This window comes from Camellia sinensis, chromosome 2 (assembly GCF_055761805.1).
Source record: "Camellia sinensis isolate YWXY chromosome 2, ASM5576180v1, whole genome shotgun sequence".
Classification (NCBI taxonomy): Eukaryota; Viridiplantae; Streptophyta; class Magnoliopsida; order Ericales; family Theaceae; genus Camellia; species Camellia sinensis.
In genome coordinates, this window is record NC_138962.1 from 58,208,264 (window position 1) to 58,352,442 (window position 144,179).

Genomic DNA, 144,179 nt, shown 5'->3' on the forward strand with positions numbered 1-144,179 from the left:
TGTGGGAGCTTCAATCTCCCAATCTAAATTTCCTGATTTTTTGATTTAACAAAAAAAAAATTCTTAGCATTTATTAACTTCTCTCAACTCCCAAGCCTTACCCTCGTAATAACACTTTAATGCATTAAGAACAAGCATAAAAAAAAATTCTTTGAAATCCAACACATGAATTCCTTGAAAAGTCCCAACACATATGATTATTATCCCTCATAATAACACTTTAATGCATTAAGAATAAGCATAAAAAAAATTTCTTGAAAAGTCCAACACATATGATTATTATCAAAATATTAAACTTTAATATAATATAATAAAAAAAAAGAAATTTAATTCCTTGAAAAGTCAAACACATCTATACTATATATTAAGCAAAAAGGAATTTTTAACCCCAAGTCTTGTGGGAGCTTCAATCTCCCAATCTAAATTTCTTGATTTTTTTATTTTAAAACAAAAAAACCTTAGCATTTATTAACTTCTTCCAACCCCCTAGTCTTACTCTTATAATAACACTTTAATGCATTAAGAACAAGCATAAAAAAAATTCTTTGAAATCCAACACATGAATTCCTTGAAAAGTCCAAACATATATGATTATTATCTCTCATAATAATACTTTAATGCATTAAGAACAAGCATAAAAAAAAATCTTGAAAAGTCCAACACATACGAATATTATCAAAATATTAAATTTTAATATAATATAATAAAAAAAAGACATTTAATTCATTAAAAAGTCGAACACATATAATTATTATCAAGATATTAAACTTTAATATAATATTAAAAAAAAAAAGAAGGCATTTAAAAAAAAAAAGACATTTAAAAATCGCAATTCACATATATAGATAATTGTAAACACAATCCGTGCATAGCACGGGTGATATGCTAGTACTATATATTAAGCAAAAGGAGATTTTTAACCCCAAGCTTTGTGGGAGCTCCAATCTCTCAATCTAAATTTTCTGATTTTTTGATTTAAAAAAAAAATTTTAGCATTTATTAATTTCTCCCAACCCCCAAGTCTTACCCTCATAATAACACTTTAATGGATTAAGAACAAACATAAAAAAAAAAATCTTTGAAATCCAACACATATGAATTCCTTGAAAAGTCCCAACACATATCTAAAACATATATAAATATCTATATCTATCTATCTATCTATGCTTCTATACTATATATTAAGCAAAAGGGAGTTTTTAACCCCAAGCCTTGTGGGAGCTCCAATTTCTCAATCTAAATTTCCTGATTTTTTGGTTAAAAAAAAAAAAAACCTTAGCATTTATTAACTTCTCACAACCCCCAAGTCTTACCCTTATAATAACACTTTAATGCATTAGGAACAAGCATAAAAAAAATTCGTTGAAATCCAACACATATGAATTCTTTGAAAAGTCCCAACACATATGATTATTATTCCTCATAATAACACTTTAATGTATTAAGAATAAGTATAAAAAAATTTCTTGAAAAGCTCAACACATATGATTATTATCAAAATATTAAACTTAATATAATATAATAAAAAAAGAAGACATTTAATTGGGGCTTTCCCCATATTAAGCCAAATTTCTATCTTAATTCCCAAACTAGGCCTAGTTTGGATGGGTTTCCCAAACTAGGCTAAAGCGCTATTACAAATCGCGCTTTCACTGTTTGAAACAGAAAATTTGATGAATAGTGAAAGCGCTATTACAAAAAGCGCTTTTAATTAAGAAAACGCTATTACAAAAAGCGTTTTCACTATGCATATGAAAAAAACGCTATTACAAAAAGCACTTTCACTGTGCATATCTCTCCCCTTCAAAAAACGTTTAAAATATATTAAAATGTAATCAAAATTAATTTTGAGTTCTCTACAGCTCAAATGGTAGTGCATTGGTTTTGCCATACCTCTGCACAGGTTCAAACCACATGCACACCAACTCCAAACAATTGCTATCTAAAATGAAATTCAACTTTTTTTTTTCCCTTCCACTCACTCTATATTTTATATATTTATTATGTAATTTTTTTATCAAAAAAAAAATGTTTGTTTGGTTAAATATTTTAAAAAATTAAAAATAAAAAATTATTTATTTAAAAAATTAAATAAACAATTTATTTATTTTTAAAGAATTATATAAAGTAGTATACTATTTATACTATCATCACATCACACGTATAAATAGTATACTCACTTAGACGTATTATACTATCATCACATCGCACGTATACTACTTTTTTTTTTTTTAATAAATTGTTTATTTTTATTATTACCCATTACTTTTAAAATATGTTTATTTTTAAAATATTTTAAAAAATTGAAAAATGTACGCTTTTAAAATATTTTAGTACATTATAAAAGCGTACATTTTGCTGAAAAAATATTTTTTGAGTACGTTTTCACTGTGCATATTTTTTTAAAATGTACAATTTATTTATTTCAAAAATTAAATAAACAATTTATTTAAAATAAATAATTTAAATAAATAAAATACAATTTTTTCTATAAATAAATAAAATACAATAACTAAACAATTTTTCTATAAAATACAATTTTTTTCAAAATGTCAACATAATTGTTTAAAAAGTATTCGGTGTATTTGGTTTGAGTTTTTTGGATTTAGTTATTTGAAAACTGAGTTTTTTAATTTTCGTATTTTTTTGTTTTTAGTGAATATTTTTAAAATTTTAAACATTTTTTTTTTACTTTTTTAGATGCACCTTAGTTAGATGTATCTAAAAAATAAAAAATTTGTGAAAAAATATTTTAAAAAATTAATAAATACATAAAAATACAAAAAATGTACTGAAAAAATATTTTTGTATTTTTAGCATTTTTCAGCAAAATATTAATTTTTCAAAAAAATGTACTCAAAAAAATATGCACAGTGAAAGCGTATTCAAAAAATATTTTTTCAACAAAATGTGGGCTTTTAAAATGTACTAAAATATTTTAAAAGCGTACATTTTTCAATTTTTTAAAATATTTTAAAAATAAACATATTTTTAAAAGTAATGGGTAATAATAAAAATAAACAATTTATTAAAAATATAAAAAGTAGTATACGTGCGATGTGATGATAGTATAATACGTCTAAGTGAGTATACTATTTATACGTGTGATGTGATGATAGTATAAATAGTATACTACTTTATATAATTCTTTAAAAATAAATAAATTGTTTATTTAATTTTTTAAAATATTTAACCAAACAAACATTTTTTTTGATAAAAAAATTACATAATAAATATATAAAATATAGAGTGAGTGGAAGGGAAAAAAAAAGTTGAATTTCATTTTAGATAGCAATTGTTTGGAGTTGGTGTGCATGTGGTTTGAACTTGTACAGAGGTGTGACAAAATCAATGCACTACCATTTGAGCTACAAAGAACTCAAGATTAAGTTTGATTACATTTTAATATATTTTAAACGTTTTCTGAAGGATATGCATAGTGAAAGCGCTTTTTGTAATAGCGTTTTTTCATATGCACAGTGAAAACGCTTTTTGTAATAGCGTTTTCTTAATTAAAAGTGCTTTTTGTAATAACGCTTTCACTATTCATCAAATTTTCTGCTTCAAATGGTGAAAGCGCGATTTGTAATAGCGCTTTAGCCTAGTTTGGGAAATTCTTCCAAACTAGGCCTAGTTTGAGAATTAAGATAGAAATTTGGCTTAATATGGGAAAAGGCTCCATTTAATTCCTTGAAAAGTCCAACACATATGATTACTGTCAAAATATTAAACTTTAAAATAATATAAAAAAGGAAAAAAAAAAGACATTTAAAAAAAAGGACATTTAAAAATCGGGATAATTATAGATATTTTATATTTGTTTTAGACTTTTTTTAATATATAAATTATGTTTTTTAAGATTTTTTATAAAAATAATTTAACAATCTCATCACTAATCATAGTGTATGAAAAAAGTTGAAAAGAGTACTGCAGTAACTATACACAGATTGTATCTATAATTATTTGTATGAGGGGATTTTAAATATTGATCAGGAGATTTTGACCAAATCAATAAATGCAGGCATGTAGATTGAAAAAAGTTAATAAATGCTGATTAGGGGATTTTGACAAATATCTATAATTAAAAAATATCTATAATTAATAATTTATAATAATTTATTAACTTTTTTCAATCTAAAAAAAGTCTAAAACAAATATAAATATTAATTATAGATATTAAAAAATCTATACTAATATAAAAAAAGTCCATGTATAGTTACAAAAAGTCTAAAACATAATTTATATATTATTTACAAAAAAAAATCTAAAACAAACATAAAAAAATCCAAATCAAAATATTAATTATAGATATTAAAAAATCTATACTAATTTAGCCCATGTATAGTTACTGCATTAGCCTTTTTAATTTCTCATGTACACTATGGTTAGTGATAAGATTGTTAAATTATTTTTATAAAAAAATCTTTAAAAACATAATTTATATATTAAAAAAAATTAAAACAAATATAAATATTTATAATTATCTCGTGCATAGCACGGGTGATAGGCTAGTATATATTAAGCAAAAAGAGATTTTTAACCCCTAAGGCCTGTGGGAGCTTCAATATCCCAATCTGAATTTTCTAAATTTTTTATTCATAAAAAAAAAGCTGAGCATTTATTGATTTGGTCAAAATCTCCTGATCAGCAATTATTAACTTTTTTCAATCCACATGTCTTTCCACATGCCTGCATTTATATGATTTGATCAAAATCCCCTAATCAGTATTTAAAATCTCCTCATACAAATAATTATAGATATAATCCGTGTATAATTACTACAATATCATTTTCAGCTTCTCCCATACACTATGGTTAGTGATAAGATTGTTAAATTATTTTTATAAAAAATCTTAAAAAACATATTTTATATATTAAAAAAAATCTAAAACAAATATAAATATCTATAATTATCCCGTGCATAGCACGTGTGATAGGATAGTATCTAGGAATTGGGGTCACTGCTGTGCCTAGCAGTGACTGTTGTGCCTCATTTTGAGATGTATTATGTGCTTATTTTTATGATATGAACCGTTAATTTTGTAAGATTTGTTGAGTACTTCATGCCTGCCAAAAATTATATTAATCGGATATCAATAACTATATGATCGAATTGCATATTTTTATACTATTTTTCAAAACAAAAACTTCTTGTTTATTTTTTTTGGTTATCAATCATATAGTTATTGATATCCGATTAATATGATTTTTGGTAGGCATGAAGTACTGAACAAACCCTACAACATGAACGGTTCAGATTATAAAAATAAATCCATAATGCACTATAAAATGAAGCACAACAGTCACTACTGTGCCCAAGGCACAGTAGTGACCCCAAGTCCTAGTATCTATACTTTATATTAAGCAAAAGGGAGTTTTTAACCCCAAGCCTTGTGGAAGTTCCAATCTCCCAATCTAAATTTTCTGATTTTTTGATTTAAAAAAAAAAATCTTAGCATTTATTAACTTCTCCCAACTCCTAAGTCTTATCCTCATAATAACACTTTAATGCATTAAGAACAAGCATAAAAAAAAAAAAAAAAAAATCTTTGAAATCCAACATATATAAATTCTTTAAAAAGTCCCAACACATATAATTATTATCTCTCATAATAACACTTTAATGTATTAAGAACAAGCATAAAAAAAATTTCTTGAAAAGTCCAACACATACGATTATTATCAAAATATTAAACTTTAATATAATATAATAAAAAAAAAGACATTTAATTCCTTGAAAAGTCTAACACATATGATTATTATCAAAATATTAAACTTTAATATAATATAAAAAAGGAAAAAAAGAAGAGGGAGTTTTTAACTCACATGCCTTGTGGGAGCTCCAATGTCTCAATCTTAATTTCTTAATTTTTTATTTAAAAAAATTAAAATAAAAACTCAGCATTTATTGACTTCTCCCAAGCCTTTTTGACTTCCGATACACACCCTTTTAACTCCTCCCATACCTATTTAATTATTTTGGAAATAATAATTATTTTCCCTTTTCAACTTCTCCCATACTTATTTAATTATTTTGGAAATAATAATTATCCCTTAATTTATGGATTTCAAATGGAAAAATAACAAAAATATTTCATAATCTCTCCATTTCAATTTCTCTCATCGATTTTCAAAAGAAAATATTAAAACTTGCCTTCCTTTTTTCTCCTTCAAAAAATCAAATAATATTTTTCATGAGAATTATAGATATCTATCTATATCTTATACATTATATTAAAAATAATTAAAAATCGGATATACAAACAAATAAAATTAATAAATATGATTTTTATTTATTTAGTTAAAATATTTCTTTTGCTTCTCAATATCCAATTTTAAATTTTAAAAATCTTTAAATTCTATCTAAACAAATATAATATATCTCAAACCATCATACTTTAAATCAATAAAACTCACATGTCTATCACATATCTAACTCACATCATAACTTACCTAAATAATAATAATTAAAACCAAATAGAAATCATAGATAAATTAAATTAAAAAAAATATAAACCCACAACTCCATCTTAAATAAATTGGAAAAAAAAAATAGAAATCACACCAAAATAAAGAAGATAATAATTTAGTTATAGATCTTAAAAAGATATGATAATATCTAAATTTGTATCATGATTTAATAATATAATTATCTATTTTTTGATATATATCTATCAAAATTTTAAATCACTTAATTGGACAAATTAATAGAATCTTCAACCCTTAATATTTTTTTTATCGAATTATATTTTGATAAAAATTTAAAAAAGTGAAGCATTGGAAATTATTTTTTTCCATCAAAATTGATGAAAAGAAAAAAAAAAGGGATAACAATAAGAGTTCTTTTAAAAGTTAATAGAAATTTAATGAAAAAGTTAAAGTAATTTATATCAAATCAATTTTGTTATTCAAATTTAAAATCAAATTAGATTTAAAAAAAATTAAAAGAAAATGATGAAAGGTTAAAAATATTCTAAAACCTTCTTATTTTTAAATATTAGAAATCCGTGTGCGTATTATATTCATATTGTATTTTTAGTTATGAAATTAAAATCAAAATCAAAAGAAATGTAACTTAAGCTATTGAATTAATAACAGAAACGTCATATCAATTATTATTAAATGTCACTTCACTTCACATTTAATAATAAAATTAAATATTTCTCTTAATTATAACTTTTAAATTTGCACATTTTCATAACAAGAAGAGGTATATCATAACTAATGTAACCTCATTTAATTAGGTTTAACTTCTTCTTCTTCTTCTTTTTAGTATTACAAATTATCAAAATTACACTAAATAGATTTATATATATATATTTTTAAAATTTTTAAACTAATAATTTAAAAAGTTATAAACATAAAAATTAGCTTATTTATTTCATATATACCACAAGATAAAATATTAAATTATTTTAACATATTTATAATAATTTTTTTTTTTAATTTATAAAGTCTCCTACATAGCATAGGTTACCACTATTATTGTTAATACAAAAGGAACAAATACGTAATTGACCATTAATCATAGCAAAACAATGTTGACCCTCGACAAAATAGATGGGTAAAAGTAGCACACAAAAAAGCAACCCATTTTATAGAGGAAGTGCTTCTTATGGTAATGTAGACTAGAAGGGTTCACATGTAACATATTATTAATTAAATTGAAAGTAATTCTGTAAATTTAATTTTTTAAATTTGAAATTATTATGGCCGTTAAACTGCTGTGAAGAACATGTGTAGGTGTAGAAATTTATTTATTTATTATTATTATTTAATTTACACGTGATAGAAATTTTAAGAGATCAAATTTAGACCTCATTTAATATAATAATATAGATATAAGGATGAATTACACTAATAGTCCCTATAGTTTGGGGCTTGTATCACTTTGGTCCATGACTTTTCAATTATGACACATTTGACCATGAATTTAAATCTTGTTCCAAATAAGAACAATTAAAGATATCATTAGATTTTTCAAAGGTAAAATCTTCAATTTGATAAAATATAAACTAATTTGACAAAAATAAATGTCAAACAAATATTTTTAAATTTTTTTAAAAAAAATTCTACTCACTAAAAATAAAATTATATAAAATTGATAAATCTTTTAGACATTTATTTATTTTTTTACGAAATTAATTTTTATTATGTGTTTGGATGATGATCATCAAAAATTAATTTTTAAAAATTAATCATGTAATTTTTATTAATTTTAATTAATTTTACATAATTTTATCATTAGTGGATAAAAATAATTTTTAAAAAATTAAAAATATTTTTTTGACATTTATTTTTTTCAAATTAGTTTATATTTTATTAAATTGACGATTTTTCCCTTGAAATTAAATAATGATATCTTCAATTGTCCTTATTTGAAACAAGATTCAAAATTCAAAGTCAAATGTGTCATAATTGAAAAGTCAGAGACTAAAATGACACGAGTCCTAAACTATAGAGACTGTTAGCGTAATTTACCCTAAATATAAAACATTAGGTTATGAAGGGTTCCAAAACCATTGAGCACTGGTTTATATACATACTAGAAAAAAAATGTCCATGCAAGGCACATAATACTTCACAAATATAATAATTTTTATAGTAAATTTAAATTTCACAACTATAATACTTTTAGTTTTACTGAAGATAATATTTAGTTTATTACAAAATAGATAACATCGTTTTATAAAATTATGGGTGTGTTTGGTTTATATTTTGAGATAAATTTCCAAAAAAAAAAAATTGAAGAAAGAGTTTAGAATTTTTTTTAATTTCTGTGGTTGTATATTTTGAAAATAGCTTTGGAGTTTGGAAGTTTGGAATGATTTATTTTATTGTAGTTGAGTAGATGTGTGTGAGAGAAAAAGAGATTGAGAAGGAGAGATGAGAGAGAAAAAGTGATTGATTGATGTGTATGAGAGAGAAGATGATTTTAGAAATTTTTTCTCAAAAATTGTATCTTGAATAAATTTTTAATTTTGTCAATTTAAATTCTATTTTTTTATTTATTTTTGATATAAACCATATGTGTTAAGTAAAACAGATTTCAATCATTAAACTTAATCTAGGTGCATAAAAAATATATATATAAAATATTATTTTTATTAAGTTTAATAATTAAAATAATATTATTTTTGTCAATTTTACATCTTGAAAATAGATAGATAGTTTAGATTAAAAATAAATAAAAAAATTAGGGTTTAAATTGACAAAATTAAAATTTTAAAGTTTATTTTATTATAAGGGTCAAACCTTTGAATTTTTTTTTTTATAATTTTCCCTAATAATTATTATATTACATCTCGCTTTTATTCCAATAAACCAAACATTACTCAATATTATTTTTAAAAAATTATATAAAAGAAAAATTGTTAACAAACCAAAATTTATACAGAAAAAAATATTTATAATGAAGTGTCAATGAAGTTTTTGAAATTATGAAGACAATGATAAATTGTATTTTGCTTGAAAATAAAATAACCAAAAGAAGTTATATTATTCTATATATAAATTTGTATAAACATCTATTGGGAAAATTACAAAAAAAAAAAAAAAAAAAAAAAAAAAAAAAAAAACTAGTGTTTGATTTGGACCATGTAACAAAATAAATTCTAAATTTTTAATTTTATCAATTTAAATTTTAAACTTTTCATTTATTTTCAATCTAAATCATTTGCCTATTTTTGTTAAATAAAATAGACGAAAAAAAATTATATTTAGTCATTAAATTCAATATAAGTGTATAGAAAATATCTAAAATATAATTTTTGTTGAATTTAATGACTAAAATATATATTTATTTATTTATTTTATTTAACAAAAATTGGCAAATGTTTGAATTGAAAGCAAATAAAAAATTTAAGATTTAAATTGACAAAATTAAAAATTTAGAATTTAATTTGTTACAGGGTTCAAAACTCTAGTTTGTTTGTTTTGTTTTTTTTTTTAGTAATTTTCCCAATTCTATAATATCATTACTCTTAAATAAGAATAGGAGATTATTGCATTATGTTTGATTAGGATGCAATAAAAATATTTAATTATTTTTTACTATTAATTGAATAAAAAAGGAAAATAATTTGAAGTGGCATAAGAGTATCTTCAACAAATATTTTATTTTTTATGTGAGCCTAAGTAACAATATTTGACATTTTTATTCTTTAAACACTATCATAAAATTCTTATTTGCTTAAGTAACATTTGTTATTGTCCTATCCAACACTCTCTGAAAGTTTACCAAAAAATAAAAAATTTACAACCGTAATACAAAGTTCTAATTGTTGAAAAAATATTTCTCATTTTTTTAATTTTTCAAATTAGTTGAAAAAATGCAATAAATTATACTAAAATTGCAATCAAACACAATTAGTGAATTTTTTTTATTAAATAATTGATTTATAAGTGTTATAAAAAAGAGACAAAAATTATAAACAAAATATTAAAATTATAAAATTGTCCAAGCAAAAAAAAAAAAAAAAAAAAAAAAGTCGAGCAAAAAGGGTAAGGACAAAAAGAAAGCCACAAACACTATATAGTGTATAGATAAGATTGGGTTAGGCAGGCTTTCAAAACCATTATCAAGATCAAGAATACTGAATTTGTGGATTACCTACTGTAGGAGAGGGTTCAAGAAAGGAGTTGGAAAATTCGAAGATCTTCGAAGATCCTTGAAGAACAATTTCGAATTCTCTAGAATATGATGAGAGGCTTAGATTCTTCAATAATCTCAACTTAGGAACACGACAACAAAGGAGATGATGGAGATAAGAGATTGGGTGAAGAAGAAGGCAAAATGGCTAGAGAATAGAATAATGGCAAGGCTCTCCCATGGATCTCCCACTTTCACTCTCAAGGTCGATAATGGAGAAGGGAAATTAGTTCTTTCCCAAGAGTTAAAAAAAATCTCCAAAATCCATCCCTTGTAAAGCTATGGGTGGGTGCTATTTATAGGCACCTCATGATGTAGGATGGAGCCCATGTGCAAGGCACATGGGGGATATTCTCTCTAACCACCTTGTCCGAGGGGGTGACCTCTCCGAGGAGGTGACCTCTCCGAGGAGGTGACTTCCCCGAGGATGAGAAAACCCCGAAGAGGAGATCACTCCCTCGGCGAACCCTTCTTCTTAGCCACACCTAACCAATGATCCCCAATCATCCCAAAGGGTCAGGGGTAGTCCCAGAGGACGTCCTGCCGCAAAATATTGCCGAGTCTCATGGACCCCCCGGGGTCGTGCCACCTCGACCCGGATATAGGCTAGTTTAACCGAAGAGTGAATTTATCTCCACTCACCGTCCTCGGGATCGGGTCCTTTGTTCGGACTCCATTACGCCCATGGTTCTGGTACGTAGACCCCGGAAAGCTCCGAGCCCGCAAGTGTTCTGGGACTCATTAACGGAGCGACTTCTAGATTGCGTCTGAATCCGTTCGAAGCCAAGTACTTCGGATCTCTAGATTCGTGGATCCGAATCCTTTCGAGTCCGAGTGCCTCGGATCTCTAGGCTTGCTTAATACCCTTTCGAGTCCGGGCACGAGTAAGTCTCTAGGTTCGTGGATCCGAACCCTTTCGAGGCTTAGAGCGATTCAATCCGTTTGATGGCGATAAATCTGGGCCCACCGATTCTTGGACTTGCGATAAATTCGGGCCCACTAATCTTGGGCTATTGGGCCTAAATAATTTAGTGGGCTCAAATTAGCCCCTCTTACATTTGCCCCTTGCGTGTATGAGAAATTTTAAATTTCTCAGACATGCATACTGTCATTTCTTCGACCCTGTTTCGCATCACGTTCCCCAAAAAAAAAAAAAACGTTTTGTCACGACAGAGTCTATGGATAAAGTTGATGACGCACTTCAATTTACAGAAAAAATTGAGAAGCAAAAATTTTATTTTTTTTTTTTTTTTTTTTTTTTTTTTTACTCTCCACCAACCAAACCTGGACATGTAATTAATAAGGCACCAAATAAGTTGCTCAAAGAAAATAATAATAATTCTTTTCTTTTCGTGAAGCAAATAAAATCAAAAGTTTGACCATTTTTTTTTTTTTAACTCCAGAAGCCCAAATCAAAGGCCATCATTTATATATATATATATATATATATATATTCAGGATATTTGAGAGAATATGCTAAGAATCAAACCTTTTTTTTTTTTTTTTTTTTTTTTTAATATAAGGGGAAAAAGACAAACCCTAATCTATAGCTAAATGTTTGTTGCCCACAGCCATTCGGCTTTCTCTCTCTCTACACAGAGAGACCAACCCAGGTCTCTTCTTCTTTTTTTGTTTTCTTTAACAAATCAGAGGCTAATAACAAACCAGAGGCTCTATTTCACCTGTTTTACTTCGGCTTAGCGGCCCAACTCCTCAGAGATCCAGGCACATCGGAGCTCGATTTCGCCGACCAACACCGACGCTGACTCGTCTGCGACACCACTGTCGCTGCTGTCTTGCGCCACCAGCTCATGCTATCACTAGCCTAGCTCGTCACTGAAGACCCACAAACCACCGTAGTCGGCCTATCCGAGAGTCAGCCGTGGCACTATTTTTTGCACGCGACCACCCAATTCGCGTAGCATGTGCGCTTCATGTCCAGCACCTGTGAGATCGCTGCTTCTATCAGACGCGACCGGCCAGTGCCGACCACGTCGCCCTCGCAACGCGTCGTTGGTCCGTCTAGCATCTTTCTTACATAGATCTCGGCCTTGCTTTGCTCTTCTGCTCCAAACACTGTCTACTTTGCCACTGCCAATCGGTGCCGTTACTTCATCACAGCAATGTCTAGCCGAGCGCCGTTCACCGCGCCGTCGGCCTTCAAGAGAACCAGCCGCAGTCTTGCCTTGCGTGGACAATCTGTACTTATGGCTTATGCCATTTGTTGTTTCTTCCTTCTTTTAGCTTCACGCCTTAACCATTGTTACATCAGATCTGTGAGCAAGTATTTGAAGTCCTCTTTTTGAACTTCTTATTTGTATAAATTCTGATTTATAAAATTTTGGATAATGTAACCCATAAATTTCTGCTGTTGCACATCTTGATGAAGAGATCTTGATTTTCTTTTTTTTTTTTTGTGTGAATATTGGAATAATCAATGTTGAATCCTTGCTAATTTTATTGAAGAAATCTGCCTTTGTTGTCTTGAATCCATGCTATTGAATCTTGAACCTGTGTCGATAATTTTGACAATAATTTTGACATACATACAGGTCTGATGTTGAATAATTAATTATTGTCTTGTCGATCTTGTAGATGCTCGGAAGATAAATAGTGGATGCCCGATGCTTTGCCTTCGTCTTCGGCTGTTCAACGCGAACCACACGTCGCCCACTCAACGCGATGTGTGGTTTTGCCTAACACCATCCAGCTCGTTAGTCTCACAGTCCGGCGCTATTTTTTTTTTTTTTTTTCGGAGTTTGAATCTCGATTTTTGCATACTCACTGGATTCGGCCGTGATTAATCAACGTGGACCTCGTCACCCTTTCAACGCGTCGTGTATGGTCGCCACCTTCTTTCCGACACCATTGCTGCCTCCGGCCTCAACTTGTCCAACGCCGACCACGCACGTTCGCCCACTCAACGCAACGTGTGTGGTCTTGCCCAGCCTAGCTCAGTCCTGTTGATTACAGTCTATAAAACCTCTCTGATTTCAACTTGAATTTCCAACATCGGCTTCGGACTTCACCCCTCTAACAGTCCCAAATTTGTGAGTATGAAATTCGGCTCCCTCTTCCTCTCGTTGAATAATAAAGATGATATATTGTTGTTTGTTTAACTTGTGGATGCTTGGGAAATACATAGCTGATGCCAAAATTTTGTGTGACCGTTGTAGCTTTACGTCGGCTTGAGAGGAGCCGGCCCGAAGAGACAAAAACTTGATTGTTGCATTTTTTCACAAGCTCGCTCAAAGGAGTAGAATTGTTGTAGCTTAAATAGATAATTATTATTTGTTGATGTTGCCCCATTCTGATAATGCCTGAATCATGATCTGAAATTAATATTGTTTGTCTCATTTGTTGGCTTTGCTATTTCAGGCAAATGAATTCTTGATTGAAATCCACGACCTCGGGGCCCTTGGAACCCGCACTAATGAGAGCAAGGGCTGTTCCTCGGAAGTCCGAACAAAAGCAAGACTGTCCCTCGGGAGTTCGAGCAGAAATAAGGCTGTCCCTCAGAAGTCCGAGCAGAAGCAAGGCTGTCCCTCTGAAGTTCGAGCAGAAATAAGGTTGTCCCTCGGAAGTCCGAGTAAGAGTCCACTCTACTTTGAAAAGAAATATCCTCGGAGCTCGTATTGATGAAATCAAGGGCTGTTCTTCAGACCCGCACTAATGAGAGCAAGAGTTGTCCCTCGGAAGGCTCTCCCTCTGAAGTTCGAGCAGAAACAAGGCTGTCTCTCGGAAGTCCGAGTGGATGGACACTTCTACTTCGGCAGCTAATGGAAGCAAAGGCTATTCCTCGAAGCTCGCACTGGCGGAGGCGAGATCTGTTCTTCGAAAGTCTGAGGCGGAGAACACACTCTACTTTAGTAAGAAAGATCCTTGAGACTCGCACTGATAGAAGCGAGGGCTGCTCTTCGGAAGTCCGAGTGGGAACACACACTCTGCTTCAATAAGAAAGATCCTTAAAGCTTGCATTGATGGAAGCAATAGCTGCTCTTCGGAGGTCTGAGTGGGAGTATACTTCTACTACGTCAAGAAAACTCCCTTCAGGTTGGTAACTGAGTCTACCATTCCTTTTTCTTCTTTGAGGGGCAACAAAAATTGAAAACTGTTTCAAGCAACATAACACAATGAAGATATACAATGTAGAGAAAATAACTTTTAATGAAGATACATAATATGGAGGAAATAAATTTCTTCATAACATAAGAAAGATAGAACTTCATGGACAATGCAGTAAATGCAAACTGTAAATGTCATAGGTAGACTTCTTTTACGGAATGTTGAAATTTGCCCCTAGAGTTGCAAGATCATTTGGAAAGCTTTCACCAGCTGCTCGGGTTGTGGCCATCATGCACCATCATAAATAGTACACCATCTTGCCTCCTTCTCGAACTTTCATCACCTTCCGAGGAATAGGCGGACTTTCTGGTCTAGACATTGCCTGCTTACTTGACTCTGCCATCAGCTCCTTGTCATCTTTGATATCCTCCCAACGAGGAATTTTGACCCCTCGAGGCTTAGAGGTGGTGGGAACTTCTTCGACAGCCAGTTCGGTGAAGTAGATGGCATCAGAATAATGAGCTTCATGGATCTCGAAAGGCCTTTCTGTAGCCTGAATTGTCACCGTCTTCTTTCCCCATTTTGCCTTAACACACTGATGATAACTCGATGGTACAGCCCCATATCTATGCATCCAGGTCCTCCCTAGAATGATGTGATAATTTGTCTCAGAATCGATAATATGGAACTTGGTGGCCGAGCGAATTTTTCCAACGGCTAAATCAACTGTTACGCATCCGATAGTAACTCTCCTTTCTCCACCGAAGCCAGTGATGACTATCGGCTGCTTCACAATGCGTTCTTCAGAGATTCCGGCTTTTTCTAGAGTAGCGCGAGTCATAATGTTGATAGAGGCTCCACTATCTAGAAAGGCCCTTTTGAACTCAACCCCGTTAATAAAAGCAGTCACATAAAGCGGGCGATTGTGAGAAAAAGGATACTTCCGATCAGCCTCGGAGAAAGTAATGGCACTAGATTGCTCTTTTGCCTTCCTCGGGATAGACCCCTCAGTCGACATGCATTCCTCATGGTGTGCCTCGGCTATATTAATGATAGACTTGGTGATTTTCGTTCTTGCCTCCCTGGAAAGTCCAAGCTGGTCAAAGAACTGCTTGAACTTTACACAGTCTTGCAGGGTTTTGGCATAGTGATCCGGATCTTTTTCCACTCTTGGAGGCTCGTAGTTAACCATCTCCTCGGTCTCCTCAAAATAAGATGCCACATAAACATGGTGTCCTCCTCTTCCATAGTATTCTTCTCCTCCTTCTAGATCAAAGGGAGCACTTCCATAGTAAACTTGCTCACCCTCTGGCTCGAGGATGTCGTCCAGATAACAGTCATCGTCATCGAGATTAACGATAGCCTCGATCATTGGGCCTTCATAAGCTATCATAGCAACATTCTTGCCCTTGTCTCGGTGTTGAGGATATGGTTGTTCTCGGATGTCTTGAGTCCCTTGCTTTTTGAACCTCAATTCGTCTGCTTCGACTTTATCTTTGAAGATTTTCCTGAGAGTCCAACACTTCTCTGTCGGATGTTTCAATGTACGATGGTAGACACAAAATTCAGGGCTCTCGCGGTCCTTTTTTGATGGCATTTCTTCGACATAAGGCAATTTTAGCTCTCCGTCGGCCACCCACTCCTTAACTAGAGCTTTCACTTCCTCGATTCCACATGGATAAGAAACATTCCCCTTTTCACCATTATATTGCTTTCTCTTCTGGCCTGTATGACCTCCTCTTTGTGAATTTCGGGTATCTGGGGCAGAGGCAACAGCAACAATAGGTCCACGAGACGATTTGAAACTAGTCTTGTAATTGGCCTTAAATCCGGACTCCTGAGCCTGAGGAATGCTAATGTTCCGAGCTGCTTCTATTAATGCCGAGAAGGTGGGTAACTTGTGATTAACTAGAAACATTTTGTACCTGCTCAATGCCCCTTCTAGACAAATTTGAACCAGATAACTCTCCTCAACTGCTTCATGACAATCCACGGCCTTGTCCTGAAACCTTTTAACGTAGTCAATGATGTCTTCACTTTCTTGTTGCTTCTCTTTACACAATGTAAGTGTGGTCACCTTCTCCGCCACTTGGAAGAACTTGGAGTGGAATTTGTTAACCATTTCCTCCCAACTTCGGACAGAGTTTGGGGCCAAATTAACATACCAACTATATGCTCGGTCGGTGAGGGACTTAGAGAATTCTCTCAGTCGGAGGACGTGGTTTGAACCATGAATACCTAGAGTCTCGATGAATCGCACAACATGTTCTCGGGCATTTCCTTGTTTGCCGTCGAACTTGATGAACTTCGGCACTGTATACCCCTCAGGGTATGGATAACTCAGCATCTCAATGGGGTAAGGCGGCTTGACGTCTGGATCAGGCAAAGAGGGTAAGGTCCTCTTGCCCCGTTCGAGATCGAACATGGCCTGCACATCGGCGAGAATGAGAAACTGTTGAGGGAGAGAGTTTGATGGTGGTATTCCCGGGACTTGGCTTATGTACCCGAAGATTGAGCTAGGGGCGTCTTGGCCATTCTGGTGCTGCGAATTCATCATTGGTGAGGACATTTGACGATACTGGCCATCAGCGCCTATAGACAAGCCAGTTGGTGATGGGATATTGAATTGAGGCCCATAGAGTCCACCGCACGGCGCCGCTATACCGGGTTGTGCTTGCAGATTTGTTGTCGGCACCAAAGGAGGCCCGCTTGGTGCTTGGGTAACATTTATTGATGGCGTAACAAGATTAGGTACGGGCAGAGCTCCCTTTTGCGCCATCATGCTCCTTATGTTTTCCTGGACACCAACAGTCGTCGGAGCGCCATTCATTACACCAGAAACTCCCCTAGTCACCATTGGATCTTGGCTCGGCACGCCATGGAGCCCGGGCGTGGGCAAACTGCTGCCGCCTACTGTGGTTTGAGCATGTGTTACTGTGGCCGTGTTGCCATGAGCCATAGGCTGATTGGGGCCTACTTCTCCTTGGATTTGATTTTGCGCTCCGGCGGGAATAACTCCACCACCAGTTTGATTTCCGTTTGGCGCCGGTGCAAAGTTAGAACTCATCACCAACATGGTGTGAGTGAGATTCTGAAGAGTTGTAAGAATCTCTTGCTGAGTATTTTGAAGTCCTTGAATGGCTTCAAGCAAAAGTGGTTGATCTAGAGCCATGGTTCTGTCATCACCACCATTAGAGGATCCTTGTTGGTGAACTTCATCTTCTCCCGCCATTCTTGTTGGAGTTGTGTGGATTCCAGATCTTGTTGAGACCATTAACCAATCCGCCTCCCCAGCAGAGTCGCCAAAAATGTAGGAGAGGGTTCAAGAAAGGAGTTGGAAAATTCGAAGATCTTCGAAGATCCTTGAAGAACAATTTCGAATTCTCTAGAATATGATGAGAGGCTTAGATTCTTCAATAATCTCAACTTAGGAACACGACAACAAAGGAGATGATGGAGATAAGAGATTGGGTGAAGAAGAAGGCAAAATGGCTAGAGAATAGAATAATGGCAAGGCTCTCCCATGGATCTCCCACTTTCACTCTCAAGGTCGATAATGGAGAAGGGAAATTAGTTCTTTCCCAAGAGTTAAAAAAAATCTCCAAAATCCATCCCTTGTAAAGCTATGGGTGGGTGCTATTTATAGGCACCTCATGATGTAGGATGGAGCCCATGTGCAAGGCACATGGGGGATATTCTCTCTAACCACCTTGTCCGAGGGGGTGACCTCTCCGAGGAGGTGACCTCTCCGAGGAGGTGACTTCCCCGAGGATGAGAAAACCCCGAAGAGGAGATCACTCCCTCGGCGAACCCTTCTTCTTAGCCACACCTAACCAATGATCCCCAATCATCCCAAAGGGTCAGGGGTAGTCCCAGAGGACGTCCTGCCGCAAAATATTGCCGAGTCTCATGGACCCCCCGGGGTCGTGCCACCTCGACCCGGATATAGGCTAGTTTAACCGAAGAGTGAATTTATCTCCACTCGCCGTCCTCGGGATCGGGTCCTTTGTTCGGACTCCATTACGCCCATGGTTCTGGTACGTAGACCCCGGAAAGCTCCGAGCCCGCAAGTGTTCTGGGACTCATTAACGGAGCGACTTCTAGATTGCGTCTGAATCCGTTCGAAGCCAAGTACTTCGGATCTCTAGATTCGTGGATCCGAATCCTTTCGAGTCCGAGTGCCTCGGATCTCTAGGCTTGCTTAATACCCTTTCGAGTCCGGGCACGAGTAAGTCTCTAGGTTCGTGGATCCGAACCCTTTCGAGGCTTAGAGCGATTCAATCCGTTTGATGGCGATAAATCTGGGCCCACCGATTCTTGGACTTGCGATAAATTCGGGCCCACTAATCTTGGGCTATTGGGCCTAAATAATTTAGTGGGCTCAAATTAGCCCCTCTTACACCTACCATAGCAACATACCATCCCCACCTTCCATGGAAAACACTCAAGAAAGGGAAATCAATCCAATCATCAGAGACAAAGAAGAAGAAGAAGATTGCCATGACAATCCACTAGCATTGCTTCCCAAAGAGAAGGGATGGACAGGTCTGGATCTCTATCTCTACCAAGGCTTTTGGTGCCCCTCAATGGAAATTCAGGGAGTAATGTCTTTCCAACAACACTTCAAAGCTCAGGACACCGACCTCATACTCGCCACCATGCCCAAATCAGGCACCACCTGGTTGAAGGCCTTGACATTCGCTATCGCCAACCGTCATCGCTACACCAACACGCTTTCCCAATACCCCCTTCTCACTTCCAACCCTCACGACCTCATCCCTTTTCACGAGATCAATCTCTCTGCTAATAAAGACGGCCATCAAGACAGTCATATTCTAAACCTCTCCAACTTTCAGTCTAGCATTTTCTCCACCCATATGCCATACCATTCATTACCTGACTCAATCAAGACCTCTAATTGTCGCGTTGTTTATCTCTGTCGCAATCCCTACGACTCCTTTGTCTCCGCCTGGCATTTCTTGTCTAAGCCTAGACCAGAGAGCCTTGAGCCTCTATCGTGTATTGATGCTTTTGACATGTATTGTAGGGGTGTCATCGGTTTTGGGCCCTTCTGGGACAATGTATTGGGGTACTGGAAGGAGAGCCTGAAAAGGCCTCAAAAGGTGCTGTTTTTGATGTACGAGGACTTGAAAGAAGATATTATTTTTCAGATGAAGAGGCTAGCAGAGTTTATGAGCGTTCCGTTCTCTTTAGAGGAAGAGAGTGAAGGTGTGATAGAAGAGATATCAAGGTTGTGCAACTTTAACAATATGAGAGAGTTGGAGGTGAACAAAACTGGTAAATTCCTTGGACACTTTGAGAATGAGACGCTCTTCAGGAGAGGTGAAGTGGGTGATTGGATCAATCATTTTACACCTGAGATGGTGGAACGCTTGAACAAGGTCATTGAAGAAAAGTTGGGAGGCTCTGGGTTAGTATTCAAGACTAGTTTGTGAAAATTTACTATGTTTGTTTCGTTGGACAAGATTACCGAAACTAGTAAGTCTTGGAATTCCATCTTATCTCATGTTTGTTAGAAATGGTCTCTAGGGTTTGGGCTGCTATTTGTCATACTTAGTGCCGGTTGTGATATGTTGTAGTTTTGTTTCTTTGGTCTTTAGGTTTATATTTTCTGACTTTGGAAGAGGACTTTTTATTCTCCCTTTGTTATCATCTTTGTTTCAATAAAATTGTTTGTTTGTTGCTCAAAAAAAAAAAAAAAAAAAAAAAAAAAAAAACTATAATTTGAGAATATTTTAGTTTTTCAACTCCCTAATCTGGACCCCCTTAATTCTTCCATTTTGTATCTCATCCCCTCCTATAAGACTCAACAGTGGCCTATATGGAGGATATACAGTCCAAAAGGGACTGTCAATCTAGAGGTCCACTTTAATAGATAAATATAAAATTCAAGATCAAGCAAGATATATAATCCAATCCCATCCAATCCCATGCATTAATCCCGCCACAACCAATATGTAACAAGGATGAATGGACTTACTCTCTAGTTTCAAAAACTAATTGTTCAAAACATAATTTATAATTTCAATCCAAAAAAATTCTAATAAGTTTATACTTGACCTTAGTCTTATGCAAGTCTCCAAAAAATAGTTACTTCAGCAGGTCTAAACTTACATAACTCCCAGTCTATTTGTGCTTCTAATTTATCGTAAAAAATATCCAAACATCATCTTACGTGTTACCATTTCATTGGTTTAATAGGCTCCACCACTCACAAATGTTACCAATGCAGTGAAGGTACATGTAATCATCATCATAACAAAATTGGTATGTTAACAACTTAAAACCAGTATTTTCTATCATATAGCTACTTTGATCTTTCTATGTGTGTAACTAAAAACCTCCACCCCTACCCACACCGGGGGAGAAATTCAAGTCTCACCGCTGCAAATGCAGCTTCCCCTTCCCCTATTTCTCTCCTACCAATTATTAAAAAAATGCATCATAAAACATTTGAGTAATTTTTATTTTTGCTTCCAATTCAAAAGGTGGGTAAAAATCTGATTAAATTAGATTCCAAGATTCTTATTCAACCAATTTCAGTGAGGTTCATTTTAATTTTAGTATGTGCAAAAAAAAAACGTGTATTATTTAAATTTTATAGCACGACAAAAATACTTGTTTCTCAAAAACATTATATACAATATTAATAAACATACAACAAAATGAGGAAAAATTCAAGATAAACATTAAACAGAACTCACCAGCTTTTATCATATTCCGACAGCGTCAAGAAGCTCTGAGTGCTGAGACACAGAAACCAATGAGTTTGCAACAATGGCGCCACTAGCAGCAACTGCTGGGACTCCGATACCAGGGAATGTAGAATCACCGCAGCAGTAAAGCTGTGGGATCGGAGTTGAATGTCCGGGAAAAGTGCCTTTACCGGCCTGTATAGCTGGCCCATAAGTTCCTCTATTCCTCCGCAGAAACCTTCGATGTGTCAATGGGGTTCCAACTAACTTCACTTCACACTTCTCGCGATCAAAACCTGGACCAACAGCACGCTCCACGGCCCTCCACAGGACCTGGATTGGTAAGGAATAATAAGAACTGCTTTAATACGAAAAATAATTATCTTGTTTCATACACTAAATATGGATTATCCGGAAATAATCTGATGGCGCATAAGCATTTGAGAATTTCAAAGAATAAAGGAGAACAATCAGGGATATTAGCAAGGTAGCTAATAGTAAACTCAAAAATTAAGTCGACAACATTCCAAGAATACACAGAAATATGAACTTCTGACTCTAAAATTATATGCAATTTTGACCATTTTTTTAGAGAAAAGACATGATGCTTCAAATATTGTCACATCATACATGGTAAAATCAAGTTGCTTCAATTATTGGAAAAATTATGTACACCTTGAGACTTTCTTAAGAAGTTCCACCGTAGGTAAAAATCAAAAGAATGCCAAAACTTATGAAGGTTGAACACAATGCACAAGACTCCCACTTACAATAGGGTTTGGGAGAGATAGTAAGTAGGCAGCTCTCCCTCCACATTTTTGTGGAGACGCTGATTCATGTGACTCAACCCCACGCCATGGCACGTGGAGCTGATAACACTTGTCATCGCTCTAGGTCACAACCTCCAATGCCAAAATTTATGCATACCATATATATTGTTCATAAACTTGACAATTAACTAGAAAACATTGGATCTAATTGAACAAATCAAGCTTTAAGATGCAAATAAAAAACCCAATCAGCAAAAAAAAAACATGTAAAACTCCCTCAACCTCAATACCATAGTCAAATTCTAAATGGACTGTCATTAAAATGTTCCATAATAAGTTCGCTGAACTTGCTCTATTATTCCTTCTGATAATGTTGAATTTCACGGCTTTCAGTTAGTGCATTTGTCATGAATGACAACATAAGAAAAGCCAATGACAAAAGTTGCCAGTAAGCATACCTCAGATCTTTTAGCTTTGAGTTCTTTGTATTCAACACTTTTACGATCAAGTCCTTCCCAGAGTCCAAACGGTTCGGTTCCTGGCATATAGGCATGTAACACGTGTTTCCCAGGGGGTGCAAGATCTGGACTAAGCACACTGGGTATAGATATCAAAACAACATTTTGATCAGCATCAACTCCTCTCTCCCAATCATTCACAACTATATGATGAATCTTCAAGTCCTCGCTTATACCCTAATAAATAAAACATATGTTAGGTTTATTTATTCAGATTTAGGAAAACACCATCCAAAGCAGTGGCAGATGAAGCCTGGTTAAAAGATTACCAACATTGAGAAAAAGTCGTCATGCCACAGATGTCAACGATTGAAGAGAGCACAAAGCTAACATTATGTAGCATATCCCACAGAATAGGCAATAATCTATTTAATTTGTTTATGTAACAGTAATTTCTTAGAGTTACCACTTTGAGATTTCAGTTTCTCCAAATGGTGATTCAATTCTACTATTTTTCAACTTGTCTCAGCAATATTAGAAAAAAAAAAAAAAAAAAAAAAAAAAATCTCTCTTTAAAGAGTTAAGATTGACTTAAGTATATTGTGCATTATCACCAATAGATGATGCATTTTTAGCAAGCCTCACCCAAGCCCTCACATTCACACGTGGGAAACTTTTTACTGCAATCTGCAGTTGGTAAACAAGGATCGGTTGTTTAGCAAGGTACAGAATGTATCGTCAAATATTCAAATAATTCCAGAAAATCTAGCTTCATTCAAGTAACGGCTTCTAGCCAATTGAAAGGATCTTCTGATCAATCCAGGGATCATTTGGATTCCATTAGTTATGAGGATTTAGGACATCACACACTGATCAATCAAACAGTGATTCAACAACTAAAAGGAATAGCGATTCTTTGGGATATATGATGATATGCAACCGTTAGGTGTGAAATAGTGCACTGGATTATCAGCTTTCAACATGAATTGTGAAAATTGAACAAATCATATCATATATATAATAAATTGGCAAAGTTGATAGCAAAAGCAATCATAGCTTACTGGAAACCTTCTGTTGACTACAAATGTAGAGCAAACCAAACCCAAGAAGCCCATGAAATGAGCAGACATGGAAATTAGGATATTGCACAGGAAAAGGATAGAGGCAATAGAAAAATATATCACAAGCACGTGATTCATGAGAAATTGATGACAGCAGAAGCAACAACACAACAACAATAAGATCAGATAATTTTGGTCAAGATGGTTTATGTTAGACGACCCAGTGACAGTAAAATGCTTGATCTCTCACATCCTTCCCCAAGAAAGTACAGTGAGAAAGTTGAACCCAAAGGATAATAGGACTTAGATTTGTCTAACATGATATCAAAGCTTTGATCCTATAAGGTATTAGATTATCTGGAAAGAATTGAACCCGAGACCTAATAGGATCAAAGCTATCCAACAAAGTTAAAGCTATTTAGGATTTGGGCCAAACAACACATATCAAGCCATTGTACCCTCCCTCACACGAGACCCCCTTCTCATATGTCAACAAACAGATGAACCAAATAGGTTGCAAATGTACTAACATACAAACAAGGTGCAAACAGTAAAAATATAACAGATGCTAAGCGAAAAGCATAATGGTGGAAAAAATAAACACACAAAGACTTGAACCCAAGTCCTACCAAAACCAATGCTTTGATGCTATGTTAGACAATCATCTCCCCTAAATACTCAAGTTTAACCACTTGTCCACTGAATAGAGATCAACATGGTTCATGTTGAACATGGAAATGAAAAATATTTTCCAAGTTAGTGAAATAACACTTGATGGCCTACATAACAGAAACTAACCCACAAACAGTGCAATGGCCAAACAGAACTTTTGCATCTGATATTGAACAGTTGGGGGAAAAAAAAAAAAAAATTTGCTGACATGAGAATATGTACAAAATAAATCTGTCATGGATGTGGAACATCCTCCTCGGATCTAGAATTCATAATGGATTTTGTAAAGAAGCACCTCACTTAGTGAACAAAAAGCCTCTTTTTTTTCCCCCCTCTAATAATCATAAGCAAGGCTGGTTGTTACAATCACTCACCTCTGCATCAAAACCCAAATGAAGATGCATAAATGATTCACATTGAGGGGTCGTTTTGATCCTGTCCTGGTATGACTTTGGAATGACTTCCTTAGGTAATAGATCCAATGTGTCCCACATAGAGGCATTACTAACAACAGCCTTCTTAGCGCGTACAAACTGCAGCAAATATTTATTTTTATCAATTAATAATAAGAAAGAAATATAATTCAATCTGAATGAGAAATTCTGTATTTTTGTCACTTAAATCATTTACTCACTTGACCACTTCTTAGCTTTACTCCCACAGCTTGACCATTTTCAACAACAATATTTTCCACATGACTCTTGAAAGAGATCCGTCCACCAAATTTCTGTAGTCCACGAACAAGAGCATCAACAACTGCCCCAGTTCCATGAATGGGATACTCCAGACTGCAACCTGGCTTGTACCATTCTGCAAACATGTATACCTGAAAACATTGAAGCACAAAATTATTATGTTATCAATAAAATAAGCAACACAAGCATATTTATATTTCATAATCATACCACAGTTCAACCAAAATCAAGAAAAAACCTTGATATGTAATAGTTACCATCTCTGCAGACAGTATACCATTAGATTTCACCCCTGCGAGCAAGAAAGCCAGAAGATCTATCCAATTTCGTATAAAAGGTTCTTTCAGCTCCAATGAGTCAACTATTTCTGAGAAGGGTCTGAGAAGCTTCATAGCACCAAGGGCCCCCTGAGGTCCCATTTGGGCAAAGGATTTCAAGAGAGAGGGGGCATATCTAGTTGCAGCAGTGGATAGAACACCCCAATCACCTCGAATAGATAAAGGTGGCAGAGCCATCGCAGCTGCAGACATTGGTAGTATTGCATCCTGTACAGAAATGCATTTTATATTCTTGATAAGAGCAATAATAGGGAATCATGAAGGCAACTTCTGCAAAATCACCTATCCAGGATATTGGGCAATCTGTTAATCAATTTTTTGTGTTTCGGCCTTGAGGTTTTAGCTTGATATATTGGACAACCTCAAATACAAGGGACGTAAAATTTTTGGCTCATTCTCAATTTTGAAAAGAAAATGATAGCAAAGATTTTCCTTTTCTACTTTATTAAAAAAATAGTCTTTCTATATTTAAGAAAAAGGAAAAAAAAAAAGAAGCCTGATGGGGAATACAATATATATACATATATACACAATACTTGCAAGAAGTTTTCTCCATTCTCGCGCAGCATCAAGACTTGCATACTTCTCAAGAAAGATTTTCCTTTTCTACTTTATTAAAAAAATAGTCTTTCTATATTTAAGAAAAAGAAAAAAAAAAAAAAAAAAAAAAGAAGCCTGATGAGGAATACAATATATATACATATATACACAATACTTACAAGAAGTTTTCTCCATTCTCGCGCAGCATCAAGACTTGCATACTTCTCAAGGTCCTGAAGAATGATTAGAAGTCATTAAGCAATTTTCCAGAATTAAGAGAACACAATAACAGGGCTATAAGTGATTTCTTGTTTCAAAAAGTTCATCTCAGTCATGAAGGTGACGCAGCTACATATATGCAAGTGATTGTGTCTGCTAATCTGGATGTTCAAGTATTTTTTTAGTTTATAAGATCCATAAGAAAATTGATTGTTGAAATCTCCTATCATAAAGTTTTTTTATCCTAGTGTCTTCGGTTTCATAAAACTGATAGAAAAACCAAAATTGTATACTCTTTCTTTACCCTCTGTACAGTGTGTATGGAAATTAGGTATGAATGGTGATTCACACAGGGTAACTTGGCTGCATTGTGAAGAAGAAGAAGAAGAGAGGGGCTTGATGTTTGCAAAGTTTAACCAAAATCAAAAAACAAAATCTCAAATCCTCACAACTCAACTCTTTCAAATAGAAAGATTACAAGGATTTTTATGGGCTGCTATAGTTCTACTACCTCAACTAAATTTTGACTTCTTATAATATATTAATATTCGAAACCTAACGTTGGCCAAATATAAGTCCCAAAAATATAGCTAAACGCATATTCTGACCAATAGATCAAAACAAAGGCCCATATCTAGAAAATTTAAAGACTACCGACTCAAACTCGTGATACCTAACAAAGCTAGAACTGATTTTAAACCAACAGCCAACTAACCCATAGAAACCTAAAAACAAGACTCAAATTAAACCAAAAAATAATTGCAAGAGTTCAAATAGGTCCCCATGTGAAATTTTCAATCGGCCCCTGTTCTTTTATCTATACTCTGCTCACCTAATTTAGTAATTTTCATAATGGTGAGATTGAAATTTTTTTCCGTTCTTATCAAACCATAAATGCCCGGTAGCAACTTTAACAAAAAATATATATATTCCTTTGGTTTAGTTTTTCTTTAATTATCTGAGGAAGCAAGTCAAATATACACGATTTTAATGGCTAGGAAATAAAAAAGTGGTTCATGTGTCTTTTGGAAAACATTATCTAAAGCATAATGCTTCTACAAAATAAATTTTACTTGTTTCAGTCATCAATTAGAAGGGTAGCAAAAACCTAGGATGATAACCCGTGAAATTAAGAAATAGAATCAATCTAACATGATACCAGAAGTGGATATTGAGTGTCCACCTTAAAAAATTCAGTTGGTCCAATGCGTGATAAGAAGTCACCTTCAGGTAAGTAAATCATCCAAGAGTCATAATTGGCACAAGGAATTGACTCACCTAATGCATCCAAAACCTGAAAATAGAACAGATGCAGTAATTATATTTTTTTCCAATGGAGTCCACGAATCTAACTTCTTGGTGTAAGAATTTATGTATTATTGATTGATTTTGATTGATCTATTATACATATTCTGTCTATTACAAATGGTTCCTTCTATAGATGTAGGTGTAGTGGATGGTGTGTAGTGGATGGTGATAGTGGTGTAGTGGGTTAGGTTTAGTGGAGTAGGTGAGGTGGTAGTGGTGTAGTGGGTTAGGTTTAGTGGAGTAGGTGAGGTGGTAGTGATGGTAGGTGATGGTAAATTCTAACAGCCCCCCGCAAACTCAAGGAGGATAGAAACTAACCAACTTGAGTTTGAAGAGAGGAACAAAACAAGAAAAATACATAAAAAAAAGGATAGGAGACACTGTATGGTCGTGTCAGACCGTTGGTGAAGACACTGGATGGCGGTGTCAGACCGATGTAGAAGACAGTTTATGGGGTCATGTCGGACCGTTGTAGCAGACAATGTTGTGACAGTTGTTGTGACAGTTTACGGAGTCTTGCTGGACCCTTGTAGAAACTAACCGGAATCAATGTCGGGACAGTTTACAGAGTCTTGTCGGACCCTTGTAGAAACTAACCGGAATCTATGTCGGGACAGTTTACAGAGTCTTGTCGGACCCCTGTAGAAACTAACCGGAATCTATGTCGGGACAGTTTACAGAGTCTTGTCGGACCCTTGTAAAGTCGCACCCTCAAAAGATGTGCCCAATCTTTCAAAAAACGTGCCATCAAAAAGCGTGCCCAATCCATTAAAAAGGCGTGCCAAGTTGTCGGGCGTCAAGAGGCGCGCGATGCGCGTGGCTGCCTCGGCTATATAACCAAGACTGAACCTAAGGCTGAGGCAGAGACAAAACTTGCTACAAAACCTCTGAAAAAACTCTGCGGTTGCTGAGAGAGAAACTCTGTAATACGCTGTAATACTCTGTTGCCCAGAAAATGGCTTCGTCTTCCCGTGGACTGCTCACCCTCTTTCCCGACCTCAACGAGTCAACAGGAGAGAGAACTGGTGCGGTGGCACTGGAACCTCAACCAAGCGCCCCGGAGTTTGCTCCGTTGAACTTTCCGATGCGGTCGGTGGAGCAAAGAATGGCAGTGCAGTCAGATGTGGAGGCCAATCAGTATACCTTGAAGTCATGTGTGAAAACCATGACGGCGGTCACAAATTTGTCGAACCGGCTGCAGAGTAGGACAAATGAGGTGCAGCATTTAAACGCCCAACTGGCTCTGCTCCAACGCATGTATAAGGATGCGCGAGCAGAGATAAGTGTGCTTAAGACAGAAAACAAGGAGCTGAAGCGGAAGGCCACCGTGATGTTCCGATTTGGAGGTCCACCATATGCTGCAGTGGAGGAGTATGGGGGAGTGAACGTGCTCGGCGGCGTGGAAAACACGGAGGCAGCACCGTCAAGGGCCGCGCAGGACGGAGGCAAGAAGAAGAGACCGGCGGTAGAGTAGAGAAGAAAAAATGCCACTGGTTTGGTTTATTGTTGTGGTTTTTTTTTTTTTTTTTTTTTGTTTTTTTTGTTTGTTTTTTTTTTTTGTTTTTTTTTTTTTGTGTAAAATTGTGATCGGGGTGATCCCTGAGATGAATAAAAGATGGGTTGTTGTGCAAATTTGAAATGTTGGTGTTGTGTTTTTTTTTTTTTTTTTTTTTTTTTGTGGGAAGAATAATAAGAATAATAAAAAATAATAATAAGAAAAAGGTATTAATGGGAAAGCATGCGCTGGTGGGTGGAATAAAAAAAATGGGTGGAATAAGGAATCATAAAGTGCATGTGGGGCGGTGGGTTGGAAAGTAAAAAAAGAGAGAGAGAAAGTGGGGGACAAAAGTGGATGTAAATAGGAAAAAGAAAAAGAAAGGAAAAAAAAGAGGGTTTAAAGTTTGGGTCCACAAATATAAATAAATTTGGTGGAAGCTGCTGCTTAATGTGGCCAGGGTTAATGATCCACCAGTTAGAAATTCACAGGAAACTTTCATGATGGAAATGCGTGCAGCTAGAATGGTTCAGGCAGCTGACTCATTACTTAAGTTGGTGTCGGAGTTGAAACAGACAGCAATCTTTTCTGGTTTTGCATCCCTCAACGACCATGTAGACCAAAGAATAGATGAATTTAACCAACAGGCGGAGAAAACAGATCACATGTTGGCTAGAATTGGAGAGGAGGCAGCTGCTAGCCTGAAGGAGCTTGAGTCGCATTACTATTCCTCTGCACAGAGGAGAAGCCAACTCACACAGCTATGAAGAAGGGCAGTGTATTTCTTGCTTCACTTAGTCTCGAAGTCAATTTCTATTGTGGAAGGATTCAAAGTTTCTAATCACCGTTCTTCATCAAGCAACAAGAATCCTGTGTTTCTTTTTGTGCTGCTGTGTCTCTCTTTCTGCGTAGAGAGAGAGATGCATGCCGAGAGGAAGAAGAGGTGCCGAGAGGGACTTTGAAGGAAGGACGAGGTAGATCCCGTGCTTGTGATCGACGGGGAAGGGTTTGGATCGGACGGCGGAGGCGAAGATATTCAGTCCCTTCGGATGGAAGCTGAGTCGGCTGGGGAAGAAGCTGCATCTGCTTTGGAGCAGCTCCACGAGGCTTCGGTGGTGTTCATCGCCATGAGAGAGAGAAGAGACCCTCCTCCCGCAAAGTAATGGTGTGTGTTGGTAGCGGCGGCACGGTGCTTCTACGGAGGAGGAGCACGACTTGCTGACTGAGGAGCTAGATGAGGTTGATGATTAAACTGATGAGGGTGTTTTACGGTGGCAGATGTGGGGCTTCTGCGGCTGCTGAGTGAAGGTAGGTGTAGAGGTCCGGCGGGCGGCCAAGGCGAGACTGCCGCCCGCCGGTGAAGCAGAATGACTAGGTTGTTAACCTTGCTCTGATACCATGTAAGAATTTATGTATTATTGATTGATTTTGATTGATCTATTATACATATTCTGTCTATTACAAATGGTTCCTTATATAGATGTAGGTGTAGTGGATGGTGTGTAGTGGATGGTGATAGTGGTGTAGTGGGTTAGGTTTAGTGGAGTAGGTGAGGTGGTAGTGGTGTAGTGGGTTAGGTTTAGTGGAGTAGGTGAGGTGGTAGTGGTGGTAGGTGATGGTAAATTCTAACAGCTTCCAAGTAGAATCTATGCTAAAAAGAGACAGATCCATTAATCGTTACTTTGTCAATTTCTACAGTAACCTTCGGAAATAGCATACACTTGATTGTTAAAGACAAGTACCATACACCACCAAATATTCTTGTGTCCATCAAAAAGTTCTTACATAGATGAAATAGACAGAAAATATGCTATCACAGATTACATAAACCAAACCAAACCAAACCAAACCAAGCCTTAAGTCCCATCAAATGGGGTCGGCTTAGGTCTCATAGCTTCAATCACAGATTACATAACAAGGTTAATTAATGAGAATGAATGGGAATGAAGCAACACAAGGCATTGGGTTTAATGATGCCAATGCAATGACATAAAATGTATTCCACAAAGAAAGTACAACATCCATTGAGAAGTAGAATCAATCCTGCCCTTCACTAAATAGTCAACCACCTGCTGTGATCAATTACTAATGCAGTCCATTGAATTTCAAAATGGGCCGTGCTTCAGACCCCCAGTGGGGGTCGACCCCCAGTGACGTGGTGCCGCCCCATTTGCTGAAAAAAAAAAAACAGTTTTTTTTTTTGGGCCAATCACCTTCCTACACACACGACCCCCCAGTGACCCCCACTGGGGGTCTTAGGCATTTTTCTTTCAAAATTGTTGCCAAAAATCAGCTTGGCATTTCACCATCAACAGTGATGATGAATAGCTAGATAGAATTTGATGAATGGATAAGGAAATGAAAAGTTAAAATTTTAAATAATTGTAGATCCCATAGAGAAGTGCAGAATATGTTTATTTGCTTGGTAATCTAAATTCCCACATGACTAATTCTTTCATTTTGTTGCAAGCACACAGTTTGTTTATATTCATTTCATTCATTTCCACACTAAATAGCCCAACAGCGAAGAACTTCCTTTCAAGCGATTGAACACGCAGCAAGGAGATAAATCTTGCTGCTGCATTCTTTTTGCTTTCACTAGGTTTAGCCCTTCCAGCAGTCATAACTAACCTCAGCAAAAAGGCGCTCACTACCACTCCTTCCCACTTCCAATTCTCTTTTTTTTATTAATGATACTAGTACTTGAGTTGCATCCCCTCTATCAGCTTATGTTTGAGTTGCACCCTTTCTATTATTAGCTTAAGTTTTTTGAAGAGTCGGTTGTTTGCATTTTTTTTTTTTTAGATAAATAAATATCTTTGGCATAATTAAAGAGAGGATTTCAAATATATATACATAAAATATTATCATGAACTACATTATTGAAGGAAGAACTTCAGAAAATATTTAAATATGTATATATGTCATCATGTGCAACATTATATTATTAATTGTCCATCACATAAATTATGATGAATTGAGTTGTCCAATGTAGAATTGAAAAGGTAATAACTAAATAAAAAGAGCCTCAGGATGTATTTCAGTCATTTTTCAGTTGTATTTTTCTTTTATAGATGTGTGGGTGTATTTTCATGTGGGTATATTTGCATATCACTAATGGAAGTCGATATAGTTGCAAGCTATAGGCCAGCTTCTAGCCACTCAATAGTTCAAATACTTTAAAGGGTTTAACTTCTCTCAAGTTGACCATCTCAATTTGAGAAAGCATTGGGCTTGGTACGCCCATTTTGGGACCAATTTCGGTGATTCGAACCTTTCACTTTTTAGGGCTTGTTGAATAGAATATTCATGCAAAAAGTCAATATGATCAAATATCTATATCTATATGTTTGAATTAAATTTGTATTACAAAAAATAAATGGCTATTCTTGAAATTATATTTGTCATCCAATTTTTTAAAACAAATATGATTCAAACATATAACTACTGACGTCCAATCATCTTAATTTTTTGCATGAATATTCTACTTAATAAGTCATAAAAAGTGAACGGTTCTGATTATATAAATCGGTTTCAAAATGGGCCTACTAAGCCCAAATACTCTCTCTCAAGTTGAGATGACAACTTGAGAGAAGCCAAACTAAATATGACCTTTTCTTGTCCATAGAGTACAACTAGGCCCAGTAAATGCTATGTAGTGGAGTTAATTGCTGTTATCAGCAGCAAGATCCTAAATACCACCTATATTTAGATAAGACTGCATTTACGTAAGAAGTAAGGTGATATGAAAAGAACAAATTACTTGTGCTAGAGGATTAGCCTGAGGACCTCTTGATTGGAATCCGGAGAACAACGATGGACCAGAGTCGAATTTGTAGCCCTTTTTCTCAAACGAGTGAGCAGCACCCCCAGGCAAACTATGGCTTTCTAACACTAAAACATCTTGCTGGTATCTAGATAGAAGTCCTGCACAAGATAGTCCAGCAATTCCACTTCCAATTACAACAACATCTGCCTCTGGCTTGCCTGCAGATAATTTGACAAAGTGTTCATTTAAATTAGAGGACCTAAATAATGCTAAGGAAGCAATTTAAACTCTGAAGAATCATTCCACTATCATGAAGGCCAAATCTTAGACTAAAATGTGCAAAATTTGGTTTTGGAATTATTTTATTTCCCTATGAAATTTTCAAATCACGAATGAATTAAATTGGGCAATAGTTTATTTTTAACATTTCCCACTAGGAGAAAACCCTTAAATTAACCGTGCTGAGGACCTGGGCACCCCTAGGGATTAGTCGGGTTTTGATCTGAACACCCCGATGCCAATCGAAAAAACATTTCCCACATATCTAATCTAGTTGCATCATAACTTGCCACACCAACCAGAGAGTCCTAAGAGGGGCTACAAGAAGCACTAGAAGACCATAAGCTTCCTAAACAGGCAATGGCCCTTGTAGAAAGCAGATCGAGGAATACATACAGATCTAACAATCACACACAATGAGGTTCCCTACAGATGTTTACAGTAACCTCTTCCTTCTCAAACATTTCTGCAATCAAGGATTTTCTGGTTTCCACAAACCAAACGGATTTGTGGATAAGGACGTCAATGCTAGGTACAGGATCAACAATGGCCCAGAATTCAAAGAGGTACATGGCTATGAAAGAACTTTAGACTGTACAACAATGACATGCTCATTACTTAGGTTGTGTTTGGATCATAGATGTGGGTATTAATTTGGGTATTAAACTAACATTTCCTTCAAATCTCCATGACCCAAACACAACATCAAGGAAAGCAAATAGCACTCCTCTAAAGTAATTGTTAGCTCACACTAATTTTGTATCGAGGACAATGCTACTATTATTATAAATTAATTAATTAAATATCATATAACCCCTCATGATATGTTTAGTAAATTTAGGAGTGCAATTAATTGACTGATTTAACATCAATTCAAAATATTGGAACCAAAACTTGATAAAAATGAAAATATAATGTTTTGCCTTGTCTAAATAATGCATTATCATGAGCCTCAACTTCAAGGCCTCAAAAGTCTATTCCTTGTCTTCTTTTTTATTGAATACAAAAACCCTAAAACATTGCAACACCCATCTACACAACCAACCCTCAACTATCCTTATTCCACAGGAGGAATAAGACATAGCACTATTTTTTTACCAGATTAAACCAAATTGACCCCTTTTAATTTCTCATATGCTTGGTCTACTCAATATAAATTTTCATTTTATGAGAGAGAGAGAGAGAGAGAGAGAGAGAGAGGGGACCTGGGAAAGATGTGTTTTGAGTAGTGGGAGTAGGAAGAGAAGGGTAACCATTGGAGGAGGGCTGACTGCTGGTGGTATTTCGCGCCAAAAAAGACCGTTTTCTGGTGCTGTAGGATTTCAAAAATAAATCTGGAGAGAGAGATTGGAATTGGAGAACAACATTTGTTGAAATTGTATACAACCCCATCAAAATAATAATAAATAAATACAACTTCTGCCAGAGACACAGATAATTGTGAAGAGAGAGAGAGAGATGTCTTCTGGAAATTAGTACTCCTATTTATTTTGGTAGGAGACGATGAAGCTGACCTTTTTGAAGTTTAAAACTAGCCACGTCCCAACAATATAAGTAGGGTAAATTAAAATTAAATTAAATTCACATTTTTTTTGTATAATCACGTTAAAAAAAATTAATTTAATTAAAGTGACTGAAATTAATCTCAGTAATGGATAAATACTAAAATAAAAATAAATAAATATAAATTTTTGTTAAAAATATATAAAAATATTTTTTTTTTATTTATACAATTAATGAACTAGTGAACATCTTAACTGTTATGTAAATTAAATTTTCAAAAATAATTAGTGTAATTATATATTTTCTCCAAATACCATATGGTCATGTTTGATTCACAATATTAATAGTGAAGTATTAATAGTCCTAGTAAATTAGTGTGGTATTCACTATCCAATTGGATTAATATGCATTGGATTAATAATCTCACCCCTACCCTATTACTAATAATCCTACAAATTTGTTGGATTAATTATCCATTGCATTAATAATCCTAAACAAAAATGTTAAAACAAATATAGGATAATTGGGCCCACGGATTAATAATCCTAATCCCACACTCTAATCCACACAATCAAACATGCCCTTTGAGTATAATTTACCCAAATGCATATATATATATATATATATTCTGGGCACTGGAATTTCAGAAAGCACTGCAGGTAAAATTCTGACGTTTATTGGGTAAACGTGACATTCAAAAAATTTCAGAGGCAAAGTTGCATATACTTCAAAGGGTTGTTGCCAAAGAAAATTTTAAAAATTTAGTGAGGTAAATTTCTGTGGTTGAGCTGATCCGAACTACTATGCCGAGCAAGCGAACAACCCAGCTAATCCGTGCAGCCGTATGGCAAGGTTGTTTAGGCCCAAATTTATTTATTTATTTTACCATTATTATTTACCTTAGCGTATGAATTAATCTCAGATTCTCAGCCAATAGTGGATTGGTGAGACCCACTTCATTTTCTAGTATTTGGTAAGTCAGATAATCTGAGCCTGTAACATTAAGGTTGAAATTATACATCATTGCATAACATTTTTTCTCTCTTTGCAATATCTTCAGTCAACATTTATCCACACTCCATCCTTTATTTTCAGTCAAAAGACGAGGCATTTTGCTTCTCACTGCCGTCTAATCCATCCGAACCAAAACTAATTTCATTGCTGCAAATGCATGTAATTTGATGTGTGTGTCGTGCATGTGCATCAATAAATCAATGTAAAAGGTAAAATTGGTTCCTCATGTAAATCATACAAAAAAGTCATGGCCAGCAAGCACATGATAATTAACTCCTAAACGGGTAGTGTCTTCATGAAGAACATGGAAAGTTGTCGAACCATTGTCAAAAGATAGAGCAGCCAAAAAACAATCTCAAAGAAACAGTTTCTCAATATTCTTGGGCGAAGTTGGGTTTCCAAGATATCAATGACAAATAATTGAGAAAAAATAAAACACAGATCTTGGCTGAAAATATTAGCTAGTGTCGATTAGAAACAATTAACATAGCACAAATCAATGCATATTCCCATTTCAGCCTCGTCTGCCACAACACACCAAAACAAACATCATCAGTTTTCTACCAACACCCCACTCCAATTTCCTCACCTATTTTACTGTCACTCCAGTTTGTATATGTCAAAAGCCTAAAAACATACCTGCTGAGCCGAAGGCAGGCCCCCAACTTTCTACTTTCACGCAAACCCGATTGCCAATTACAAAGAAAGCCTATATACCGCGGGGCTATAAACAAGAGCTCACTAACGGCATATGACATACCTACCGCTCAACAAAAGCATATGTGGAGAGTAACGGAGGCAGTACACATCTAATTCCAGATTTATATTTACAGTTCTAACAAAAACACAAAATCCACCTATAAGCTGATATCCCGATACCCAGTTGAGTCAATGGCAAGAACAAGGACTCTCCATCTGTGAACAGAGGAAGCCCATTAAATGAACAGCCTTATGAAAATTAAGGTGTTATATACGCTTTATATCTTGCACATGTCGCCATCTCTTTTCCTCTACATTCCTCTTTTTTTGGCCATCTTCAACTAAATAAGATCGATATCCATTCACCGCATTGAACGGTAAATAAATGAATTATCTGCATCATTCAGGGTACCTGGAGTTCCTCCAAGGTCTTCCAATTCCTTAAATTTGCAAACACCTGATCATCCATCTAGCAAAGAGCCTCCAGCCACTAGCACATACATGTATACGCCAATATGGTCGAAGACCAACAATTTCACTGCAAACAAATTAAATGAGACAACTAGAAGATCAATTATCACATCTTAAAACAATTATTAATAATTACACACGTAGAAAAAGATACATTGATTGTATAGTTTCTTAAATATATACACAATATAACATTCTGGTATTTTCAACAACATAGTTTCTTGCGTCACTAAGCCTACATAGTATAGTAGCATAAATCATTCCAACCTAGATGGATACCCTTACAAAGGCCCATATCGAAAGACATAGAAACGTCGACTAAAGACCAATCCCCACCCCTATATAGAACTATACTATTCAACCACTACCGTTCTCAACTCTCCAAAGCCATATACCCAAAAGGGCTTGATTGAGAATCCCAATCCTCATAATCACTGATCACCCTCTCTAAGAGGTGTACATAATCACTCCAAGTCCACCAAACAATGTTTGATTTCTTCTGCTAACCAGCCCCAAAGAAAGTGTCCTTGCATTCTCTCAAGCCTCTTACCAACGGCAAAAGGAATAGTGAACAAGGACATGAAATATGTAGGAATAGTGAGCTTGAGGCTTTAGTGGACAAGGACATGAAATATGTAGAAAATATGCACTTTAGATGAGACAGAAAGAAATAGTAACATTTCTAATCTCCTCTTTTTCCCTCTCTCCTCTCTCTGCTTCATATTTTGTTCTTTTTTTACCAAAAATGTCTTTTGGGAATCTTGGCGGGTAGATCACCAACTACTCTTCGTAGGCAGATCACCACACAGAGTAATCGTCATTTTTTATTTAATTTTCCTGATCAATTTTGTTGGATTTTTTGTGTTTTTGTAGGATTTTGATATTTGTTGGTAGTTTTATGTTTTTAATGAATATGTAGTATTTAGAATATTGGATGCATCATAGTTCTTGAAAATAATAAAGCTTTTGTCTAGAATATAAAATTTTTTTTAAATATTCATAGCGTTCACCTCACTTGGATGAAGCCCTATCCTCATCACCTCACACTTGGGCCTTGGGAAGCCATATTACCTCTGTTCACATTTTTCCTTAAAAGACACTACTTTGGCCAACACCAACTCAGCCTCTCTTCTGCTGTATAACCTCTCCACCAGCCCCTAGCATTCTCCCAAACACCATCAGCCTTTTGAATCTAAAGGGACAACTTCCCGTCCAATGCCACCACAATCCAATCACGATAGAATTTTGGTCCAACACATTATCATTAGGTAGGGATCCAAATTCACATCAATCACTACCTCTTGTTAATGTAAACAGCATAATTGACCCCTAGAGATTCAGGTTACACACCTTTCTCAATACCACAAACAAAAAAAAAACAAATACACTCTTACGACCAGATATCGTCAATGGGCTCTGAACATCCATTTCTCAAGCATGGCAAACCAATTAAAAAATCTGTGATATGTAGTTACCTTTTCAACGCCATCTACATGTATCAGATGGAGAAAATGGAAAGCAAAAGAAAAGAGAAAAATTGCATGAAAGTTCAAGCCTAAATTTGAAGAATTGGAAGGCAGGATTAACAAAGTCATAGACTTCTATATTGTAACAATAAGTCACACTAGATAGCTGCTCAACAACACAAATCACACAAAATAATTGTGTTCCTTCCCTACACCTCGGACGGATACCTGACCAGGCTTTCAGTCCTAGAGTCCCCTTCCCATATTCCCCACATTCCACCCAGCTAAAAAGTTCAATCACAATACTAGTCACCATAAAGAACAACTTTCCGACATGTATTCATAAACTGGTCTACGAAAGCCTATTTCCATCAGTCAACAAATCCGTCAAGCACTAAACAATTGAACTTTCTTGTATTAGATATTTGTTGATATATGTATACAGATGACTAAATTTTTGAAATCGTTTACAATCAAGCATTTTGGTTTGGCAATATGAATTTTTCATTCATATAAAATGAAAAAGAAGTCATTCATAAAGCATAGTGGCTTACCAGTTAAAACAACATTAAGAACCAGCACTTGGCTTCTGAACCCACACTTGTTTCTGCATTTAAAAGATAATTAACCTAATCAGATTAGCAAATGACCAAATAGAAAAACCTGATAGCTCAAGTTGAAACCAAAAATTTAATTGCAAGCACACCTCATGGGAACCATAGCCAGAAGAACCTCCTTTCTTCAATAGCTTCCCTTCACTTACGATAGAAGAGCCATCTAAATCCTTCACATTATGTGCTAGCCCCCGGCGGCCACCATGTTTATGTGAACCTGGTAAGTGGTAGCAACATTAGTTGTGGTATGCAAGCAAATCAGATGAGCAGAAAGGGGTTGGAGGGGGAGGTGTTTGAAGATTTATATTACAGAGATATATATTCATATATATTTCAGATTCCAAAGGCAAAACTAACCATTATCTAGTGAGTGAAAACCGCTACGTCCAGTTCCAACAGTTTTAAATTCCCCACTCCTTGCATTTGACAAGTCAAATTTCACTTCTCCATGACTTCCTGGAAAATAATAATAAATAAATAAAATACAAAAACAATATGTACATAACAAGATCACAACTAATACCTAATCCAAAAAAAAAAAGCAACATCTATAAATGCAAGTTTGCAGTAAACTCCGTATTTCACCTCCTTATTTCCATTTGAACGTGTGCAAATGGAAACAAGGGGGGTTCCAGTACTACAATTTTACTGATTTCCGGATTCTAGCTGAGTAATGACCACACCTTCAGCAGAATATGGCTGTAACTGTGTCGATTGAGAAGCTGAAGATGATAAAGATTCATCACTAGCATGTGATCCATCTGAACGGCGAAGAGGAGTCCAAACACCACGATCAGGCCTATCCTTGTTCCTTGTACGTTTCTCCTGCTTCTCACTGGAAACACCATGCAAACCATTCCCAACGACATTATCTTCCAGTGATCCATTCGTATCCTTGAAGAAATGCTGGACATTTTGAGGTCGAGGAGGTCGTTTGTCCTTTTCGAGATTTGAGGCCTGAATTTTCTGTTCAGAACGGACTACAGATGATGATTGACTTTGACGTGCATCCTTGTTTAGAAGTATGCTTCTAATTATCCTTCCACTGGGTTCACGTCGCTGATTCTGTTTGAAACCACTTGAACCAAGTGAATTTTTAACAGATGATGCACTCTGCTGCAATGACATGCCACCTGACACCTGTAGTAGGGATGAGAATATCAGCAAGAAGTAGTTGTTTGGTACTGTAATCATGAACCAGAGAAATTGTATTTCCAACAAATATGATGGATACATCCCAAATGTATGAAGAGGCAAGAGTGTAAATTCAATACGGCATCTACATGTAAATTGCTTGGCATACTAATTAGATGTTTTGAACCAAAGCTGAATTAATAGCAGATTCTCAGTCGAACTCATTGGTCCAGATTGGGGATGGCAATGGTGCAGGGCCTATATACAGTAGCTAGCCCCATCCTATCCTCTCATGGCTTGTGGCATGGATTTAGTCAGCACTTAATCTGGGTATGGGCAGGCTAAAAAATTTAACCCAAGTCAAGTTCAGGTATGTCATCATCCCACTTTTAAGCAGTAACACTAGCCCATAATCCACCTCTTCCCTTTGGTAACCTAGACTTTTTTTCAAATTTTTTTTGGGTAAAGAAAGAAGATGCTAACGGGAAAAGAATGAAACATATTATGGCATAGTCTCACGATTCATGACACAACTAGTTGATGACATGTTCCTCACAGACATCCACAGCTCTCCTTCCTGCCAGCCACTACTACTTGCTGATTTTCAGCTTCAATAAGGACCACAAGGTTACCATGCATAACATGCGTGACTTATGGATCCAAGATTTCAACTTGTGATTGTATTTCATGTCTGCTATAGTGCAAATTATATAGGTCCTAAACCACAGATTTAAAGTGTATCAAAGACCCACATGCTTGTTTCTCTTTTTTTAATCATGACATATATTATCTCACTTTATAAAATTGCCAAAGCACAATTAGAAGGCATTCAAATTCTTTTTCTTGAAATTCTTACACCATGTTAGGTGTATGTGTATTTTATTTCTCACTGCATTATTCATGACAAAAGCTAACACAGTAGAATGATGGCAGTGGATATAACCCTGCAGCATTGCTAGGGACACTAAATTGCTCTCCACTCACATGGGAAGTGAGACCCACATCATTACATGGTGTGGGTTCTCCACCACTCATGTGAGAGGGAGTAGTTTAGCGTGTACTTTTTGAGGTCTCAATATCATATGAGGTCTCAATATCCTTATTTGGAGTAGAAGAACTTTTGTGAGGCAAGGATAAATTTTCATGTTGAGCTTTTTTGATACAAATATCTCTTTGTACAAAGGTTGTGCCCCTTCTGGCGCTATATAATACGATGTTTCTTATGGAAAAAAAATATAATATAATTTTTGTAAAAGTACTTCCACATGCGTTTTTGACATACAGATATCTCTTTGTACAAAGGTTGTGTCCCTTCTAGCACTATTTAATACAAATTTACTTATCAAAAAAAGCTTTTCCATAAGTTTTTTGTAAGAACACTTCCAGACTACTGATTTTGAGGAATAAAAGCAACTCTTTAATTACATCAAGTGCAAAGGCTTAATACTTATGTCCATAGCTCCTGCTTCTTTGAAAACAACTTGAATTCCCTATAAATGACTAAATGTCATTGTCCCGAAACAGAAAGGATGCCCAAAAAAAATGCTGGATATATAATTCAAAAAATAAGTGGAAAAATAATTCATCTGCAAAGAATTAGCAAGCAAATGAGTGGTGGAGAGGGAGGGAAGTTCCTGCATTAGTTTGTGATGCAGACAGAGTTATTCTAATGCAGTCAGATTGGGTCAAAAGGGATGACTATTTACAAGTTATTGCTTGCATTTCCATTTCCAACATTATATTCCACTACTAATATTTTCTTTATTTCCATTTATTGCATTGGTCAAAAATCAACCATTCACATCTTATAAATAGATCAAATTAACACCATCCCACTACTATGTAAAACTGTTGAAAGAAATGAAAAGAACCTAGGGCCTCAGACTCTTGTGGGGAGGGGAAATTGCAAAAAACGGAAAGGCTTACATAAGGAATTTCTTTCTCTTTCCCCTTCAAAAGCAGGACCTTTTTCTTCCCAGTATCAGTGCTTCCAGAAATTCCTGAAACAGAAACATCAAAGGTATACAAAATTACTGATGGATAAATTGATTTAAGTTACGTATCAGTGAAACAGAAACAAAAATTGAAGAAACCAATGATACTCATTCTAGTGTAGTCATCACACAAATTTACAATGAACAGAAAATTATGCATTCTTAACAGGGGAACCAACTATTAATTTGCCTACTCAAAATATGTAATGTGAACAATTACCAATTTTTTCACCAACAGCAGCCAATTGCACAGAAAGAAAAATAATTGACAATAGCATTCAAACCAAAATGTGCACTAAATGGTATAGGTTTTTGTATGAAGACAAATTTATTTCTCCTTTCTCTTCAACTAGAGCAGTTCTTAAGATTCCCCAACAGCACCTGTAGCTTTAATTGGTGATCTGGTATGCATCCAAAAAGGCAATCTTTTGCAATGCTTTAGCATTTCAGCTTCAAATGAAGACCTTAAACCAAGCCCCCTCCCTCCTCTCTCTCTCTTACAGAAGAGCAGTTCTTAAGATTCCCCAACAGCACCTGTAGCTTTAATTGGTGATCTGGTATGCATCCAAAAAGGCAATCTTTTGCAATGCTTTAGTATTTCAGCTTCAAATGAAGACCTTAAACCAAGCCCCCTCCCTCCTCTCTCTCTCTTACAGAGCAGCCAAAACCCCTACACAAGGCAGTGGTAACCTGTTGAATGAATCTTAATCACTCTACTAATGAGGTACGCCTCCTGTATACTACTCCCAGTGAGTTTGGATTTCAGAATCTTATTCTTCCGATACTCACTCTTAAATTACATCGTAATCTTCGTAATTATTTACCAAAACCTACTAAATGCTTCCAGAACAACATTCTTTCCTAAGCTTAAAGGCTCTCCCAATTGAAAAGATCATAATTCTATAAAAAGCATAGAGTTAGCTTATTTGAAATCACACGATGGTTGGCCGTGGAAATAATAACACAATAAAAGCTTTGATTGCTGGTGATGAACTGTGTTACACAGACTTGCCAAAATTGCTCAAGTACCTATGTCGACACGATGACTACACCAACATAGGTGTAGGATACCCCCCTAATAAATAGATAATCTTAACGCTAAACAACAAACTAAAGATAAATACCTAAACCATTACATTTTGGCTTACATATCATTTTTTGTTTTACTTTTTTCCCCCTCTAGACAATGACAATGGCCAAACAATAATTTTGTTATCTAAATGTTTATTGTTAAATGACTTAATTTGCTTAATTGATTATTGAATTTACCAAATTTGTTTAAATATTTAATTGCCTAATTATTCATTTAATTGTTTAAGTGCTTTTAATTGTTTAATTTAAATTTACTTCATTTGAAATTGTTGATGTGGTGCAAGCTTTTAAGCACAAGTAATGTACTTGGTGGTTATAATTTCGTGTAAAGTAACAATGTTTCGTTGGTTAGCATAGGGCAGATCAAACACACAATAAATTTCTCATACTCGTAAAACACTAAGCAAAATATCCATAATTGCTTCGACGAAGCCCGCACCTCACCCCGCATCTTTCGCGTCTTTCACCTAGGCCCCAAAAGACCTTGGTGCTATGAAGCACAGGTACGGGTACGAGTACTGGTACTGGTACGATACGAGTACGTCGATACGGTAAAATTCAAAAAAAATAGGGTACGGGTACGGCTTGGTACGCTTGTAAAAAAATATTTATTTTTAATTTAGAGTAATGCAAAAAATAATTAAATGGTTTAATTTGTTAAGGTCCAACCTATAATTAACATTTAATGCCAAAAGGAAAAGTATAAATCAAAATTAAATATCAATATATTAAACAACTTACAAACCATAGTTTAATTTTAAAATCATGCTAAGCATAAAACAAAAACTGAAAAAGAAATCTAGTGAAATGAGTTTTATCTCTGTAGTAGAAGGAATATATTGTTTCAACTGAGGTACGGTACGGCTTGGATATATACTAGGTACGTCTGGGTACGTTAAAAATTAAGAAGAAAAAACTTGGGTACGTGTTTCGTGTATCCGGTACGTATGCAGAAGTACCATACGAGGTACGGTACGCCGGTAAGTACCCGGTACGGGTACGGCATATTTTTCGAAGTACCCGTGCTTCATAGCCTTTGTGCCTCAGTGAGCCTCTTGCCTTAAATAACACTGATCGTATGTTTGCACATTGACGAGGACAAAAAAGTTCAAGTCAAAGCCAATTTTTATTGCAAGGATTTGAGAAGGAGAAAAATCATAGAGAGAACTCTAGAGAACCAAGATGAGCCCATTACTTTATGCAAGTTGATGCCGTCAATCTAGACCTAGCACTCAACAAACACACCTCAACCCATACTTTGTCATCATCTACAATCATGCCATGCATTAGGGTATCAAGGGAAGGAGGAGGGGATGAGGGAGAGTTGAGGGTCAGCCGAACAAGCAAATCAGAGAGGGTGGGGGGTGAGGGAGATCAGAAAAAGGGAGTTTCAAAGGGAAAGAGGGGAGGGGATGGTTGCAGATTACAAAGAGAAAGGATAGAGAGATCTAACATATGAGAGATGGAGGGAATTGCACATGTAAATCTATAATCGCCACGTGTTACTTTTCTGTACATTTATCATTATCAGATCCATGGTGTTTTCTAGCCTGGTCAACAAACAACTTACACTGACCAAGTGAAGAAAATTTTGATCCATTGCAACAATGCAACATCTATTGTTTCCTCCGATGGCATGGGCTATTATGTGGTCTGTTTTGTATCCATGTTGAACTAGGAGTGGGTAGCATGTAACTCATTTTGGTACTGGGCTTCTATGCCATTTTCTTTTGGCAGACTCGTATATGGTATTTTACTTTTTTCATATATAAATTAATTAATTTTCCCCCCAATTAGACAACATATCCATGCACCCAATGTTATCAAAGGTGAGCCTAGGTGTAAGACACACTTGAGGCGCCTCAATACCAATGAAGTGAGGCAACTTTAATTAAGCACAGCCAAGGCACTCAAGGCATGCAAGGTGCAAAGAGGCATACACTTTGTTCAATTTTTCCTAATTTGTTAAAGATGTGATATCAATCCTTTGATCTAATGAAGTCTACTACAATTTCATAAGTTGTTGACATCCTATCATAAAAAACCCCAAATAAATAGATAGCCACAACCCTAGATAACAAATTAAATATAAATACCTAAACTTCTTCTATATTTTGCCATACATATCATTCTTTGTTTTACTTTTTCCCCCCTCTAGACAGTGACAATGGCCTCAGAGTAATTTGCACGGTTATCAGAATCCCAATCCGGATCTTACGATCCTATGATCTTACAATCCATTTGAGTACAATTGATCCGGATCGTGTAAAAAATTCCTTATAGGTAGGATCTTTCGATCCTGATAATGGGATCTTATAGGATCGTAGAATCCCGATCCAAATCCGATCCAATTTACAAGCCTTGTTTTGTATTGTATGACATATTTTATTATAAAATTTATGTTTGTTGTCTAAATACCAATTTATGTGGTCAAAATAAATAATAAAAATTAAGTAATATTGAATCAAATAGACTAAGAAAAACAAACTAGGAAACAAACATTCAAATATTACGGTAACTTAAGAAAACTAACTAGTCGAAAAAACAAACTTAGCTTTAGCAATTACAACTTTATTCCAATTTTTGGAGAGATTATTTTTGTAACTCGAATCCGCTCCACCAGGGACGCTAACAACAAACCTTGTCATTCGGTTAAGTTGCTCTTTTGAGTTCTTAATCTATTTTCATATCCAACTTTGTTAAATATTTTTTTCTTCACTTTTTATGCATTATTGTAGATAATAAAGTATTTTTATGCATTATTGTAGATAATAAAGTATTTTGTTATAGAATTCTTCTTCTTCACCTTCTTTTATGATGAAATACAAAACTTTTACCAAGTTTTCTATTGTATAATATTACATATACATTTTACATAGAGTATTATATTCTTCACAATATCTTCACTTTTTTTTAATAGAATATAGGCTCATTTTGTATATACTTTTTAAAAAATATTTATTTAAATTAAATTATTATGTAATTTGTCTTTTTCGGTAGAATCTTACGATCCTTGATCTGATTCTACGATCCGATCTTATAAACACCTCCAACGATCCAACATAGGATCCCGATTTTAACAAACTTAGTAATTTGTTATCTAAGTGCTTATTGTTAAATAACTTAATTTGCTTAATTGAATATTTTATTTACTTAATTTATTTGAATATTTAATTGATCAACTGTTTTTAATTGTTTAATTTAAATTTACTTCATTTGAAATTGCTGATGTGGTGCAAGCCTTGGTAATAATCTCATGTAAAACAACAATGGTGCATAGATGGTTAGATAAAACACATAATAAATTTCTCATAAACTTAATTTGCTTAATTGATTATTTTATTTACTTAATTTATTTAAATATTTAATTGATTAACTGTTTTTAATTGTTTAATTTAAATTTACTTCGTTTGAAATTGTTGATGTGGTGCAATAATCTCAAGTAAAACAACAATGGTGCATATATGGTTAGATAAAACACACAATAAATTTCTCATACTTAAAATAAAATAATAAAAAAAGAACAGAAAAACTGTGCCAAATATCTAGCCCGGGCCTCACCTTGCACCTAGGCCCCAACCAAAAGACCTTGGCGCCTTAGTGCGCCTCTTGCATGAATAACATTGCACATACCCGTATCTAATTTTGAGATCCTTTTATGTCGAATCCATGTATCCTTCAATTTGAGATTTGATGGGTCTAACCCCTATATACACACCAGTATCCCCCAGCCCATGTAACCCAGGTGATGAGTTGGTAACAAAATTTGTGAAAGGTGTATGTATGCAGGTACCATATTGTAGAAATTTAATGTATAAAGAGAAATAGAGAATTGTATTATTGATTGATATTTATATTGATATCTATTACAATGTATAAAGAGAAATAGAGAATTGTATTATTGATTGATATTTATATTGATATCTATTACAATGATTCATGATTCCTATATATAGAAGATGGTGAGTGTGTAGTAGGTAAGGAGTAGGTGAAGTGGAGGTGGTAGTGGTGTAGTGGGTTAGGTTTAGTGGAGTAGGTGAGGTGGTAGTGGTGTAGTGGGTTAGGTTTAGTGGAGTAGGTTTAAGTGGGTGAAGTAGGTGGAGAGTAGGTGGATTTTAACAGCCCCCCGCAAACTCAAGGGGGATAGGAACTAACCAACTTGAGTTTGGAGAGAGTAACAAAACAAGAAAATACATAAAAATAAAAGAGGATAAGAGACACTGTATGGTCGTGTCAGACCATTGGTGAAGACACTGAATGGTGGTGTCATAACGTTGTAGAGGACACTGTATGGGGGTGTCATAACCATGTAGAGGACACTGTATGGTGGTGTCATAACGGTGTAGAGGACACTGGATGGCGGTGTCAGACCGATGTAGAAGACAGTTTATGGGGTCATGTCGGACCGTTGTAGCAAACAATGTTGTGACAGTTGTGGTGACAGTTTACGAAGTCTTGCTGGACCCTTGTAGAAACTAACCGGAATCAATGTCGGGACAGTTTACAGAGTCTTGTCGGACCCATGAAGGAGCTAACCGGAATCAATGTCGGGACAGTTTACAGAGTCTTGTCGGACCCTTAAAAAGTCGCACCCTCAAAAGGTGTGCCCAATCTGTCAAAAGGCGTGCCATCAAAAGGCGTGCCCAATCCATAAAAAGGCGTGCCATCAAAAGTTGCGCCCTCAAAAGGCGCGCCCACTTCATCAAAAGTCGTGCCCAACAGAAAGCGTCGAGCCATCAAAAGGTGAGCCGGAGACGCGGCGAGGCACGTGAGCGACAGAGCGGCGTGTCGGCCGCGTCGTCAGTGTCAATATAAACCAATGCGGAGGCGGTGGAAACCAAACCAGACTGAAACCTCTGAACTTGTCATTCTGAAACAATCTGTAAATACTCTGTATCTAACCCTTCTCGGAAACACTCAGCAACCCAAAAAACATGGCCTCTTCTTCCCGTTCAGCTACCCAGAACATGGCCTCATCTTTCCGTGGTCTGCTCACTCTCTTTCCCGACCTCAACAAGTCAACAAGAGAGATAACTGGTGCGGTGGCACTGGAACCTCAACCAAGCGCCCCGGAGTTTGCTCCGTTGAACTTTCCTATGCGGTCTGTGGAGCAAAGAATGGCAGTGCAGTCGGATGTGGAGGCCAATCAGTATACATTGAAGTCATGTGTGGAAACCATGACTGCGGTTACAAATTTGTCGAACCGGCTGCAGAGTAGGACAAATGAGGTACAGCATTTAAACGCCCAACTGGCTCTGCTCCAACGCATGTATAAGGATGCGCGAGCAGAGATAAGTGTGCTGAAAGCAGAAAATAAGGAGCTGAAACGGAAGGCCACCGTGATGTTCCGATTTGGAGGGTCGCCATATGCTGCAGTGGAGGAGCAGGGTGGAGTGATCGTGCCCAGTGGAGTGGGAAACACGGAGGCAACACCGTCAAGGGCCGCCCAGGACGGAGGCAAGAAGAAAAGACCTGCAGCAGAGTAGAGAAGAAAATCCTGCCTGTGGATGTGGTTGTTCTGTTTTTTTTTTTTTTTTTTTTTTTTTTTTGGTGTAAAATTGTGATCGGGGTTGATCCCTTGATATGAATAAAATGAGTTTGGTGTGCAGTTTCGTCTTCTTCCGGGTTTTTTTTTTTTTTTGTGTAAAAATAAAAATAAAAGGAAAGAAAACAAGAGATAAAGAAAATAGATAAAAAGAATTGGTAGATGGATTATATGAAAAACATCAGTGTGGGAAATGAAATAAAATAAAATAAAGAGTTGAAAAAAGCAGAGGTGGGTGAATAATATAAAAATAAAAAGAAATGAAAAGAGGGGGACAAAAATTGGTGTCTGGTGTGATGATAAAGAAATAAGAAAAGAGGGGGACAAAAGTTGGGTGAGTAAAGATATTAAAAAGAAAGTGAGTGGTATCCATGTTGAGTGAGTAAAGATATTAAAAATGTTCTCCTCATAAGAAAAGGAAGTGAGTGGGTCTAGTGTGTCTTTACCTTTCAAAACTCAAAGCTTCCGAAAAAAAAAGAGAGAGTCAGTGCATAGAGAGAGAGAGAGGTTCGTAGCCCCTCTCCATTTGTGCTGGGTTTGCTGAGAGAGAGAAGAGAGAAAATCAGTTTGTGTACTTTAGACACAAGATGTTGATGCTAATGGTCAGGCTTAGCTTCCAGATCCATTTGGAATATTCTCTTCTTATTTCATGGTTGCAACCAGTAGACAGAATCACTATCATCACTGCCAAACCAGCGCATGCTGCGTTCCCAATCACTGAGAGGGGCTGCCACACTGAAGGCAAGGCTGGAAAAAAGGGTATGGAGCTAGAAGTATATCCCTGACTGACGAACAGGTTGAAGAAGCAAATGTCTCAATAGCATTGAACTTTGTTTCTAAAGGGGGCGAGCTTCTTAAACGCACCAGGAAAGGAGCTCTCCACTGGAAGCAAGTTTCTATCAACATAAATTCAAATTGGCAGGTGGTAGCTAAAATGAAAAGCAAGCACATGGCGGGAACATTCACAAAGAAAAACAAGTGTTGCCGTGTCGTCACCTTTGTCAATGTTCAGAATGTGTAGAAAAGAAACGGAATAGATTAAGGTCCGGCGGACGGCTAAGGTGAGGTTGCCGCCCGCCGGTGAAGCGAAAAATATTAGGTTCTAAACCCGCTCTGATACCATGTAGAAATTTAATGTATAAAGAGAAATAGAGAATTGTATTATTGATTGATATTTATATTGATATCTATTACAATGATTCATGATTCCTATATATAGAAGAGGGTGAGTGTGTAGTAGGTAAGGAGTAGGTGAAGTGGAGGTGGTAGTGGTGTAGTGGGTTAGGTTTAGTGGAGTAGGTGAGGTGGTAGTGGTGTAGTGGGTTAGGTTTAGTGGAGTAGGTTTAAGTGGGTGAAGTAGGTGGAGAGTAGGTGGATTTTAACACATATGTACATGAATCTCCATACTTACATACACCTTTCATAAACAAACACACACACATATCGTGTGGGTATGTCTGTGTGCTTATGCATGAATGTGTATCACATAACATATTTGAATCATTAAAACATCATTATTTGACAGGAAAATATCTTCCAATAGCCACTCTTTAATCTAATATGATCCTATATATAAAAAGCTCACTTTAAACTCCAATTTAAGCCATAATGCAAGCTAAAATGAGCCCCTCCACCTTGCCAATAGTTAGACGATGACCAGAAGTTAAAACGGGATCAAACAACTGTCAATCAATGAAATGTATGGGCTACAGACCTTAACCAAGGCAAAGGGATCAATCTTGCGAAGGTTTGCTCATTGTCCCTTTTGGACAAATTGCAGCTACTTTGCAAAGTTTTTGTTGGACCCTACACATTAATAGGGAAGACCCTCTCTTGCACATTCAACTTTCCCAAGATTTCAACCTGTAATTCAAACAATTCCTCCAATTTCTGCAACACAGACAGTTTTTTTTTAAAGGGGGGGGGGGGGGGGGGGGGGGGTGGGGAAGAGAGAGATCTGCAAAATTCTGCAAATCAATTGCACTTCTAATATGACAAAACTCCAGAAACAATGGTGCAATGTCAACATAATAAAGAATCATGAAAACGGGGAAATCTTACAGTCCTAAGGTAATATAATCACAGAACAAACACCCCCCCCCCCCCAAAGTCACCGCCACAGTTACCGATAAAGTAAAGCCAATAATAATGTAATCAATTTTATTTAACGCCCCTAAAACTTATAAGTCTGCCCATGGACAGTTAAAATCTAAAACCGAGTCTCTTTATGTACGCACACACATGCAGATACAAGCTACAATGTCAACTAAAAAATGTGCTTTGGCACTGATCAATTAAGCATCCAAAAAATAAGTCATACCACTTTCCTCTTCTGAGACTTCAGCACCAGATGCAGCAGCAATAGCAACAGACTTGTCAGAAAGCTGCCGATCATCTTGTTTTGGAACCAAAATGTATGTTGATTTGTCTTTGGCACTTGTACTCTTTGCAGTATCCCTTAAAACATACTGTCAATCAGATAGAAGAAAAAGTTAACAACACTTCCATCTCACCTATGCTTTATCATAGACAGGTATATGAACAAATATGACTTCACATTGGAGAAATAAGGTGCAGCAAACAATGAAGGATCAGAGAATGGCCTGAACCTAAATCAAGACAGGATTCTCCCGAAAGCACTAATACAATAACATAATAAGTTACAAAAGGAAAAGAATCAATAACTTTAGCCAGCAATTAGCACAGCAACTCCACATTTACGTGCGTTCTTGATACAGGAAACTGTATGTAATTTGTACAGAATAATATAGTTATTGTAGCTATATTATCATAATGAAAATAACAAAACAAGTAATAAACAATTGATTCAATTCATCCTAGTTGCCTTGTGCAACATATACTAATAATTTAAACAATACACAGATATCTCTTCACCAATTTCCATAGTAGTCAAACAAGGGTAAAACATAAACAACGCTTATAATGTAAATGGAAATAAACATCAAATCAGAATCAAAACACAATTTTATTTTTTTTTCATGCATGGAAGTAAACATTATATCAGAATCACAACAAATAAATAAATAAATTTTAATAAGCAAATCACAAGAAAAAATATATGTAAATGTCAACCTCCATCTAGCCAACAAAAAGAGTAGAATTTGTAAAATACTACAACATCTATCATTACCACCGCAAGCACAGATCCTCCCCCAAGAACCAAGTTCAACCCCAACAAAGAAATCAACTTCAAACAAGCAAAAGAAGAATATGCAATTCAAAACTACAACTAGAGAAAAACTAGGGATAAATACAAAAAAATTAAAAGATAATCCAAACCAGTATATACTACTGCTTTTATGCATAATCCACATGTATAAACAATATAACAGCACAAATAAATAATATCCCTTCATGAACAAGCAGAAATAAGACTAGACACAATGAAAATTTAAAATTTCATACTTGACATGGGATGCAATAGTAAGAAAATTATATTAATTTATTTAATTTAACTAAGCATATAGCCCTTAATAGGACAAAATGGCAAAAAATGATTCAGGTAGCCAACTCCACAGTCCCCACTTGGTTGGGACATAGGGCTTAGTTTAGTTTGGTTTGGTTTGGTTTGGTTTGGTTTGCTTTGCTTTAATATAGTCTATGTTGAGATATTGTATGGCCTGTTGTGGTACATTTCTAGTGTTTTTTTTGGGTACCTCATAAGTTCTTATGTACCAAAACTACTAAATTGCAACTTCTTAAGAAGAAAAACAGTTACATACAAGCAGCATTAACTGCTTTTGCCATCATAAAGTAGGTGAATGTGGAAAAATATGAGTACCATGGTAGTAGAAATCCTTCTCTTGTCAGAACCTCGTCTTGATGGAGCTGAACTAGGACTTGCAGAAGATGCTCCATGGGCTTTTCTGGTCGGTTTCCCATTAGACAACGACCTCTGTCATGGATCAAAGAACTATGTTCAACACATGCTTGGTAACTTGGTGAAAATTTATGGAAACAAAACAAAGATATGAAACAATACTGATAGGCCACCATGCAATTTTCAAAAAATTATAACTCAGAAATGGCAAGGACAATTGAAGAGATAAGTATCTAGATATTCGTGTGATGTATGTATAGAAACTTATGAAAATAAGAACAAATTATTCATGTTTTTCAAATAGTAAATAAGTCTCTCATATTATATGAAAAAATAGCAAATAGTTCATTTTTTATTTTTATTTTTATTTTTTTTGATAAATAAATTAAACTTTATTGTTGAAGCATCAAGATGATGCAAAGAATGCAAGACTGCAAAGGAAACAACCAAAACCTAACCAATTATAACATCTAAAAAATCTAACAACGCAAACAAATCAGGATCAACTTTCTCCTCCGTCCAACTATACAAGACTGTAAGAAGACGACTCTCAAGCCACGAAACACTGTGGTGGAACTCTTGAAAAGTTCGCCTGTTGCGCTCCAACCAAACCAACCACATCAAACAGAAAGGCACCAATGACCACACACGCCACCGAAGTCGACCACCCCGAGCTCCACAACATATCCACTACTCTGCGCGGCTGAACCCAAGCCATCCCAAAAAGAGAGCACATGAGTCCCCACAGATGACTAGCCACCAGACCAATGTTATGAAAGGCGTGCCTAGGCGCAAGGCGCATCCAGGCGTAGCTTCGGCGACTGAAGAGACCCAAGGTGAGGCGAGGTAGATGAGTCGTGCGCCTTGGCCGAGCCTTGGGCCAAGCGCGAACAGGCGCAAGGCGACGCTTAAGTGTGCCTTTTTGTTTTTTTTTTTTTGCCCCCTGATGCTTATCGATGGCTCTGATCTCAGTTTGAATAGGTCCAACACATACAATTGCAACTCACACAACACATACGAGAGTCAAAGCCCTAAAATTTTCCAGTGTCGTCTCTTCTCTTCACACAGCCTGCAGCTCAATACGATTGCGACTTCGACTTCAACTTCAACTTCGACTTTAGCTTCAGCTACAGGTTAGTCTTCTTCTTCTTCTTCTCTTCTCTTCTTCTTCTTCTTCTTCTTCTTCGTCGTCTGCTTCTTGTTGTCTCGTCTCTCTTTTTTTTTTTCTTTTCTTTTTTTTTTGCCTTCTGCTTCTTCATCACTGTGATGCTTCTTCACCAAGTATTGAGCCCATTTCTATAACCTTTCCGACGTGGCAACATGCCCATTTGATAGAGCCCAATAATTTAAACAAGTTTGAGTGTAATTTTTGTGATAAAGTATCAAATGGAGGTGTTTATCGAGTGAAACAACACCTCGCGGGAGGTATAGAAATGTCACTGCTTGCCCGAAGTGTCCAGCTCATGTAAGAGAAGAGATTAGAGAGTTCATGTCAAAAAAGAAGACACAAAAAGAAGAAATGAATATGTTGCCTGATTTAGATGACATGGACAAGGACATAGAAGATGAAGATGAAGATGATGATGTTGTTGAGATCAATGTCAAGCAACGCCGTAAGTTGACAATTAGCAGCCAAGGTTCATCCAAATCCAACTCAAAAATGCCAAAGAGAAAAAGGTCTATGGATGTTTACTTCACACCCAATCCTGAATCAGTGGTGAAAAATCGAAGAGACCAAGCAAAAGGGAAGCAAACAAAAATTGATGAGAATGACCCTTACAAAAAAGAAATGAGAGCTCGGGCAGTGCAAAGATTTGCAAGGTGTATGTATGATGCTGGTATCCCTTTTAATACAGTAAATTATGAGAGTTTTGGACCAATGATTGAAGCCATTGGGCAATATGATCCCGGTATGACGCCACCAACTTACCATGAAGAGGTGAAACATACTGAAGATTTGATGATGAATCATAAAGAGTATTGTGCAAAATACGGGTGTTCCATAATGGCTGATGGCTGGACTGATAAGAGAGGGAGGACATCGATTAACTTTTTAGCAAATTGTCCAAGAGGAACCATGTTTGTTGAGTCGGTTGATGCTTCTAGTTATTCAAAGGATGGGCAAAAGCTATTTGAATTACTAGACAAGTTTGTGGAGAAAGTTGGATAAAAAAATGTGGTGCAAGTTATCACTGATAGTACTACAGCTAATGTGTTGGCTGGTAAGAATCTTTCCTCCTTACTTCAAAATTGTTTGCTCATAGTTTGTTTTGTATTTAAAATTTAAAAAATTTAAAATAATAATTATTTGTAATTGTTACATCATAGGGAGGCTCTTGGAAGCCAAGTATGAACACTTGTATTGGACGCCATATGCTGCTCATTGCTTGAACTTAATATTAGAAGACATTTTCAAGATACCCCAACTGAAAAAGAACATTTGAAAGGGATATTCCAGTACATGGCTACATTTACAACCAGTCTACGTTGCTAAACATGATGAAGCGCTATACAAATCTGAAGAATTTGATCAAGCCTGCAAAAACTAGATTTGCAACCGCCTTTCTGACTTTGTCTAGGATACATCAACAAAAAAACAATTTGAGAAAGATGGTCACCTCCGAAGACTGAACCTCAAGTAAATGGGCAAAAGAGCCACAAGGTAAAAGAATGGCACAAACTTTGTTGATGCCTTCATTTTGGAATACTGTTGTGTTTGCCCTTAAGGTCTCGGGTCCTCTCGTCAAAGTGCTTAGATTAGTTGATACCAAGAAGAAACCTCCCATGGGATACATTTATGAGGCAATGGATAGAGCAAAAGAATGCATTGCAAGTTCATTTGATCATAAAGAAGAAAAATATAATGAAATCTTCAAAATCATCGACAAAATGTGAGATATCTAATTGCATCGGCCTTTACATGCAGTTGCACACTTTCTTAACCCAGAATTCTTTTACCCAAAAGCGTTAGATGTGCAAAAAGATCATGAAGTGATGAATGGGTTTTATGAATACATGCAAAGGTTGGTCCCGGATGTCACTGTTCAAGATTTGATCACTAATGAGATGAGTATTTATACGAAGGCTGAGAGCCTTTTTGGCAAACCTGTTGCGATTAGGCAAAGAAATGCAAGGGCACCAAGTACTATATTATAGACTCACAGAGTTTATTTTTAGTAATACTTTTAGTAAAACTCAATACTTGGTGGGCATCATATGGTTCTAAAATCCCAAACTTGCAAACTTCTGCCATAAAAGTCCTTAGCCTAACATGTAGTACATCGGGTTGTGAACGAAATTACAGTGTATTTGAACATGTGAGTATTTAACATTCTAATTAATTTTTGGTGAATTCAAATATTTTTTATTCTCATTATATATAATTTAATATCTTTTTAATATTTGCAGCTTCATAGCAAAAAAAGAAATAGATTGGAGCAACGTCTCAATGATTTAGAGTTTGTCAAATATAATAGAACATTGAGATTTAGATATGACATGCGCAACACTCTTGATCCCATATCTTTGTAAAATATTGATGAAAGCAATGAGTGGTTGCTTAGGAGGATGGATGGAGAATCAGATGAAGATAATGAGCCAGTGTTTGATGATGACAATGGCTTGACGTAGGCCACTGTTGCTAAAGCTTCTGGAGTAGAAGAAAGTAGTCATGCAAGTAGAGCAACTAGTTCACGTTCAAAGGCACAACTGAGAATATCTAAATCATCAAGATTAACTCCACTTCAATTAATAGATGAGGAGGAGGCGGGCTCAAATGACACAGAGGAGGAAGATGTTGAGGGATATAAATCAATTGACGGAGAAGAAAATGATAGTTTGCTTGCCATTGATGTTGAGGATGATGATTGACTGACCTAACTTACCCTTCCTTGTGATATTGATGTTTTGAAGTGTTAAGACATATATTAGTATTTGTTGAATATTTATGTTTTGGATATTTAGTGTTTATGTTTTTTTTTTTTTTTTTTTTTGAATATGGATTATTTTGTCTTTGAAAATTGGAATGCTATGTAATATGCACTTTCATGGCTTTGAGAATTATTCTATAATTTGTCTTGAATCTTGATTACTTTTTATTTTTAAAAAAAACTGCCTTAGTACTGTGAATGATTAGTCCATGTTAATTTTTTTATTTTTTACTAAGACTGTGTGCCTTACTTCAATAAAACCTGCGCCTCGCCTTGAGCCTATAAAAACACTGCACCGGACAATGCAAAAACAAATAATCCACCGACTCCGCGTCAGGGCAACACATACAGCACTGATTGACTAAAAAATGACCGCGTCGCACCAGATTATCAATCGTGAGATTCCGTCCTAAAGTCGCCGTCCATATAAAGAAAACAACCTTAGAACAAACCCCCGGGACCCAAATACTCCTCCAAGGGAAATCCCGCCTCACCTCCCCCACCAAGCTCCGGTAGTAAGACGAAACAGAGAAACACCGCTTAATCCCCACAACATTCCACCCCAAAACATCCTCCCCCACCCCAGTCTCCTCCAACCCATACAAAAAATCCCATAAATCTAACAATTGATCCACCTCCCAATCCTAGACCGGCCGTCACAGATGAATATCCCAAACCACCACATCCCCAACCCGCAAATATGATGCCACCATAACTTCCTACTCCCCTGCCATTCTGAAAATCAAAGGAAATTGATCCGTCAGCAATGCCTCACCACACCATCTATCCTTCTAGAAATGCACCATCCGCCTATCACCTAGCCGAAACCTCACCCTCTACCAAAACTCCACTTGACTCAAACCAACACCTTTCCATAAACCACACCCATAAGAACCAACCACCTCCCCTGACCCTCATTCCCTCCTACCCAAACCATACTTACTAGCCACCACCCGTCTCCACACTCGGTTCGGCTCCAATGTAAAACGCCACAGCCACTTACCCAACAAAGCTTTGTTGAACATAACCAGACTCCGAACCCCCCAATCCTCCGACCTCTTTTGGTTGGCAAATCCGCCCCCAATCCACCAAATGATAATGGAAAGCATCTCCCCACAGCCCCATAGAAAATCTCGCTGGAGCTTCTCTATCCGCCGTGCCACCAACACAGGAATAACATGCACGGACATAAAGTACGTCGGAATGCTACTCAGCACACTCTTAATCAAAGTCAGCCTACCCCCCTTGGAAAGATATTGCCGTTTCCAACCTGCCAGCCAGCGTTGAATCCACTCCAGCACTCCATCCCATACCCCTTTGGCCTTAAACGTTGCCCCCAGAGGCAAACCCAAATAATTAGCTGGCAAAGCCGATTCCTTACAACCCAACACCACCGCTAAAACTAATAATCTGTCCACAGTCCCCACCGAGATCATCTCCGACTTCCTCAAATTCACCCGAATGCCTGAAACTGCCTCAAAACACAACAAGACACATCTCAAATAACCCACCTACTCCGTCACCCGCCCCACAAAAGATCAAAGCAAATAGTTCATTTTTTATGTATGCATGTATGTTAAAAAAGGAGGAATATAAAACCCTATTGTCTCTTTTAGAAGTCTCAACTATTTATCGACAATGGAAGTTGCAAAAGCTTTAGGGTATGTTTGGTTTGAGCTTTAGAGATGAGTTTTAGAAAAAAATTTCCAAAAAATTATTTGGTTTGAGATTTTTCTCAAAAAATTTCCAAAATCACTTTCTCTCTTACACATCAATCAATCATTTTTTCTCTCTCCTCTCTCCTTTTCAATCACTTTTTCTCTCACACACATCTACTCAATTACAACAAAATATCAAATCATCCCAAACTCCCAAACTCCAAAACTACTTTCAAAATATACAACCAAACAAACCAAAAAAATTTCTAAAACAACTCTCTCAAATTTTTTTCAAAAACAACTCTCCCAAAAACAAACCAAGCAAGCCCTTAGAGTTTCAAATTTTAAAAAACTTAAAAGATGAATAAATATGCTTAAATCCAATATACTCCTATTTATCAAAAAAATAAAAATAAAAATAAATCCAGTATACGCCCTCCATCCCACAGTGTTAGTCATCCTTTCAAATTTGGGATGTCTTAAAATATAGCCCTCTTTAAAAAGTCAAAGCATAAAACTTTACAAATTTCCAAAACTATCCCTTATAAATGGCCAATTTGAGAAATCAATTAATTGGCTTTGAATGCACTAGTTATATGTCCCTCGAAAAGTTTAGATTCTCAAATGGGATTGGGACGAAGGGAGTACTTTTTATTCTTTGGCCTAAATTTAATTTTCTTCGAACTTGCGCCCCCCCTGGCCTAAATTTAATTTTCTTTGAACTTGCGCCCCCCCCCCCCCCCCCCCCCCCCAAACCAAAAAAATGTAAGTTTAAAAATGTCCAAGTGCTTTTTAAGATCACTCAATAAAATTGTAAGAACTGCCTTACTTCATGGAGTGCTACATTTTCAATTAATTAATTCAAAGAATCAAAATGTGCGAATTAGTTCATTCAAATTTGTGTCAGAATAACCGTGAACCCTAACACCAAATCCTAAGAGATACACACCAATTTGACTCAAAACGTGCAGATTGTAGTCTATGATTTTCACACTACACAATTGTGTGCTTACAAGACAAACATGGATAAAAATACTCTATACAACAGGTCACAGAAGCAGTAGCAGCTCTGGAAATTTTTGTTGTATTTTTGCTGTTGGGGTCCTGCAAAACCTTAAATACTAATTCTGAAATCATTAATAAATAAAAAATCCTAAAACATTATTTCTGTCAAGAAATAAAAAAATATTTACTTCTAAAATTGCCTCGCATAATATCCTTGTTATTGAACCAAAAAAATGACTAAAGGGTGCAAAAGCATGAGAAGCCCAACATTAATTCGACCAAAAATTCACACTTGAACCAAAAATCCATATACTAGGGTAATATGTTCTATGAATAATTGGAACAAACCAAGAAGAGGTGGATTTTCCCTTCAAAAACTATAAAACTTGTGTTGGGTGCAGCAACAATGACAAATTGGTGCACAAAATTATAAAAGGTTAACATTAAAAAAAAAGTAAAAAATTGAACTAGCCAATGGGGTTAATTGACCCCATTAGTTTACCTGCACCGCCTCTGCACAGAAGTATCAAAATTACTTGATTGCATAAGTTATGTGTATATCAATAAAAGGCTAGTAATAATAATTGCTACCCGAGTTCCACCCTTGGCAGCTCTTTTCTGACGAACAAAATCCATCAGCGGTGTGACTATAGGAGCATCCTTTGCGGCACCTAAAAAAGAAGATGTGGGAAAGACAAAGTTAAAATTTCTTTCTCATGCCATTTACAGCCTCTTTATCTCTCTCTACAACATGGGTTCAATGAATGACAACATATATTACAAAGAAGTTCTAACTAACCAGCACGTTCCGCTTCCCTTCTCTCCAATTGTATCTCTGCACTGGGAAGATTCTCAACAGGTTTCGCAAGAACTTCAAGGAACTCCAAATACTCCGGATCTAGAACTCGTCGAAAAAATGAGAAAATTAATCACAACTGAAATAAGGAAATGTTGGCATATGTTGCATGCAATCGTCATACAAAGTTACCATTTTGATACCTTTAAATATGGACCCTTCACGCCCATCTTTTTTAGACCACTGCTTTGGAACACGTTGCAAAGGAGCATACTCAACAATAGTTTTGAATTGAGTACCTGTGACCGGGGGAAGGGAGCGCCTCATTAGAACATGGTATTTTAGGGAAACAAACTTACACACATAGTTAGGGATGTAAGAAAAACCGATAAAACCGAGCTGACCGTTCGAAATCAACCGAAATTTTAGTTTTCAGACTGTTTTTCATAACATACGGTCTATTTCGGTTTTGAAACTTTTTATACCGATGCAAACCGAACCGCCTGAATATTATATTTAAATATTTTTATATTATAATTTCTTGAAGATTATATGAGAAGTAACTAATATACACTTTTGTGATAAAAATTAGTGAGAAAAACATTTATAGAGCAATTTTCATATATTTTCTTCATTTATTTTCAATGTAAAATTCTATAATCTACTATAAAACATTTTAAAATATGATGTAAATTTCTCTTCTACATCAAACCAACAAAACTGATAAAACCGAACTGTAGCATACGGTTTGTATCGATTTCTCAATCATAAAAATCAAAAGAATCGATTCGGTATGATATATACTCTTAACACCAACCAAACCGAACCGTTTACACCCCTACACATAGTACGCAATAAAAAAAATCATATCACACAGTGGCTCTAGATTTTTTTTTTTTTTCTTTCTTTTATTATTATTATTATTAGCTGCTGGCAGTGGAAAGGGAAAGCTTCACTACCTTATCCATATAAGGAACCCTAAGATTGAATAAACAAATATTCTCAAAAGATATTTGGTGGCAAGATTTGACGTGTCTCATCAATTCTCTTCACAGTATATGTTCAAGGATTACCCTTCTCATTGACAAAAACATGCCCATCAAAGAACTCAGCAAACTCAATAACGTCCTCTGGCTTCTTGAAGTCAATGTAGGCCCTAGCATAGGATGGATGCTTCTGGCTGCAAAATCAGTTCAATAAATACAAATCACATAAGAGAATGCACCTAGTAATAAAAATCTGATTCAAGCATTGGTATGTAATTATTACAACAATATTCCACATTTATAGTACATTGGTCCATGCTTAGAAGGACAAACAACAAACAAAAGTATTTCCCGTACAGATGAGTGTTCTTCCAGAAACACATATCGGTGGTAGGTAAGGGCTTCTACCAACGATCAAAAACTGCTAATTAATCCTCACACATATTAAATGAACATTGCGGCAAGTAGATTCAAAAAATATTATGTGGCTTCCCTAAATAGATAGCATAGGAAAACCCAATTTAAGTTGGGGTATGCTCGCTTCAAACTCAGAACACCACAACATACAATAAAGGGTCACCAAAAACAAATCGGGAAAAACTAACCTGAGAATCATCGAGACATAATTTTCCACTTCCTTTCTTCTAGACTCAGGATAAATCAACCCATTTAAAATACTTCAAATTATGAGCTCTTTAATAAAAATGCAATCAAAGCCAGCCAATCCCCACCACCCCCTCACCCAAAAACAAAAAATAAAATAAAATCAAACAAATATAAGTTGACGGCTGTCTGCTAACCACCATGATAACGAGCTCATTCACTTCCCTGGCTATTCAAAAAATATATATAATCACATTTTCCACCATCATCCATTCATTTTCCCCACATATCATATCACCCGAAGGCATGTAAAACTTTCAGATTATTTCCCACCTAGTTCTCATATCATTTTGGCTACCTGTTCAAACTTATCCTAACATCACCAACAACTGTAAAATACTAAGAAGCAAAACAATCCCTACAAACCCCAAAATGAAAAGTTTCCAAACCCTGTCAATGCCAGCATTTCCAACCTCAACCCAACATGCATACGAGTTTAACTGTGAAGTAGGGTATAAACCGATCCAAAATCCTAAACCTTTCAATTAAACAAACACCACCCCACCCCCCCCCCCAAAAAAATAATAATAATAATAATAATAAAAATAAAGTCTAATCCAGTAAACCCTAACATACATATCCAGCAAAACTAGAATTTTGTAGTAAATTAAAGAAACCCAACAATCCAATCAAGCACAAATCTAATGTTGTAGTAAATTAAAGCAAAGAAACAATCTAATCCTAACCTGTTCTTGCCGGGGCGGAAAGAAAGCCAGTCGTAGCGTCCGGCAAAGCGGGCATCAATTTGCTCCATGAGCGCCGACTGCGACATCGTCGGCGGCAAGTGCCGGACTACAATCTTCGTTCGATCTAGAGGGCCCTTCATGCGTGAACTTGACTTGGAAAGCAAACCCTAGAAATTCGATTATACACAGCAAGTGAAAAAAATTGGATGATTCAAACCCTCAAAAATGTCCCTGAAATCACATCTTCTCTGCGAGTGCTGCGTATCGATTGGAGGTGATTACGTGCCTTAGCTTCGAATTCGATCCGAAATCGCCATGCATGAGAAAGTCACAGAAAGAAAGGGAAATATATGTAGACAGGGTTGTGCTGAGTTGAAGAGACCCTCTCTCTGGTCGTATATACAGTCTTATGTGCAACTCTGCTTCAACCCAAATACTAGATTATTATTATTTTATTTTTATTTTTTATTTATTTTTTTAAGAATATCTTCAATTGTTTATTAAATATTTCATTAAATTTGAATAAAAATTTGATTATGTACTTCAATTGTTTTCATCCATTTTACCCGTCATCTTGTTAATCATCTGACCTAGATAAATTTTGATCAAAATCCGATCGCCCACCGGTCATATATCCGGTCATTTAGTAACGATCAATTTAAAAATTTGATGAAAATTTAAACATTCTCTTAATTTGATGAAAAATCTATCACTTTCTTCATTTGATATTACTTTGATGACAATATTAGAGTACCGCTTTTAATAAATTTTTAACAAATTTAAATTTGATGAAAGCTATGAGTAAACTTTGGAGATGGTATAAAATTAAAATTTAAATAAAATATTTTATACTTAGTTTGATAAAAGTTAATATGACAAATTACAAAAAAAAAATTAATAATAATAATCTTAGTATTTCATCAGATAACAAAATAAATTTTAAATTTTATCAATTTAAAATCAATTTAAATTTTAATCTTTTGATATATTTTCAATTAAAACTATTTATTTATTTTTATTAAATAAAACTGGCAAAAAAATTATATTTCAAGCATTAAACTTAATGAAAAATGATATTTTAGATATTCTATATATACTTAGGTTGAGGCCAAGTTTGGAAATCACTTAAAATAGTTAAAGGGTTAAAAAGTCAAATTTTTCTCTATTTTTTTAAATATTTTTTCGTCAAAAATTGACTAAAATAATTAATTCCTAAAACAACTATGAATTTAATGAATAAATAATTTTTTATATCGATTTTACTCAATTGAAATAAATAGATGGTTTAGATTAAAAATAAACTTTAAAAAATAAGTGTAAATTGATAAATTTAAAATTTTAAAACTTTTTTTGTTACCAGCGTTAAACTATGAGTTTTTTATAAATTTTCCAAATTGATATATACATATATGTATATGAAAAAATATATATGACTTATTTGTATTTGTTGCAGTTGGATCATGGGATTAGTACAAATTTCACACTATAATTTTATTTTTTCACTTTTATGTATAAATCATTGTGGGGAAAAAGAAAAAGAAAAAAACACACTCTTTTTTGTTTCAAATTTTTGAAAACAATTTTCAATCTTTAATTCAAATTTTTGGTTCTTATTTATTTTATTTTTTTTTACTTTTTAGATTTACTTAATCTAAAATACACTTTAAAATGTATACAATTTTTGGGGGAAAATCTATTAAAAATAATGTTATATGAATCAATTAGTGTATTAACTAGTGTATCAATTGATGATGTGGCATAATTTAAAAGGTTTTTAGTATTTGTAATATGATTAATGAATGGGGTCAATAATAATGTTATAACTAATATTTGTACACTAGTTAGTACACTAATTCGTGCATATAGCACCACCGATTTATTAAATACAAAAAATATTTTATTGAATTAATTTTAAATTTCTTCATAAATATTTTATTTTGTTCATAGATTTTAATTAGGTACATCTAAAAAGTTTTGAAAATTTATTAAAATATAAAAATAACTAAAAATAACAAAATATGAAGAAAAAAAAATCAAAATTGTTTTCTGAAGACTCGAAACTAACCAGAGTGATGTTTCCACAGTCGAATACAAATATGAATTTATTTTTTAAAAAATAAGATATTTATTTTTTGTCGCCTTATCTTTTGAATACAGATAGTAAACTAATTTTATGTAACTATAAATGTTAATTAAATTTTTTTACATATATGGACCAAGAAGAAACAAGAAAGATTTCACTGGGGTTGGGAGCACAAAAATAACTATGGTTCATTAAAGGTTCATCAATTCAATTTTGAGAGGTTTGAAAATGAAATGAAATACATATGAAAACGACTTAATATTTTAAGTGATAAATTTGGTCAATTATGTCACCTTCGTTAATGGATAATCATTATTAAACACCATCATTTCCCATAATTAAAAAAACAATTAATATGTACACTAGAATAATTGTTGGAAATTAATATGCATTCATTTTTATTTTTATTTTTATTTTTATTTTTTTGAGACCATAAATGCATCAATAAATGTTTTGAAAGTACAATACTGATAATATTGGTGCGGAATGAATCTTACAAAGCACTATATATATTTGGCGTGTCTTTAATGAAATGAATATAATGTTTTATTTTTTATTTTTTATAAATTTGGCTTAAATGTTTTTTTTTTTAAATCATTTAACCTTTGTTTGGAATGTGGGTTGCCTTTTCGGTTTTTTAACTTTTTGACTATTAACTTGGGACTAAAAAAAAACTTGTATGGAATGAATTTTTTGAGTTTTTTAACTTTTGTGAGATAAAAAATAAAATAATTATAATTTAAATGTGACATTTTATCATATTAATTTTTTAACTCATTTCATATTTTTGTGAATATTTTAACTCAATAAATTTATGTCAAACATAACCTTAAAAAAACGTTTGGACACTGGTGTTTTTGGCCTACTTCAATGAAGAAAAAATAGTACATCCCCTTAAAAATACACATCAGTTAATTATTACTTCATTTGTCGTTGTTAATTTAACTTGTAAATAATGTTAGAGACTTCAAAAGTTTTACTAAAATTTTTATTAATTGTCTCACGTATATATGAGACCCACGTAGAATCTACATGGTGTGGATCCCATATGAGAAATTTGATAAAAATTTTATCTCTAATATTGTTGTTTACTTATATACTACTTTCTTTCTTTATTTTTTTATCAACCCCCACTGCTTTCTTTTTTTAACTATACTTAATACCTAGCCTTCGTTTTGGGATTGTTTGGGATGACCTAAATAAGTGCACTTTTTGTCTTTTTACGAAAAGATGTGCAGAAAAGTAGAGAGGTGATGTGATGGAAAAAAGATAAAAAGATGGATTATTTTGGTGTTGCCAAACTTGGCCTTAGTATGTAAATTTTAGAGGTTTTTTTGGTTATTTTAATCACAAAAAGATAAAATAAATTAAAAAGTCAATAAGACAAAATGTCACGACTCAAACTTGGTACCTAAAGGTTCAGTGTCGCAACAAAACAATAACTAAAATCATAACAAATTAATAGTGCAGCGGAGTAAAATAAAAGGATACTAAAATCTTTATTTAAGTATAACAAGAACGTATACATTAGAACTTCTATTTGTTGGATAATTTTCACTGTAATTAATTAATTCAGTCTGTGTACTTAACAACAAATAGAATATAAAAGAAATAAAGAAAATGAGAGAATTTGTTACAAAAATCAAACTTTAAATAAAAATAAATAAATAAAAACAGATTTTGTTTTGTTACAAAAACAAAATTAAAATCTGATTTAAATAAATAACAATAACACTGAAAATAAATTAAATAACTTACTTGATTTAATTTGTTCGAATTATAATATGATCAAGTCTAGTGTTTGACACTGTGTCCTTAAGACAGATTCATCCTCTCCACGGTGTTTTCAGAATTTGGACGTCTATCTCCCAGGATGAAATGATCTACTACAAACAATAGTAACACTACAAATTGTTTGCCTTACGAACACACTAAATGTTTACACTTTTTTATTTCAGAAATAAAATACAGCAAAATGCATAGATTTATAGCAGAGGATGGAGTACGAAAAATTAGAGTAAAATCTAAATGAGAGGCTGGTCTATTTATAGATGTAAAGGTGGCTGCTGGTTTTGAATTGAACAGGTATGAAACCTGTTGGTTTTGAATTCAAACAGATTTGAATCTGTTGGGTTCATAATTTAAATAGATACAAAAACGGAAAGGGCCCTGTTTGGATGTATGTTAAAAACCAGACTAGTTTATTTCGGGAAGGGCCCTGTTTGGATGTACAGTAAAACCAAACCAGTTTATTTCCGGTTTAATTTGAATTCTCGATTTTATTTTATAACAAAATAAAATTAAATTCAAATGTTTTTTGCCCAAAAAGATTAGTATTAGGCCGAACAAGCCCAACCCAACATCACACCACGCACTCGTGCCAAAGCCCAGCCCAGCCCGCCCGACCGGAGGCGGCGCGCGCGTATTTCCGGTTTAATTTGAATTCTGGATTTTATTTTATAACAAGATAAAATTAAATTCAAATGTTTTTTGCCCAAAAAGATTAGTATTAGGTCGAACAAGCCCAGCTCGCCCGACCGGACAGCGGCAGCGCGTGTGTGGTGATTTTTGGGTCCAATGGGTCTAGCCCATTTTGCCTATAACCTCTTCCTCTAAAACACTTGGATACCTTTTGGGGCACAACCCAAGTGCCAAACCCAAGCCTTATAAACTCATTCAAAACTTCCCACAAAATCAATGTGGGACAAGCCATTTTACAACCTTAAGGAATTTCCACCAAAACTCAATTTCCATGGAGCACACTTTGGCTCAAATTTTCCATTCACTCAGTAATGGTTTTGAGCAACCAAATATACCACGTGAATCACAACGCGGCATAGAACGCGTTACCACTTTGACCCGTGAAAATCGACGCACGGGGCCCACCTAAAAATAGACCAAACTTTGGAAGAAAATTCTGGTTTTATCCAGAATTTTATAACCATTTCCAACACTATTCAATTACAATACCATTTCCAACACTATTATGACTACAAAATGTCTTGTGCTTACCCCATGCACTGATCCTAACACGTCGCCTAAAAGTGGCTAACAGTTATAACCACATAGCAGAATGAGAAATATTATACAGTGAGTATGAAGGTACAAAATTTACCATGGATAATTATTTGGCTAAATAAAGATTAGTTCAGTAACTGAAATACATAACTAATTTTAAATAACAGAAGCAAAATGCGAAAATCATATAAGCAAATAATCACAACCACAGTACAGAACATAACAGAACAGAGGTCACTGGAGTGACAATCAGAACAGAGATCAATGGATCCATGACAAACAGCGAGCCACAAAGTGACCGTTCAGAGGCCAATGGTTATTTAAGTCTCAAAATGCATTATACTCCCGTGGTGGTACTTACAAAAATAAATATTTATAAAATTATTGTCAAATAATTTTTAAAATTTAAACAATCATATTTATAGGTTCCAATTTAAGCAAATATGGTTCAGAAAATAACTAACATAATTGAAATATTAATATAATGTATAAAACTTGAATTGCATAAAATAAATTATGGTAATTCAAAATATATGTAAAATATTTTATAATGATTCAAAATATAATACAATTCACCTTAATATTAATACCAACTTTTTACTTTTTGTTCGCTGTGACTCCCTAAATATTCCCGACTAAAGTTTTATAAAACAATTACGGGAAGAAGTGCCAAAAGAGAGAGAAGAAGAGAGTTTGGGACATGTTGCTGATGCAGAAGATGAACATATCTATATACAAGGGAGAAGGCGTGGACAGCAAGAAAATTGGGGGCACCCATCCTTATTGTAGAGAAAATATTACGTTTTAGTATATTTTGGTTTAAGAAAAATATAATAAAAATATCATAATACTGAAAAAATAATATCAAATAATAATATAAAGTCAAAATTATTTTTTAATATAAAAATATACAAACTATTAAATTTAAAATAATGTAAATAATTATACAGAAAAAATCAAAAATATATATTATTTTTATTTATAAAAATACGCAATTTTACAACAAATGTTGTCCTCAAAATTCTCAAATTTTTTAATACTCCAAAATCTAATAACATCTAATTCCTTAAATCACATGCTTCTAAAATTTAATATTAACGTGGTGTAAAATTAAGAGTTATGCTATTAGCACCCTATAATTTTTTTTTGGGTGAATAGCACCCCATAAATTATTTTGGAGCCCCTAATTTTTAACTTTTTTTTTATATTACAATAATAACCTTAAATAAAATTACTAAAAAATACATCATTAATTTTGAGACACCTTGTATCACAATTAAATCTACACACACCCACTACATCATAAATTAGGGTTTATGAGAGCACCCACTTCCATCACCGCCCATCCATTTTCTCCAAAATCCCACATTCAAAATCTACATACCCTCAAAATCTTGAAAGCCCTTCGGCGGCAATATTCCGGCTGTAATAGTGGCAATCATTTAACTACCTACACTTCTCCGGCAATGACAATGAATGGAAGTTTTTATGATAATCACAACTCCATAAGACGAGAGAAGTACAACAATAAAAACTTATAGGAGATTCATAACTTTGATGTTGTTCTTAACTTAGAGGAGATTGGCCTTGTAAAGGTATGTTTCTTGAAAAAAAATGGCAACAATAATAAAATATGTTCATCATTTTTTCGGGATTGAACTCTCGAACATACGACGAAAATTCGGGAGCATGGGGCCGAATATTGTTTATTTGTTCGGGAAGGCATTGTTCGGGAATGCAGGTCCGAATATGAAAATTCCTTAATATATTGAACGGTCAAAATTGTTAACGCTTGCAGAAGTTTTCATTATTTCACGTTCAAGAATACAGACCCAAACATTACTTATTTGTTTGAGAAGGTATTTTCAAACAAATAAGTAATGTGCGGGAATGCAAGTCCGAAGATAAAAATTTCTTAACACATTGAACAGTAAAAATTATTAACGCTTACAGAAGTTTTTATTTTTTCAAGTTCATGAATACAGACTCGAACATAGAAATTTCTTAATACATTAAATGGTCAAAATTTGAACACTTACAGAAATTATCAGGAGTAACCCAAATCCATTATCGGGTTCAAAAGTTATTTATTCATTGAGTAACTTTGATAATATTGCTACGTAGTTCTCTGTTGAACTCACGATTTTGTAATATTTATCAACAAAACCAATCAAACCAATTATTATAATTTTTTTCCTGCAAGAGAATAAATTATTACGAGAAAACTAAGAAATTATGTATATATAGAGAGAGAGAGAGCGAGAGAGACAGAGAGTATACCAACTGTTACAATGGTAGATGAGACAGTAGAGACAATAATTACATTGGCTCTTCTTTTTTTTTGTGGGTTTTATTAAGATTTTTTGGAATAAGGTTTTTTTAGGGTGTGGGAAGTGTGCATTCAATGGGTGGAACGTTTTCATAAGGATAATTTTGGTATTATTTGGAGGGAATAGAAATTTTGAAGGTTTCAAAATTTATAAATAGTGTCTCTAAAATAATTCATGAGGTGCTAATAGCACCACTCAAAAATAATTGAACATTTGGGATGTCACGTGTAATTTATTTGTTGAGTAATTACACTTGGACCCAACTCCTAAAATAATTATATTATATATCATTTTTTTTATATGTCACAATGATCCCCTAATCATATTTTAGCACATATAATTTAATAGTTGTTTTGATTTGGCACCCAAACAATATATTAATACTATTTTGATAAACTATTCCTCGTAATTTTAAGTTAGATTACATTTTAGAGTGTATAATTGTAAAATCAAATATTTTATTTTACTTAATTTTTTTTATTAAATTAATTAAATAATTAGAGTGTCACATAAAATATTATATTCAAATCATAATCATTATATTTTTTTTCTCATAAAAGTTAAAAAAATCAAAAAATTCATATAAAATAAAAAAAAATTAATCCAAAATTAAAATAGTAAAAAAATTAAAAATCCAAAAGTCAACCCAATCCCAAACCAAGTCCTATTATCTCTTTACCAAGTCCTATTATCTCTTTCAATAAGTCATTTGCTTTGTTCATCCTTATCTATGACTAGGTATTTTTTCTTTCTTTTTAAAAAAAAATAAAAATAAATTATGGCGTGATAAAACCAAGCCAACGCTCAAAAAACCCCTATTGCACGCCCCGTTTGTTTTGGGCATGAGAAGAGGATTGAGATTAGAATAGTTGTAGGTCTTATTTAATGTGTTATTTATTTAGAGAGTTGAGGAAGGGATTGTTAAGCCGAAGGGCTTAGGATAGGCCTTGCAGATGGGATTCAGATGGACTTCTAGGACTTGGTATTAGAAAAATAGTCCGGCGAACTATAAATTTTTTATTTTTATTTATATTTATTTTTTATTTTATTTTTTACATGCCGGGCAATTTTTTTTTTAACATTAATGTTTAATTTTTTACATTTTTTGTTAAGTAAAAATCATTATTTTATTTATTTTATTTTTTCTGAAATTATTATTATTTTTTATTTTTAAAATTTTTTTTACATGTTAGGCAATTTTTTTAAAACATTAATGTTTAATTTTTTGTATTTTTTTTTTGTTTTATTATTTTATATTTATTTTATATAAAAATAATTTAACAATCCTTATACTAACAACTATCATCAAAACAAACACAATTTTACTTAATTCCCTCACTAACAATCTCCTTACTATTAATCCCCTCACTATCAATCCCCTACATTCTACATCTGAAAACAAGCGGGGCCGGAGAGAAGACCATACATATTTGCATCAACCCAATTGCATAAATAATAACTAACATGTCACCCGTGCTATGCACGAAATAAAATAATATATTATTTTTTAAAAGTATGATAATTATATTTAATCTTGAAAAAATTATTTATAAATCCTATTAGGGAGACTTATGCTACATATAGTCCTACGAAAAAACTTACGTTCCGATAAGTCTTGTGTGAAGTTTATTGACACATTTGCCCCCAATATTAGTTGTTAATATCATAAATAATGGTAAAATAATATATAGGAAATTGAATGTTATCATAGATTAAGTTTGCAAAATGTAACGTGACACTTACATAAACGTAACGCAATGTGACCATATTAAATGGGACATTACATAAATGTAACATGACACTGTAACGTGACGCCTACATAAACGTAACATAACGTGTCACGTTTCGTTTCACAAACTTACTAGGTTTTTGATTTTTTAAATTGAATGTGAAAATGTTACTTGTTCGTGTATTTTGAAATTCACATTCATATAGATTAAGTTTGCGAAACGTAACGTGACACCTACATAAATGTAACGTATATAACATTCAATTTCCTATATAGGAAATTGAATGTTACTATAGATTAAGTTTGCAAAACGTAACGTGACACCTACATAAATGTAACGTATGTAACATTCAATTTCCTATATAGGAAATTGAATGTTACCATAGATTAAGTTTGCGAAACGTAACGTGACACCTACATAAATATAACGTAACGTGACCGAATCAGATGAGACATTACATAAACGTAACGTGACGTAACACCTACATAAACGTAACGCAACGTGACACCTACATAAACGTAACGTGACATCTACATAAATGTAACGTAACGTGTCACGTTACGTTTCGCAAATAGGATCTTGTGGAATACATTTTTATCTAAATAGGACTTGAGACTCTATAAGAAATTTCACATGATCTAACATAGTATAAGTATCCGAAATAGGACTTATAAATAAGTCCCCCTTAATTTTTTCTATTTTTTCTCTCATAAATAAAATTTTATATATAAATTTAAGAGTTTTGTTTCAAATGTTTCTTTCCTATAATATTTACCCATAAACATATATTAAAATTGTTATATTGACAACTAACAATCAAAACTATGCTTTGTTATAAAAAAAAAAAAAACAACATAGTTCTAATACTTAACTATTTTGGAACAAAAATATATGAATTTTAAAAAATTGTTATATTGATTTTTGAAAAGAAAATAATTAAAGAAATTTTAAAAACTTAATGAATAAGAAATAATCATAACATGTAATTTAAAATATCAAAAAAAATTAAAAATTTATAAAGACTTTAAAAAGACGTGATTACAATTAAAACTAATGGCATATTTATTAATACGTATAATTTTATTTGGATATTATTTATATTTTAACATGCTTATTGAAAACAAAAATAAAAATATTAATAATTTTAAATTTTAAAATATGATTTTGTAGACTTACTATATTAACTTTTGGAAGGAATATATTGGAATTTTTTTACAAAAATTGATATTAGTCATTGAACAAATCTTATAAGATTTATAAAATAAAATTTATAATAGGAAGAAATTAATGATATTGCAACATATGCATTTTAACAATTTTAAATTTTGACAAAAAATAGATTAGGACTTTGAACTTCAATTATTGTGCAACATCTTTATTTATATAATAATATAAATAAGGATAGGTAATAGATATATTAAAATTAATTATAAATATAGCTATATTTAAAAGGATATGGTTTTGTATAGCTATATTTTAAATTCAAAATTTTATTTTTTATTTTCCTATATAAAAAGATTCAAAATTTAAAATTACATATGTTTTTGTTCTAAAAACATATGAAATTACAGTGGAGTAGAGAGAGAAGTACCATAAAGAAATAGAGGAGCTGCACATATTAAAGATAAATAATTAAATAATTGACTAACACTTTTAATAGTTTTGAAAAAATTGATTAAAATTAAAATTTTCTATTTATAACTTTGAAAAACTATTGTATGCCTTTAAAATAATGGTTTGCACCAACTGCCAATTAACACATATTATGATATCAAAAAAATATTAAAAGTAATTTTTTAAAAAGTAATGATATGCAAATATAAAATCAATACAAAAAACTTATTAATAAAGATTTTGTTCGGATTTTTATCTATCACTTTATAGTGAGCGGCATGTTTTTTTATTATACAAATTATCTTATCACGCCATTTTAGTATAAAAATTATGGGAAAACAATATTAACCAACAAAAAATAGTTATAAACAAAAAAACAGAAAATGGTTGGTAGAGAGGAGGGAGAAATGACACGTAATATATGAAATACAAAAAAAAAGAAATGGTCATAGATAAAAAAGAAGAAGAAAAAATGGTGTACCTAAAAGATAAAGAATCCGTTTAAAGAATAGAATAGATTAAACATAAACTAACCTCTAATTTGTCTCATAAAAATAAAGTTAAAAAACAATGAGTTTCATTGTTCCATGAATATAATATTTATAGGACGAGCAAGACATGAATGGCTTGAAAAAAAAATAATGTATGATGGTTAAGATTTTTGCATAGAAGAAAGAATTGGTTAGAGAAAGAGTGCATAAAAATAACTTTTTTCATCTTTTCTTTTTCTAAATTATAAATCATGGAATCATTATAAAAAATAATAAATTATGAGATTTTCTAAAAAAAATTATATATAGTATAGATATGCTTAAATTTATTTTGGAATAAAATTGTGTTTAATTATGGAATAGAGAGAGAATCTAGATATAAGGTCTAATTTTTATTTTATGTTAGGCCTAATTTTAGGTTTATATAGATTAGACCAGTTGTGAAATATTTTAATAGTATACATTTTATGGGAGGTGAGAGAGTTTTCTTTTCATTAGATTTATTTTAGGAGAAAAATATTGTATGAGATTTATATTTTTTTAAAAAAAATTAGATTTAAGGTTTTGAAACACTTTGGGCTTCTAAGATGAAAAGTCACTTCGGTATAATATATAGCATAGATAGATTATGAGATTTAGGAATGAGATAAATATTATGGGAGAGATTCTAGAAACTTGTAATTCAATTTTTTTTAAAAAAAATCTATAGTTACTTTGTTAGCCAATAGTATTATTTTTAAATATTTTTAAAATTACAAAAATTAGCAATTTTCGTTTTTTTTAATCTATAGTTATTTTGTTAGCCAATAATACTATTTTTAAATATTTTTAAAATTACAAAAATTAGCAATTGTGTTTTTTTTTGTTCTTTTTAATCTATAATGTTTTTTTTAAAAAAATATGTAATTACTTTATTATGAGATGAGATTTGTGTTTTTTTTTTTTTTCATGTATAGTTACTTTATTATGAGATGGGATTTAGGAAAGAGAGAAATATCGAGGGGAGAGATTTTAGGAACTTGCAACTCAAAATCTTAGGTGATTTTTTTTTTTAAAAAAGAATCTATAATTACTTTGTCAGCCAATAGAAATATTTTTAAATATTTTTAAAATCAAAAAAATTAACAATTGTAGAATGAGAGATTGGAACTTCACAAGCCTTTCCTTATATAATATAGATAGTTATAGATATTTATATTTGTTTTAGATATTTTTTTAATATACAAATTATTATTTTTAGATTTTTATGAAAATAATTTAATAATCCCATCACTAACTGTAGTGTATAGGAGAAGTTGAAAAAGGTGCTGCAATAACTATGAGAAAAGTCAAAAAGGCTTGTGGAACGGGATAGGGCTGAGTAAGGAATCTGTGAAATCCGTAATCCGATCCAGTCTAATTCATTCCGATAGGTTTGGATTGGTTTTTTGAATCCGTGGTTCGGTTCCGGATTGAACAATTAAAAATCTGTAGTCCACGGATTGGTTCCGGATTGCAACCGATCCGGACCGTATACAAATAGTCTATATTTTTATTATACATCCTCCCCATAGTATCTTCTCTTATTCCATATAAAACCTAAACTAAAACCTAAACCAACATAATATCTTCTTTTATTACTTTTGTTTGTTAGTTTTTAGTTTTAATTTGTAATGGTTTAAATACTTATGGTGAAACTAATTTTCTTATAGTTGTTTAAATTCTAGAACAGTATGTCGCTATTATAGAAAGACATGTTGCTATCGTGGAACTAATATAGCGTTATGTTTATGTTTTTATGAAATTAAAATGTTATATATATATTTTTTTGTTATATAATTATGTGAATCCGTGGTCCTAAACCGATCCAATCCGTGTTTAAATAGACTGGTTTGGATTGATTCCATGATTTAAACGGATTGGATTGGTTCAAATTTTTCAGGAACCGTAAATAACGGATTGGTCCTGGTTTTACCTCAAATCCGGTCCATACTCACCCCTAGAATGGGAGAAGTCATAAATGTTGAGATTATTATTTTTTTTAAAATTAAAAAATTAAAAAATTAAGATTGTGATATTAGAGTTCCTACCAGACATGTTGGTTAAAAACTCTATTTTTCTTATATAATATATAGATATAGATGCAAGTACATGGCAATAATTATGCTGTTTGCAAAAGTTGATTATTTATCAAATATATTTTCTAGCATGTGAGACAACATAAAAATTAGGGCAAATTACATATACACCCCTCGAGGTTTGGTTAAATTACAGATACCCTCCTGAGGTTTCGGAAATTACATCCCGCCCCCTGAGGTTTGTATTTTCATAACAATTTACCCCCTGAGGTTTATATTTCATAACGAATTACCCCCTAATTTCTTATGCAAATATAGCATTCAGGGGGGAATTTGTAATTTCTCAAACCTCAGGGGGGTATTTGTAATTTAGCCAAACCTCGAGGGGTGTATATGTAATTTGCCCTAAAAATTATAAAATTTATGTCATAGTTTTTTGTGAGATTGTGATGTTTGTTTGGTATAGTTGCTTAATTTTTGCAGTAAATTAAAATTGTTTATAAAAATGTATTCATACTTTAATGGTTTGGTCTATTTGTATATTACCTTATTATCATTTGATTAAACACTTACACAACTTCCTTATGATTTGTAAATTGTAGTGCACAAAATGGTAGACATTTTGTCTGGGTTAACAACAAATGTAAAACACATACTAGAATATGAGAGAGTTATACACTCATTTGAAGTTATTAAAGAAGTAAATGACACATAAAATAAAACATAAGGGCTTAAAAGTGAATTTTGCTTAAAAAAATAAACAAACAATGAAAATGTCTATGGCTTATATATGAGATTACTTATATATAATTATATTTTTATATTTTTACTTAAACACCTAGGCTTAACAGTGCACTATAGTGAAATAAAATTTGTCTTAAAATGAAGTTTTAAAAATATATATTGGCCTGGGCTTGCCTCTCCTGGAGAGGGTGTTATTTGGGTTCATTGAGTCCATTATAGGTCTCATTTTGATGATTTGAACCGTTCATTTTATATAATTTTTGTATGTATATTGTCCATGAAAAAAATTTATTTGATCCGATAATATATTCATTTTAGTGTGTTTATCTATATAAAAAAAAATGACTTATTTTAAAAAACACATTTATCGTTTATTTTTCTAGAAATAACAGCGATTAAATAAACAAGCCACAATTATCGAATCAAAATTTTTTTTTGGATGATATTTACAAAGGAGCTTACTAAATCATTCAAATCATCAAAGCAAAACCTGTAATGATCCTATGATTTGAACAACACCCTCGAGTCGAGATGAGAACCGGAGGTAAGCCTAACCTATATTTTTTTAACACTTTCCAGATATTGAAAATTTTGAAAGAAATCCATTATTGATTTCCATAGATCTGGTATAGGGATGCTACTGTGCCTTTAACACATAACAAGTTGATCTGCCCTACTCACAAGAACTGATATCGGGTCTATTTTAATAATCTGAATCGTTAAATTGTAAGGTTCGTCAAGTAGAGTATTCATGATAAAAACTAAAGTTAATCAGACATTTTTAACTACATGGTCAGGCTTTAAAAATAAATAATTTATTATCAAAATCATATTTACCATTTATTTTTTAAAAAACAAATGTGATATTGTTATATAGACACAAATGTCCAATTAATTTGATTTTTTTGATAAATAATCTATTCGACAAATCATATGATTTGAATCATCAATATAAACCCGGTGTTGACTCCACAAGGGGTAGAACAGCATATCTCCCTGTCTCTCCAACGACCCTTCTCAATTTTTTTTTTTTAAATAATTATTTTTAAAAAAAATTGATTTTATTGATTATTTTTAGGATAAATAACAAATACACTCTCTCTAAAGTTTACATAAAATACAAATTGTCCCTGTGATTTGAGTAGTTTAGAAAATTACAAATGTCTCCCCGTCATAATTTTTTATTTAATAGAATTAATTGAAAAAGTAAAATTTCTAATTGTTCACCTATATAATAATAAAATTATTAATTGAAATAAAATTTTAACATTATTAAAAACTGTTAATTAACTTAATAATTTATTAATAAAATGATCTATTTATTATAAAATTAAAAATCTTATGGGATATAATATATTTTTTAAAATTATAAAAAAATAATTTATAATTTAAATAAATTTTAAGAGGGGTGTTTGTAATTTATTTTTATTTTTATTATTAATTTATGTACAACAGCTCAAACAATCAAGAGTTTGGGTTTTTCTCCCACCAGTCCCCTGTCACTGGCCAATAAGGGGAGAGGAGTGGAGAGTCTCTCCACTGCCCCCAATCTCTCAAGTCTCTTCTGTTACTGTCTCTGCTTCAAAGCACAGGCTCCCAATCTCTCTCTCTCTCTCTCTCTCTCTCTCCATGTATTACTTGTTTATGAATATTGTGTAATTACAGAGGACTTTTCACATACATTTGGCAGACTTGATTGCTGAAACTGTTGTTTCTTTCTGGGTTATGGACAATAAAATCCCACATGGAAGTTACTTCCAGTACTCCCCAACAACAGGAATCCATGGTTCCCTTCACAGGTCTTCCTCTCTCCCCTTAGATCATGAAAGGTCAGTCTTTGTTTTTTTTATTTACTCCAAATCTGGTATATTTGTTTTATTTATCTTTTTGTAAATCTACATCCATTGAAAAACTCCATACATATCCCTCTACTGGATTTTGATTATCGTCTGCCTGGCATGGCTTCAATTGGGTTTTAATCTCTCTCTCTCTCTCTCTCTCTCTCTATATATATATATATATATTTTAAAGAGTTTCAGTTGTATTGTTTTATTTTTTACTTGTAATTCAAATTGGCAATCTGGGTATTAAGCATTATTGGTTTTTGTTGTTTGTATTGCTTGCTAGCTTTCAAATATATGATTTCATTCCCTTAAATACACAGCTTCTTTGGGTGAGACTTAGCTGTGTCTGGATCTTGGATTTGTGGAGTGATCTGTGGAGGGAAAGGTGAAAAATTAGCTTTTACTTCATTCACTTTTCACATCACTTTTTATTTCTATCCTCAAACATCTTCCCAAATTCAAGATTCAAACACAACCGTAAACACAACACTAAAGTACTTACTATTAGGTTTTGATACTTTTCTACTAGTTAACTTCACAATACAAAATCACATGGGTTTGCGCAGACAGAACTCACTCTATTTTTTAATAATATTTATTTTATAAATAAAATCTTTTTGTATGTGTCACTGTGGCCAGTGTTGCAATTGATCTTGAAAGGGAAAATATAATAAAGAAGCTATTGATACATATATTTGTAATCTTTTGGTCTGGTAATTATTGTCAATAAGAGATTTTGGCCCTTTTATTTATTTGATATTATTTTTTTTTTGTGCATGATTCAGTTTTATGGCGTTCTATTTACCTGATAACATAGCATATCTAAGTGTGCATATAAATTAGAATATTTAAGAAAAAATAAACTAGTTACGTGCTTCAAAAAATTTAAAGCATGCCTTTCCTTCATTGTTAATGTTTATTTGTTATGTAATCAATCAAGTGCTTTAGAAGATCATTTATTTTCATGTTAAGTACTTATGCTCTGTCCATTTGGTATGCTGAGTTTTTGATATGTGATTTGACTGGTACAACATTGGCAGGTACTTGAAGGAATTGTTGGCGGAGAGGCAAAAATTGGGGCCATTTATCCAAGTTATTCCAGTATGCGGCAGGCTTCTAAATCAAGGTATCAAATCTTCTATCTCTTGTTTGGCTGCAATGAACGGAGTATCCTATGGTTTTGGCTACACCTTCACAGTTTGTGCCGTCTCTGATAAAACAAAGAACAAGTATGCATCTTACATTGTGGGAGAGCAAAATTCATATCTTTTGTTAATCTAATCTTTGTAAAATATTGGTCAATTGCATTGGCTATTTATTTCAAATACGTACCAGGTAACAAGTACATGCCTGAGCTTGAAGTCTAGCCAAGCATGCCTTGTAATCTTGATTAATGTCATTTTTTGTATTATTTCAGTGGAGACACATTTATTTTTTGTTAAGGCTATGCTGGTTTCAATGTAAAATATTTTACATTAAAAAAATAATTTGCTTGTGAAACAATTTTATGCAAAAAATACTTTTCCTTCCTATTTTTCTATGTTTGGATGATGTTTGTAAAATATTTTCCCAATACTCAGTTGCACTTTCTCTAACTTGCAATTAGTTGTGGACTTGGAGAACCAGTCATTCACCTTGGCTGCCGCAAAACCCAATGAATGCTGTGAACAATGTTTTTCCCCAACTGTTAAGAGGAGTCGAGCGAGTAAGCCAAAAATGACTTACAAAATTTTAAACCAGAGTCATTTTTGGCTTTTCATGAAAGTTATTATTGTTAAAAAAAATATTTTGTTTACTTTGGAAAATGAGTAAAATATTTTCCTCAAAAGTATTTTATGTCGAAACAGGCATAGTCCAAATGAAACATCAAAAAGAACAATTAAAGGAACCCATCGTTCTAGATTTGTTGCATTTCCATTTCTGCCGAAATGCCTTAACGAGTAATTAACCCTCTTTCTGTTACTTCAGTGCATATAATTAGATTAAGTTCTCACCACTATCTTGATTTGTTGATTCACGTGGATTTTATACCTCTAGCTTTTGTTACTTTGGCTCCAACGTGCAGCAGTTCCTGTTAGCATATTATATTAAGTGATATTATATTAGCCGAAAGGTAGCCGAAAGATACACTAGGGTCTGTCTGTAATCATTTTATGCACTCAGGGATAGCACTCAGGGGGATCATCTTGTAATTGCATTTCTTGTAAACCCTAATCTTAATCTATAAATAGGGGGTGATATTCTATCATTCTCCAAGCTGGTTACCTAAGCTTCATGGTATCAGAGCTACACCTCTAGGGTTAGGGTTCAAAACATACCTAGTTGGATCATCTACTGGGTTGATCTCCTTCAGCCGTCCTCTGCTTCATCTTCGTCCCTCCGCTCGTCTGCTTCGTCTTCATCTTCGTCTGCTCGTCTGCTTCGTCTCTGCTTCGTCTGCTCGTCTGCTCGTCTGCTTCGTCTGCTTCGTCTGCTCGTCTGCTCGTCGTCCTCATCTCCCTCGCCTTCCGCCATCGCCCTCGTCGTCCTCATCTCCCTCGCCTTCGTCACTCTGGTATCTCACACCCTTGATATATATAAATACATGTATATATATGCTGATATATATTAATATAACCTGATCATATATATTTATATATATAAATACATGTTTATATAAATAAATCAATATATATATATATATATATAACCCAAAAAAAAAAAAAAACACAAAAAAACACAAAAAAACACAAAAAAAAAAAAAAAACACAAAAAAAAAAAAAAACACAAAAAAAAAAAAAAAAACAAAAAAAAAAAACAAAACAAACAAAAAAAAAAAAAAAAAGAAAAAAAAAGAAGAAGAATGGTTTCTTAATTTTTTTTTGTTTTGTTATGTCTTTATAGTAGTCATTGTGCCTGTTATCTCACTACCACCTTCCGGGTTTGTGATTATCACTAGTTTTGTTGCGGGTTCGGTAGTATTGTATTCATGACAGATTCCACCAGTGTGTCTCCTTCTTCTCAAACACCAAAGAGTGAGAGTCCCATTCTACCTACTACCATGACTGAGAACCCCAACCCTAGTCTGAAAATCACCACCTCTCTATTTAATGGTCAAAACTACCTAGCATGGTCTCAAAGTTTGACTTTGTTTTTGAAAAGCAGAGGAAAGATGGGGTATATTGATGGCAGGATACAGGCACCTAGTACCACTGACTCAGGATATGACCAATGGGAGATTACCAACTCTTTGATTATGAGTTGGCTTATCCATTCGATGGTTCCAGAACTTGGTGAGGGCTACTTGTCTATGGAAACCGCCCAGGACATTTGGGAGGCTGTGGCTGTTACCTATTCCCGCAAAGGAAATTTTTCACAGGCATTTGAGTTGCGCCGCTCTATTGAGAGCTCACTTCAGGGGGAGCAAACTGTTCTTCAATACTTCACTTTCCTTACCAACGGCTGGAAACGCCTTGACCACCTGGAAGACTATAAGCCCGTTTGCCCTACTGATTCTATTGGGTACAAAAAGTTCATCGCCCGGGAACGGGTCTTTAAATTTTTGGCCGGCTTAAATGTGGAATATGATCCAGTTAGGGGTCGAGTTTTGAGTATGGATACTCTTCCTTCACTTCAGGAGGCATTTGCCTATGTACAAAATGAGGAGAGTCGCCGGTCTGCCATGATGTCCCCTGTCTCTACTGACCGTTCCGCATTACTGTCTACTCCTCGAGATGGCCTCAGCCTGCCTCTTTCGTCTGCTAATAAGGAGTCTGTATTCTGTGATTATTGCAAGAAGCCGCGGCATACTCGTGAGACGTGTTGGAAGCTTCATGGGACTCCATCCGGGGGTCGAGGTGATCGGTCTGGTTCTCGAGGAGGTCGGTCAGGCCAATCTAGAGGACGTGGTTCATATTCCCGGGCTCATCAGTCAAGTACCGTTGATACCCTTGAGTCTAAATCTACTTCTGTTACCCCAACTTCTGATACTGAACTAGAGGATGCTTTGCGCCAATTGTTGGACCGCCGATCTTCTACTACTCTCAGTACCGCTTCCTCGTCCTTTGCCCGCTCAGGTAACTTAGCATCTTCTCCTTGTGCTTTCCTGTGTCATACATCATTGCCTTAGATTATTGATTCTGGTGCCTCAGATCATATGTCTGGCTCCTCTGATCTTTTCTCTGTCTATAAGCCCTCTTCAGGTCAGGACAAAGTTAGGATTGCCGATGGTACTGTTTCTTCCATTTCTGGAAAAGGTTTAGTCCAAGTCACTCCTACCATACATCTATCTTCTGTTCTCCATGTTCCCAAGTTTTCTGTTAATCTGTTATCTTTAAGTCGTCTTACCCAAGATTTGAATTGTAGCGTGACGTTTTTTCATGATCATTGTCTTTTTCAGGACCTTGTCACGGGGAGGACGATTGGCAGTGGTAGTGCAGAAAATGGTCTCTACTTCCTAGATCAACCGGACAAACTTGCTTATTCTTCCACCACGTCTTCTACTACCCCCGCTGATTTATGGCTGTGGCATCGGCGTCTTGGGCATCCCTCCTTTCATTTACTTAAGCATTTATTTCCTTCTAGTTTTGCAAAACATCATGTGTCTGAATTTCTTTGTGAGTCTTGTCAACTTGGAAAACAACATCGAGCTTCTTTTGCTCCCAGTTTGAATAAAAGCTCCGTTCCTTTTTCATTAATACATTCTGATGTTTGGGGTCCCTCTCGTGTTCTGTCTGTGAAAGGTCATCGCTGGTTTGTTACATTTATTGATGATTTTTCTCGTGCTACTTGGGTGTATCTGATGAAAGATAAGAGTGAGGTTTTCTCTGTGTTTCGCACTTTTCATAAGATGATTTGTACTCAGTTTGGGGCCACTATCAAAATATTTCGTTCTGATAATGGCGGGGAATACATAGATTCTGGGTTAGGACAATATTTCTCTACTCATGGCATTATCCATCAGACCTCTTGCACCAATACCCCTCAACAAAATGGGGTGGCCGAACGCAAGAATCGGCACCTTCTTGACATGGCTCGGTGTATGTGTTTTTTTATGAATGTCCCTCGGCCCTATTGGGGTGACGCTGTTCTCACCGCTGCCCATCTTATTAATCGTCTCCCTACCCAGATCTTGGACAAACAGGCTCCGCTTCATGTCCTCCTTGGTTCTTCGTCCTTGTTTTCTATTCCTCCCAAAATATTTGGTTGTATCTGTTTTGTCCATAATCACTCTCCCTCTCGTGGTAAGTTGGACCCTCGCTCCCTCAAGTGTGTTTTCCTTGGTTACTCTCCTACTCAAAAGGGGTATAAATGTTACCACCCTTCTTCTCGTAAGTAGTTTGTGTCCATGGATGTCACTTTCTTTGAATCCCAGTCCTATTTCTTGTCCTCTCCGGTGTTACCGTCCTCATTTCCGGGGGAGCCTTGGTGTGAAGTGAGTCCTGTGCCTCCTATGGAAGAACCAGTTGTTCTTGCACCACCCGCTACTACTGTGCTTCCTATGGAGGAACCAGTTGTTCTTGCACCACCCTCTTCTACTGGGACTCTAGAACCCACTGTCACCAAGAATACGGATGGGCATGTTTATGTCCGGGACATAGACAGAAAACAAGTTAACTGGATACACGGGACCGTTTCTGCTACCCCACTGCCATCTCCTGCTTCTGATGAGAGTCGAGGTAACTTTGAATCTCTCGAGTCCATTGATCTTGATATTCCTATTGCCAAGAGGAAGGGTGTGAGATCTTGTACTCAACATCCTATCTCACAGTTTGTATCATACTCTCATTTGTCATCCTCATACAGAGCGTTTGTGTCCAATATTTCCTCTGTTAGCATTCCTAACCATTTTCAGGATGCTCTTGCTACCTCTGAATGGAAACTAGCCATGATTGAGGAAATGAAAGCACTTAGGAAGAATGGCACTTGGGAATTGACTGAGTTACCTCCGGGCAAACGACCAGTGGGATGTAAATGGGTATATACTGTGAAACACAAAGCAGATGGGTCTATTGAGCGTTACAAGGCAAGACTTGTGGCAAAAGGGTTTACTCAGACATATGGCATTGATTATCAGGAGACCTTCGCACCCGTGGCTAAAATGAATTCAGTCAGAATACTTCTCTCTCTAGCAGCTAATCTGGATTGGCCGCTTTATCAGTTTGATGTCAAGAATGCTTTTCTTCATGGTGACCTCGAAGAAGAAGTATATATGGACATCCCTCCGGGTTTTGAGGATCATCAAACAGAAGGCAAAGTATGCAAACTTCGAAAGTCATTATATGGTCTCAAACAGTCTCCAAGGGCTTGGTTTGAGAGATTTACTCAGGCTATGTTTAAATATGGCTTCAAACAAAGTCAGGCAGATCACACATTGTTTGTGAAACATTCCTCACACGGTAAGACTACAGCACTTATTGTTTATGTAGATGACATAGTTCTTACAGGCAATGATAGTGGGGAAATACCTCTGTTGAAGAAATATTTAGCTAAAGAGTTTGAAATCAAAGACTTGGGCAGCTTGAAGTATTTTCTGGGAATTGAAGTTGCTCGCTCTAAGGATGGGATATTTATCTCACAGAGAAAATATGTGCTTGACCTGTTGAAGGAAACTGGGATGCTTGGCTGCAAGGCATGTGCCACCCCCCTGGAACCCAATCAGAAATTAGGGGATGATGAAGGAGGAGAAGTTGTGGATAGGGGGAGCTATCAACGACTAGTGGGTAAGCTCATTTACCTATCTCACTCCCGTCCTGATATTGCTGTTGCTGTCAGTATAGTTAGTCAGTTTATGCATGCTCCTCATCAGATTCACCTTGAGGCTGTCATGAGAATCTTGAGGTATTTGAAGTCTGCTCCTGGTAAGGGTCTGTATTTTTCAAAGTATGATCATCTTCGTGTAGAAGCCTATACAGATGCTGACTGGGCTGGATCAGTATCTGATAGGAGATCAACTTCAGGGTATTGCACATTTGTTGGCGGCAACCTAGTTACTTGGAGGAGTAAGAAACAGAATGTGGTTGCCAGGTCCAGCGCAGAAGCTGAGTTTAGAGCTATGGCACAAGGTGTGTGTGAACTTTTATGGATCAAATTATTGTTGCGTGATCTAGGTATTGATCAAACGGACTCCATGCGGTTATACTGTGATAATAAGGCCGCCATCAACATCGCTCACAATCCAGTTCAACATGACAGGACAAAACATGTTGAGATTGATCGCCACTTCATTAAGGAGAAACTCACTAGTGGTATCATTTGTACTCCCTTTGTCCAGTCTGGTGAACAACTTGCTGACATTCTCACCAAGGGGATTGGCACTAAACCATTTCATGACATATTAGTCAAGCTGGGCATGAGAGATATCTTCGCACCAGCTTGAGGGGGAGTGTTAGCATATTATATTAAGTGATATTATATTAGCCGAAAGGTAGCCGAAAGATACACTAGGGTCTGTCTGTAATCATTTTATGCACTCAGGGATAGCACTCAGGGGGATCATCTTGTAATTGCATTTCTTGTAAACCCTAATCTTAATCTATAAATAGAGGGTGATATTCTATCATTCTCCAAGCTGGTTACCCAAGCTTCAGTTCCAACAAAATAGTCATTCATTTACCTCATCTCTCCCCCCTCACCTCCAACCTTTCCCTTGCTGGTAACCCCAATAGTTATCGTACAGGAGCTTATATCCAAGTTTGGAAATAGGATATGATGGTTTAAGTTTTTGTTCCTGTGGGGGTGGGGTGGGGTGGGGTGGGGAGTAATGTAAAACCAGTCCTTAGGTACATCTTTTCACATGATTAAAATGTTCAACCGAGGGGTGAAGTGGATATTCCGGATGTGACATAACCATGCAGTTGGCTGTGGTTATAGGGAAGGTGGAGGAACTTGTTAGTGGGTAAAAAAGATGATTTAGGCAGAGGATTTAAAAGGTTAAAAAATGTTGAGGAAACTAAAAGTGGAATGTGAAGAATGATGGTAGGACTTCTCTATCTCTCTGATTTTTTTTTTTTTTTTGGGGGGGGGGGGGGGGGATAGTTTGTAGTAGGAGGGAATTGGTGTTTTTTCTTCTTACAAGTGGGGCTGGTGAAGATTTTTATTAAACAGTGGAAAGTTGAGGAGGATTGCTTCAAGGATCCAACCAGAAATGGTAAATAAGCGTATTTCTAGGGAAATTTGGTGGCAGTTGTGGATATTGGTTTGCTTGTAATCTACTGACATGGTTGGTGGGCACAAGGTTTTGTACTGTTTATTGTAGTTATAGCATAATTTTGGTGACTTGTTCGTTGAAGATCCTTAAGGGTGGCTTCTTTGTATGGAATGGTAAATTCAGTATGATGAGTTTCTCTTTGAATGGTGCAATAAAATTTAAACACCTGCTTGTTGGGTACCCTCTAGAGGAGCTGGCTTTGTGTGGAGTAGCAATGTACCAGTCTTCAAATTTCTACCCAGACAAAGGAAGGTAATATCTTTGTTACCTGTGTTTGGAAGTGTCACTTGTTGAATAGAGTGCATTCAGAACTTCATCAATCTATGTAGGGTTTATTTTCTAATTCCGTATAAAGCATGGATTGAAGGAGGAAAAATGTTCCCTCAAATATCTGGACACATTCCGTCATAACTGAAAAAAAAAGAAGCATAGTATCTTTGTAGCTGTGGTAGGATGGAAATATAGCAAGCTTCTCATGCTTCCTTCTTTTTCTCATTCTTTCTCCCTATTTATTTTTTAAGCAAGGTCCATGAGGCACTAAATGAGGATCCTGGGAATTGATGTAAGTAACGTTGATCATTGGAAGGTGCACTGGGCGTGAGTGCTAGATCAGATCACAAGACCTAAAGGATAGAGTGTTGGGATGGTTTTTTTGGCAATAAAGCAGATCAGAGTGATGTATGACGAGTGTGGGGAACAGTGCCCAATAAATTCCTAATACCAAACTGGATGTAGGGCAGCAATTCAGTAGGTCTTTAGATGCTAATTATGATCAGCTTCTGTGGCTAATGGTGGCCAAACTTAAAAGCTTTGAGGTTTAGTAAAGGTGTTACAAAGAGTTTAATTATTCAAGGAAAGACAAACGTTTGGTATGAGCAGTACCCCAGATAATATGAACAGTACCCAAGATACTACGTAAATGTTATTGTTGAATCTGCCAAAATTCTGACATCACAGAAGATGTTGCTGATACCTGGTTGATACCAAGTTATAATTGATTAATACCTCGTATGCAAAACAATATTGGATGACGGTTGATGAGGGATTTTCCTTAAAAGAAAGCCTTTGTAGCCAGTAGCATAACTTTCTTGGGTGATTCTGATTTCTGACCTGTATAAGAGTTTTTCTGTCAGTCTTTGCTATGTTTATCAAATGTGTTGGTAGTCTCTGTTGGAAGCTAAAATTCACTTTAAAGGTGTTTTGCTGTATACACCAAATTGTCTACCTATGTGGTTGCTAACGATCCTCACCACATACTAAATTGCTTTTTTGGTTCGTTCATCTCAATGAAGAAATCATGCGGACATCAAGATTGATATCCACCCAAAATTTTGTTGATCATGAAAGAATCGGGCATGAACATCTATTTAGGTCACTAGGTCAACAAGCAAATGGTGGACCAATGGATTTGGACAGGTGGTCTGCAGTGCACACACAGGTAATGAAATTTTGCATCTTTTGTGGAGTTTTACAATTTTTTATTTTATTTATTTATGTAACTTAATGTAGTTAATTGGTTTAGAATTGAATAGTGTCCTGACAATTGCTGTTATTATGACCATAGTTATCATTACTATTGTTAAGTTGTTTATTTATTTTTAATTTGGGTTAATCATATCAATACCCCTTCACCTATTAGGGAATATCACCTTACCTCCTCAACTATAAAAACGTATCAGTGCCCCCCTTCTAGAGGAGTGAAAGTGACGTATTTTTATAATTGGAAGGGTCAAAACATGCATATTCATAGATGAGGGGGTCAGGTGATATTTATTAATTGTTGATGGGTCTTGATGTTATTAGCACTTTTAATTTTTTACAAATAAAATACCCACTTATTGTTGAGGTTTCTATTATAAAATTGTGACTTGTTCAAAAAGAGTTTACATGAGGTATTGTTTGATCTGCTCACCTAATCTATGCAGGTCAATTTATTGCAATAAGTTTGGCTGTACCTGACACTTATTTCCTAACAATCAACATATCAAAATTTAATTTATAGTGTAGTTAACTGACTGAGCTTTACGGAAAAATGATTTGGAAATTTACACTATAAATGTTGCTTCAGGAAAATGAACTTCTCAAAAGAATCACCCCGTCTCAAGGTTCCCATATGGGTTGGCACAGGGCACCTGGAATCCCAACCACTCCTATTGTGAAGAGAGTTATTAGACTTGATGTTCCAGTGGACAAATTCCCAAATGTAAAGATGTTATCTTACTTGATTGGAAGTCGGGTTTTCATTTTTTACTTGGGGTTCTAAATTCTAACTCAAAATTTCTCACAGTATAATTTTGTTGGCCGACTTCTGGGACCACGTGGGAACTCTCTGAAAAGGGTTGAAGCAATGACAGAATGTAGAGTATATATAAGAGGTCAGGGCTCGGTGAAGGACTCTATTAAGGTATGAATATTTTCTTCTTATCATGAAATTTTGTCAAGCTGAATCACTTCAAGATAATTTACCAGATAATGAGAATGACACTGAAAATAAGTTGAGAAATTAAGGAAAACTTGGATTTGGGTTGGGTCAATTTGGGACACAAGATTTCGTTTTGTTTGATATGGTAAAAAAATAAATTATCAATAGTTCAAAACTATTCCAATTTCATACATATCGCAACACTAAACTGGAGAAATCTTAAGCAATTAGGGTATGAAAAAAAGAAAACAAAAAAAGAAAATGGAAATAAAATATAGGAAAAATTGCATTTAAATGGGAACAACTCGGTGATGTGCATGTGAAAGTTGTGGCATGGGACATGGTTCTCACTTTCTCGAGTTTGCATTTTCATGAAAGTGCAATTACTTCGAATTGTTCCCACTTAAATGTTTTTTTTTCCAATTAAGGAGTCAATCTATGCCCATCTTCTAGTCAATGGTGGGTTGAATTCATTGGAAGAAAAATGGAAAAAAAATGTAACCCAAATAAGTCTGACAACCAATAGTTCTATGAATGTCCATCTGTTTTTTGTGACGTGCTTATAATTTCCAATGATAGACCCTCGTCTTTTTCATCAGGAAGAAAAATTAAAAGATAAACCCGGATATGAGCACCTTAATGAGCCGCTACACTTGTTGGTGGAGGCCGAATTTCCCGAGGATATAGTAGATTCTCGATTGGATCATGCAATTGCAATACTGGAAAACCTTTTGAAGCCTGTGGTACGGATTGGAATAACCTTGCATCCAGTAGCAACTAGTACTACATTTTCTGTAGACTTCTGACTCCTCTCCCTCTCTCTCTCTCTCTCTCTCTCCAGGATGAATCTTTGGATAACTATAAGAAGCAACAACTAAGAGAATTGGCTATGCTGAATGGTACACTGAGGGAAGAAAGCCCAAGCATGAGTAGTCCAACTATGAGCCCAAGCATGTCTCCTTTTGACAGTACAGGACTGAAACGAGCCAAGACAGGACGATAATGCCCATAGATGAAGATTAAGATTTTTTTTAATTGTTTGATGATGAGTATCTGATTGATTGCTTGATTGTCAACTCTGACAAATAATGTGAATAAGGCCCTTCACATGCCAAAAATTACCAAATGGTTAGTTACTTTACGCCCACGCCCACATTTACTTCATGTATTTCCTGATAGCAACACTAGGCATGTAATTTTTATAATATTTTGCAGATTATTCAAGAAAATGACTTTAGATAACTTATTAGCCTGAGGAATAAAGGTTTTCGTGGCACAAGTCAAACCAAACCAAATCTTAAGTCCTATCAAATAGAGTCGGTTACATGAATCATTTTTTTTCCATTCGACTCTATCAACAGTCATTTGGTTAGTCAAATTAAGTGGATATATATTTCTATTAACTATATTAGCCCATGTCAATTTTAGTTTACTTTTTTTCCTAACACTTTCATCTACTGTCATTGTATCGTATCTTTTTACTTTTGTTGGTTTCCGTTGTATATGATCAAACCATCTCAATCTTGTCACGCAGCACAATTGTGACAAGGGAAGAGCATTTATGCTTGAATAATGTTAGAATGACCATTTCTTTTGATCACATTTAAAATACCTATCTTCTGTAGTACAATCATGACCATTGGATATCGATGAACCTCATGTGGGATCTATTACATTTGTGATTGTAATTATGTTATATAAGATGGAATTTGAAATGTTGTTAAAAGTGATGGTCATTTTATCATTACTCTTTATAGCCAAGAAGTCTCATCAATGGTGGCATTCCCATGAAATAGAGTCCACTTCTTATTTTAAGCCCATTACTTTTCATTTTTGATTGCACACACTAGTCTACTTCATTGTGGCAAAAACACTAACCGGTAGTTTGACTCTTAAAGTCACTTGCAACATTTTAATTAGAACTTAGCTTAAATTATATCTTAGACTTAGATCATGAGTATTCCAACCAGCTTACGCAAACATGTATGAATGCCTCAAGCCTAATGAATTTAGGGGAAAAGTTTTTTTTAGTATTGAGTGAGAGGGGGGGGGGAAAACATTGGGTTGCTTTTCAATAAATCAGTACCAGAAATTGTTTCATGACATAAAAAAATACCTTGGGCCATAGTATTTTGAACTTAAAGCATTTAACCAATCTATTTTTTCAAAATATTTGTGAAGGTTTCTCATTTATGATTCTTTTTTTTTTTTTTCTTTGAACGCATTTATGATTCTTTGTGTGGTAAGGAACTTATGCAGCATTATTTGGGCTTGTTACCCTTCTAATTCTAAGCTTGTTGTCCAACTAGTGCATAAGAGCTTTTGTGAGGTGGTTCTACAATTCTTTAATCAAAACCTATTTACAAGTTTTTTTTTTTCTGTCCAAAACCTAATGAAAAAAATTACTTGGGAACTTTCATATGATATCAAACTTGCATCTTAAAGACTAAACAAAACAATTGCATATATATATATATATATATATTTCTACACACAAAGAGGCCCAAGGCGTTCATGATGAGACTACAACACCATAGTAATAAGAGATAGGGTGCCAATTTCTAACAAGCTGAAAGTTGATAATTAGAAAATATAAGAATACCCCTTCTCTTGCTTTTCAATAATTAACTATTTTTTCAATTTATTTAAATTATTTTTTACCTCACGAGCTGTGAACAAAAAATGCACCAAACCAAACGATCTGACATAGATTTTCAAAATAAGAAAAAGATATAAACAGTTCCCTAAGCTGCAATAAAAACATTAGAACCAAATGAACTCATCTGCAACTTGGATCCCACCTCAACTCATATAACACAACCTCATCTGATGAACCATGCCATCCCTGCCAAAGTGCATACACCTTTAATAATGAAACCAAAGAAAGTTGAACTAGAATGAAGCTACCTATCGATGCTAACAAACCAGCTAGAGCGCTACGTCCTATGAAGCACAGGTATGGGTACGGATTTTGGTACAAGTACAATACGGGTACGCCGATACGCCAAAATATAAAAATAGTAAGGTACAAGTACGACTGGGGTACACCTATATTTATTTATTTATTTATAATTTATAGCTAAACTTTTAACATGCAAATCAAAGTTTAATACCATAAACATACTACTACTAAAGTAAAAAACAAAAAATAATCATTGGTCAACAATACCAATATTAAAGTTGAAGGCCACGAGCTATTTGAATGACGCTAAACAAAAATAAAAGATAATAAACCATTTCCTAGGTAGGACAGTTAAAACATCAACTTTCACTAACACAATAACGCATCTTCCATTAACACAATAATTTGTCTTAGATTTTAAATTTTTTATTTTTTATTTTATATAATTCTGATTGTCTACTACCACAATAAAGCAAAAAATGTTAAAACAAAAAAGCAAAAAAACAGATCACGAAAGAAGAATCATTGAAGGAGAAACGAAGAAAAAGGAGATCAGATACAATAGAAGGAACAACAATTTGAAGGGAAAAAAAAATCGAAGAAGAAGAGGAAGAATCGAAGGAGAAGAGAAAAAATTGAAGAAGATGAACTCACCGGATCATTTGAGCTCCGTTGCCGACATGCGCCGCCGCCTTCGTCGATCGAGAGTTGAGTCGCCAACGCCTTTCTTCCAATGAGAGTCAAGATCGAGAACCGCCATGACCATATGACGAAGAAAAGGAACAAATATAGAGATATTTGTAAACCTAATTTGTTTATCTTCTTTATTATTACAAAACATCTAAAATTATTAAGTTTTTCAAAATGTACATAAAATAATTGCTCCGATGCCCTTGAAAAATTATAAAAATTTTGTTTTTGCCCTGCTGTACCCAACCCCATACCCATGGAGTACCCACCGCGTACCCAATTTCTCCAGACCGTATAAAACGTACCTAGTGTGTATTTGGCATACCCGATACGTGTGCAGCCACACCGATACGCACACCGATACCCAGTAAGTACCCAATACTTGTACGGCAATATTTTTTGGAGTACCAGTGCTTCATGATGTAGCCTACATCTAATGTCAATGCATCAGGAAATCTAACTTTGCTCCTGTTGTTGAAAATAAAGCATAGTGCTTTTTGTCAAATTTGACTTCTCAAATGGGTCTACCATTTATCAAAAAAAAGAATAATTCCCCAAATCAGTAACGTCTACTTTGCCAAAAATGCGGTCATCCCAATCTCAACTCAAGGAGGAAAGAATAAATCAACAACAACAACAATAATAATAATAATAACCCACAAAAAAAAGCAGCTGTACTAGCAGTTTTTATGGCTTCTTTTGGGTTAAAACACATTATCCATTAAAGAAATTCAAGCCTACCGATATAGGATCCGGCATAGTCAACCCTGATCCACCCCAAAAAGTAGTCAACCCTGAATTGGTATTTGGTAGAATAAAGCTTTGCAGAGTAGAGCTCAGTATTATATATTAACTCTGAAGTCTCAATGTCACCCAATTGGGTGCTTATGCCTATTACACAACCTTTAAGAAGTAACCCTCAATCACACGTGTCCGAGTCGTGAGACATTGTCACGAACAGCAAATTGAGACTTGCTGAAAATTCATAAAAAATTGGCAACCTTGAAAAAATACAAAAAATACAAAAAAAAAATACAAAAAAAAAAAAATCTGCAAAAATTCTGTTTGATTGTAATATTACAAATTTTACAATTAATGAATCAGAAACCTCTGACCTCATTATATGACACTCCTCAATCACCTATCCCAATCTTGGCCGTTGGAACTAACCTCCAAATAGTAATTTGCCATTTACACCTGCACAGAAACCCTGACGCCACGCAATGGCAAAAAAATGGCCTAGATGATGGAATTAACTACAAAGAAAGAATAAAGTTTTTGTTAGAATGTCACTGAAAATAAGAGCAGCAACAAATTTCTTATACAAGGAAAGATATGCAGGAAATTGGATAAAAATACATCAAGATGTTTAACAGCCAACTAACTAGCAGTAACTCATCAATGCAATAGTCATAAGCTCAATATAGGAGCCACATCATAGATCACCATAAAATTTGGTTTTCTAACAAATCATCTTCATTCAACTATTGCAGGATGTCCTCTTGTAGTTTGTCATTGGCTTAACTTATCCTTAGCAGACAAGAAATGACATCATGATTCTTGATTGAATTGGCAAGTAGATTCATCTAAGAAGCCTACAAAGTTGGTGTGTTTTTCAAAATCTATAGTAAAATTGTAAAGTTCTCCATGCATAGTGAGTGGCGTTGCAGACTCATCTGAACAATTTAAATTGGCTACACAAATCCTCACAACTCTTCCTCCTACAGGGCCATATATTCTACAAAACAATGGCCTCATGATGATTTCTTCTTATCTCAACCATAGTTGTCAAATTGAGAATTGAATCGTGAATCGAAATGGCCTCGTACCGAATCACAAATCGAATCGTGAATGTAAAGGTTCGGTCACTTTTTCTAAATTACTTAGAAAAATATAGTTATATAGTAGGATGTTAAATATATCTTATGAATATAAAATATTTAAGCTTAAATCAATAAAAATGTTGTTTTGAATGATGATCATGTAGTTTAATAGGTAATAAGTTAACAAAGGTTCCTATGTAAGATCATTATTTTATTTTTTTCATTTTTTAGATATTTCTTATCAACCATTCTTAAAATAAAGATAGTAAACAAAGACAAACTCTCAATTTTGAAAGTAATAATAATTTGACAACGATATTGATATTTGTATAATAAGCATACATACTTTTTCAAGTAATAATGATCAAATAATAAGAAAGAATTAATTAGGATCTTTTATTTTAAAACCTAAAACATTTTAAAAGTGTAATTGACACCACCTATGTAATATTCAATTATATTTAAATTTAATAAAATAGCAATAGATAATTCATGGTCTAAGTTACTTTTAATCTTAAACATCTGTAGAAAATATATTATGATTTTTTAAAGGAAAACAATGAGAAGAATTGTTAAAAACATATTGGGTCTGACTGAATCTAATTGTATCCTATTAAAAACTCAATGACCACTAAAATATCAACAAATCATGTATATATATATTGGTTATTTTGGTACTAAATGCAATTAGAAGTTGTGTTATGTCAGTTTTACAAAAAAGATGGAGAAAAAAAAGTCGAAAATATGTCGGACACTATAGTTTAAAAAATTGTATAAATCGTAAAACGTTAATCGAATCGTGAATCGTGCGATTCACTAGAGATTCACTTGCAAAATAGATTCACCCATAGATTCGTATCAATTTTGCAAAAAATATGAATCGAATCGCGAGTCGTAAGATTCTGATAACAGAGAACTCAACCCATATCTTTCCTACAATATATTTGATTACTGAAGTCTCTATCCAGACAATATTCTAGTTCTTTTAGAAACCTATCTCAGACTCATTTGAACAATGTAAATTGGCTACACGAATCCTTACAACTTTTCCTCCTATAGGGCCATATATTCTATAAAACAAATGGCCTCATGATTATTTATTCCTATCTCAACCCATATCTTTGTGGTCCCACCCTCAGCATTATAGTCCCTTCACTTTGAAGTTTGAACCAATAATTCCTCAACCGTGGCCAAACACCCAAAAAAACTCTCCTCTCATCTCTTAACCCCATCTGAGTGACAACAATAAGAATTTGAATAATAATCCGACATTTCCCTTTTTGAAACCATGCTAGCACTTCTACCATTGTATTAGAACATCCTCCCTTCAAAATTCACACAAACACTATACTTCCACCAAGTCAAATCTTGATGGATCATTCTTAATCTATTCGTTAATATATTGTTGGAAGAAGGCTTGCCACTTCTGCTTTGCTACCAAGCTTGCATCCTCATCTGGTAACATTCATACGAAGGAGAAGTCACCAATTAACCAACCATTATTCTACATCATGATGCATGACAAAATCCCAAGCTGTCCTATAGAATTCCAATTCAACTAGATTGGAAACTGCCAATCAAACATCAGTCCACCCATTATTCTATAGCATGTAGCATATCCTCTTCTGCCCTACCTAATTGTACGTTCCATCACTAATCTGAAAACTCCCCTCCCAATCCCAATCTTTAACTTCCATATACTTTCTAGTTCCGTCAACCATGTTGCTGCCTTTGCTATCATTTTAGCTCATTATGCAGCCTAAGCACCGAGACTTTTTCTTTTCTTACACTGCCTGCCTTCCTCTCTACCAGATCCAAGTCTTTCCTAAAAAGTCACCTGACCTATCGACCATACATTATCTCCTTGACAACTGACAACCATCTTGCCAACGATGAACAGTCCAGCACCGTCTATGATATCAAGACCATTGATGAAAAAGCAAGTGTTGTTTCTTGATGCATTGTCAATAGATTCTTCTTCCCCTGAATTAACTACAACCACCTCTTGTAAAGAGAATGCAAGGACTCATTTTTACACCCCACCCCCCAAAAATAATGATAATAATAATAATAATATTAAACTTGGTATGGTGCTATCCTAGATATATATATTTTTCCCCCGGTACAAGGGAAGCCGAATCCAAGGCAATCCTCAGACTGAAAATGATAATAAAGTTGGATGGGGTTGGCAATAATTTGCAGAACACTACTTTATAATCTAATTATTGCAAAAGGAATGGGGCTAGATTGTCCACTATGTTGTATAAAAACCTCTTATGCCTGTCCAAATGAAGCAAAATTAACCTTGATTGCATGATAGATCAACTTATCCACCTCCATACTGAGGGAAGAGACAAATCTTCACTAGATGGTAACAAAACATTCGTCATCTGACCCCTCTAGCTCCCGATCCTTTATGGGAACAAAATAGAGATTTAAAATGTGTGGCGAGCAAATTTAAAACATCTACTGCAAACTATATATGTCCTCTCCTCACCATCTTATGAAAAGGACGAAGAGCTGAAAATGAAACACAAACAAACAAACAGGTCTACAAGAAATATGACACATTGAAACTAACAACCAGTTGGATCAATCTGACATCTACAGTCTAGTATACAAGGCCAAAATTCTATTTACAAATTTATGTAGTCAACTTTGATGGCAACAACTTAAAAGAAGTCTATGAAACTCAGTCCTCGCATGATTGCAATTTAAATGTTTTTGTCATGACTCAATAGTGACTTATGTAGTGATAATAAAATCATAAAAATGTTTCAATGAAATAGTAACTATTTAAATGGTTTTCACAACACCACAGGAAACTCCATGTCCATTAATTAAAACTCAGTCTTTAATCATTCTGAAAATAAAAAGCATATGTAATAGTAATTATAACTAATATATTGAAATGAGATAAAAGTCGCACCTCAACTACACAGAATTCATTTGTAAATAAGACAGGCTCAATCTCGAAGGCCGAGTTCAAGCTCAAGCTCATCATCCTCTTCAAACAACTTTATAAGACGAGCATACTGTTCTTCACGTTTTTTCTTTTGCCACAATTTATAAAGGAAAAATGATAAAAACACGGCTGCCACGATCACAAGGCATGCGATAACTATCTTCGACCCCGTGCTGGAACCGGCATGTTTATCAGACTTCGTATCATTTTTGGAACTTGATGAATCATTTGACAAACCTGAAAATACAAAACATGTGAAAGACCACTAAGGAAATGGCTTTAAATAAAACCAACTAAAAATACAGATTCATGTAAATGACCCCAAACTATATGAGACAAAGGATTGTAGAGTTGAGTTGAATGATTTTGTCAGTAATACCTCAAATGCTCACTTCAAAAATATATATGTATTTTGTTAAAAGGACAAGAATCAAGGATAAACACGAATACAAGCAAGTGCATGTGAAGCCTTATAAGATAAACAAACCAAACATGTTAAGATAAACAAACCAAGATAGTTATGTGAGCCAATGTGCATGTGTGCACTTATCCTTAGCATGACATACTAATATGCTGTGCTATACAATTATTACACCATATAGCTTTATGAGTTTATGATGGTTTTCTTATTACACCTCTGCTATTGTTATATGAGTGATAAATACCATTCTACACATCAATTACATATTACGAGCAATGACGCATAAACAAACAGGAAACAAAATATACAACCATCACAAAGGAAAGAGAAAACAGAAAACAAAAGAAAGAAAATTAGGAGAGGAAGCAATAAGCATAAACTTTATCGACATATATAAGATCATGAATACATGTATGGAGATGTTTACGTATGCACATATTTCACGTTGCCAAAAATAAATAGCATACTATACATAAATTTAGTGTTAAGTGCATTGGTTCAAATAGAAATTTGCAATGTTGAATTGTCAACCACCAACTTATCTAAAAGCTTAAGCTGTTACAAAGGTGGGCAACTATATTATTTATATTCCCAACACACCCCTTCATGTGTGGGCTAGGCTCTCCCTCGTAAGCGGGCTAAACACGTGCAAGTATTTTAATTATTAGGTAGGCGGTGAGGTTCGAACACAATATCTATTGCATGTTCTAATACTACGTTGAATTATTAACCACCAACTCATTTAAAAGCTTAAGCTATTAGAGAGAGGCACACCTTTATTATTTATATTATCAACATGCAATGAAGCAATGACTTTCACCTTTTATTTGGATAAGCAATGAAGTAATGATATTCAATGCAATAAAGCACAAGGCCCTTCAAAGTTCCCTATGAAGTACTTGAAAACGGAAATACGTAAGGGATTAAAAATTACATTTTTTTCAAGGGAAACAAGAATTTAATACTTAACAATGATGTGAGACACTCCATTCTTAGTTAATACATAGAGCATACTTAAAATATTGTTAAGGCATGCCTCTAGAAAGATTGAAAAAAGAAATAACAAAACCCTCAAAGATAAAGCATGAAACATAATAAAGCATTGAGTTAATTTCAAGGCACAAACCAAGCAACACTTATTCTAAGTTGACTATTAATTAAGTCGTCCTCAACATTCAGGTCCAAAAAATTGACTATAGCGACATTAAAAGAACTTCCTATAAAATAGATGCAGACTCTATTTGTTAAGTAAACTAGACAAGGCCCATGCATGAAGTGTGTCGGTCCTATCCCATCAGATTCATTTTCATTCAGTTACTCCATGGGATCTACTGAAATTAAAGTTGCATTAGGCAACTAAGCCATGTATTGAGGAAATCATAGGCAAAGCATAGTGCTAAATACCAATTATTTTTCTATAGCTTCAAATTTTCCTTACCTTGATTTTAACAACTAATATTGCTATATAAATTTAACATAACAATTTCAATTTCACATAAATAAATTCCAATCGTTACAAAACAAAGTACATTTTTCAAAATAAAATTGCTATTAAAGGATATTAAATCACAAGTGATGCATTCTATATTTTTATAAAATTATTATTAATTTTATTTACTTAGTTATTGAAAGTTGCTTAGTAATACGAGTTATGAGTTTTTGTGGTTTAATTTGGTTTCTTGGTACTTATCTATTTGTTAGGGTCAGTTACACACAATCTTGTATTTAATACATATTATCAATGAAAGAATGAGCTGGAGATTTTCAAAATTAACTTCTTGTGAAGTTTATGGAGCTTTGGTTCTTCTCAAATTGAACCAACATGAGGTCTTCGCCCTCGAAGTGGTCTTTTCTTCCTATTTTTTCTATTTTTATTTTTTTTAACAAAAAGGTTCGTATCAATTGGTATTAGAGCCATCGATCCTTAGCAATGAATTTAGCACAAGATGTGGTGGATTCAGTACACAAGGATTTACAAGAGATGGAAATGATTAAGAGCACCAAGTCGTTTAATAATCTCTAGATGAGATTAAAAGGTCGATTACAAAATTGAATTATTATGAAGAATCAAAAGAGACGAATGAAAAAAAAAGAAGGCAGATCTTAAGAAAGTTGATAAGTACTTATGTTTCAAAGTAGCAAAAGAATATTTCATTGCAATGTTCAAGATCAATGTTTGTGGAAGTCTTGATTGAGTAAAAAGTCAATTGTATGTTTGTAAAGTTTTAGTCCGAAAAAACTTAGGATCCTGGTGGATAATATTAATTTATGTTTTTTCAACCTTGACAGGTTAATTTTAAGGGGTAGTAGGAATGATACATTCTATATTTTATAAAGTTATAATTAGTTTTATTTACTTAGTTGTTAAAAGTTGCTTAGTATTAGCTGTAAATCTTGTAGGTTTAGTTACGCACGATCATGTATTTCATATCATACAGTATTATCAATGGAACAAGATAAATTCTTAATTAACTTCTCGTGGAGTTTATGGAGGTTTGGTTCTCCTCAAACTGAACCAACATGAATTTCTTCTATTTTGATTTTTATTAACAAAAAAGTTATTATCAACAATTGAGAAGGCACACAATTGCAATTACATGACTTAAAAAAGCTAAATTCAAATCTTCTTTCAAATCATTTCCATAAATTAACACCAAAATGCAGAGCAATCTACAGATTTCCCAAAGAATTATCATTATTTGGTACATAAAAACAACAAATGAAACAATAAGGACACATAAAAATCAATATTCTACGAAGATCTACAAGAAATATAAAAATGTGAAATCGATTTCATAAATTCTAGATTTTCATGCATGTACATTATAAAAAAAGATATCGTAAAAGATCTGAGAGACGAACCGGCAATGAATTGCAGAGTAATTGACGAGAACAATAGCAGGAAGCGCAACGATCTTCCTCCACAGATCTCAGTCATCTCTCTCTCTAATTTTCTCTCTTTCTCTCTCTAAAACTCTCTCTCTCCCTCTGTATTTTGCCTATAAATTTTGGATCATTGTTTTTGTTTTTGTTTTTCTTTCCTGCAACATTACGCTACCGACGCCATTTTGTCAATTGATAAGGAAGACATGTGTTTCCGGTAATTGTATTTGGTGCCTACTTGTTTTTAATATTTTGTGTTTTTACCACATTATTGCTTCTGTTTCAATATTGGGACCCTTGCTCATGAAAAAAATGTTGTCCAAATATGAGTAGCAGATTTTCATTGGGTTTTTAGTTTGGGGGGTAATTTTTTATAAATTCTTCTTTACCTACTTATATTTCATTTAATTCATATTATTTTTTTATATTTTAATAAGTCTTATGAGTAACATAGTTACTAAAATATCCTTAATAATATTCACATTTATAGTGTGAATGTTCCGTGACGTGAATATTCACATCATCAGTGTGAATGCTCATACCATCAATGTGAATATTGACATATCAATGTGAACATTCACACATCAATCTGAGTATTCACATTGTAAAATATAAATGTTTACATCACTAAATTACTAACCGTTCAATTTTTTTTTTGTAAGGGTAGAAATGTCTATTTAATACTTTAAATATGAGAATTAAGATTTGGTAGATTAAATGTTCAAATAATAAGATTTATTGGAGTACAAAAATATCTTATAGACTAATTGGGATACAAACACTTGAAAAATAATTTTTTTAATAAATCTCCCTTTAGTTTAATATCTTAATATTAGGATTTTATAAGATAAATAATATTTAATATTTTCATAATAGTTAGAATTGCTTAACATTTTTATAAAAAAAAATTCAAATCTTCATAGAGAATTTTATTTATTTATTTTTTATAGAGAAATTTTAACTTCACAAAAAAAATTGTAAGGAGATTAAATTTTTCTAATACTATTGTTAAAGGATTTTAGTTAATAACAAAAAATATATTAAACCTTTCATATTACTTAAAATTCAAGAGAGATATTTCACTATTTTTTTTTAATTTTTAATACGGTATTGCAAAATAGACTAATTAATTTATTAAAATTAGACTTTATTAATATATATTTTTTAAATTATTAATAATATTAAAATAAATAATTTATATGAGGATAGAAAGGGGGAAATTATTACCCTTACAATGACCTATGCCATTTCTGAATGAAAACGAGAAAATATGGATTTTATATTGTATTATTTATTTATATTGTATATATTGAATAATTCAACCACTAAAAATCACATATCAACCACCAATAAACAAACCATAACCATTTCTTGGTTGATACGTCATTATTGATTAGTTAGGCGGTAGATGGGAATCAGGTAGGCGGCGGCGGCGGAGGATTTAGCATGTGTGCCTCTCAACTTTTCAAAAATTACTGTCTATGCTATTATTTTCAAAATATCTTCTAATATATACCCTCTACAAATTATATATATATATATATTTAGGAAAGGAAAATGCGTGAGAGCTCGAAAGAGCTCCATCCCGAATCCCCTGAATACCAAAACGATGTTGTTTTGACAATTTTTTTTTTTTTTTCTTTTTCTTCTTCTTCTCGTTTATATCTGAAACGACTCCGCTACGTAGCTCGAATCAAAGCAAACAAGTTCTAATGGGTTAGAGTGAGAAGCTCCTCATTCTCTCTAGAAACTTTTCGTTTCTAGGGTTTCTGCATTCAATTCTTCGTTGAACTGCAAACAAGATCTAGGATGGCAATTATTCCTTCTATCTCCGATTTTAATGTTGCTGGTGTAAGGTCGGATGTGAATATTGGATCATCAAGTTTTAACGATGTGGGTAAATGTGCTGATGCACTTTATGGGGAAAATAGCCCGAAGAATTTGAGTATTACTACGCAAGAGTTAGAAACCATAGTTAATATCGCGCAGCAGAATGAGATGAAGATGAAGGGTGTGACTGCCGAATCCATCAAGGAGCTCTCCGATCGACTTAAGATGTTTAAGGCAAAGGTTGTGCTGGACTCTGAGGTCCGTGAAGCCTTGACGGCACCGCTATCTCCGAACCCTAAATGGTCTAAAATCGCTGACGAGGAAACGTGATCTGAACTCGTAATGGTGTTTCCAGATTTGGGGAAAAATCAATCGGTTAGGGTTCGAGATAAGATACAGACAACTATCGTGGCTGAATCAGAGGGTGTAGGGATCAATGATGAAGGAAATCGAGCAGTTCTACATCGTAATGCTGATTACGAGCAGGTTGATCTAGTTAGCAATCACGAATGGGACGTTATGTCACAGAAGGCGACAGAGTCAGGACCTTTTGGGAAGAATTTTCATAGTGGCTTTCACGATCGTGGCAGAGGGGTCTATGGAGGCAGAGGTACATATAGACAGGAATCTAGATCGTGGGCAAATGTAGCATCGGCTTCTGTTAAATCTGAGGTAAAACTACAGTACTTTCCTCCTAAGTTGTCCCAGGATAAGATTGTGGTGGAAATGCCACATTCATCTCCTCCTGCCAAATGGGAGGCTTGTTTGGTTGGTTATTTTATTGATAAACGATTACTTTACACCTTAGTTAGTAACAGTGTTTTCAATATGTGGAGACACAAAGGTCTATTAGAAGTTAAAATGAATGATGATGGATTTGCTTTTTTTATGTTTGAAAATAGAGATTGTTGTAGGAATATCCTTGATGGTGGCCCCTGGTATGTTGGGGGTTTTTGTTGATCCTAAAACAATGGCATCGTATGATGAGGTTGTCTAAGGAGGATAAAAATACAATTCCTATGTGGGCTAAGTTCTACAATATTCCGTTGGAATTTTGGAATGGGGATGGTCTAAGCAGGATAGCTAGCGCTGTTGGCACTCCTTTGTTTATGGACCAACTTACAGTTTCTGGAAATCGTATTTCTTTGCCCGTGTCTATGTGAATATACAAGCAGATTCTCTATTTCCAGATAGTTTTTCCATTACAAGCGAGGGTGATTCTGTTGAAATCCGAGTTGAATATTAGGGGGTTCCATCTAGATGTGCCCATTGTAATGTTTTTGGCCACGAAACCAAACAATGTCTCTCTGCCCAAGTGTCAAAATTGATTGAGTTGCAAAAAGAGACGAAGAACTTAAGTGGGGAAGAAGTTGGCTGGACCACTGTGAAGAATAAGGGGAAATGAAAGGTAGGTGAGCCTTCCCAGGAGATGGAGTCTGTGGCACCAATTGAGGTATCAAGTTTATCAAATGTAGGCAGGGTGGATTCGGGCAAGGACTGTGTTAATACCTACTTGGAGGATGTGGTCACAACTACAGACTCAACTACAGTTATTGTTACCAAAGAAGTAGCATCGCTGGAGGATGAAATTACAACCAAGGCAACAACACAAGTTGAGGCCTTTCATTCTGATATCATGGATATTGCTAATCTGATCCATCTAGCAACAGAAATCATACTCAAGGAAGTGGCATTAAAGGTAGAGAGCAAGCAGCCTACTCCAAGTAACAAAGGGGGAGAAGGTGGAGAGCATACATTCTTCTGGAAATTCCTCAAAGAGCAAATCTTCTGGCAAATCTGGAAGCCAGAAGAAAAAGAAAAGGTAAATAGTCTATTTTGGGTTCTGGTTGTGTTTTTTTTGTTATATCTCATGTCTATAAAAATGGCGTCTTGGAATGTTAGAGGGTTGAATGACCCATCTAAGCATAAAGAAGTTTTTGATCTTGTGTACAAAGAGAATATCAAAATCATGAGTCTTTTGGAGACAAAAGTGAAATCTGAAAATGAAGCTAAAATTTTTGAAAAAAGCTTGAAAAACTGGAATCTTTTGTCTAATTCACAACCAGATAGAGCTGCTACAATTTGGATATGTTGGGATCCTAATTTTTGTAATATTGTTAGCATCAGGATGGCAGCTTAGTTTGTTTTTTGTAGGGTTACTATTGTGGAAGGGGATACTAATTTTTTTGCTATTTTTGTATACGCTGAAAATGAACATGTGCTGAGATTGCCCTGTTTTGCTGAAATTTGCTCTTTAGTTAAGAATCATGTGAGTTCTCCTTTAATATGCCTTGGTGACTTCAATGTTGTTAGATTCTCTTACGAAAAATTGGGTGGTAATGCTAGTTGGAATAGTTCTAAGGAGTTGTTTAATAATATGATTCTTGATGCTGACCTTGAGGATTTGTCTTATACTGGGTGCCAATTTACTTGGTCCAACAAAAGAAGTGAGGGAGCTTATATCACATCCAAGATTGATAGAGCTCTTGTGAATGAGAAGTGGCTTACGAGTTACCCTAACTCTTCTGCCATTTTCTTGCCTTCGGGGGTCTCTGACCATTCTCCGGCTGTAATCACTTTGGATCCTAAAGTATCTAACTTTAGGAAACCATTTAAATTCTTTGATTTCTGGGTTGATCATCCCGATTTCATTCAGAAAGTTGATGAGGTGTGGAGGAAATACATCAAGGGTTCCCCTATGTTTCGGGTTTGCCAAAAGTTGAGAACCCTCAAGCATATCTTGAAAAATCTAAATAAAAAAGAGTTTAGTGATATAACTACTAGAGTGTCCCATGCTAAGGACCAACTTGTTAGTGCTCAAATCAAACTTGACAAAGACCCTCTCAATGGTGTTCTTCAAACCCATGAGAGGGTGGCCTACGCAAAGTATGTGGATCTCAGTAGTGTGGAGGAAAGACTTGCACATCAAAAGTCTAGAGTCCAGTGGTTGGGTTATGGGAATAGGAATTCCAAATTCTTCTTCAGAACTATTAAGGGAAATATTAACAAGGGTAGGATCCAGAGTGTTGTGTTGAATGATGGTGTTAGGGTGACAAAAAGTGAAGAGATTTGTGCCACATTTGTGAATTCCTTCACTAATCTTTTTGGGAAACCGTTCTCTGATAATTATGATGGCTATGATAGAATTACCCAACTTGTCAATAAGAGGGTGTCTCAGTGCAATGATCTTGCTAGGGAGATCTCTGACACGGAGATTATTGATGCTTTCAATTCTCTTAAACCTAACAAAGCACCTGGCCCTGAAGGCTATTCTGCTAGTTTTTTCAAGAAGTCTTGGGAGGTTTTGGGAAAGGAGGTTGTGGTAGCTGTCAAATCATTCTTTCGGTCTGGTGAGCTTCTCCAAGCTCTCAACAGCACAACCATAGCCCTTATTCCCAATACTCCTAATGCTGAGAAAGTTGGTGACTTTAGGCCTATCTCTTGCTGTAACACTTTGTATAAATGCATCTCTAAGATCATAGCTGATAGGATTAAAGTTGTCTTACCTGGCCTCATTGACCCTGTGTAGTCAGCTTTTGTCCATGGTAGGAGAATCTCGGACAATATTTTTTTGTCCCAAGAGCTTATGAGAGGCTATCACAAAAATTCTCCTACCCCAAGATGTGCAATGAAAGTTGACATAATGAAAGCTTATGATAATGTTAGGTGGGATTTTGTTCTTGATGTCCTTAGAGCTATGGGTTTCCCTCCAAATATCATTTGTTGGGTTAAGGCTTGTATTACAAGTCCTTCTTTCTCCATATGTATCAACGGGAGCCTTCATGGGTACTTTAAAGGGGCTCGGGGTCTGAGACAAGGTGACCCCATGTCCCCTTATCTTTTTGTTATGGTGATGGAGATTGTTTCCAAAATTCTAGTTGAAAAATCTACCCATCCTAATTTTAAGTTCCATTAGAGGTGTGATAAAACTAAAATTGTGAATCTGTGTTTTGCAGATGACCTTATGATTTTCTGCAAAGGGGATGTGTTTAATGTTTCGGTAATTAAGGAAGGGTTAGATGAATTCCAAAGCCTATCTGGGTTGTCTCCTAGTCCCCATAAGAGTCATATTTTTTTCTCGGGGTGTGAGAAGAAGTTGCATGACGAGCATCTTAATGTTGTCAAGTTTAATGAGGGTGTACTACCGGTGAGATATCTAGGTATTCCTTTAATCTCAACTAAGTTGAAATCTAGTGATTGCGACAAACTTGTTGAGAGAATTACAAATAGAATCAAGAGTTGGACTAACAAATGTCTTACATATGCTGGTAGAGCTCAACTGATTCAATCCATTCTCTTCTCGATGCAAGTGTATTGGTCCTCGTTGTTTATCCTCCCAAAGAAGGTTGTTAAATCTATTGAGAGTCTCTTTAGATCTTTCTTTTGGTCTGGTTGTGAGCTTAGGAAATATGGGGCTAAAGTGTCTTGGGAGGATGTCTGCTCCCCCAAATCTGAAGGGGGTCTTGGTTTTAAATCCATAGAGGTGTTGAACTAAGCTGCAGTGGTCAAGCATATCTGGTTTCTTTTCTCCGGAGGAGAGCAGTCTATGTGGTGCTAGTGGGTGAAATCCTATTTACTTAAAGGTCAGAGTCTATGGAGGGTTAAAATGCCTAGTGACCCTTCTTGGGTCTGGAGGAAAATTCTATCCCTTCGGCCTGTCATTTACCCTTTGATTCTGCACAAAATTGGGAATGGGGGTGATGCTTTCTTGTGGTTTGACAATTAGCGTCCTCTTGGATCTTTGTGGGCGAGGTTTGGTGCTAGAGTTGTCTATGATACTACCTTTGGAATGGATGCTAAGGTTAGTAGTATTGTTAATAATCGTTCTTAGAGTTGGCCCAGGAGAAGGAGGAGCTTCTTACAGGAGTTGATTGAGCATACCCCGTTTATGTTTACTCCCAACTCTGGTAATGATACTGTTATTTGGGTGCCGTCTTCTGATGGTAAGTTTTCTGTAAATTCAACTTGGAATTGGTTTAGGAAATCTTTTACTACAGTTTCTTGGGAGAAGCTACTGTGGGGTCCTCATAATATCCCTAAGGCAAGTATGGTTACCTGGATGGCTATTTTGGGAAGATTAAACACGGGGGATTGGCTTAAGCTGTTTTGTATATCTCAAACCACTATGTGTGTTTTGTGTAATGACCTTTACGAGGATCATAACCATTTATTCTTCGATTGTCCCTTCTTTAGTCGAGTTTGGGAGAGTATTAAATGGAAACTTAATGTGAATTGGCCCCATCTCCTTTGGCCTGACATTGTTCAGTTGGTTTCTAAAACGGTCAAAGGTAAATCTCTTAGTGCTGTGGTCACAAGACTTGCATTTACTTGTACTGTGTATCAGCTTTGGATTGTTAGGAACAATTGCATATTTAGAAAGGAAAAGATTCCTGAAGAGATTGTAATTAAAGGCATTGTGGATATGATTAGATTTCGAGTAATGTCTATTACTAACGTCAAATTGCATCCTAGTGATAGTTGGTTTTTGAGTTACTGGAGGCTGCCTAACACTGTGCTGAAAGTAACAACAAATGGAATGAGAGTTGAGAGTTCAGTAAATTGTGGGTTGAGTGATGGTAGCACAAATTGAGTGTTTTCTTAATGGTTTGCTCATTTTGTAGGTACATGGAAAAGTTGGAACTGCGGGCTGTACATGGATCTGAAGTTTTTTTAGTGGAGAACATGTACATGCGTAGATTGAAGACTGTGAGTGAGATTACCTATATCAGAGGGTTGAGAGATTTGGGAGGCTACCATATACCATACCCTAAACTTCTACTAGCCATATTGAGAGTTGTTTTTGTATATTCTGCTGAGCTGAAGAAATTTGAGAGATGTGAGATTCTATATTGTGGGTTAAGTGATGTGAGCCCATATTATGAGTGCTGTTACGATATCCTGACTGATATAGTGTTAGTTAACCCGATGTATATACGATATTCATTATATTACCTATTTTGCACAGGAGGTACTAAGCTGTGTGTTAAGCTCGGTGATGGCTGGACCTGTTGGTGGCTATGGATTGGTCGATACAAGCAATCTGCTGGATATACCTGGTTGATGAAAATGGTACTTGGAGGGTTGGAGAGAAGTGTACAACAGCTCTTTGTTGGCCCCTGTCGTGTGTATGGATGTTTCTCGGCTGGAATCTTTAACATTTGGAAGTGTTGTCGCAGAATTAATGGCTGCTGGAAGCGCCGTTGGAGTGAAGAAAGTTTTATTTATGTGTATATATCTGTCTTTATTTTATGTTATTGTTCTATCATCTTTTTGAACCTACCTTTGCGGGGTGTGCAAGGTTTTAGTTATGTGTTAACAGTGTTGCTAAGATGGATGTTCATGGTCCACATGTCCTTCTATGGGGACCATGAACATTCGATTGTTTGCTTCTTTTGTGTTAGTTACCGGCTTGTGCTGTCCGGTTTGTGTTGGTTTGTTATGGTTTGGTTTCCAAGTTTGGTTTTGGGTGGATATGCATAGTTGCTGTCCATTTTTTCTTTGTTTCTTTGTATAGTTTCGGGTAGGGCCTGGGGCATGCCCCTTGTATTCTTGTGTTAGTCTTTTGTTTTATTTTATGACTTACTTACCCAAAAAAGAAAGCTCGAATCCCCCGAAACCCCAAAACGACGTCGTTTTGGGGTTTTTTTTTTTTTTTTTTTTTTTTCCATCTTTCATTTTCCTTCTCGTTTGTCTGAAGAAGAAGAAGAAGAAGAAGAAGAGAAGAAGAGAGAAGAAGATCTGAAATCAAATCAAACCCACTTTCCTTCAACCACAAAATTGAACACAAAATTGAAACCCATCACAAACCCACCCAAAAATCAAACCTAGATCTGGATCTACTAGGGAAAAAAATAAAATAAAATCAACAACAACAAATCATCTCCATCTTCAACACATCATCATCAAAAACCACATCATCATCAACACATCATCTCCATCTTCAGAGGCAGGAAAAAAAAGAAAAAAAAAAGAAAAAAAAGAGAAAACAGAGTCGCACCCAATCGCACCCTACCCGCCATCACCGTTGCCCCGCCCCGCCATCACCGTCACCTCTCTCTCTCTCTGTGCTTCCGTCTCTCTTCCTTTCTCTTTCTCCCCTCTCTCTCTCTTTCTCTCTCTCTCTCTTTCCCCCCCTATGTGTTTAGATTTCAGATAGGAAAATGTGTGAGAGCTCTAAAGAGCTCCAGCCCGAATCTCCTGACTGCCAAAACGACGTCGTTTTGGCAATATATATATATTTTTTATTCTCGTTTATATCTGAAATCTGAACACACAGGGGGGGAAAGAAAGAGAGAGAGAGAGAGAGAGAGAGAGAGAGAGGGAGGGAGAGGGAGAAAGAGAGAGAAGGAGAGACGGAAGCAGAGAGAGAGGCGATGGTGATGGCGGGGCAGGGCGACGGTGATGACGGGTAGGGTGCGACTCGGTGCAACTCTGTTTTCTCTCTTTTTTTTTTTCTTTTTTTTTTGGCTCTGAAGATGGAGATGATGTGTTGATGATGGTGATGTTGATGAAGATGTTGTTGTTGATGATGATGTGTTGAAGACGGAGATGATTTGTTGTTGTTGATTTTTTTTTTTTTTTTTTTCCTAGTAGATCCAGATCTGGGTTTGATTTTTGGGTGGGTTTGTGATGGGTTTCAATTTTGTGGTTGAAGGAAACTGGGTTTGATTTGATTTCAGATCTTCTTCTTCTTCTTCTTCTTCAGACTCTTCTTCTTCAGACAAACGAGAAGGAAGATGGAAGATGGAAAAAAGAAAAAAAGAAAAAAAAACCCCCAAAAACGACGTTGTTTTGGGGTTTCGGGAGATTCGAGCTCTCAATGATTCGAGCTATGTAGCGGAGTCGATTTATTTAATAACTAACCCACTAGACCTATTAATCTGGATATTAATTTCACTGAACCTGTTTGGTAGAATTTTTTTTAAAGTTAAAAATTGATAATCAAAAAGCAGAAATTAAAAATACCCCTACCTCACCTTTCTAATAATTAATTTTTTTCAACTTATTTCAGCTATTTCTCCCTAATAAATTATAAGTAAAAACTGCACCAAATAATCTGCCACAGACTTTTAAATCAAAATAAAGTTATAATTGCCCCCTACAAGCTATAACAAACAATCCCACTAACAAGAGGGAGCAATCAAAGCCAGAGTAAAAACAAATCCCACTAACAAGAGGGAGCAATCAAAGCCGGAATAAAACTCCACCATCTCTAACAACTCAATAAACATACTTCTTCCTTTTTACTTTCATTTGTTTCCAAAAAAATTTGTGTTTAGCAAAGAAGCCGAACCCAAAACTTATTACCTGTATCTTTTTGACACCTTAGAATGTCAAACATTTATCTGTCTGCATATTTAAGATGATTTAAAAGCAAAAGCATTTTAAAATCCTTCACAAATTTAAAATCTAAACACAACATTAGTAACGTTACACAAGTGATTGTATCATAAATGTCACATACCAACCAATGAAGATCGAGTTGCAAAACCATTAAAAATTTTCCACACTATCAATCATTAAAATCAAAACAAGTCACCCATCTGTTAGCATGCAGGACAAGTTAAAACAAAAAAAAAAAAGAAAAAGAAAAAGAAAAAAGAAAAATAAATAATAAGATGACAAAAATATAGATTACACTATTTATGTTTTTTAATCCACAAAATAGAACAAAAATAAACTCTATCCAAAGATGGACGCACAATATTACAAAAACTACGCTGATATAAAACTAAATCACTTGAAGCATTTGGCATCCAAAAGAGGCTCTCCCTCAAAGGGCTCCTGATCCTCTATCATCTGATTGACCCTCTCTTTCTGGGCTTCATCTGTTAAGTCAACCTTCCTCCAATCATAAAGCTCCATGTCATAGCACTCGTCAATTACAAATTGAGGAATTTCCTGGCCACGGAAAAGCCACAGACCCTTCACCTTGAATGGGGCTTCTGCGCCGATCACCAACATCTTCCCAAAGGCATACTTGCGTGCCAGATCCATCCGTTGAAGGAATCCACCGACCTTGTTCATGGTGACAAATGAGACAGTATTCTCATCATTGTACTTGTAATCACAGAACCAAAGAGAGTATCCCTCCGGATCATACATGTCCCAGAAACCTGCAACGAATAGGACTTCACTAGGTGGAAACTACAAACATTTATTTCAGCTTTTAAAAGCATGTTTTGAAATCAGAAAAACTAGTGAAATCACAAACAATATAATACTTGTTTACGGTTCAAATTAAATCACTTCAGACATTCAGTTTTAGTTTCAACATCCATATAAAGTAAATCAAGGAATAAAATTTCAAAAGTCAACCTCCAAACAATTCAAAAATATGAATATTTTGTAAATTTGATTGAAACTGTCTCTACTGTGAAATTCCAAGAACTTTTGTCAACATGGAAGTACTAGAAACGCAAATGAGCAACAGAAGATGAAATTCCATTCAAGCGGAGATGCGCCAACTCAACATAAGAATGTAAAAGCTCCATTGACTCCGATAAAACAAAGTTCAAAACAAAACAGACACGAGAGGTGGGTGATTTGAAAAGGTTGGGGGAGCATAGCTGGTTACACTAGGCTAAAATGGCTTGACATAAAGGACCAAATTTCACAAGCAAATAACTGAGTAGTGTGCTATATATCAATATTAATTTCTAGATGTCTGACACAAGAACATAATTTTGGATAGACCAATTTGCAATAGAAATCATAGAACAATAAGTAAAGTTCACCTGTCATAATTGTTATTTAGGTAAATTAACCAACTTTGTCAGCTTAAACCAATAAAGCATGCATGAATGCTCACAAACAAAATAAAAAATCAAAATTCGGAAACATAGTTATATAGTACAATAAAGTACAACCAAATGCATAGTTTCTTCAAGAATATTAGTCCTAGTAACAGACGCTTGTATAAGTAACTTGCGCCATTAAAACATGCTGAAACCAAAAATTACAATTCTGATTGACGGTACCATTTTTCAAAGAGGAAGTCAAATTAAGACAGGCAGGAACGAACTAATTACAGTTTTCTTTCTTCCTAAAAACTTCTTAGGATGTAACAGATGCACCCTGTAAAATTACCAAAAAGTGTTTTAAATATTCTATAAATAGCTTATCGTATATTAAGTGTAAAAGCAAAAGATGAATACCTTTGATTGCAACTTCACGGAAATTGGTCTTGGTATTTGAGTAGAGCCTCTTCCACTCATCCAGTATCATCTTACTTGGGGGCAGTAGATCAAGAGAATTCTTTGGTTTGGGTTTTGGTGCCTCCTCCTCTTCCTCACCAGCTTCTTCTTTGGGCTTTGCTGGTTCCTTCTTCGCTTCTTTCTTTGGCTCATCCTTAGGCTTTGGTTTTGCAGCTTCTTTTGGTGGGGAAGGCTTCTTTGTAGACTGAACAGGTGGAACTTTTTCCGTCTGTTTAACCTCACCCAATATCTTGCTGAAATTTGCTTGATTAACCATGGTCCAGAAGTATCTCTCAACATGAGGGAACTCAGAGGTAAAGCTCGTAGTCATGAGCCGAGTGAATCCCAAATACAAATTGCATGTCATGATAATATCAGCCAGGGTCACAGCATGCCCAACCAGGTAAGTGTTTGAAGCCAAATATGTATTCAAAGCACCAAGACCTCTCTTCAATGCAGAAATAGCAGCTTCCTCAGCCTTCAAACAAAAACATACAAGGATAAGCACAAAGAACACTTGTCGAGAAATTATAAATACATTGAAAAGAACTTTTTTTAAAAAGCTGAATGAGAATTGAAACCTTTAACTAGGGGTGATCAACGAACCAAATAGCTCGAGCTCACTCATGTTCTATTAATTAAAAGCTCATTTGAGCTCAGTTCATTAAGTAAACAAGCCAATCTTGAATACATTTCGGAGCTTGTTAAAGTTTTCAAACCAAGTCTGAACAATCAATTGCCGTTCGGCTCGGTTTGATACGTCCAAAACTATGTAAAAACACCAAACTATCTGAGCTTGGCTCAACAAAAGCTCCTTTGAGATCAGCTCTAAAGTTTAACAAACCAAACTTGAACAAATTTTGAAACTCGTTAAAGTTTTCAAACCAAACTTGAACGATTAACTGTTCAGTTCGGCTTCTTTATCACCCCTACCTTTCACTGGCCCACACCCTCAAAATACAAAACGAAAAAACAAAAAAAGAAAGAAAGAAAATAATTAATTTTTTTAATTAAAGTAATGAAACATAAAAAAAAAAAATGTTATAAACTGTAAATATTGTTGTTATTTCAGGCAAGTAAATCCCTAATTGCCTAGAATGTGGTAAGATCAGATTATTTCCAATACCTGTAAAGCATTTGGACACATCATGGAACTAAAATCACCATTTTCTGAAACAGGGAGACTACACATTGAAATCCCCTGTCCCTCCAAACCCCCCACCCATCACCCCAAAAACCAAAGCAGTTTTACCTATGGAAGAAATTGAGAGGAAATCTTTTTTTTTTTTCTTTCATTCAAGAACTCCCCAGGGTATAAAGAAGAGCAAGTACAATTTTAGTCCACTCCATAAGTGAAGAGATTTCAATGGACATTTGAATCCTACAAGTGGGGCAGGATTTCATATTACTCAGTACACAAATTCTCCTTTCTTTCCATTCCCAACAACATCAAGAGACAGAAATATTATTTAATTTCTGTTCCTTATCTAACTTATCAATTTCTTCTCTCCACTTCCAAACAAAATGTGTGATCCAATGTATGTAATAAAAATGAGTCATAAAGAGGCTGAAAACAATATAAAAAAAAAAAAACTTATTTCAAATTCCACATAAGTACATGGATTCATTTATAATGCTATATAAAACAATTGATCATGCTGAGACACTTCATTTTCATGCTATTTTGACACAACAAAATACTATCAACAGAAAACAAGAGAAGACATCACTCACTGGAGGAAGGTAAACAGTGTGTCCCATTCTTAGTCTAAACCAGTTCAAAATATTAGCGTCAACCTCCAGTGATGCAAAGTCAATCCACTGCTCAACACGGGCCTAGAAAAACAATATGACAGATGATTATTATAAGCGCTAAAAAACAGAAAGTTTCTTCTCTCCTGCAGATGTGGCTGAATAAAAAAAATAACTAAGGAAATGAAATTAATGAATGAAAATCATTCGAACCATGTAGCAATTTTGACAACAAAATTATAAAATCAAGGCAAACAATATATCTTACACATTCTGTTAACGAAGAGCCACAAAGAGGATTGTCAGACTTCAAGCGAGCAACTGCAGCAACCAAGGCAAAAGTGTAAGCATAACTAAAACCATAAGAGCATTTTTTTTTTCCTGAAAAGAAAAGAAAAATATAGTCTAACCATATCGTGCTATGGCATTGCTCTCAAAGATGGGCCCATCAGGAGTTTCCAGCACAGGAACCTATATATCAATAAGATATTTTTATAGTAAAATAAATAAACTAAATATCTGATTGTTCAAAATAAATTACAAAAAATGTAACTTTTTACCTTCCCAATAGGGTTCATCTTAATAAACTCTGGGGTTTTATTTGACACACCCATCTCAAAATTCTGGGCAAGTTCAACTTGGACACCACTGTACTCTGCAGCAATGAGTGTCTTGAAAGCATTTTTGTTTGTTTTCCCTGCATGCAAGATCTACAATATAGACCACAAACCATAGACATATTATTTATGAAAGGCCACCAAATGGGAATGCAGTAAATGACATAACAAGAAGGACTGTGATATCCAAATGACATAGAACCTCTACGTCATTAGAGACAGTTGAAAAATATATAGAGAATATGCCACTGAATTGCATGTGTTAACATGGCCACTTTCTCCCTTCACATATATAACTAACATCAACATGGACATATTCTAGGTTTATATATAATATATCACTTAAATTTCTGATTTTGGTGAATTATCCTAAAACTCACAAGGAAAAACCTCATTATGCATTAAAAAAATTAAAGAAGACTGGTCACGACGTTCAAATTGCAATAGCTCAAAAATCCAGTTAGACCCATGAGCAAGCTTCAAATTATGAACGAAGTCATGAACCAAACAAAGATTAAAGAGGATTAGAAACCTCAAATCAAGCTTTAAATTGACTTGAGCTTCACCCAAGTTCAAGTAGTCCACTCCGCTAAGCTTGATCAGCTCTTCATGCAACTAACGACCCTAAAACTGCAACTTTTGCTTCCTGAATTAACAAAATTTTGGCTACATTCCTATATATACTACAAAAAAAGGTAAAGAACTATAAGCAGATCTTCAAATACTGCATTGATGCAGATGCATAGCTTTATCCCATAAGAAAAAATTTATGCTCTAAGTTCAAGTAGAATATTGCAGTTTGCTATTCTGAGTTCCACTACAACATTCAACAAATTCAAAAGCAACAAGTTGCAATATGTTGATATCTCTTGTACAGTTCAGAATTACGACAAACTTGAGAGACACAAAACCCAACTTAAATAATCGCATTGAACCAAATAAAACACTTCTAACAATAAAACAAATATCTATAAATCCATACATTCTGTAGCTATATTTCAATTTGTTTTCCCAATTCCGAATATTTTCTCAAGAACCAAACAGAACAAAAGTGAAACACATAAAAAAAAATCGATATCAAAATTATATGTGGATAATTAAACCTTATGAGCACCAAAATTTAAAAAAAAAAAAAAAAAAAAAAATTCCGTTTCACATACAGTAAGCGATTGTCCAAATCCAACTATATATATATACACAAACACGGCAATTCAAATCAATATGTTTAATCTCAGAACTCAGATCATGCTTGTCTATACAATCATGCACATACAAACTAGCAATATGAATAAGAAGAGCAGAAATGACTCACCAGCGCCATTTCTTAAGGGAAAAACGATCGCTTTTTGATATCGGATCTGAAAACAAAAGCACAAAAATTACAAAACACATCCAGAAAAAGCTGAATTGAATTGAAGTATGTTAGAGAGAGAGAGAGAGAGAGAGAGAGAGAGAGATTGGACCTTAGAGTACGAGCGATCTTCCGAAAAGCAAGAAGCTCTGCGAGTGAAGAGAGAAAGGAGAGAGAGACAGAGAGAGAGAGAAGCGAAGTGGCACAGTAGGGCTTAAACAGCGACAGGTCGAAAAGGTCGGGTTTTTCCGACCCGAATAATCGGATTGGGTTTTAAATTTGGCTGATCGAGTTGAAAAAGGCCCAATTTGCAGTGAACGTTGGGCTTTGGGCTTCTCAAAATGTTGGTTAAAACGGGTTTATTATTTAGTAGTTTGAGAGTAAGGTCACATGGTGTTTTATGATAGTATGATTAGCAGAGATGGTGAAGTATTGATTATTTATATTGAGTGATTGAGGAATATGAAATGACATAATGAATGGTTATTGGTTAGAGAGTATGGCGTACTTCGAACTATTGTATAATTTTTTGGTTAAACTATATTTTTCCAAATCACAAATATAGGGGTGGATCCAAATATGATGTGTTTGTAATTTTATATTTAAATTTTGAATAGTTTAATGATTGGGGGCAATTTGATGAATGAAAAAAAATATTAAGCAAATTTTGATAGTTTAATAAATCAAACAAATCAATCAACAATTATTAGATGTGGGGAGGTAGTTTTGGAATATTCTTTTAATCCAGACAAGCTCTCGAGAGATTCTTGAGATGTCACCTGAAATAGAAGAACGACTCCGCTTGGTGGTGCCTGAATCAACACTTCAACGAGCAAGTTAACTTTTTTATGAAGAGTCCTTTGTTTCTTTAAGTTCAAGTAATTTGAAACATACTTCCTCCTTCAACCTTCCTCTTCTTTTTATAGAGTCATTCTCTTTGATATTTTCTCTATATAGCTTAGCCCTTCATCACCACTCTGTTAAGACTCATTTCCCTACTATACTTTTTAGAAGGGGATAGTGTAGTCCCACTTAATGAGATCATGCTGACTTACCTGATATACTTGGCTCCATCGTACGGCGCATGTACTCTTTTTAACTCATTGTTCTCCTCATTTGTCTTTCGTGTCTACTTGGCAATGACTTTCAATCCAATGGGCTTTGGCTTCATTTGGCCCATTCCAGATGGGCTTGGATGTACTCTGTTTATCGTTTTAGGTGCATCTCTTTTCGGTTTTCACATTAGATGTTGTAGTTATATGAATGGTTTTTTTTTTGAAGAAGAAAAGATGTGATTGTACATTTTGTGTAATAATTAATGGTAAGTGTAAATGTGATATTCTTAAAATTTTATATTTAATTTTTTTAATAATTTGATGATTGAGGAAATTTGATTAATAGTTTTAGATAATTTGATGAAGGAATTTTTTTTTTTTATAACAATTATTGAATATGATAGTTAATGAGTGAGAATGGGGACAATGAGTAGGTGTGGGAGCCAGAAAAAAAATATATATCAGTTTATTGGGGTTAACTTAAACAAGGCCTACAATGGGTCCAGCCCAAACAAATATCACACCCCCCTAATCTATATAAAAGGGGGGCATTCCAGAAGAGGATATATGCCTTTTCCCCTGCACTTCACACATAACACTCTTTACAATTCTTGATCTATATTCTTCATTCATGGATTCTAACTTCATCATTGGAGTGTTCCCGATCGGTAACCCCAATTGGGTGGCATCAACCATATTTATCTCTTGCAGGTTCATGTGACTATCTTCGTTGGATCTTAACAACAGTCCATGTGAGGGATTATTCTGGAACTCACAATTGGCACCGTCTGTAGGAATCGTTTGAAAGAGTTCAACGAAGTAAATTGCAAACATGTTATTCAACAACACTGTGATGGTGATCTACCTTCCCACTAAACTTATTTTTAAAATTATTTTCAAATGGGTTCTTGAATTGTATATACATATGTGTTTGCTTACAAGCTTTGTCAAACCATTTGTTTACACACTTTGTCAAAACATTTGTTTATTGTGAATGTTGATGGAAAAGTTTTAAAACAACACAATTTATGGATCTACTTTTGTATCTTGATTTTCTCTCTCTAAAATTGGTTTTTACATTCTTTTTTATGAAAGTAGTTTTTCAGAAAATAGAACAAAGATTGCTCGACTGAACCCACCCTTGGGTCTTTATTTATTTATTGTCTCACAAAACTTGTTTTGAGTTGCTTCTTGGCACAATGTACATACGTCCTCATAAATTGTTGGAAAATCATTGTTGATTGTCAATATTATTTTAAAAAACAAAAGGGTGGAAAGCAAGATAGACTATAGCTCTACAATTGGGTTTATATTCTCTCTAGAATTCAATGACCATGCTTTGAAGCTTTAACGGCAATGCCTTCTTTCTAGGAAGTTATCCGGCAAGAAAAATAAAACACCAAGGCTATTCAACTCCTCTAGTAATTCATTCTTGTATTCGGCAACTTTGCTCTGCAAGCTTTGAGCTCAATACTCAATGCACGGTCATTTAATTGCCGCAAATAGACGAACGACTAAATTGCCAAACTCAACAAAACCAAATTCATCTTGCCGAATTGCCGAGTTTCCAATCAAACATGTAACAAATAGCAAATAGCCGAATTCATCTTGTCGAATTGCCGAGTTGCCAATCAAACATGCAAATAGCAAATAGTCGAATTCCTCTTGCTGAGTTGTCGAGTTGCCAAAAGATCAATGCTTGCAATGCCTTGTTTTGGTAAACCAAGGAAATTGTCGAGATGGTGACCAAGTGTTTTGGCAATCCAACAAACCAAGGAGCTGCCAATTATTCACCGCCAAGTGTGACTTGAACACCCATTGTGAGCCTCACCAAGCACACTCTTCCACTGAGTGCATTTTGTCGAGAGAACCTTTTTTCGAACACCTTCCTTCTGCCAGCCACACTTTAATCGAGGACAAGAGCCGAACAACACCCACAAAAAAAAGAAGCAAAAAAAAAAAGAGTAATAGAGTAATCTTATTTTTGGTCAACTTTTGGAGGTCCGATGGCATCCAATAAAGGTGGAATGAGGCATCTGAATAGTGGAATGAACACTAGGCTGAGAGATGGATTCAACACTGCAAAAATGAGGCAAATCAGACTTAAAACGAGGAAGATACAAAGGCTCGAAGTTAGGAGTTTGAAGCTAAAAAACAATTTGCTTTTCACTATATGTTGCATGAAGAAGATGACATAAGAATTTATTGTGCGCTTCTCGATGCAAGGTGCGCCGTTACATCTTGGGGTGTTCGGGTTAATCGGGTGGTCCGATAACTTTGGGGGCGACTACCCTCTAGTTTTTGCTGAGTAGAATCCATTTTTAAAGTCCAATTTTGCAAATTTTGAGCTGCATATTGAGATCAATATATCGGCCAATCGGGGACAATTAAATGCAGAATCAACGGTCAAATCATATCCGATCGGCATGCAATTTCAGCAGTAGGATCTTGGGGCTAAGAAATAATCCTCCATCTTCCTGGATCATTCATTTTGTTACCTTGGCTATTTATTGCCCACTGGGATATTTTAGTCAATTTTTCGCTTTCCAATTGGGGTATATCAGCTGATCATCATCTTGGCACCTCTGCTATGCATGCATACTCAGCCAACTTGGTATAAAAATTACAACAAAATTTACTTGAGTTACAAACTCCCGCTCATTTTCACACAGCTCCAAGCAAGCTCCAGTTTTGGGGCAATACATTACACACTCGGCAGTCGGTAGTTCTTCGTATTCATTTCCATGCTCAGCACATAGAAATATCTCTAGCTCGGCACGAAAGTCCATATTTTGAAGCAACCATTATTTAGCACATATTGGCAACCAAAATCTGAGCCAAAGTAACCATTAATTGGCACATTATTGGCAACTAAAATCTGAGCCACAATAACCATTATTCAGTATTGGCACATTGGGCACATTATTGCAACTTATTTGGCATATTATTAGCCAGGAGTTTCAACAACTTATTCGGCTTATTTGGCAACTTACTTGGCATATCAGCAACGCTGCAAATCCACATATTATCAATTCATAACTTATTCGGCATATTATCGTTGCAATTCGACATATTATCAAGAGCATATTAATATCAACATTGCATTTTATCTAGCATTGACAACTTGTTTAGCACTAACTTCTTGGCAATAATATTTGGCACTAATATCTTGACTTCAGCAACAATAGTCCTCGACATTAATCTCGGCATCGACATAGAACTAGCATCTCAGCTTGCCAAAATCCATATCTAACAATACCAAAGGATTTGCGTTGACTCAAGGAGTCCAAAGCCACTAACCAGAGGAGTCAAAAATTAACCGACGCTTGCCGATAGTTGCGCAACACCCCATATTTTTAGCCAACTACAATTTTCAATATTGTCGAAATCAAGTTTTGATTATACCAATGTGAAGTACTCATTGAGACTAATCCAATGCAACAAACCGCGTCAAAATCGGAGCTTGAACGTAGCTGTACAAGCCAGTCGAAGTTTGCTTAGAAATTCTTCCATTTTTGCCGAAGGAGATTACCAGAGTTGGTAATGACAAACATAAAAAATTATCAAGTGCTTCGCAGCTGAAGTACAACCTATTGATCTGAGCCCTCCGATCTATTTTGGCTACAACGATGCCATCATGCGTCTGATTATAATGAGCGAATAGTCGTTTCCAAATATTTGGAGCCTTCTGAACACATGCGTATAGTCTGATTTTGTCAATTCCATGTCCAAAATTTGTCAATTCTTTGCCTCATCTCCGTCACAGCTCAAACAATCTTTTTGCCGCCCAACTTAGAGTTTGATCAATGCCTAATTCAACAATTTTGGCGTTTTCTTGCCTATATAACAACCCGCATCATTCGGTAATTTTATTCCGAATTTCTTCTGAATAACAACTTTTATTCATAAACAATGAGACACAGAATCTACATCAACTATTTGACCTCAGCTTATTCCTCGGCCCAAAATCTACTCAACAATTCCTTACAAACCGAGCAATTCTAATTAGCCCAAAACCTACTAGGCAATTAAATAGTTGGCCCAAAATCTACTTCGAAATTCCTTACAAACCGAGCAATGCTAATTGGCCCAAAATTTACTCGTCAATTAAATAATTAGCCCAAAATCTACTTGGCAATTCCTTGCAAGCGGAGCAATGATACTTTTTAATGCTTTTCTATCTTATCATCTTTTTCCAATTTCCATTTATTTGTGATTAACAAGTCTACCTCATTCGGTACAGGCCATCACTAACATGGGATGCATTATTCAAAATCCTTGCCATGTTGGCTATTGATCACCACTTAAAATCAGCAAAAATCTCTGAATACAGCGTAATTTTCGCACTTGGCACGGAGCGCCATCAGCAAAGGCCTACACCCACACCCGGGGGTTAGAATACCACGGTCTACACCTACGCCTGGGGGTTAGAATACCGCGGCCTACACCCATGCCCCAGGGTTTGAATACCGTGGCCTACACCCATGCCCGGGGGTTAGAATACCGCGACCTACACCTACGCCCGGCGGTCAGAATACCGTGGCCTACACCCATGCCCTGGGGTTATAATACCGCGACCTACACTCTCGCCCTTATATACATATAGTTATTCATTTTTATTCATTTATTCAAAGTGTTCTTTATTAAGACACTTAACATTTATTTAAACAGCGTAACTCAGGAATAAATTTTTTTATTTCTTCTACCATAGACAATGAAAGTTCTGGGGCAATTGTAGGAGCTAGAAAAAAATATATATCAGTTTATTGGGGTTAACCCAAATAAGGCCTACAATGGGTCCAGCCCGAACAAATATCACACCCCCCATCTATATAAAAGGGGGTATAGACACCCCATTTTTGACTGCCCGCAAGGCTCGAGCGCTTTTCCTAGTATACTTGATGATGAAAGTGGTGTTGTTCGTGGTTCGAGGTCTCAACAAGGAGCCACGTTTAGGGGTGTAATTTTGGCCGATGGCCCGCAGGCGGCCCGAAGCCCGCCCGCGGCTCGAGGTGGGCCCGACCCGTTAAGGCTCGAGCCCAAACCCAGCCCGAGGCCTTGGGCTTGGACCTGGGCCGTCATTTTGAAGCCCGATCCGGCCCGTGGTCCGCCTAAAAGCCTGATCCAAGGCCCGGCCCACCCGATGCCTAGTGTTATTTTTAATGGAAAATAATAAAATTTTGGTGGAAAAAATAAAAAAAAAATTGTTTAGGCCCACCCAAGCCCGAGCCCATGAGCCCGGCCCAGCCCGATTTTTTGGTGGGAGCCCGCAAGGCCCGAATGGGCCGGGCCAAGCCAAAATTACACCCTTAGCCACGTTTAAAGCTCCGAAACAATACCAAACCTCCTATATTCCTACTGTTTGTACCCAAGAAATCCATTTTTACACATTATATCACCATATGCTAAGTCTGAAGCAAAAAAACAAGGAAACACATTGAGGCCCGGTCATGCCTTATTGAGAGCTGGCCATGCCTTAGTTGCGAGAAACATTGTTCTGGGCAGGAACCCGCCAGCTGTCCATTTTTGTAGATATTTATGACCCCTCTTACTCAAATTCTATAAAAGCAACCCTATATCTTTGTTTTGAGGGTTGAAGAATTTCTAAAAAGCCTCTACACCTTTTTAAAAGCTTATTATTCTCCTTCTTCTTGTGCAAGCAACCCCTTGAGCAAGCCTATCACCTTGACTCTATATCCACACACCATATACACCTTCACACCTTAGCCTAGGAACCTTGGTTGAGCATTGAACACCATAATTCAAGCTTGAAAGTCTGTTGAGACTTAGTTTGATTCATAAGCAAAGCTCACTCCTTTCAGAGGTATAAGCTTGTCATCCTCTCTTTTACTTCTTGTTCTATCTATTGTTATCTAGTTTTTGTAGTCTTGTGTTGTTTTGATTCTTTTTTTAGTGTTTGAGTTTAGATTTGGAGAGCTACCAAAAGGGTAGAGAGAGTTTACACTCTTTCTTACACCTTTACCTATCGCTCAAATCCTTACTTTTACACTCTTTTTCTTTGGATTTTAAATTGATTTTCAGAGTTTAAAAGAGGCTAAAAATCATACTTTGAAGTCTCAAAAGTGGAGGGGTTAGCCACCCTTCTTGTTTTTGTTTCCTGGCATTGTTTTCCCTCTTTGTTGATTAGCTTTTTAGGCTCTTTTCATGCACTTTAAGCCACTATTTTTCATCTCTTAAGGGTTGTTTAGGGGCCGTTCTAGGTTGTTTAAATAGTTCAAGCTTTAATTAGCTTGGTTGTTGTCTCATAAGTTTGCCTATATAGTTTATTGTATATTGTTCTTAGCTTTTCTTTAACTAACTTCCATGTTTAAAAACCTCATTTTAATAAATCAACTTGCCATTCATCTCTTTTATTTGAGAATTATTTCAACCGGTTGATAGTTATTCAAAATGTGAACTAGCGATTTATGCTTAATGGCTTAATCCCTACAGAGGTTGATTGCCAACGGTGTAGTCTCTTTTTCATGTTTAGAATCACTTCTCGTTTAACATATTTCTCACTTAGTGGACGTAACAATCATCTTGGACTTAACGAATTAAATGATGTTAAAGATTAATGAATTTGGCTTAAAATGAACCAACCTACATAAAGAGAAGGAGTTATATTGCTTGGGGTTCAGCCGGACGTTATGTCGAATCCATTGTGTCAAGGGTTGTCTTACATCAATTCGAGATGTTTTGATGAATCTTGAAGCATCTCTACCTCCCTCTTTGAGTTCACTCTATGATATGAGGGATGTGTGGTTGTTGTTCATTGCATTTATTGATTTTTGTCCAAATTGTATCCGAAATCATCAAGCAATCAACTTGCTCATTGATGATTTTGGAAATGATTCCAACCTTCTCTCGAGGTTTTCCCATGACAGAGAAGTGTGAGAGGGACAAACAAAGTTCAGAACACTCTGTCTGCACTGTTTTCACTTCAGAGCACAAAATAGAATTTTGCATGAAATTAAGGCACGGCCGGGCTTCATTGAGGCCGGCCGGTCATCAATGTTTGGTCAGCAGTATTTTGGCAGAAAACAGAGGGTTGGCTAAAGGTGAAATAGAGCAAACCTAGGTAGACAGAGTTGCTCTTGGACATTGTGCATGCAACCCTTGTGTATCCTTGCTTACATCATTTTTGTCAATTAATGCTCCGTGCATTGTTGTAATTAATTAATTTATTATTGTTGTTATAATTAGTCTTGTTAATTATTAGTATTGTAATTATTGTTGTTTATTTGTAATTGTTATAGTTAGTTAGCTTAAATAGTTAGTTTACTTATCATGGTTATCCTTGTTGTAATAGAGTAGTTAGCTAGTTAGCTCTTTGCTTACTAATTTATTCGGTTTTGTAATACTTAGTTTAATTTGGACTTTCAGACTTTGATTCGCACCTTCTTGTACGAAAGCAATTATGTAATAAGTTGTATGCTTTCGAACCCCACGTTTTTCTCCCTTTTACTTACTTGCTTACGATGGTTAGTATAGGAACATCATTTTTCAAGTTAGCATTCTTATGTTTTGTATCCATTTTCTTGCATGCATTCAAGGCTTGACTCATCATATTAACCCAATATCAATGTTCAAATTCATTACTTGACAATGTGCTCTATCGCATGTCTTGAATGGAATCATATGTCATTCTCATAGCCGAGCCTATAAATTACATAATGTGTGCATTACATTAGCTATATTGCATTAATTAGGAACATGCATATTTTTTTCTAATTATTTTGCTTTGTTTTGGCTCGGAGTACTAGGTGAGCAATTTTGTGTTTTAGCATATCGCATGAGTGTAAGTGTACCATGTCAAAGCATACTTCTACGAGGCTAATTGCTTAAATGATATAACTGTTTAAATGCTTGTGGATGAAGGCAAGCTGCTTGAATTGGGATAGTTTGATTAATGTCCATTTTAAGCCCATTTTTTCAAGTGGCAAATTCACAAAACTATTTCAAATAAAACACGAAATCAAATGTTCCAATTCTTGTAAAGTAGTCTATACCTTGTGTGCATCACATAGTAATGTTAGCCTAATAAATTGAAACAAGAGTATATAATGTAAATAAAAATTACATCATGATTAGTAAAGGTTGATCTTTGATCGGGCGAGTGGAGTGCTCAATTCATGACTTTCCCCTCTCGTACCTAAGTTCCCGAGCCGAGATACTTTGGTGATGACGGACTAATGGCCTTTGGCAAGAGTCTTGGGTTTTCTAAATTTCTCAAAAATATTTAGGTGGGGATTCTGTAATCTGGCAAAGCAGTCCATTTTTGGCATTTGATTCAAACATCGATTTTCCAAAAAGAGTTGCTGGATTTGGACTCTTTTGTATTTTCACTGTTTCACATTGCACTTTGTGAAATCAGATTCAGAACCACGAGAGTCCGAATTGTGGGGCTATTTGTATCCGAAAGGAGCACGAAAAGCAAGCTGCAGTTTCTGGCGACTCTGCTGAGGATTTAGAGAACTTGACTTGAAACTCATGATGTGAAATTTTATCTACACTTATACGTTTTTTGCATTGCATTTGCATAGTTACTTTAAGTCACTGTGTTTTCCATGTGCTATTCCTGGACAGTTTGTTGGAGGCTTGCCCAAAAGGTTGACCAATCATGGGTTCTACCATGTTGGAAACACAACCCTTGGATCTAGATTACCGTTGTACCGCTTGATCCACCTTTCACTTCTTAATGTTAGGTGTGAGAGGTCTATTAGGTAATCTTACTGAGGTACCCTTTCGACCATTTGATCTAGTTGCATATAGTGAAGCTATAGTGACTATTCCAACTTAGGACAGGATGCCACCCATTTGCACGATGTTGTGAAACTCGTTGTTTGAAATATTGCAGCTTGGATCATGCCAAAAATCTAGGACAGGGTAACCCTACCCTTTCATAAGGGTGTTTTGATTGTTTTACTTGGTATGTGCTTTTACAGTGAAACTATATAGGATGGTTCATATCAGTATGAGTTTGAGAATAGAGTTCAGTAGGGATTATAGTATAGCTATGTGTTTTGACTGTTGTGAATCGAGGCCGAAGTGCTGTCCGATTTTGATTATATTTTTCTTTCTTTTTTCTTGCTAGGTAGTTTATCATTATAGCTTCAGAAAGACCCGATATTCCCCAAGTTGTGTGGACTCGTTTTGGTAGGCTTTGTAAAGCTCAAGACCTTGTTGGTGGTCAGCCAGTGTTAGTCTCACTCCCGCCAGTCACCTGACGAAGAAGGAACAGACAGTCAATAGCATCAATAGAAAGCACCCTGCAAACACCTATCTGCCCTCACTCAATCAGTTCACTAGTATATAGTTCACCTAGACTAGCAATGGCACAGAATACAGCACAGAACGGGAAGGAATTTGCTGCCATAATGATGACTTTCCAAAGAACCATGGACACTGTAAACTAGAGGATGGCTGCACAAGATAAAATTATCACCGATCTACGACGTACATCTAGGGCATCCGCATCAATTGTGCATCCGATCCCGGCTGCTTAGCCAAATCCTGACCCACCCCCACCGTTTGAAAATCTATTAGTCCCAGATCTTCAGGAAATGTTTCCCCCAACTCCGGTTTATAGGCCTTCGATTCAACCTCCAGTAGGAATATTTCCTTTTGATATAAATAAAATTGATTCAACCTTGGTTAAGATTGCTAGATTGGAGAAAACATTGAAGAAATCCCAGTGCTTCAACTCTATTCCAGATATCGAAGACGGGTACATTAAGGCTTCGGTCAAATTACAGGAGAAATTTAAGATGCCCCGCATCGACAAATTTGATGGGAGTGAGGATCCGATTGTGCATGCCTGATTGTTTTCAAACGTATTGAGGCCCATGGGTTTGTCTTGGGCGCAGAAGCTCTCGTTGTTTGGGAGAACCCTGTCTGATATGGCGGCCATCTGGTATGCTAAATTGGAGGACTCAACAAAGCAGAATTGAGAGGAGTTATCTGTGGCGTTTGTCAATCAGTACTTATATAACACCTAGATAGAAGTAACCATTAGTGAGCTGAGGCTACTACCTAAAACCCCAAAGGATCATTCATTGATTTTGTCACCCAGTGGAGAGCCAAGGTAGCCCGAATGACAAATAGGCTTGCCGAAAGAGAACAAGTCCGACTAGTGGTCTAGAACCTTGAGCTAGACATGTTCCAGAGAATGATAGTGGCACCATTGTCCACATTTGCTTCCTTACATGAGCTGAGGGTCTAGATTGAGAGTGCATTCAAAAAGGGTATCATCCACAGAACAAGTGAACCCGCAAGAAGGCCATTCTCTCGGAATACCAATGTTAGCAGTAGCACTATTCCACGGCCTACGGATATCAGTACTGTTGTTTCAACGGCCAAGATGGCTGATCCTTTTGCTACTGCCACAATCTCACAACTTTCACAAAGTACCGGTCCACCCTAGAATCGAAGAGTTTTTACTCCCCTCCATATGAGCCCAACCCACGCCCTCAAGCTATTAATGCAAAAGGGACATCTCAAGCCTCTCAATCCTTATTCACTTCCAAAACCATTGCCACCCAAACATGACCCTACCCAGTATTGTATCTTCCACCAACAACATGGCCATCCCACGAACATGTGCTACCATTTATGTCATGAGATCCAGGATCTCATTGACAACAAATTCATTGCCCCACCCGTTAAACCAAATGTAACAACCAATCCACTTCCTGCACACAACCAAGTCCCCCCGCCTAGAAACATTAACCACATCCATACACTATTGCTCACTTTCAACCCTAGCACATAAATTACCTCATCCCATCTACCAAAACTAGATGTGGTTATTCTAGAAAGCATAGACATGTGCATGATGGATTTAACACCACAAACTCAATCCAGGCCCGTATTAGTAGAAATGGAGAAAGAAAAGAATGCACTGAAGACATGGTCACCTGATACCCGTGTCATAGAAAATGGGGTCTCGCTCGCAGAGGAATACGATCCCAGTTTATACATTGTGGCCATTGATTAGCCAAAGCTAGTAGTCATACTGCCGGACTTTCTCAGCATCAATGCTATCGGGGAAGGCCAGTTAAGGTAACATCAGAATGATCAGCCCGAACAAGACCTAAATGACTTGGCTAACTTAGAAGAGGATTTGGCTGATCTGGAGGAGGATCTGGACGATTTGTACTTCTTTGAAGAGGAAGATACAAACAGTGTTCAAGTGGGATGGTGGGACCCGAGCCAGCCAGAAACAAACAATGGATGGTTGAGTGAGGAAGGGTCAGATGTGAAGGAACAGATAAGAGAGACTGGGGAAGAAGAGGAAATTATTACTAGTGGCAAGGCTGAGGCTGCACCTCTGACTGAGAAAGAACAGGCATTGGAACAATTTCAAAAGGAAAGGATAGAAGAGATCTAGACGAAGATAGCTCTGGAATAGGGCAAAAGAAAAAGGAAAGAAGAACTCGAGATAACGGATGATGATGCCCAAGCTACTAAAAAGGTCAAATGGGAGCCCAACAACCGGAAAAGGATGTTGAAGAAGCTTAAAAAATATCGAGATTCAGAAACCAAGATTGTGGTGGAGGAAGAATGGTATGATGATGGGGCGCGTAATGTTAACATACTCCAGATAGAACTTGGTGCCAGCTCGGCCATGACTACGAGAGAGTGGTGGGAAGACAGCGACCTAAGTCATGCATACAGTGATGAAGGTTGGAAAGCTGATACCCCGAATTCCACTTGGCATACTGACAAGATCAATCATATGACTCGGAGCGGTCAGTACTTCAAACCCACAGCATTAGACCAGCCAGAGACCTCTGGAAAGGATGCTGAGAGATCAAAAGAGAAGGATATTAAAGAAAACCTGGTCTTGAAATAGCGCAAGAAGATTCAGGTTGACATATCAATCTGGGGGTTGATAATGGCATCTTGGGAGCATAGGCAAGCACTGTTAGAGGCAATGAACCGAACTAAACTGCCTATTGATGCCACTACCAACCAATTGGTATCGATGGTAACATCTGGGGATATTACGCTGGTGATATCTTTTACAGACAAGGAGTTACCACCTAAGGGTGCCAACCACAACTGTCCCTTATATGTAATATTGGAAAGTCGAAAAAAGTGGATTCTGATGGTGTTAGTAGATACCGGATCGGTGATCAATGTATGTCTAGTGAGAACTGCCTATGCCATCGATTTGAGGCCGATTAACTTTACACCCATGACCTAAGCTATCCGGGCTTATGACCATTTCCATGCTAGCCTCTGAGGATTCACTTGTATCATTACTTTTTACAATTTCCATGATACTACAAAGAGACAAGGTAATAATAAACATAGGAATAATCTTATTCATTACTTCCAATTTCATTTGCTTAAGTTCAAATTCGATTTCCACGTTTATAAAGATTAGCACACACTCACACATGCATATGAAATGTCCCTAATTCTTTTCTAGGACATCTTATAGCTCGTATGGACTCGCGTGTGCGGTATAACATGTGCTCTAATACCACTCTGTCACGACCTAAACCCGTCCTATAGGTTTAGCGTCGTGACTGGCCAATAATCCTTGGATTACCGAAGGACTCTTAACAGTATATCATATATTTAGGGGCTGTGGAAGTAATATATAAAGTTATATAGTCCATTGAGCTGAGCTAACGTATATGAGATGAAATTTTTAAAACAAACTTATAAATATACATGTAACATCATAGATACAATAGTCTTACATCACTCATTTACACGGAGAAAGTCAAAAGGGAACTTAGCCCATGTACAGATGAACAAAACAAAACCGAACAAAGCCTTGACATGGACCTCTCAAAAGGAACCTCCTCGGGAGGCGTGATGGTTGGCTGACAAAAGAGAGTCTTAGGTTGTCAACTCTGGGTCTGGTCATGTGCCTTATTACCTACATACATAATATAAATAGTGAGCGGTAACCCAGTGAATAATAACAAGGTAAAGATTTTACTGAACGATGTCCATGCAGAAATAGAGTCATATGCATATTTAGATCTCAAATCAAAAACAGATTCATATCCATGTTCGTATTCAGAAATCAAAGTTCACAACTAATCATATGTGTCACATCCATTAGTGCTAGTAAATCCGATGACCCATAATAGGGACGGCTATAAAGGCATTCCGATGACTCATGTGCACAGAGATTTTTCCAATGACCCATAAAGGGACGGCCATAAAGGCATTCCGATGACTCATGTGCACAGAGACATTTCCAATGGCCCACAAAGGGATGGCCATAAAGGCATTTCGATGACCTATAAAGGGACGCATATCATATGATACCAAAGATGCCACGAATACATTTATGAAACTTGGACAATCATTTATTCATACAAAACATAGCATTTCAGAAAACTGATCATTTCATATCATCAGAAAATAGTTAGTGTTAAACATAACTTTACAGAGTTATTACTCACTGATTATTGCACAGATAACTTTGAGCGCAGCCAACGGGTCAATAGTTCACGGCGCGTGACCTAGACTCTTTAATCTCTTGTATCCTAACGAGTTCTTGAGCAATTCCTCTAATTTCCTTCAATTGTCAAGGAATTCCTTTCCTCGTAGTTTTGGATTCAAGCTCCCTTACTCTATCTCCATCTCTCTCACGATTTTGAGCTCATGAAAGATGATAAGAGTGTAATGTAGTATGTGCTCTAGAGTTAAGGGCCTTATATAGGCTTGATTAAAGAATATCATTAGTGGCTAATTAATTATTCTAGTCTCGCTCCGAATCGAATTTTGATTAAACCTACCATAAAATTCTAAAAATCTTCAATAACACATATACCAAGTCAATTTCGTATTCGATTGCCGATCAGGCCTTCAATTCATAAACCGAAATAGAAACACCAATAGATATTTTTACGATGAACAGATATAAGCGCAATAATGCAACATTTACACATGCAATTAATTCAGAATTTCACTTAATTACTAATTGGAATTAGTAAATCATGAATTAACGTTAATCAAAGGTCAGGGTTGTTACACAGATTCTGTGTCTACTTTAGGGATTTGAATAAGGCTAGTCTGAAGGATGATTTTCTACTGCCGCATATTGATGAATTGGTAGACTTCATCGCGGGCCATGCATTGCACTCGTTTATGGATGGATTTTTCGGGTATAATTAGATTCTAATGGCACCCGAGGATAGGGAGAAGACCGTTTTCATTACTCTGTGGGCACCTATTGCTACCAAGTCATGCCGTTTGGGTTGAAGAATGCTAGGGCCACTTATCAAAGGGCTGAAACTACCATTCTGCACGACAAGATCCACAAAGAGGTTGAGGTGTATGTGGATGATATAATTATCAAGTCCAAAGATCGAGAGGGCCACTACACCGCCTTGGAGAAATTCTTTCAGCGGATTAGAGAGTATAGATTGAGGTTGAACCTGCAAAAATGCACCTTCGGCGTAACAACAGAAAAATGCTTGGATTCTTAATCATACAGAGAGGAATTGAGGTAGATCATTCCAAAATCAAGGCCATCTTAGAAATGCCACCACTAAGGACTAAAAAGGAGGTGCGCGATTTTCTAGATAAAGTGCAATTCATGAGGCGATTTATTTCAAAACTAACCTTGACTTGTGAACCATTATTTGGTCTCCTAAAGAAAGGAAAGAAGTTCCAATGGAACGATTGCTGTTAGTTCACTTTTGAACAGGTCAAGCAGTACCTGTAGAATCCGTCTATGTTATCACCGTTAGAGCTGGGAAAATTGTTGATTTTGTACCTGTCAATGACAAACTCAACCATGGGATGTATGTTAGCTCAGGAGTCCGAGGCCAAGGTAGAGAAAACCGTTTACTACTCGAGTAAGAAAATGCTGGATTACGAGACCCGTTACACTCCACTCGAGAAATCTTGTCTAGCTTTGGTATGGGTTACCCGGAAGTTGAGGCACTACTTGTTAGCTCACTCTGTAATCCTGGTTTCGAGATTAGATCCCATCAAATATCTCTTTGAGAAACCGGCGCTTACGGGTAGGCTAGCCCATTGGTTGCTTCTTCTCTCCGAATTTGATCTTATATATGTTACACACAAGTCGGTTAAAGGAAGAGCTGTAACGGAATTCCTGGGAAATCACCTAGTAAAGGGGGATGAAGTGGTGGAGTACTTTTTCCTAGATGAAGATATTCAACAAATAGAGGAGAAAATGTGGATGATGTACTTTGATGGAGCAGCCAATCAATACGGTTATGGGATCGGTGTGTTGCTGATAGCATCTAATGACTCCCACATACCCTTAGCCTTCAAACTCCGGTTCAAAGTATCCAACAACGAAGCAGAATATGAAGCGTATATTGCTGGATTAGAAGCTGCCCTGGAACTAGGGGTAAAAAGGTTGGATGTCATCGGGGATTCAAACTTGGTTGTGTCTCAAGCCAATGGAGATTGGTGGGTTAAATAGCAGAAAATGAAGGTTTACTATCAGGTCTTGGATATGCTAATTCTGAGGTTTGAAAAGTTTACATTTACCTATTTGCTAAGGGAGAACAATCGATTCGCTGATGCGCTAGTAACTCTATCTTCTATGATAAACATTCCATTGGGAGTCAAGATGCGTCCGATCATTATTGAACAGAAGTACACGTCAGCCTATGAAACCATTGCTGCGATAGATAAGGCTTCAGACAAGAACCCTTGGTATTATGATATTTGGAATTTCCTAGAAAATGAAGTGTATTTGCCAGGAGCAAATACCAAGGACAAAAGGGGAATACGGCATCTGGCCATCCAATTTATCATTTGCGGAGGTAGGTTGTATAAAAGAGGTCATCGGGGAATGCACAAGCTATGTGTTGAGGAAAAGGAATCAAAGTGCCTTATGGAGGTCATTTACAGAGGAGACGGAACCCACATGAATGGTATGATGCTTGCCCAGAAAATCCTTAGACAAGGCTATTATTGGTCAACCATGGAAGAAGATTGTATTCAGTGTGTTTGGTTTGAGTTTTTTAGATTAAGTTTTTTGAAAACTGAGTTTTTTGGTTTTCATGTTTTTTTTTTGTTTTTAGTGAATATTTTAAAAATTTTAAACATTTTCTTTTTACTTTTTTAGATGCACCTTACTAAGATGTATCTAAAAAAGTAAAAAATTTGTGAAAAAATATTTTAAAAAATTAATAAATACATAAAAATACAAAAAATGTACTGAATTCTCATTTTTTTTGGTATTTTTGGTATTTAGTGAATTTTTAAAAGGTTTTGTAACAGCGCCCGCGTGGGCCTCATGCTACAGTTCGGACTCGACTTGTGTCACGGTTCTAAATCTGAACCAAAGAGTCCAAATCTGGCAAATCGTTTTGAGAAACAGATTTTTGAAAAAGTAGTGCCAAACATGGACTGCTTTGCCAGATACAGAGTCGCCACCTAAATATTTTTTTATGGGAGAATTTAGGAAACCCTGACTCGGTGCCGAAGGCCACATGTCCGTCATCACCGGAGTTGTCTCGGCTCGGGAGCTTGGGTACGATCGGGGAAGGTCAGCAATGAGCACCCCTTTTCGCCCGGTCCGAAGACCGGCCTCTACTAACCGTGATATCCAATTTTGAAAACGCTATATGTTCTTAAACCAATTATTAGCCTAGAATTACTATGTTATGCGCGCAACAAACAAGTATAGACTAGATTTCCTAATTTGGAAAGAAACATTGCATATCCGTTCATTTTGAAAATGCTTTGGAATTTGCTACTCGCAAGTAGGCTAAAACACGGATTTCAATGAGTTCTTCCAACTCAAACAATCCAACCTTCACCCACAGGCATTCAAAACAGTTTAACACATAAGCATCTAGCCACATGTTAAGCATACTGTCATGGCAACACTCACACGCATGCGGGATGCTAAAGCATAAACACTTACATAGTACTCCATGCCAAAACAAAGAACTTATTAGCAAACATGCATGATCCAAGTCCATGTTAAGTGCCTAATGCATCGCATACAAAGTGTTGCTAGAATAGGCTCGGCTATCCTAAACATGGTATGTGAGAAATGCACAACTTTCACATATTCAGTTTGGAATTTGACATACATATGCAGTTAGCATGATGTACCGAGCTCAATGCATGTAATACAAATGCATGGATGCACGCATGCATAGCATAAGGTATGCTAATTTAAACGTGTCCTAATACTAACCATTAAAGCGGGTAAGTAAAAGGGAAGAAAGAAGTGAGGTTGGAAGACATACACACCACCCACGCAAACTTATTACAGATTTGCCCTCGCTCGGAGGGACCGAATAAATATTACAAATTAATTAACTACGCAAGCTAATTAATATTACAAATTGCCTAATTTAATTAACAAATTAAATAGACTAAGAAAAACAATAAAACGCCTCGAGAAGCGCGCCGCCATGCACAAGCTGTCTCTGTTTTCCTTCCTTCACTTCTCTGGAGGGTGTCAAAACCTCAGGGTTACATCCCTGGGCACTGGGGAGTACCACCGGCTGAGTGGGATCATCACCGGCACTGGTATGTGTCCATCGGCACAAAATTGAAGCTGCCGGCAGAGAAAAGGTTGCCGGCCGGCACCTTACACTGCCGGTCGGCAAAGAAAGTCTGCAGGACCTGTAACTCACAGCAACAGAGGGCAAAACAAGGCATGACAGCACAATTCAAGGCATGTATGCACCAACCATGTCTCTTATCATTGTAATGACTCAACGGGACATGTGCCTCGGTTCTCGGACCACCAATCACGCATTTCCATGCATGATGGCCCAAAGAAACAAGTATGCAACTTTGATTTCAAATGCATGCAAACCAATCAAACAAATTAGGCCTAATTCCTATCACCATTTCAAGGAACAAGGCATGCATGCATGCAAGATGCAATGCAACCTAGGCATACAAGCTAAGAATGCAACATGGCATGGCAAGGCACTTATGCAAGCATACAAGCATACATATGGCAATGCAAATGGATGGCAAGATGGGCTTATACATGAATTAGGCAGCTCTAATAAGGCCTAAAACAGTGGCCATTAATGCCTAAAATAGATGCTAAGCACACATGCACACACACACATGTTAAGACCCAACACTTAGGCACAAAGCAAGCAACATCCAAGCACACTTGAAAGAGACATTCATGGACTAAAAGCATGCAACATAAGCTCTGAAAATCATGCTAAAACAAACCTCAAGAATCATTTAAATGGCATTCAAATGACTCAAAACAAAAGCATGAATAAGCACCAAAACATGGAGCATTGCTACACAAGCTTATGAGGCATTAAAGAGACATGCAAGGCAATCCAACAAGCGTGGAAATGGGACTGAAATGGCATATAGGATGGTCCCAAATCACCAAAACAATGCAAGGATGGCATGCTACACATGCACATACTCAAGGCTAACAAGCCTAAATACAAAGGAGCTATATCAAGCATGCCAAAATCGACCCAAACACTTATGGACAGACCTGAAACATGGCAAAATAAGCACATAATCTTCACAAGACTAAGCCTAAAACATGCTCCAACAAAGGCTAACAACCTAAGACATGTTAAGGCATAAACAAGGCATTACATGGCAACTATGCTAAGCATGCATGGAGTTCCAAAACCAACTTAAAGTCATGTTATATTATGGATATATAAGCATGAAAAACAAACCAAACATGCTCAACACACACTTAAGCATAGGCTTCCTTAAGAGGCCAAAATGTATCCTTTTCAAGGACAACAAGGAGAGGGGGTGGCCCTCTCCTTATTGGGACTTCAAGGCATCATCTTCACCACTGAAATCCCTCAAGATTTCAGTGGTGAAGAGACCCCAACACCAAAATCCCGGAGCTAGCACAAAATGGCTCAAAATGAGGCCTTTCAAGGTCTAAGGGTGGTCAACAACCCTTAAACAAAAAAACACTCTTAATAAAAAATAAAGAGGGCCTAAAAATAGAACTTTTTTATGTTATACAATAAGCACAAAAACAGCTCTAAGATAGGTATAAAATCAATGCAAAAATGGAGAAAAAGGGACTAGATTCTCACCATTGATGACCCCTTTACAAACGGTGCTCTAATGGCCTCCTTTAGCTTGAATCTAACACCAAAACTTCAAAACAAACCCTTTAGAACCTCAGTTCCAAGAGGAAGGTGAAACACTAGGTGTTTGTGTGCAATAGTAAGACACAAAACACCTAGTGCACAAATGAGAGGGAAAGAGAGATAGAGAATGTATCTAACTCAAACCCTAAAACCAGAGCTTCTCTCTGTGTTTTTCCCTCTCTAAAATGTCTAAAGTCTCCAACCTTTTTTTGCAAGAGAGAGCCTCTATCTCCCCTTTTCACCAAACTTGCAAAACTAACAAGTTAAGCAAAACTAGAGGGCCATCCCTCCATACACGTGTATGGAGGGAAAGTCACTGCAATACAGCTGCCTAAAAATATCTCAAAAAGCAACTGCACAGTAATCGGCTGGCCAAAAATGCCATCTTGGCCAAAAAGAGTGCCGACCGGCACAAAATAGTGCTGACCGGCAACAAATAGTGCCGGCCGGCAAACTACATTGCCGGTGGAGACAAAAACCAGCCGGTGGCCTCTAGCCACTGCCGGTGGTGGGTGGGGATGGTCTACAAGCCCTACCCTGTCCTTCCAAGGCAAAACACAAGTGTTTGGTGCAAAACCAGAAACTAAACGGTCGAGTTCGGAGATCCTGAGGCAAGGCACGCGAGCCGAGACCTCCGGGAACTCCAAACGAACACAAACATGGATGATCACCGAGTGTTCAAACGGTGACGTCCAAGTCTTGAGGACGGTCAAAAATGGGGTGTCTACAGGTTTTTTTCACAAATTTTTTACTTTTTAGGTATATTTATGTTAAGTAAGTCTAAAAATTAAAAAAAATACTTAAAATATTAAAAAAATTCAGTAAAAACAAAAAAACACGGAAAACAAGAAAGTAAATTTTTCTGAAAAGTATTTTTGGAAAACTCTAACCAAGCAAGGCGATTAGTTTTGTTCGGCGCTGTCACAAATGCCAAATTCATGCCAATTGCATGAACATTCTGCCGTTAAAGCTTTACAACATGACTTCATTATGGCCATTCTCTATCTGGGGAATAGATGTTATTGGTGCAATCACACTAAAGGGGTCAAACAGACATGAATTCATCTTAGTAGCAATCAACTACTTCACGAAATAGGTAGAGGCCCAGTCTTACTCCGCGCTAAAAGGGTCACTTGTGGCTAAGTTCATAAAAAACAACATCATCTGCCGGTATGGAGTTCTAAATGAGATTATCTCCGATAATGGGTCGCACTTCAAGAAAGAGGTGATAGACTTGCTTGAGAAATATAACGTGACTTTCCATAAGTCATTAACCTACAGGCCACAAACCAATGGAGCCATCGAGGCTGCGAACAAAAATATCAAGAGAATTCTGCAAAAGATGGTGGAAACTTATAGGGACTGGCCAGATAAATTGCCATTTGCGTTCTGGGGCTACAAGACCTCAATTGAAACATCTACATGGGCGACCCCTTATTCTCTTGTTTACGGGATGAAGGCTGTTTTGCCGATCGAAATTGAAGTGCCCTCGTTACAAGTTATGGCTGAGTGTCAAATAGCAGAGGCAGATTGGCAGCAAAGTAGATTTGAGGAGTTAATGTTGTTTGATGAGAGAAGACTAAGAGCATTGTATCATGTTCAGGGCTACCAGCGTAGAATTTCTAGGGTTTTTAACAAGAAAGTTAAGTCCCAGAATCTCAAGAAGGGTGACATGGTGATGAAAGACAACCGAGCTCCCATTCATGACCCTAGGGGCAAGTTCAAACCCAATTGGATTGGTCCTTACATCATCAAGTCAATCTGGTCTGGAGGGGTGGTTATTCTCATGGACTTAGATGGCTTGGAGTTCTCGTAAACTTTCAATATGGACAAGTTGAAGAAACCCAAAAGGGTGACCTAGGCAAAAGTTAGAGCATGAAAAATTAGAAATAAAGAAAAACTGAGCTCGCAAGATTAAAAACCCTAAAGGGCGACTTTGGCAAAAGTTAGAGCGCAAAAGGAGAGAGTTAATACTCGAGTGAACCTGAACCGAACTACGTAAGGCTTGATTCCCATCTTTGGGATAGGTAGGCAATTTCTCCCTAAAGTTTGGCCGTAACTATCCTCAATTCAACTGTCCTATCCGTTTTCTTGATCAGGTCATCTTTGTTCATAATCTATTTAGTTTGGTTATGGTCTTTATTTCGGGAAGAAAAATTGATTACAGTGCAGAGCAGCAATGATATGTAATCAGGGACAGTTATGATTTCTTTTGATTCAGGATTGTATATCTTGAGAATGGCCTCAGTGCGTGTCAGGTGGTGATTGTTTTCGAAAATTGTTTTGAAAAGTTTTAATAAAAGTTGATTTTGTTCAAAATTTTACCTTTTTACAACTTGGACCATTTTTTGGACCGAAAGGAAATTTTCAGTACTCGTAACTTTAATTTTATTGATTTCAACACAAGTACATTCTCCGACTTTTTGATTTAGATAAAAGTTGCTTTTACATCTTAAAACTTGAAAAGAAAATATCAAAGCAGTAAAATTAAGGGCACAACCAAGTCAGGTGGCTCTATGCCAAAGACGATCCAATCTCTGCCTCCTCTTCAAGCCAAGCCAAACACTCCTTAGACAGGGTGTAACTGAAACTAATGGTAGGGGCCAGAATCTTTCTCGTCCTCCAGGCCGCGAGATACAGGGGCAGGTACGAGGCATGAAACGGAAATAAAGCTATGTATTCCACTCCCTCATCTGGACGTATCTGATCATGCCCGAACTGGCGTCGGAACCGGAGAGGAAAATAGAGTACGCAATGTGTGAGGCCAATCAACACTACACCCGACTGTCTGGACATGCTGTAGCTCATCTCAGCTAAATTAAGCCAGGGGCAACGCCAAGTTATGTCAGCTGCGGACCGACTGCACATCCAATCACACCATAAACCTTCTGAGGCGAAATCTACCAGCCGTTGGCGAAAGAAGTAAGCTCGGGCTAAGTACTCGGGACAAGGGTCCACTACTTACAGTTTATCCATCAACTATACCTGAGGAGGGATGAAAAATAAGAGAGATTAAAGAATAGAGAGATGTAAGATAAGAGAAAAGTAAGAAAGACTATGAGAGAAAAATAGAGAATGAGTATTGAGTGATGTAAGAATAAAAAATTAGAAGAGTGGAAAATAATACCTGGAGAAGTAGCGGACTCCCTGCCAATTGGGTAGTCTCTCATTAATAGAAAGCATCTAAACCCATTATAGTTTCGGCCAGTGCCAAACCCATGCAACTTTTACCCTCTTTTAAACATTGGGCCACTTCGATCAACCAGACACTAGCTCTGCCAAAACTAGGGGCAATGAGGAATTGTGCAAGAAGGCATAAACAAAGAGCATGTTGTCGGTGGCCTCGCCAAAGAACGTCACCCCTGTCTCCAATGGTGGAAAATAGATGAACTAAGCTGGGGATGTCTAGCTCCCTATCATGTGCCAAGGATCGAGCCTCATGTAATGTTAACCCACACATCCGTCCCAAAGCTTGGGCATGGCCAAAACGGGGCTACAATACAATTTTTTCATTGCGTCGGGACTCCATTAAAGCTCGAAATTTCTTGAGTGTCGAACACACCTCTTGTGATCCGAATTGAAATACATGAGTGATCGGGTTCCAACATCGAACAACGGCATGGAGGAATGGAAAAAAAAGAGGAGTGCGGCTTAGAGGAAAAAGGGCATTTAGGCCAAAGCCGCAAAAATTCACCTTTTCCGAGCCGTCCAAAGTGGCTATCCAGTCTCGGAGCCTATTATTACACAATGTCTCCATATTAGGGGCAAAATATCAAAGACTTGCTATTCTGCCAGAAAAACAATATGTGAGCACCATTTATAGAGGATAAGAAAGAGCAGTGCATGACAACTGGGCAACACTGATCGACCTCACACTTAGGCCCGGTTGTGCCTCAGTGAAGCCCGACTGTGCCTATTGAGGCCGGACCGGATCTAAATAATGGCTCAGATCAGTGCAGTTGCAGGAAAAGTTGGCCTTTGTCTTGACATACCACAGCTATTGTTTTAAGTCTTGTTTTGCTTGTACTAAGTATTTTTTAGTATTTTCGAGTTGTTTTCATTTCATTTCCTTGTTATCGAGTTGTATTTTACATTTTGTCCGGTTATGAGCTGCTATCTGACTCAAGAATGAATGCAAGAGCAGATATTCATTGTTTTAAGTCTTGTGTGAAGTTACCACGCAAAGGTTACATCATTTATCACATGCCATTCATCACATTGTGCAAGGAGATCATTCAAAAAACTTGTTTTTTATAAACTAGTGAGTCCAACCCCGGTCATTGTTTTACAAAGTAGCAAAATAAAGAAAATCCTTCAAAAAAACAAAAAAAAAAAAAGGGTTTATCTAAAGCTAGTCTTTAACTACAAAGCAAAACAAAAACAAAAAAAATGAAATTGTCATCCTCATCAGTAACCCATCCTCGCCCTCTTCCTCCTTGGCTGCAGAGGAGGTGCATCACTATCATCGCTGGGGCTATTGGATTGCAAATCAACCTCCTCTCCCTCGTCCTCAGGGGTTGTAGACCCATCAAAAGATTCCTTAGAAGGTGAACACTGCTTCACTCGGCCTCTCCCTCGATCGACTCCCCCTCAGGCCCTCATTGGGCCCCGTCTTCTTCTTCTCTAAGCTGAAAAAGATCCTGCGGGTATTGCTGGCGCTAGCTTAAGGTGAAAAGAGTACATGTATCAGTATGGACTAATAGGAATATAAACAGCATGGCATCAACAGTGAACTATAGACAAAGTATGGCTCAATCCCATGAGTGACTAAAGCGGTCTGTCTCCTTTGTACCATAAGGAGCAGTCGGTTGTCTGAATGAGGTCATCAACATATGCCCAGGGTATCTGCAAAAGAAATAGAGAGGTAGACAGAAGTAATAGAGAACAATGAATAGAAATGGTAGAAAACAAAACAAGATAAAGTGTACAGAGGCATAAAGAAATGTGTACCTGCTCGATGCCAGGAGCGAACGCTTTGCCTGCGGTCCCTCTCCTCGATATGCTCAAGCGGGATCTGCTCGATCACTCCATCTGGACGCATGTACATGATCTCAGTGGGAATCACGGGAAATCCAGGAATGGGAGCAATGACAGGAGCACCTCCAACAGGGGCATCGCAAGCCGCAACAGCAGCACTAGCAACCTCCAGAACAGCACAAACCACGCACAGGGTAAGAGGCATCATCACCCGAGTATCTAAGAAGGTGGTGAAGTTGCCGAGCTCGTGATGTCGATCTTTATCCTCTCCCAACATTAGGAGGTCGATCTGAGGACCATTCTGAAGCTCATCAATTATCCTCATGACTAGAAGAGGAGGATGTGGAATGCCGAGGTTAGCGACGCCTCGTGTCTGGCAGATAAACCTCTCCCCGAGGTAGTAAGCCCTGCCAAAGGGGCCTTCAAATAGAATTCGCATGGTGGAGGCATGCCATGCAGCGACATAGGTCATCCTCGATGCCTTGGGAATGTTCGCCCAAGGATGCTAGTCGACCTGTGGAAGCGACGTCAGATGTCAGAGATCTAAGCAGTATGAGAAGGACAGTGCAGTATGAGGATGACATTGCGGCATAGAAGCAGCAGTATGAGAATGACCTTGTAGTATGGAAAATAGTGCAGTATGCTTACAGTATATAAAAGTTAAAGGTTGATATTTTTGTTACCTGATCCGCAATGATCGTGTCAAAGAAGCGGCGAAAGTAAGGGAAGTCTTGGTCTATTGACAACTCAAATAAGGAGTTATAGTACCTGGAGCGGGGTACTGACAACTCAATCGGTCTCACCGGGACCGGAGCCAAAGAGGTGAAATATGTGTAAACCCAAAGCTGCAAGCAAAAAGACATGGATAAAGTAGATGAGCAGTTATGAACAAAGTAGATAAGCAAATGAGTAGACAAACAGGAAAAACAAAGATGAGCAGGAAATGCAAAATTGAACAGGATATAAAGCTGAACAGAAAAAGTAAATATGAAGTGTACCTCCCAAACCCTCCAGTAGCCACCAAGTAAATTCGCCTTGTGGTGGGATACAAAGCTCATATAGCAGTACAAGATAGCTAGGGCGGTGCCACCCCAGTCGTACTCTGTCACCTGTGGTAGGTTCCCTAGTGCCCCCAAAAGATATAACCCCACGGTATTTTCCCTGTTCGCAAACAGGGTAGTACCGAGGAGATACATGAGGAAGCCGCGGGTGTATCAAGCAACCTCATCTGGAGTAGCTGGCTGGAACTTAGAGAAATGATCATGGAACCAACTATACCTCACCATCCCGTGACTGGTGATGTCTGGGAGCGCTCCAAGAAGCTGACGCTGTGCGACTCTCCACTGCGTCATGTCAGGATCACATGGGATCGGGCCGCCAACCTCGACCCGTAGGCCAGTGAGTATCAAAAAGTTATATGGGGTCAGAGTCAACTCCCCGATCGATGAGAAGTGGAATGAGTTCGTGGTGTCCTACCATCTCTTTACTAGAGCCTTGTACAACAGTGACTCAGTCCTCATCTATATGAGCTCTGAGCAGAAGAGCCCAAAGTCAGCAGCATCAACCAGTACGCGGACCTCTGCGAGCAGTCTCTCATACCAGTGCCAGGGGTCAGATATGGATTCGTAGCCTCCAATCCTCCTGGCTATTACCTGTAAATGAGAAGTGTATGAAGTATTAACTAGTGATTTATTTGTGAGATTCGACAATGTATCAAAACAAAGGAAAGTTGCTTACCGTAAAGACATCGGTGGACAAGTGCTCCATGGGCTCTCGCAGCAAGATGTCCCTGTCTATCCCAAGGATGAGGCCCTCGAATCTCAAAATACAGCCTAGGGGCAGAGCATGTGTGCGTAGTCGATAGTGGCCGCATCAAATGGCCTATCAACGAGGGGAGGCAACGCAGGAGTGTCCTCGGCCTCTATATCTGCGCCTAAGACGACCTCAACACCAATGGCAGGGTCCGGGATGGGAACTTCGTCACTAGCCATGGAGAAAAATGGAGGAAATGAAGAAAAAGTGAGGGAATGGGTGAAAATCCCAAATTTCAAACCCTAGGAGAGAGAAAGTTAAGAAAGTTTTGAAAAATCAAGGGGGAATAGAAGGAAAGTGTGGGCAAATGTGAGAAAAACCAAGGGAAAAGCTCAAACTCCACCAAATCAAGTTTTGTTCAGTTCAAAGTATAAAGGAGGGGAAGGGTTTCAAAGGAAAAATGGCGAGGGTTGTTGGGTACTTCAAGGAAAGGGGAAATCTAGAGAGAGAGGGAGGTTAGACAGAGAGGGAAAGGAGTTTCGGATGAGAGGGTGTGAGAAAATAAGAGTTTGAGGTTGTTTTAAGAAAATATATTACGCAGAATGCCTGAAACTGCCCCTGCCGCTATCGAAGCCCGGCCGGCTGCCACGACGCTCGGCCGTTCTTCATTGAACCCTGGCCAGCTCTCAGTGTAAACTCAGTTCAATTTTTTTCTTTTATTTTATTTCTTGTATTATGGAGTTTTAATCTAAAAAGGAAAAAAAAAGCAACAAAAAAAGAGTTGAAAAAAAAAATAGAGAAGCAAACAAAAAGAAAACAGTGAAAAAGAAATGAAAAAAAGAGAAAAAAGAAAGAGAAAAAGAAAAACAATGAAAGCAAAGAGAAGAACAAATGAACAAAGTAAGATAAGATAAAAAAAAAATTAGCTGGTAAAATATAAAGAGATAAATTTTGTTCATTCTATTCTATTTTGTTTTATTGTGTGGATGCATAATTTGATTTACTTGGGTTGATTTACTTGATTTCATTTGTTTAACTCAAAGTTTAAACTCATAAGTTGATTTGTTTTGTTTCAAAACTATTAATTTGTTTTAAACTGTTCCATTAGGTTGTAAATTGTTTTGCCTCGTAGTTCATTTCGTTATTTCATAAACAAACGATATTGTATGTACGGTTTATTCAGAAGAGTTTTAGATAAAATCATTCGTGCCACAATAAAATCATTATCCT

The 144,179-nt window shown here is 35.8% G+C and overlaps 7 protein-coding genes and 1 long non-coding RNA gene across 15 annotated transcripts; 4 read left to right on the forward strand and 4 right to left on the reverse strand.

Annotated features, from left to right (window-relative positions):
* The first annotated feature begins 19,121 nt into the window (after nt 1-19,121).
* On the forward strand, nt 19,122-20,478 carry LOC114317419 (cytosolic sulfotransferase 15). The gene has a single exon (XM_028264120.2). It carries the CDS (start codon nt 19,150-19,152, stop codon nt 20,170-20,172), a length of 1,023 nt encoding a protein of 340 aa, XP_028119921.2. The 5' UTR covers nt 19,122-19,149; the 3' UTR covers nt 20,173-20,478.
* Nucleotides 20,479-21,305: 827 nt separating this feature from the next.
* Nucleotides 21,306-34,563, reverse strand: LOC114317383 (prolycopene isomerase, chloroplastic). 2 transcript variants are annotated; one of them, XM_082914508.1, is made up of 9 exons: nt 34,242-34,563; nt 32,752-32,975; nt 27,369-27,479; nt 26,146-26,199; nt 25,346-25,633; nt 25,028-25,219; nt 24,768-24,926; nt 22,661-22,897; nt 21,306-21,765 (listed from the first exon to the last, which is right to left on the reverse strand). In XM_082914508.1, exons 1-9 carry the CDS (start codon nt 34,426-34,428, stop codon nt 21,451-21,453), a joined length of 1,767 nt encoding a protein of 588 aa, XP_082770634.1. In that variant the 5' UTR covers nt 34,429-34,563; the 3' UTR covers nt 21,306-21,450. The 2 variants fall into 2 exon arrangements, with proteins under 2 accessions (XP_082770634.1, XP_028119884.2); XM_028264083.2 differs by lacking the exon at nt 27,369-27,479 and having other exon boundaries at nt 34,242-34,556.
* Nucleotides 34,564-35,997: 1,434 nt separating this feature from the next.
* On the reverse strand, nt 35,998-62,581 carry LOC114317384 (regulator of nonsense transcripts UPF3). Its single transcript, XM_028264084.2, has 13 exons — nt 62,133-62,581; nt 60,871-60,977; nt 60,001-60,096; nt 59,801-59,899; nt 59,593-59,672; nt 52,371-52,484; nt 50,889-51,036; nt 41,864-41,937; nt 39,487-39,943; nt 39,161-39,259; nt 38,896-39,020; nt 38,744-38,796; nt 35,998-36,790 (listed from the first exon to the last, which is right to left on the reverse strand). The coding sequence occupies exons 1-12, from the start codon at nt 62,270-62,272 to the stop codon at nt 38,758-38,760; spliced, it is 1,578 nt and encodes a 525-aa protein (XP_028119885.1). The 5' UTR covers nt 62,273-62,581; the 3' UTR covers nt 35,998-36,790; nt 38,744-38,757.
* A 15,051-nt stretch (nt 62,582-77,632) lies between these two features.
* Nucleotides 77,633-89,895, forward strand: LOC114317386 (KH domain-containing protein At1g09660/At1g09670). 3 transcript variants are annotated; one of them, XM_082914509.1, is made up of 8 exons: nt 77,633-77,791; nt 77,890-78,028; nt 79,084-79,169; nt 87,524-87,669; nt 88,300-88,434; nt 88,519-88,635; nt 89,253-89,396; nt 89,495-89,895. In XM_082914509.1, the coding sequence occupies exons 2-8, from the start codon at nt 77,925-77,927 to the stop codon at nt 89,654-89,656; spliced, it is 894 nt and encodes a 297-aa protein (XP_082770635.1). In that variant the 5' UTR covers nt 77,633-77,791; nt 77,890-77,924; the 3' UTR covers nt 89,657-89,895. The 3 variants fall into 3 exon arrangements, with proteins under 3 accessions (XP_082770635.1, XP_082770636.1, XP_028119886.1); XM_082914510.1 differs by having other exon boundaries at nt 77,648-77,791; nt 77,890-77,998; XM_028264085.1 differs by having other exon boundaries at nt 77,654-77,791; nt 77,865-78,028.
* A 1,368-nt stretch (nt 89,896-91,263) lies between these two features.
* On the reverse strand, nt 91,264-93,292 carry LOC145820054 (uncharacterized). Its single transcript, XR_014360973.1, has 2 exons — nt 92,210-93,292; nt 91,264-91,498 (listed from the first exon to the last, which is right to left on the reverse strand). It is a non-coding gene; the product is annotated as an uncharacterized LOC145820054 (long non-coding RNA).
* An 8,610-nt stretch (nt 93,293-101,902) lies between these two features.
* LOC145820055 (uncharacterized) lies at nt 101,903-108,766 on the forward strand. The gene is made up of 2 exons (XM_082914512.1): nt 101,903-103,989; nt 107,789-108,766. Exons 1-2 carry the CDS (start codon nt 103,597-103,599, stop codon nt 107,828-107,830), a joined length of 435 nt encoding a protein of 144 aa, XP_082770638.1. The 5' UTR covers nt 101,903-103,596; the 3' UTR covers nt 107,831-108,766.
* On the forward strand, nt 104,001-108,766 carry LOC114317420 (uncharacterized). The gene is made up of 2 exons (XM_082914511.1): nt 104,001-107,873; nt 108,133-108,766. The coding sequence occupies exon 1, from the start codon at nt 104,545-104,547 to the stop codon at nt 105,694-105,696; it is 1,152 nt and encodes a 383-aa protein (XP_082770637.1). The 5' UTR covers nt 104,001-104,544; the 3' UTR covers nt 105,697-107,873; nt 108,133-108,766.
* Nucleotides 108,767-110,649: 1,883 nt separating this feature from the next.
* LOC114317387 (elongation factor 1-gamma) lies at nt 110,650-116,298 on the reverse strand. Of its 5 annotated transcripts, none has more exons than XM_082914506.1 (9): nt 116,196-116,262; nt 116,045-116,090; nt 115,265-115,362; nt 114,676-114,825; nt 114,526-114,586; nt 114,384-114,436; nt 114,098-114,199; nt 112,325-112,841; nt 110,650-111,283 (listed from the first exon to the last, which is right to left on the reverse strand). In XM_082914506.1, exons 4-9 carry the CDS (start codon nt 114,727-114,729, stop codon nt 110,904-110,906), a joined length of 1,167 nt encoding a protein of 388 aa, XP_082770632.1. In that variant the 5' UTR covers nt 114,730-114,825; nt 115,265-115,362; nt 116,045-116,090; nt 116,196-116,262; the 3' UTR covers nt 110,650-110,903. The 5 variants fall into 5 exon arrangements, with proteins under 5 accessions (XP_082770632.1, XP_082770631.1, XP_082770630.1 ...); XM_082914505.1 differs by having other exon boundaries at nt 115,265-115,378; XM_082914504.1 differs by having other exon boundaries at nt 115,265-115,415.
* Between the last annotated feature and the right edge of the window lie 27,881 nt (nt 116,299-144,179).

What these genes read in the sequence shown, in the direction of transcription:
- LOC114317420 (XM_082914511.1), top strand. Translation starts at nt 104,545, where the DNA reads ATGATTCTTGATGCTGACCTTGAGGATTTGTCTTATACTGGGTGCCAA.
- LOC114317387 (XM_028264086.2), bottom strand. An exon ending in AGATGAACCCTATTGGGAAG is followed by an intron (nt 114,587 to 114,675) that starts GTAAAAAGTTAC and finishes ATTGATATATAG; the next exon opens with GTTCCTGTGCTGGAAACTCC. An exon ending in CAATGCCATAGCACGATATG is followed by an intron (nt 114,437 to 114,525) that starts GTTAGACTATAT and finishes TGGTTGCTGCAG; the next exon opens with TTGCTCGCTTGAAGTCTGAC.
- LOC145820055 (XM_082914512.1), top strand. Translation starts at nt 103,597, where the DNA reads ATGGAGTCTGTGGCACCAATTGAGGTATCAAGTTTATCAAATGTAGGC. An exon ending in AGCCAGAAGAAAAAGAAAAG is followed by an intron (nt 103,990 to 107,788) that starts GTAAATAGTCTA and finishes CTCATTTTGTAG; the next exon opens with GTACATGGAAAAGTTGGAAC.
- LOC114317383 (XM_082914508.1), bottom strand. Translation starts at nt 34,428, where the DNA reads ATGGGGTTGTATACAATTTCAACAAATGTTGTTCTCCAATTCCAATCT. An exon ending in GAGAATGGAGAAAACTTCTT is followed by an intron (nt 25,634 to 26,145) that starts GTAAGTATTGTG and finishes ATTTCTGTACAG; the next exon opens with GATGCAATACTACCAATGTC. An exon ending in ATTTGGGTTTTGATGCAGAG is followed by an intron (nt 22,898 to 24,767) that starts GTGAGTGATTGT and finishes TTTATTTATTAG; the next exon opens with GGTATAAGCGAGGACTTGAA.
- LOC114317384 (XM_028264084.2), bottom strand. Translation starts at nt 62,272, where the DNA reads ATGAAGGGCCCTCTAGATCGAACGAAGATTGTAGTCCGGCACTTGCCG. An exon ending in TGTTTTTGTCAATGAGAAGG is followed by an intron (nt 60,097 to 60,870) that starts GTAATCCTTGAA and finishes CCCCGGTCACAG; the next exon opens with GTACTCAATTCAAAACTATT. An exon ending in AAGAGAAAGAAATTCCTTAT is followed by an intron (nt 39,944 to 41,863) that starts GTAAGCCTTTCC and finishes TCCCTACTACAG; the next exon opens with GTGTCAGGTGGCATGTCATT.
- LOC114317419 (XM_028264120.2), top strand. Translation starts at nt 19,150, where the DNA reads ATGGAAAACACTCAAGAAAGGGAAATCAATCCAATCATCAGAGACAAA.
- LOC114317386 (XM_082914509.1), top strand. Translation starts at nt 77,925, where the DNA reads ATGGACAATAAAATCCCACATGGAAGTTACTTCCAGTACTCCCCAACA. An exon ending in CTCCCCTTAGATCATGAAAG is followed by an intron (nt 78,029 to 79,083) that starts GTCAGTCTTTGT and finishes CAACATTGGCAG; the next exon opens with GTACTTGAAGGAATTGTTGG. An exon ending in CGGCAGGCTTCTAAATCAAG is followed by an intron (nt 79,170 to 87,523) that starts GTATCAAATCTT and finishes ATCTCAATGAAG; the next exon opens with AAATCATGCGGACATCAAGA.